The 144,179-nt window shown below is 41.7% G+C and overlaps 4 protein-coding genes across 10 annotated transcripts; 3 read left to right on the top strand and 1 right to left on the bottom strand.

The window, feature by feature from the left end:
- Positions 1 to 36,276: 36,276 nt before the first annotated feature.
- On the bottom strand, positions 36,277 to 85,551 carry LOC107390240 (polyprenol dehydrogenase). 3 transcript variants are annotated; one of them, XM_054747033.2, is made up of 7 exons: positions 84,567 to 85,551; positions 66,104 to 66,211; positions 55,045 to 55,113; positions 46,006 to 46,107; positions 42,705 to 42,912; positions 42,397 to 42,604; positions 36,277 to 41,064 (listed from the first exon to the last, which is right to left on the bottom strand). In XM_054747033.2, the coding sequence occupies exons 2-7, from the start codon at positions 66,207 to 66,209 to the stop codon at positions 40,885 to 40,887; spliced, it is 873 nt and encodes a 290-aa protein (XP_054603008.1). In that variant the 5' UTR covers positions 66,210 to 66,211; positions 84,567 to 85,551; the 3' UTR covers positions 36,277 to 40,884. The 3 variants fall into 3 exon arrangements, with proteins under 3 accessions (XP_054603008.1, XP_015822338.1, XP_070400049.1); XM_015966852.3 differs by lacking the exon at positions 84,567 to 85,551 and adding an exon at positions 67,216 to 67,442; XM_070543948.1 differs by lacking the exons at positions 66,104 to 66,211; positions 84,567 to 85,551 and adding an exon at positions 57,538 to 58,060.
- Positions 85,552 to 86,047: 496 nt separating this feature from the next.
- Positions 86,048 to 104,854, top strand: znf148 (zinc finger protein 148). Of its 2 annotated transcripts, none has more exons than XM_015975336.3 (7): positions 86,048 to 86,177; positions 92,697 to 93,073; positions 95,404 to 95,529; positions 95,637 to 95,760; positions 95,848 to 95,931; positions 96,012 to 96,130; positions 99,202 to 104,854. In XM_015975336.3, the coding sequence occupies exons 2-7, from the start codon at positions 92,720 to 92,722 to the stop codon at positions 100,837 to 100,839; spliced, it is 2,445 nt and encodes an 814-aa protein (XP_015830822.1). In that variant the 5' UTR covers positions 86,048 to 86,177; positions 92,697 to 92,719; the 3' UTR covers positions 100,840 to 104,854. The 2 variants fall into 2 exon arrangements, with proteins under 2 accessions (XP_015830822.1, XP_015830824.1); XM_015975338.3 differs by lacking the exon at positions 86,048 to 86,177 and adding an exon at positions 91,804 to 91,840.
- A 234-nt stretch (positions 104,855 to 105,088) lies between these two features.
- Positions 105,089 to 123,037, top strand: slc12a8 (solute carrier family 12 member 8). 3 transcript variants are annotated; one of them, XM_015975340.3, is made up of 14 exons: positions 105,089 to 105,690; positions 106,049 to 106,186; positions 106,262 to 106,408; positions 108,446 to 108,637; positions 108,708 to 108,939; positions 114,996 to 115,109; positions 115,227 to 115,314; positions 116,267 to 116,354; positions 116,896 to 117,042; positions 118,786 to 119,425; positions 119,507 to 119,598; positions 119,715 to 119,832; positions 122,310 to 122,370; positions 122,485 to 123,037. In XM_015975340.3, exons 2-14 carry the CDS (start codon positions 106,055 to 106,057, stop codon positions 122,645 to 122,647), a joined length of 2,214 nt encoding a protein of 737 aa, XP_015830826.1. In that variant the 5' UTR covers positions 105,089 to 105,690; positions 106,049 to 106,054; the 3' UTR covers positions 122,648 to 123,037. The 3 variants fall into 3 exon arrangements, with proteins under 3 accessions (XP_015830826.1, XP_054603006.1, XP_054603004.1); XM_054747031.2 differs by lacking the exon at positions 108,446 to 108,637; XM_054747029.2 differs by lacking the exon at positions 105,089 to 105,690 and having other exon boundaries at positions 105,741 to 106,186.
- A 1,568-nt stretch (positions 123,038 to 124,605) lies between these two features.
- heg1 (heart development protein with EGF-like domains 1) lies at positions 124,606 to 137,056 on the top strand. 2 transcript variants are annotated; one of them, XM_015975339.3, is made up of 14 exons: positions 124,606 to 125,054; positions 129,086 to 130,055; positions 130,165 to 130,640; positions 133,303 to 133,416; positions 133,497 to 133,619; positions 133,698 to 133,792; positions 133,882 to 133,937; positions 134,033 to 134,193; positions 134,997 to 135,131; positions 135,261 to 135,303; positions 135,899 to 135,936; positions 136,016 to 136,103; positions 136,285 to 136,462; positions 136,681 to 137,056. In XM_015975339.3, exons 1-14 carry the CDS (start codon positions 124,778 to 124,780, stop codon positions 136,822 to 136,824), a joined length of 2,898 nt encoding a protein of 965 aa, XP_015830825.1. In that variant the 5' UTR covers positions 124,606 to 124,777; the 3' UTR covers positions 136,825 to 137,056. The 2 variants fall into 2 exon arrangements, with proteins under 2 accessions (XP_015830825.1, XP_070400523.1); XM_070544422.1 differs by having other exon boundaries at positions 136,285 to 136,388; positions 136,681 to 136,717.
- Positions 137,057 to 144,179: the final 7,123 nt, after the last annotated feature.

Genomic DNA, 144,179 nt, shown 5'->3' with positions numbered 1-144,179 from the left:
CTGGAGAAATCAAAGAACACGACCCTGACAGTGCTGCCTGCTTTGTCCAGATGACTGTGGATTGGTTGAAGCAGCTGGATGATGGCATCTTCAACTCCAACTCCATGGCGATAAGCAAACTGCAGCGGGTCCTGATATGTTCTAGTTTGCTTATTCAGGTGGACCAACAGGAGTCTCTCCAGGACCTTCATGATGTGGGATGTCAGGGCAACCGGTCTGTAGTCGTCATTGACTGATGGGCGAGTTTTCTTTGGAACTGGAACAAGGCAGGATGTCTTCCACAAGACTGGAACCTTCTCCTGGGCCAGGCTGAGGTTGAAGAGGTGCTGCAGAATCCCACAGAGCTGCTCTGCACAGGCCTTCAGTACTCTGGGGCTGACACCATCTGGACCTGCAGCCTTGTTCCTGTTCAGTCTCTCCAACTGCCTCTTCACCTGACTTCTAGAGACAGATAGGTAGGAGGGGGGAGGTAAAAGGGGCAGCAGCATCTCCTGACTTAGAACCAGAAGAGTCCATGACTGCGTTAGAGATCAGATCAGATCAGATTTATTTATAAAGCGCTTTCAAACAAAGTGCTACTCAAAGTGCTTTACAAAATGACCCCAGATTCCCATAACAGGTTAAACACCTTAACAGACAAATGCAAGCACACGCACACACACACACACACACACACACACACACACACACACACACACACACACACACACACACACACACACACACACACACACACACACACACACACATACACACACACAAGTAAAAATTATATTTGGCTGAGTCCAGATGAGCCAAGTAAGGTAAGGCAAGGAAACGCCATCAGAGGAGCCGTCTGTCCCATGCTGCTCCTGAGACGCGGCCGACTTGCGCTGCTGACGGCTCCAGTGGAAAAGGTTCTGTTGACCACAGCGGTTCCTATCAGCAGCTATGACATGCTGCTGCAGTAACGTGCTGCTGACGGCTCCTGTGGAAAGCCGGGGTGAGTCAGAGCGCTCAGTGGAGGGGGAGCATAGACCCCCACCTATAGAGCGCCCAGGAAGCTACAGTCGACCACCGCTCCCGGGGCAGAGGGCCCCTACAGAGGAAACACTGGATTAAAATGAGTAAAAAATATAATAAAAAAGCTAATATAAATGACTAAAGTTAGAAAATAAGCCTCGTCTCGTCTCTCGTCTCGTCTTCCTCCGCTTATCCGGGTCCGGGTCGCGGGGGCAGCATCCCAACTAGGGAGCTCCAGGCCGTCCTCTCCCCGGCCTTGTCCACCAGCTCCTCCGGCAGGACCCCAAGGCGTTCCCGGACCAGATTGGAGATGTAACTTCTCCAACGTGTCCTGGGTCGACCCGGGGGCCTTCTGCCGGCAGGACATGCCCAAAACACCTCCCCAGGGAGGCGTCCAGGAGGCATCCTGACCAGATGCCCAAACCACCTCAACTGGCTCCTTTCGATCCGGAGGAGCAGCGGTTCTACTCCGAGTCCCTCCCGAATGTCCGAGCTCCTCACCCTATCTCTAAGGCTGAGCCCGGCCACCCTACGGAGGAAACTCATTTCGGCCGCTTGTATCCGCGATCTCGTTCTTTCGGTCATTACCCAAAGCTCATGACCATAGGTGAGGATTGGGACGTAGATCGACCGGTAAATCGAGAGCCTGGCTTTCTGGCTCAGCTCCCTCTTCCCCACGACAGATCGGCTCAGCGTCCGCATCACTGCAGATGCCGAACCAATCCGCCTGTCGATCTCCCGATCCCTCCTACCCTCACTCGTGAACAAGACCCCGAGATACTTAAACTCCTCCACTTGAGGTAGGACCTCTCCCCCGACCCGGAGGTGGCAAGCCACCCTTTTCCGGTCGAGAACCATGGTCTCAGATTTGGAGGTGCTGATCCTCATCCCAGCCGCTTCACATTCGGCCGCGAACCTACCCAGCAAGAGCTGAAGGTCAGAGCTGGATGAAGCTAGGAGGACCACATCATCCGCAAAAAGCAGAGACGAGATTCTCCTGCCACCAAACTCGACACACTCCACACCACGGCTGCGTCTAGAAATTCTGTCCATAAAAGTGATGAACAGAACCGGTGACAAAGGGCAGCCCTGGCGGAGTCCAACCCTCACTGGGAACAGGTCCGACTTACTACCGGCTATGCGGACCAAACTCACGCTCCTCTGGTAAAGGGACTGAATGGCCCTTAACAGAAAGCCACCCACCCCATACTCCTGGAGCGTCCCCCACAGGGTGCCCCTGGGGACACGGTCATAAGCCTTCTCCAAATCCACAAAGCACATGTGGATTGGTTGGGCAAACTCCCATGCCCCCTCCATCACCCTTGCAAGGGTATAGAGCTGGTCCACAGTTCCACGGCCAGGACGAAAACCACATTGCTCCTCCTCTATCTGAGATTCAACTATCGATCGGACCCTCCTCTCCAGTACCTTGGAGTAGACCTTTCCAGGGAGGCTGAGGAGTGTGATCCCCCTATAGTTGGAACACACCCTCAGGTCACCCTTCTTAAAGATGGGGACCACCACCCCGGTCTGCCACTCCCTAGGAACTGCCCCCGATGACCACGCAATGTTGTAGAGACGTGTCAACCATGACAGCCCTACAACATCCATAGCCTTGAGATACCCAGGACGAACCTCATCCGCCCCCGGGGCTCCGCCGCTGTGTAGTTGTTTGACTACCTCAGCAACTTCTGCCCCCGAGATCGGACAGTCCATCCCCAGGCCTCCCAGCTCTGGTTCCTCCTCGGAATGCGCATTGGTGGGATTGAGGAGCTCCTCAAAGTATTCCTTCCACCGTCCGACTATAGCCTCAGTTGACGTCAGCAGCTCCCCATCCCCACTGTAAACAGTGTGAGCGAGTTGCTGCCTTCCTCTCCTGAGGCGCCGGACAGTTTGCCAGAACCTCTTTGGAGCCGATCGATAGTCTTTCTCCATGGCCTCACCAAACTCCTCCCACGCCCGAGATTTTGCCTCGGCAACTGCCACTGCTGCACCCCGCTTGGCTATCCGGTACCTGTCTGCTGCCTCCGGAGACCCACAGACCAGCCACGCCCTGTAGGCCTCCTTCTTCAGCCTGACGGCTCCCCGAACCTCTGGTGTCCACCAGCGGGTACGGGGGTTGCCACCACGACTGGCACCGGCCACCTTACGGCCACAGCTAGCAACAGCCGCCTCGACAATCGCAGAGTGGAACAAGGCCCACTCGGACTCAATGTCCCCCACTGCTCTCGGGACGTGGTCAAAGCTCTGCCGGAGGTGGGAGTTGAAGACCGTTTTGACAGGTTCTTCTGCCAGGCGTTCCCAGCAGACCCTCACTATGCGTTTGGGTCTGCCAGGTCTACGCGGCATGTTCCCTTGCCATCTGATCCAACTCACCACCAGGTGGTGATCAGTTGACAGCTCCGCCCCTCTCTTCACTCGGGTGTCCAAAACATACGGTCGCAGGTCAGATGATACGACTACAAAATCTATCATCGACCTGTGACCTAGGCTGCCCTGGTACCAAGTGTACCGGTGGGCATCCTTATGTTCGAACATGGTGTTCGTTATGGCCAAACTGCGGCTTGCACAGAAGTCCAATAACAAAACACCGCTCGAGTTCTGATCAGGTGGGCCGTTCCTCCCAATCACACCCCTCCAGGTCAAGCTGTCATTGCCCACGTGAGCATTGAAGTCCCCCAGCAGGACAATGGAGTCCCCTGATGGAGTACTATCTAGCACTCGTCCCAGGGACTCCAAAAAGGGTGGGTACTCTGAACTGATATTTGGCCCATAAGCACAAACAACAGTCAGGACCCGTTCCCCGACCCGAAGGCGCAAGGAAGCTACCCTCTTGTCCCCCGGGGTAAACCCCAACACACAGGCAGAGAGTCTCGGGGCTAACAAAAAGCCAACCCCAGCCCTCCGCCTCTCACCCGGAGCAACTCCAGCAAAGTAGAGTGTCCAACCCCTCTCCAGGTCCCGGGTTCCAGAGCCAATGCAATGTGTCGAGGTGAGTCCGACTATATCAAGCCGGTACCGCTCAACCTCTGCCACAAGCTCCGGCTCCTTCCCCGCCAGCGAGGTGACGTTCCATGTCCCAAAAACTAGTTTCCTTGTCCGGGGATTGGACCGCCAAGGCTCCCGCCTTGGTCTGCCACCCGATCCACACTGCACCGGACCCTTCATGTTCCTCCTGCGGGTGGTGGGTCCACAGTTGGACGAGCCCATGTATCCGGTTCGGGCTGGGCCCGGCCGGGCCCCATGGGCGAAAGCCCGGCCACCAGGCGCTCGCTCACGGGCCCCAACCCCAGGCCTGGCTCCAGGGTGGGACCCCGGTAACCCTCCGGGCCGGGTACTCCGACTCTTCGTTTTCACCGCCATGAAAGATCCTTCGAACCGTTCTTTGTCTCACCCTTCACCTAAGACCAATTTGTCATGGGAGACCCTACCAGGGGCACTAAGTGCCCCAGACAACATAGCTCCTAGGATCATTAGGGCACTCAAACTCCTCCACCACGATAAGGTGACGGTTCAAGGAGGAAAATAAGCAATAAATAAAATCATATAGACAGTAAAATAATAATATTAAATAATAAAACTGTGCTAAAATAAAATCATATAAAACATGCAAAGCAAGTAATAAAATATAATCATGTAAAACGAGGCATAAAACTGTAGTAAATATTTAGATAAAAGCTATCCTAAGAAGATGGGTCTTGAGCCTCGACTTAAAAACATGAACGTTCTCTGCGGCGCTGAGGTCCTCTGGCAGCTCGTTCCAGAGGCGAGGGCCATAACACTGGAAGGACGCCTCGCCGTGAGTGTGTGTCCTGACTTTAGGGATGACCAGGAGACGCCTGCCAGAGGAGCGCAGAGGCCGTGAGGGTTCATATGGTAAAAACAGTTCTGAGAGATAAGAAGGCCCAAGACCATTAAGACACTTAAAAACCATTAGAAGAACCTTAAAATGGATCCTGAAACATACGGGGAGCCAATACAATGATTCTAAAACTGGTGTCATGTGCTCCCGCCTCCTGGTCTTCATCAGGACACGTGCTGCTGAATTTTGTAGAAGTTGTAAGCCTGAGATGCTCTTTTTGGGAAGACCAGAAAGCAGGGCATTGCAGTAGTCTATCCTACTGGTGATAAAAGCATGCATCAGCATCTCCGTATTGGCCCGAGAGAGAATGGGGCGGACTCTGGCAATGTTCTTTAGATGATAAAAACCTATTTTTGTGATATTTTTAATGTGTGGGATAAAGGCCAGCTCAGAGTCAAAGATCACACCCAGGTTCTTCACTTGTTCAGATGGATTAAAAGACAGAGATTGTAATTTTGGGCTAAGCTTCTCTCTCTGGGCCTCAGGACCAATGACTATAACTTCAGTTTTGTCCTGGTTGAGCTGGAGAAAGTTCTCTGCCATCCAGGATTCAATGTCTAAAATACAGTTAAAAAGTGCATAGAGGACAAAAGAGCTGGCGTGTGACAGGAAAATATTGGATCAGAGGAAGATGGGATGTCTGATTGGCTGGGGACAGGCGAGGAGGATGCTGGGTTGTTCCTGAACTGAACCTATTGAAGAACTTGTTCAGTTCATTGGCTGTGCCCAGGCTGCCATCTGTGCAATTATTCCTCTGCTTGAAGCCTGTGATCTTCTTCATCCCTGACCAGACATCTCTGATATTGTTCCTCTGTAGTTTGTTCTCCAGCTTCTTTCTGTATGCCTCCTTGCTGTTTCTGATCTTGATCTTCAGTTGCTTCTGTATGCTCCTCAATAATTCCCTGTCTCCCTCCCTGAAGGCTCTTTTTTCTCATTTAGCAGATTCTTCAGTTCACTGGTGATCCAGGGTTTGTTATTAGCGAAGCATCTCACTGTTCTGGTGGGTATGATATTGTCCACACAGAAGTTTATATAGTCAGTGACACATCCAATCATGGCATTGATGTCCTCTTCATATCCTTGGCAGAGAGTCATCCAATCTGTGGTCTCAAAACAACTCTGCAGGGCTTCTTCAGCGTCCTGTGACCATTTTCTCACAGTTCTTCTTGTCACAGGTTGCCTCTGAACAAGTGGTTTGCATTCTGAGCAGAAAAAATAAGATTGTGATCTGATTGTCCCAGAGGAGGTCTTGTTTTGGACATGTATGCATTCTTTACATTTGCATAACACAAATCCAATGTCTTGTTTTATCTGGTGGAGCAGCTGACAAACTGTTGAAATGTTGGAAGTGTAGCAGAGAATGAGGCATGATTAAAATCGACAGATATAGCCACCAATGCATTGGGGTGCTGGGTTTGTAGCTTAGTGACAATGGAACTGATGGCATCACATGCATTTTCAGCAATGGCTGAAGGTGGAATATAAACGTTTGCCAAGACAACACTGGTGAACTCTCTTGGCAAATAATATGGGTGACAACTTACTGCCAAGTAGGGATGGGTACCTTTGACATTTGAATCGATTCGGTACTAATTCCCGGTACCTAGGAATCAATACCGGTACTTAACGGTACCAATTTTCGATACTTTTGAGTGTTTATTATTTTAATTCTCTTTTATAATTGAATATATATTTTTCTCAATATATAACAATATTTGATAAATATCACGTTAAATAACATTCAACTGTTTGTATTTTAACATCGTCCTTGTAGTTTCATAAGCTGATAATTAAACTGAAGCAAACATCTTTACTGTGAACTAAATTTACTGTGTATCTTCATTCCTTTTGCCGTCTTTTTTCATTTGATTTTTCCTACTGGGAAGTTAGAATTTCCGAGGAGAAAGCAAACGCACCATTAGCTGATAACAATGGTGGCAATGGAAGCTAACATATCAAGCCAATGTTATCTTAAACTGTTTATTTAACTGCTGGAGCAGATTAAAACGATGATGCCTCACACTTAGATCATTGTCACTGGTTCCATCTTCACCCAATCACCCGTCACATTTAGTAAAGTGAAGCCAAACTTTAGAGCGCGTTCATGTTCTTCTAGTCGGAAATTCGGAGTTCCGAGGAGAAAGCGAACGCACCATTAGCGAAAAGGAAGCTAACATATCAAGCTAACGTTATCTTAAACATTTTATTTACCTACTGGAGCAGATTAAGAGAAGGATGTCTCACTTAGATCGTTGTCGCTGGTTTCATCATCACCCAGTTACCCATCACATTTAGTGAAGTGGACCCAAGCTTTAGCGTTCGTTCTTTCTACCATGCTGCTCTGTTTACAACTGGCTCGCAGCGAGCGACGACATAACGCTCTTGCGCATGCGCAGCTGTCTTGGCAAGTTCTCGTTAGGAAGGACGGGTACCGAAACGAGGCACCGTTTGAAATGACGTGAATCGGTGCTCGGTCGGTACTATGGAATTCAGTCGGTACCTTAAAAAGTACCGAATTCGGTACCCATCCCTACTGCCAAGAGTTCAACATCTTGGCTGCAGAGACGACATTTCACTGAAACATGACCTGGATGGCACATCTGTTGACAAGCACTGGCACTCCACCTCCTCTTCTTTTCCCGCTCCTCTTCAGATCTCTGTCTGCTCGTACAGTCAGGAATCCTTCACGTTTGACATAGATAGCTTCTTTTAGTCCTCTCTCAAACCATCTATCTTCTCTGTCCAGAATGTGCACTTTGAAATTTTCAAAAGTGTGTCCCTTGTTCTTCAGGTTTAAGTGGACTGCCGAGTCTTGACCTGAAGAGGTGGCTCTCCTGTGTTGTGCCATGCATTTGTGTAATTGTTGTTTAGTTTCCCCATTGTAAACATCTGGACAGTCCTCACTGCATTGGACTGAATAAACGACACCACTGAGCTCCTGTTTGGGTGTTTTGGCTTTTGGGTGGACCAATTTCTGTCTGAGGGTGTTGTTGGTAGAGCTGGGCGATTATGGCCTCAAAGCTATATTGCGATATAATCTGAAGCATGTGTGATTGCGATATATACTGAGAAATATTTTTTCCTTTGTTTATATATGTCAAAATGACAAGCTTTAAAAAATCCTCTTATGGAAAATATGTTGCAGCAGAATAAAGACGTCCAAAAAGTGTAGAATGCTCCTCCTCCTCCGCCCACTCCATGCTTGCAGTCACTGCCATTCTGTTGTTCCAATGTCGGCGCTGGTGCACATCTTAGTGACGTCATGTGTTATTGTGGTAGAGCCAAAAACTTATCATTACCCAATTTTATATTGTTTCTACCATATTTCGTTTATATTGCCCACCCCTAGTTACTGGGTTTAAAGTTTACGGGGATGTTGTGTTTAGAGAAGATTCTTGTAAGTTTCTCATAGACTCCTGCCACATATGGGATGACGGTGCCTTTGCACCTGTTGGCCTTTTTGCTGCTTTGGATGCTTTTCCAGACTTCTTTGTTGATTTCACAAAGGTCCATTTAGGGTAGCTGCAATTTTGGAGAGCTTTCTTGATGTGTTTGTATTCCTTTTGGTTTCCTTCGGTCTTTGTGGGAATGTTTTCAGTCCGATCGTGTAAAGTCCTGATGGCTGACATTTTGTGCTCCAGTGGGTGATGTGAGTCGAAATGCAAATCCTGGTCTGTGTGAGTTGGTTTCCAGTTAGAATTGACAAAGCTCCTCAGATGAGAAGCGAAACATCTTCAAGAAACCAAAGAAGTCCAGTTGCCTTCATTTGAACCCTTTGGATTTCCAATAATGTAGTCAACATGTAGTCATTAAACTTGTAAGACACAAACTTGAGCATCTTGTTCATTTATTAATTCACCCTAAAACCGTCAGTGTAGCGCCCTCTTCATGTTAAAGCTTGATTCAACTATTGTCCAACTGCATTTCACTGTCACCGTGAGATGTAAACAAGCCAAACATCAGGTTAGGCCACACCTTCATAGCAAGTTTGAATAGGAATAGCAAGGCACCTCACGAGCCATCATTTTAAAACAATACAGCTCAGAGCTGCACGCCTAACTTGTATGCTCCACAGAAACACAGCTCAACACAAAAAGGGTGGTGTTGCTGGACAGTTTGCTCAGTTTTATGGCTTTTTGCCATACTCTGAACCAGGAAATGGCTGCAGGCAGTAAATCAGAAGGTAAAAAACTCAGAAACAATCAGTGACTGTCTCTTAGCCAATCAGCAGCCATAATCACGATGCAGGCCTGACTGAGCCTTGTCAGAACCTCAACAGAGCAGGGACTATAGGAGATAAAGTAGAGAGTAAATACCGAACCGTGCCCTTGGAAACAGTGGTCAAGCTGAACTGCGCCGGTCCGAGTTACTCTGGGTAGTGCTCCCGGAAAACGACCTTAAGACACTGGTAGGGGATTACTTGTCCTTTAAGAAAGCAATCTGGAGCTGTCCATGCTCACACCATCCCCAGCTCAGGCTGCTTTAAGCCAAGAAGCTCTGATCTTTTAGAGCAAATTTTCCCATTTGTGACATCACAAATGAGGACTTTTTCAAACGGCTTGTTTTAGGCACATAATTAGCCAAACTCTGACAGATATCAGAAGGATGTGTTTTTAGTTTATTTTATGACAACTGGAATGTTAAAGAGACCTACATGGCAGCACAAATGAATGCAAAAGGTTTTATTTTGCAAAAAATACTGTATGTCCTAATTTATGGTGGATTTTTAATCATTATGATGATGAAAATGTGTTGTATACAGAAATGTTTCTCAGTTCTGATCTCAGATCCATTAAAAATAAGATCTTACCTCCTACTAACAAGCTGATCCAGGTGTTTTACCAGGAAAACATCTTCCTGCTCACTTCGCACATTTTCGTCCTCCTCCGCAGCACCTCGACAATGTTTTATCAGAACAAAATCAGAAGGTAATGTAATGGTGCGGAAAATCGGTCACTCACTGCTACAATCAGCACATTTCCTTTGAGGCTTTTTACAGATGATGGAAAAGGAGGAAGTGGCTTTGAACTTGCATTCTTAAACCTGCATAACCATGGTGCAAATTGTCTTTAAAATGTCTCCACTGATGGGTCTTTTTAGACATGTTTCCAATCATTCACTGTGCTTTTGATGTTTGGAACCCCCTCGAGATTTCTGCGACATCAAAAAAGAAAGGGAAGATTAATGAGTTAAAATAGAAAACAGTGCATTTCCTGTGCACAAAACCTTTCTAACACTGAGAGGAAACATGAGGGAGTGCAAGAACTCTTCTAAATAATTATGATTTCAAGGCTGGTGTTCAGTTTTCTCTCTGCAGGGTTTCAGTGAATTTTTAAATGCTGCATATTTTGAATTTAAGGATTACCGGTACATCTTGAGATTTTATGAGCCTCACCAATGTCTGCCTTCCTTTAAGTGCAACATTTGGTTTCACTGATAAGCCCTATTTCTCATCTTGTCTGTTGTATCGTTGCATCCTGTGAGATGAAATTTTCATGTTGACCTGAGGATTTGCATTTGTGATGTCTGCAGCTGTAGTTTTCTGGTTCCTGGGGAGTTGTGGAAAGTAAACAAAATGTCCTTGAAGTTGATTTTCCTGTGCAGTGCCCATGCATCAATGTCGTCTTTCAGGATGTGAAGAAATTCCTCTAAAATGTGATGAGCAGCCGTGTTTACAATAATAGTGGTGTCGTTTGCAGCCCATAAATGGCACCAAAGCATCAGAGGAAAGCTTCCTAAAGCTAGCCACTAATTGTGCAAATTAAATAAAATAGCATCTTTTGGTAATTTATTTTTAAATAAGTCATTTTCAAATAGAAATAATTGAAAGTTACTCTGAAAATGAGACACAGCGCTTGGACCATTTAGATCCGCTAAAATGAGAATGGAGTGCAATCTGAAAATCAGCAATCAATCATTAAATTATTCCTCTGAATCTTTCTCAAAGAGTTCATGCTGAAATAAAAGCTGCTCCCCTCAAGCTCAATCCAGACCATTATGTTAGTGATAATATTAAGTGAATTCAGCTGCTCAGTGACTCCACTCTGCAGTGGAGCTCATATCGTTCCTGCAAATGTGCTCCAGATGACAAAACTGACTAAAGACAAAGTCAATTCATCTTCAAATGAAAAAGCAATGAAAAAAAAATGCATCCCATTTAACTTAAAATAAAAATGGCAGCACTCCGTTTCTCTACTGGAATCCTAACGGAAACGCTTAAATATATGTGAGTTCACACATTTATGTAAATCCCAACCATTTTTGTGACATCACGGTCCGTCTTTTGTTGGGATAGCAGATGTCATAAATGTAGCAGAGGGTTGCATGTAGTTTTGTTTTAAAGATAAAAAAAACCGGAATAGGATGAGTTTCATTTAATCTTTCTCCAAACCTGTGAGACTATTTTGGGACCAGAGAGAAAGGAAAAATGCAAATCTATTTGACTCAATCGCAACAATAAAATTGGTACAGCAGGTGCACAAATGTCACAACTGAATGTACCAAGTCGGTGTATGCAAATGTTTTTATCCTTGTTTTGTGTCTCAAACCCAGCTTCCGTTGCATTTCCCCTGGATATGCTCTTCAAAACGATGTCTACATCTATCATCAAAGTGACCTATACACCAAATACGAACAGGAAAGGTTGTTTTGTGTCATAATTCCTTGAGGTTTTGAGGAAATGGGAGTGTTGATGCAAACAACACAGTTTATGGAGCATGTTCACGTTGGCCTAGACATCTAGACAAACCGTAGCAGCAGCAAAAAGATTTTGCTGTGCTCCTTTGTAGCCTCAGCAGGTTTACCATTGGCTTGTCTAAGTTTAGACGGGGCCAATCACTGCTCTGTATTTACAGAGAGATGTTGGGCGGGCTTAGCACCAGAGCTGCAATGGAGCAAATCAAGATGGCGGCAGCTCAGGAACGGTGCTTGTTTCAAACAGCTTTGGCGGCAGCTTTGGACAATTCTTTTTTTTTTTCGATTGCTAAAACGCGTTTTTCAAAACTGTACGTTTCTTTCAAAACTGCACACACAAAACCCCAAACATAACACACAAATTCCTAAACCGTGGCTTCTCTTTGCAACAAAAGCCTGCCATCACATATCGTAACATGATCCCAAAACGGAACACGTGTTTTCATTTGGTAAACACAGCCACATTTTCACATGACACACACATACCATTCATTGCTTAAACACAAGTAGCCTCTGGGTGAACACTACCAAGCATGGAAAGAACACTGAAGAGCAAAACTGAAAACACAATTGTCTAAACGGAACACAATGAATTACACACTGAATGTATGACAGTGCCCACTTTTCTCTGAGACAAACATTAGACATCACACACATTTTGAGACAAAACATTTTATTTTTACGGATCCCCCCCCCCCAAGCATAATCATAGGGCATCATGACTCCGGTCTCTGTCTGGCCAGAGGGCCTCATCAACATCACAGGCGATGTCCTCCTGGTCCAAATAGCGCTGGAAGTACCGCCCCGCGTGCCTCATGAAGCCCTGACAGACCTCAAAGGCCACATCTCTACAAGCCTCCTCCATGGCTTGAAGCAGTGGGACCTTGCTCTGTGGATTCCTTTCGTACACCTTCTACCTCCAGGCCAAGAAAAACTCCTCAGTGGGATTGAGGAAGGGGGAATAAGGTGGAAGGTATAAAATGGAAAACCGTGGGTGGTCCTGAAACCACTCATGCACCTGGGTAGCCTTGTGGAAACTTACTTTTATGCTGCAGTTCCTGATTGCAAACTGCTCACCAGACATGAAAGTTTAGAGATTTGAATATTTGTGTGTTGTTGATTGAAACTTTGAGAATTTAAGTGAGAAGTGTGTGTAAACCTGAAAATTGTGTGTTGTGTTTTGACAGCGAGGTAATTTGAAATTGACATCAGAGTGTAAAGGAGGAAAATCAGAGTTCTAATATGATAAGGAAATCTTAACAAGTGATAAATTGAGTCAAGTAATTGGGAACAGAAGTAGAGGGTGTGAAAATTGTGCCCCATTTTTGCTTTTTGAGTTTTAGCAATCGAAAAAAACTGTAAGACTTGTGCTTTTCTTTGAGACATGAGCAGATAGAGGTACTTGATTAATTCATTTATTTATGAAAAAATGCTGATTTCCTTTATGATATTTCACATTGTTTGTTGCTCTGATTGGTCCCAGCTCGGTCCAAAGTACAGAGATCGTTTGGAAGACAACCACTGGTTTGGCCAACTGCGCTCCGTCTGAGTCGTGGCCAAACTTTATGTTTACATATATAGGATGGCTTGCCAGGCTATTTTCATGTGAAATAAACAGCTACAGTGTTCACCAGTACAGTAAGACTGATGCAACCTTTAGAGGAAATTTTAAAATAGCTAAGTTTTTGTGATTCATGTGATTTCAGCGCGAAATTTGGAATTTAATCCGAAGAAATCGTTTAGTTTGCAAAATATTTTCCTTTTGTGAAAATGCAAGTTGAGCAAATAAATGGTAAATGACCCGAATTTGACACAGCAACATCTAGGGTTGTACAACCCCCCAAGGCACTTTACAACACAGTCATTCACCTATTAACACACACATTCACACACTGGTGGTGATGAGCTATTGTAGCCACAGCTGCCCTGGGGTGCACCGACAGAAGTGATGCTGCTGATCACTGTCGCCACTAGTCCCTTTAATGACCACCAGCAGGCAAGGTGCGTTAAATGTCTTGCCCAAGGATATGACTGCGACAGACGGGGCTCTAACCTGTAACCTTCCGATTACGGAGAGAGAACTTGACTCATCTGCCACCATCACCCTAGGAAACATCCAGGATGCAGTCTTTTTAATGTCCTAAAAGTCTGAGCTGTTTTACCATTATTGCTAAAATAAAACCAAGTCCTATGAGGTCAACGGGCAAGTGCATTCTACAGCTTCCATGGTCTACATTTAAACTCTGGGGCCCCGGCTCGTTTTCAGTGATGGCCCGTTCACTCTGGAACTAATTCCCTGATGACCTGTGTCTGATGAAATCAAAGCTTAAAACAAATCTATTTCAGCAGGCATTTTAACATGAGGGATTTTCTGGCTATCATTCCCCCTTTTATTCTTCTCTTTTAGCTTTTATGATTTGTGTATTTTAATTTGTTTTTTATTCTAACGCTTTTCTGTTCTATCTTTGATCATAATCTCTATTTTTATGTTGTGTGATGCACTTTGGTCATCTTCCATGATTGTGAAAAGCACAATATAAATAAACTTGTTTGACTGATGTCCAGATAATTGACTTGACTTTTATTCTTTAACTTGACCTGATGCATTGAATGTTAATATTTCTCCTCAATAATTCAGTGATTCTGCCTTTAAAGCGGGATGCACAGAGTTCTGAAACACCGTCGCTGAGTACTGCCAACACATTTGATGAAACACATTATATCAATCCATGAAGATCACAGTGAGCCATTTACCAGAGTGGCTGAAGAGATGAAACACGTAGGAGGTGAGAGCAGAGAGTGACCTTGTGAAAGGCATCAGCATCAAATCTCTCTCGTGTCCAATTTTGCGCTGCAGAATTTGAGACAATATTCTCAAATTTACATCCCAAATGTTCAAAGGAATGTGTGTGCGTGTGAGAGAGAGAGAGAGAGAGAAGGAATGTGTGTGCGTGTGTGAGAGAGAGAGAGAGAAGGAATGTGTGTGAGAGAGAGAGAGAGAGAGAGAGAGAGAGAGAGAGAGAGAGAGAGAGAGAATATTCCTGTCCCATCTGATATCTGTTTCAGTCATTACCATAATAATTGACGGTTCACTGCACAGTGTGAGCCGGGTGGACTTGGATAGAATAATGACTAGTGGAATATCATAAAATATCTTGTGTAGTTGAGATGTCCTCTTTTAATCTAAAACCGGAGGAGGGGTTTGCAAACTGGAACATTGTACCCACTTTTCAATACAGAAAAGTTTGATTTGACCCCAGATTGAACCAAAAAGGGCAGCTGGTGTAAAATAGCAATGTGGAAACACACAGGGCAGCATATTACACTCTTGTTTCAGTAAGCAGCAGTAGTTCTGTTCTTTCAATTGAATTGCTTACTTATAAAGCCCCTTTTGCCCCCAGTCAAGGAGGGCCATATACTCCCTTCTGGTCTAGGAGATCCAGAAGGGAGGACACAGGAAATGGATATATGGTGGAGAGAGAAAAAACAAAGTCCAACCAACAGTTTACAAAAGTTTATTTCTACTAAAAGAGTCCATCCATCAAGTTTTGGACACTTATCCAGGGTCGGGTCACAGAGGCAGTAGCCTAAGCAGGGAGGCCTACGTAGACTTCCCTCCTCTCGACCACTTGGGCTGGTTCCTTTGGAGGAATCCTAAGGTGTTCACTGGCTAGCTGAGAAACATAGTCCCTCCAGCGTGTCCTGGGTCTTCCTTTAGGCCTTCTCTCGGTTGGACATGCTCGGAAAACCTCACCAGGGAGGCATCCTAACTAGATGCCCGAGCCACCTCAACTGGCTCCTCTCGATGTGGAGGGGCAACAGGTCTACTCCCAGGCTCTTCCAGATGACCGAGCTTCACTTCCTATCTTAAAGAGAGCTCATGACCATAGGTGAGGGTTGGAACATAGATCGACTGGTAAATCAAGAGCTTTGCCTTTCGGCTCAGCTCTCTCTTCACCACGACAGTTCGGTACAACGCCCGCATCACTGCAGACGAAGCACCAATCCGCCTATCGATCTCACGCTCCACTTTTCCCTCACTTGTGAACAAGACCCTGAGATACTTAAACTCCTCCACTTGGGGCAGGACCTCATCCCTGACTCAGAGAAGGCATTTTATCCTTTTCAACCAAGTGTCCCTAAAAACAAACAAACAAAAAAATCAAGGTGGTTAACTGCAAAACTGAGGGCATCTCCTCAAATAGCAGGGAGGTAAAACAAGACAGAACTAAACTGATACTCAGACACTCTAAAGGTGAGCTGAAACTGGGTCAAACACTAAACAGAACACTAAATTACAATGCAGCTCAAAAGCTCTACTGTCTTAATGACAAACTAAACAAAGCAGATTCAACACTATAAGCTCTCTCAGGTTAGAAGAAAAAGTTCCTTTTAGCCAAGAAAAAACATTGTAAAGCCAAGGAGAATTAAAGACCAAACCAAATTCTTTTAGCTGAAACAAATGGCTACTGTTCTGGAAAAACGTATGTTTATTAATTCTTGATCATGGACTCAATCAGCTGAATGTAAATGTATTGCTCTATGCCTCTCAGCATGCTCACTCATTCAGACCATTGACATATAAATATTGGACAATTTGTTTCAATTAGCTCCAGTAACACGTTTTTGAGGCTAAATGGGAGGTGTCCACCACCGCCATTTTGACCGTGTCACAGGTTCCGTCAAGCCCAGACAATTCCACAAAAGGGAAGAGAGGTGGAGCTGAGGGTGGGGCTGTAAGGCTGGGATCAACTGACGACACCCGGTTGAACTAGCTACAAGCTAACCTGAAGCTAACCCAAAGCTAACGCGAAGGTGGGAGCTAAGCTAACGGAGGTAGCAACCTAGCTACAACCGGAGTTAACTGTGCACAACACCAGAGCTTCTGAGTCAGAGATACGCCGGGCTGACCGCTGGGTGAAACCGGGTGGAACACAGAGGTCTCCCGAGAGCTCCACAAGCCGGCAGACCGCACAGCAGACAAGCGCCACTGCGATCTGAGATGCGCAGAGCTGCCGCTGGGGAGAACCGGGTGGAAAGGTTTCCATCCCAGAGCTCCACAAGCCGGCAGCCCGCGCGCAGCAGACAGAAGCCGCGATCAGACAGAGATGCATCGAGCTGCGGGGAGTGGAGAACCGGGTGGAAAACAGAGGTCTCCCGAGAGCTCCACAAGCCGATAGTGGGAACCCAGCTCCGCCAACATGTTATATTTCAACCCATTTTCTAAAGTGCAGCATTATGTTAAATGCACTGGGTGTTACCCTATTACATTTAAATTTCATGGTTAAACAGTACATGTTAAAATCTAAGCTCAGCTCGGCAGTGACCTAAAATACATAAATATAATTTTACTTACCGAAAAAAAAAATGAAGTGGAGACTCCTTGGACGCTCTATTAGTGCAATTAATGCCACAGCAAGTCATTTTGTCCAACACTTGCACAAAAAATATCCAAAACATAAAACAAACACAGAGAATCAAAATCCCGGAGCAGTTTCCAGGCCAGACCGAGGCTCTACTGAGACCTTTCCACGGAGCTAGCTCTGTGGTCACGTGGGTCTGATGCTCATTAATTATACAGAATTTTAGGCTTTTAATACACATAAACAGAAGAGTGAGAAAAAAATTCACCGCCCTCAGAGTTGTCATGAGTGTAAACTAGATCATTTAAACCAAAAACATGTTTTGGAACCAGGCTGTAAACATGTTTATTTCTGCTGTGAAATTGGTATTTTCAACATGGGAGTCAATGAGGATTTGCTCGCTTCTGACACCAGCCCCCAGTGGATGAGGGTGGAACTGCAATTTTTAGTACTTCCGGGATTGCTTCAATTTTTGAGCCGCATTGTGGGGGCTTGATTCAGTCTCTCTCTCTCTCTCTCTCTCTCTCTCTCTCTCTCTCTCTCTCTCTCTCTCTCTCTCTCTCTCTCTCTCTCTCTCTCTCTCTCTCTCTCTCTCTCTCTCTCTCTCTCACACACACACACACACACACACATTCTTGACTCCCCCCCCCCCCCCCCCCCCCCCCCCACACACACACACACAATCTCTCCCTCTCTATAAACTCTGTGACCGGATGTTCGGTGCATTTTGCCTCGTGCATCTGCCACAGTTATAACTGTTTGACTTGTTGTTCATTGTCTCCTTTTCTCTCCTACTATAGGAAATGGGTTATTGATAAACATATTGATAAAATCCATGACGTTATTTGGTCCTTCGAAAGCCGGGGTCCCATCACCTCGCGGCGCCAAGAACCGACACCGGCGGACTGTCGACTACCTAATCTCCTCCAGCGCTGAGTTTACTGGGGGGTCGGTGAGGTCTTGACGTCGTTAGGAGGAATGCGGATCCACAAACTCAAGCCCTGAGTGGAGAGATTTGGTGAGACAAGTTGTGTTTTGTCTCTTTGTCTTGTGGTACGACAGAAAATCCTAGGTGACCATGGGTTAACTTGGATTTTGGGCATTTTAGCTGGAAAACATAAATGTAGACAGATTCCTGGAATGCTGTTTTGGTAAAGTAAGAGAGGAAGATAAACAGATTTCGGAAATGCTCTACTGGCTTTCTTTGGGGAAGGAAGGTTAGACCCCATAAGGTAGCCCCAAAACCTTAAAAGTGCACTCGTATCACCTGCATTGCAAAGAATGTGACCCACCGTCTCAGTTTTTCCACGTTCACATTCCCTGTCTGGAAGCGTCTTCACTAAAAACAATCCGCCTCAAAAACCACAATGGCCCACCATCAGCCGGGTCAAGACCACAGAGCCCCTCCTTTCATAAGCGAGGACCAACCTGCAACCACCCACCAACCACTGCAGCCCCTTAAAGACCTTACTCACCACCCCTTATCCAAGGAGGCTTTCTACAACCCCACAGCCACCACACCAATTTCAGAGCAATACTTTGGCGGACCCAGTGCCACGTCTAACTCAGCTAGCATTTCAGCCGGCAGACACACAGAACCATCCTGAATCCAGCACCCATGGCTATAGCCCAGGTGAGGGATTGCCAACCCCACCACTACTCGACCACTCTCAGGGTCTCCTCCTCGTGTCTGGAGAAGCTCTTCCTTAAAAATGCTCAGCGGCTGAGTGCTGATTAGCTGCAGCTGGTGCAGCGCCACAGCGTGGCTCTCTCCATGGTGCTGAAAAGGGTGAACTGGAAAGAAGAGAGCGCAGCTGGTAGTGGCTATCTATGGTGCTGAACAGCCAACTGCCGGGTTCGTAACAGCCCAAGGGGCTGTACAGAATGCAGATACACGTAAATATAACGTACAAACAACATTATGGTAAAATAAAAGCATAAAACAATAAAGCCAAAGAGCAATCAGAAACACACGCACGCACGCACGCACACACACACACACACACACACACACACACACACACACACACACACACACACACAAATAAATAAATAAAATAAAACTAGCAAACTGATCTAAAATGTAGATTTAGTCTGACTTTTAAAATGGGAGATGAGCACTATGGAAGTTGGTTCCAGAGCTGAGGACCTATGACTGAAAAAGCATGATCACCCCTAGATGTGCGTTTTGACCGAGGAACCACTAACGGGTGACTCTGAGCCAAGCGTAGAGATCTTGGAGGGTTGTAGCGGGTCACAAGTGAAGCTAAATGTGGTGGTGTATTTTGGGGTTCTCGGTGAGTATTTATAGAGCACAAAGAGTTTTTCCTGCTGTTTCTCCTCCTACACACACCGGTGCTTTATTAAGATTTTTAATTTGAAAACAACCATTTTCAGAGTTTACGCTGTAAAGATTTTTTTTATTGAAGTTTTTCCACAAAAATTTCCAATCTGAAAAAATAAGCAACACTTAATAAGTTTCCTGATTCTCTCCCTACTGGTTGAAAGCAAAATTACAACAATCGTAAACAATCCTGCTGTTGCTTGCGCCGGCATTACAGATAATAATGTCGTCAGACAAGGTGTCGCATTCTACGTGTTTCATGAGTTTATGATTTACTGGCAGTTCAGAGACAAAGAGGTTTTAGATGTTTGAAACTTAAACCGAGTGCAGGCCTAGCCAGTGTTTTATCTGGTTTTAACTGTTTGCTTCTCCTCTAAAGGCGTTACTCTCTCCCTTTACTTCCAGGCTGCTCCATGATGCCAGCAGAACGACACACATCTTCTTCTTTTTGCACATTTTATTGATGGTCAGTGAACTTAAGCTAACTGCTAACCTTTATACGAGCAACTGGCACAGTAACACCATAAAGCAGGTGCCCTCCCATCAGTTCCTACCCAAACCACCAAAGTTGTTCAGCGTAGATTTTAGCCAGAAGAGGGCTGCGGCTGTCCCGCGTGAAGCCGCTCACGTTTCTGGCTCAAGAACCACTGAAACCAGTTTGAAAGCAACAGCTTAAAGTGTTAAAAAACCTCAGTTGCTTTAAATGACAACAGGCTCACATATTCCTATGGCGTGATGGCCTTTTTGTGACGGGACCGCACGTGTGTCCTACCAGACTACATAAACTGCTCAGGAACAGTTTATCGATCATCTGCCAGGATCTCAGTTTGACCAAGCATGTGGTAACTTTCTGACCTCCATTTGATAGCAGCTGCACCGTATTTATTGTTATCAGGTTCATGTTACCCAATAAAACTTTAATAAGGTTGCTACTCTTCAACCACCCACTCCTGCAGTCAGGGAAGTAGATGCTAGAATGGATGACAGCCTGAATTTTATTATCCTTTGTTGATGCTTGTTTTCCCCTCATCTTTCTTTTTTCTCTCTAGTTTTTAACACTATTTTCCCCTCCTCTCATGATTTTAGGATGATTCTGAAATGCTCATTTATGTCAAACTTGATTTGATTTGTTAAAAGTATTTTAAACTGACATAAATCATACCTCCTGCTTCCATATTGCTTCAATTTATCACGACCTTCCCAAAGCTTCGTCTAGCCAGAATGCCTCATTATCGCGCCATTGGGGGGGAAATAAACCAAACATACCCAAAGACTGAAATATACACTCACACACACACTTCACAGATAAATTATACACACAGTAGCATTTTCTGATGGATGAAAATGTAACACACACACACGCACGCGCATACTCTTGTCAACATGAGCACAAAAACAATACCAGCAGAGCATCAGTGACTGACAGCAAAACTCTAAAGGGGAGGTAAGGGTCTAAAAAGTGAGACGGCGTGAAGAGTTTACAGAATTGTGCAGACACACATTCCAGCAGTACACACGAGATAAAACAGCTGGAGGAAAGATACATAAACAGAAACCGGAGGGAAAAACAGAACTGCTTAGTTTGGGTTTGAGGATCTGGTCAGAAAGTTTGAGCTAATTTTCTTCTTAGTTTGTGTTTATTCAGCAATCTTAAGGCTGCAAAATTATTTGAGCTGCTTTAATAATCATGTTTTACTCGATGCACAAAATGAAAACTTTGCAGACAGTTTCTTTATTGATGAAAAAGATTCACTAGAAGGTTTGTGTCAGCAGGCTTTATAAGCAACGCTGCATGTATCACAGCAACTTTGTTTCAGACAAAAACGAAAGCAAGTTCTGACTCGTTCCGAGTTGAATCGGCAAATTCCCAGAAAGAAAGCAAAGCCATGTTTCATATTTCATCAGTATGCACTCCTGCTCGGGGTGGATTTTCTTGACACTATTTGAGCACCTTTGGAGCTCATCTAAACGTTGCAACAGTGAGATGGAAAAGGGATAAGCTCTACAAAAAAGTTAGTCTATCTGATGCAAATGTTAGAATTCTTGCAAAGTAGACCTCATCAAAGTCAGCTCAGATTGTGACCAAAAGCATTTTTTTTGGCAAAAAGAGTTTACACAGAGGTGAAAAATCTGAGTTTTCCCATATGAACTGGAGGTCGGAACTAAGAAGTCAAGATTACAGCATTCAGGACTGCACCCGATATTTGCAAAGACAATTGTTTGCTTATATAAATGTTGAATAATCTCATGCCCACATTACAATAAAGGGTTTAAATTTTATTCACACATGTGGCAAAAAAAGTTCATGTCCAGGTACCTTTTTAGTCAGCAAGCATGACACAAAAAGCACCAGAACCCTAAAACACACAGCAGACACACACACAGCCAGACATGAAGTATAGCCGTGTCTCCTGGGTGTAAAGGCTTTGATTGGAACGTGTTCCAAATGGTAGTCTTGGAGATGGTTCAGTGTGTGTGTGTGTGTGTGTGTGTGTGTGTGTGTGTGCGTGCATGCATACGTGCGTGCATGCATACGTGCGTGCATGCGTGTGTGTGTGTGTGTGTGTGTGTGTGTGTGTGTTTGCTCTGTCTTCTCGATCCCCAGTGAGTCGTGGAGGATGGCTGCTTATACTGAGCCAGGACTCTCTGGAGGTTTCTTCCCGTTAAAAGGGAGTTTTCCTCTCCACTGTCGCTTTATGCTTGCTTAGTATGAGGATTGCTGTAAAGTCACTGACACTAGTCAGTGACTTGATGCAATTTGCTGGGTTCCTTATATAGGAAACATCATTTCTGATTGGCTTAATGAACTGTGAATTGGAATGTTTATCATGTGAAGTGCCTTGAGACGACTCTTGTCGTGATTTGGAGCTATATAAATAAACTTGACTTGAATAAACTTGACTTACACACTGATAAATTGTCTCTTCACCATTCTGTGTGCTCAGACAGTGCCATTGGTTTGTCTTCAGCTTGCACACACACACACACACACACACACACACACACACACACACACACACACACACACACACACACACACACACACACACACACGCACACACACACACACACTCATCTTACTTATACATTTACGACTGCACTATGCCTAACCCTAACCTCTACATGTACTGATCTTAACCCTGACCTTAACTAAAACTTAATTTGCACCATACCTCTAAAACCAGCTGGTGGAGCTTAGTAACATTATAACAATGTCAGGACCTGGCTTGATCTCCTCACATCGCAACATGTGCACATAAAACGTGTTTTATATGTAAAAAATGCATTAGTGGTCCTCAGTATGTAGTATAGACAAGTACAAACACACATCAATATGTGTTACAATAATCTAAAGCTTTTATTGGCCTGAAGATCTGTGACCATCTAAAGCAAACGCCTGCCTCTCCTTCTTCTCCTCACTTCGTCTTCAGCTGTCTCATTCTCTTGCTTATGATCTCCTCTCACAGCACTCTCCCTGGTCGTTTCTCTTCTTCAACATCTAATTCCCACTCTAATCATGTGTTCATCTCAAAATCAGCAGGGAAGGTAATCTTGCAAGTAATAAGAAATAAAAATACAGGATAAAAGCACATACTCCCACACTTGTCTTCACGCCTTACATGTTGCAGAAAAATGTCCGGTAATTGTTTCTCTCTTCATTTTCTATGTAGACCACGTATAAATAACCTTGTTTACAACTTGAGTTTAGTGTGTGTGTGTGTGTGTGGGGGGGGGGGGGTTTGCACTGGTGAACTCTGTACTGATGAGATTTTGTGTTTTTTTGATCACTTGAAAGAAATCTCTGAAGTCCTCTCACCTCTCTCAGCATCTCCACACTGAGCCACCAGGGGAAAACCAATATCTGCCGTCTTCACCAGCTGTTAATTAGTCTCAGAATGGGGCATAATCACATAAGTCTCCTGTGTATATTCACATGTCTGCACTCTCACTCAGATAATGAAAACTTTTGCAAGGGTGGGAAAATCCTCTAAGGTGATTTGTGTCTAGTGGGTTGATATTTCTGTAGCTTTCAGGCTGAATATAAGATTCACACTTGTTTTATTGTTAATGCATGACACTGCTATTGGGTTTACTCAATGGTAAAGCAACACTAAATAGGTTTGCCCACTTCTCACTCCTACTGGTTGAAAGTGGAATTACAACAGTCGTTGACAACGCTACTGCAGCCTGCTGTAACTAGCGCAAACAACAAGCTCACAGTAACATGAGCCCACTGATACTAAACAAGCCACAAAGTTAAAATATTCACAGAAAAATATACTATTTACAAGTCCAGTAACAACAAAGCCAGGTCACAATCAGTCCATGATTTAATAGCCTCCTATAGCTCCATCAAATGGGTGTACTCCATGCGAGTGTTCACTTTGATTTTAGCTCTTTGCTTCTCCTCCTCTTACTTTTACTTCCAGGCTCCACAACGATGCCAACAACGACACGAAAAACAAGTTCTTCTTTTTATGCATTTTATGGATGGTTGGCAAACTGAAAAAGTTAACAGCTAGCATAGTAAACAGCTAAAAGCCATAAAGCGGGTAGAGAACTCCACCTAGTGAGCCTACACATGCCACAAAACTGTCACTTCTCATCAGCAGGGGGCTAAAGATTGCTTTTAAATGTGAAGTTGGTAAAGTGTGTACTTTAAAAGCACTGAAACCACTACTTAATCATTAGCTTAAAGTGTTAAAAATACCTTTATTGTTGCATGAAGTTAGAGTTGGAAAGGTTGGTGCATAACTAATTTACAATTTCTTGCTAATGTGCTTCTTCTAAAAGGAAAACAAAACTCTGGAGGATATTATTTGAAATGAATAAAGCAGCTTGTTTTGTTAGGCTAATGTAGCCAACTGCTGCGGGGGTGGAGGGCTGAAAGGCACACTGGAATAAGAGGGTGAAAAAGGGAATATAGACAGAACAGAATGGCTTTGAGGTGTTAGAAAAATTAATTCAGAAATATAGAAACCAAAAGGGTGTTATGTGGCAATAAGCAACTAAATCCCCACCGGAAAAAGGCAGAAATATAACTATAAACACTCCCAATGTGAAAAATGTCCATCTTTTTTCTGTCTGTGTTTGGTTTCAGGAATTATGTGCCTAAAACAAACCTATTTCAAAAGCCCTCATTTGTGATGTCCCAAATGTGGAAATTAGCATCGAACCAGGCAAGAGAGAGCTTCTGCTGGAGGAGCAGCAGCAGCTTTACTCTTAGCTCCTCCCAGATGTCGGAGCTTCTTAGCCTATTGTAGCCATTATTGGGATTATAACTTAAGTAAAAACATCATGATGTGTTTCATTTAAAAAATAAAACAGAAAACAAAGTGAATGCATGAAACACGTAAACCCCATTGAGGAAGTTTAAAACAAATGACAAAACAACAAATTGTCACTCTTATAGTAAAAGCTGCTGATAGGAAGAGCTGAACAGAAGCATGGGTAGAAATGAGATTTTGTTTTCTGTGATGTGAACAGGATGTCAATAAAGCACAGAAGCAGATTTGAACAAGAAATAAACAAATAAATGCAAATTATCAATCAAAATGTTTGGCCAAGTTGGAAAAAGAACAATCTTCACAGCACACAGCGTTTGAAGTTGGCCTTTTTATGACAGAAATGACATTTAGACGTCTTTTATAGGTTTTACTGATTATAGCAGGTAGGTATAGTTTATTTATATAGCACCTATCACAGGATAAAGTTCTTCACAAAAAAATTACATCAAAATAAAATTAAAACACGATTAAAAGTAAAAAAAATAAAAATTGATTATTTAAAACAATAAATGTAATCAAAAACAAATTACAACCATAAAATGAGTTAACAAACAAAAGGTTTAAGAAGAGGCAACTTTAATAACAGGCTGCTTTTTAAAGGTTTTGGAAATTTTCTAAGAGTGTTCACCTGACAGTTGATTTAGTCGCTGTACAACATTTTTAAATTGTCATCTCTACATATTTGCAGGTATATTGTCCAGCTGCAGCGCGCAGAGTCCTCGGTGTTAACTTTTAGAAAGGATCAATTTCCATTGTTCATCTTAGGTCCTTTCAAGGGCATTTATTGGTCATTTATTTTTCCTTCCATGCTGTTTTGTTTCAAGACACGAACAGAAGGTGGGGTTAAGCCAGCGACCTGAGAAGGGATTGTCATTCAGCAGGCATCTGATGGCTGTCAGGCAGTTCTCCTCTACTGCAGGTGTGACGCAAAAAGTACACCACTTCCTTGTTTTTCCATCTCTCCTCTGCGTCATCCTTCTCTCTCTTCCTTTCTGGTTTTATATTTGCGTTTTCCTCTCGTTCTCTCTTCTGTTGCCGTTTTCACTCTCTGCATGCTTTTGCACATGAAGCGTATTTTGCTTTTTCCACTTAGTCTTCATACGTCAGCCCTCCCACGTCTCAGTTGTACCCTCTCTTTTATCCTTCTATCCATCCTCTCAGTGGAGATGAGTGGGCGGAGCGATGCTCTGTGCCCCGGAGAGTGCTGTGACATCCGCTTTTCAGATGATGGACCTCTGAGTGCAAACTGTGTGTTTGTGGCTGAGAAAACGAGATGAAACAGGTTTTTGTTTGGATTCAAATAAACAACTGAAGTTGTTGCCTTAGAAATATTTTAATCTTATTTAGAAAATAATAGCAGATTTTTTTTATTTCTCTTCTTTCACATATTTATTGATTTTGTGTACAGGTAATGTATATTTTAATTTTAATTGTATTTTTGTTTTTTTCTCAGTTGTTTTCCTTGAATTCCTGCTAATTTCAGCATACCTCTTCTTGCTTGCTAAGCCTCCGTCTTTGCCCTTCCCCCTCTTCCTCCTCCTGCTTCTCATCTTTGGCCATTTTTAGACAGAAAATCCCATCCGCTCTCTCAGTACTTCTCTGAGGGCCTGAGTCCTGCTTGTGTCTTTTCACAAAACAGTAACAAGGATAGACAGAAGCCATGCTTCCTACCCACACCTGACACAATAACTTCCTAAAAGTGCATTTGTACTGTCACGGCCTTGAAAATTTGCATGTAATGTTTCAAGCTCTGCTTTAGACAGCCATGTTTATACAAACCTGACTGAGCAACTAAAATCCAAACAAGTTCCTTTGGTTAATGCAACCATGACGGTGTTTGAATTTCATCTTCTTCACTCAGTAAATGAGACGTATCCATCTCTTTCTCCAGGAAGAATGTAAACTCCATCACCCACTGTAAAATCCTTGGAAAACTCATTTATGCCCATCTCCATTAAAGCCAAGCCCCCACAATTGAGCTCTAAAATTGAGGCCAACCCAGAAGTGTTTTCAAGAAACTCCTGAAGACCCTGCTCTTCAGAGAGCATCTTCTTAACTAGCACCTTGCCTGCACCCGTCCCCCTCTCTACTGTCCACTCCTTGTTCCCTACTCTCCATGACTGATGTCAATGTTGTTGTTGTTATTGTTGTTGTTAGCCTCAAGGGCAATATGCCGATTATCACTTGTAAGTTGCTTTGGACAAAAGCGTCTGCTAAATACATAAACATTAGTACCAAAAATTGCAGTTCCACCCTCATCCACTAGGGGCTGGTGTCAGAAGCGAGCAAATCCTCATTGACTCCCATGTTAAAAATACCAATTTCACAGCAGAAATAAACATGTTTACAGCCTGGTACCAAAACATGTTTTTTGTTTAAATTATCTAGTTTACACTCATGACAACTCTCAGGGGGGTGAATTTTTTTCTCACTCTTCTGTTTAAGTGCATTAAAAGCCTAAAATTCTGTATAATTAATGAGCATCCGACCCACGTGACCACAGAGCTAGCTCCGTGGAAAGGCCTCAGTCTGGCCTGGAAACTGCTCCGGCATTTTGAGTCTCTGTGTTTGTGTATTCTATTTTGGATATTTTTTGTGCAATTGTTGGACAAAATGACTTGCTGTGGCATTAATTGCACTAATAGAGCATCCAAGGAGTCTCCACTTCATTTTTTTCGGTAAGTAAAATTATATTTATGTATTTTAGGTCACTGCCGAGCTGAGCTTAGATTTTAACATGTACTGTTTAACCATGAAATGTAAATGTAATAGGGTAAAACCCAGTGCATTTAACATAATGCTGCACTTTAGAAAATGGGTTGAAATATAACATGTTAGTGGAGCTGGGCTCTGACTATCGGCTTGTGGAGCTCTCGGGAGAACGATGTTTTCCACCCGTTCTCCCGTCCCCGCAGCTCGGCGCATCTCTGTCTGATCGCGGCTTCTGTCTGCTGCGCGGGCTGCCGGCTTGTGGAGCTCTGGGATGGAAACCTTTCCACCTGGTTTTACCCAGCGGTCAGCCCGGCGTATCTCTGACTCAGAAGCTCTGGTGTTGTGCGCAGTGGTTGTAGCTAGGTTGCTACCTCCGTTAGCTTAGCTCCCACCTCCGTTAGCTTTGGGTTAGCCAGGGTTAGCTTTAGGTTAGCTTGTAGCTAGTTCGACCGGGTGTCGTCAGTTGATCCCAGCCTTACAGCCCCACCCTTAGCTCCTCCTCTCTTCCCTTTTGTGGAATTGTCTGGGCTTGACGGAACCTGTGACACGGTCAAAATGGCGGTGGTGGCCACCTCCCATTTAGCCTCAAAAACGTGTTATTGGAGCCTATGGAAAGGAGATGTCCAGTATATTTATGTTGATGATTAGAGCTTTAAACAGCACCCCCCTTGAGACTATAACACTGAAAGGCATTATAGTGGGTGGTGTGCCTGGAAATTTTTCTTTGGGGGCCATATGGGGCCAGTGAACATTTTGGTGTGGCTCACCAAATTGGTCCATGTGGTAAAGCTGAGACAGTTTAGTCTGTCCCTTCATGTTTTTTCAAACGCATCCAACACATTTACCACACATTTGAGAAAGACGAACATAAAAAAAAGACAAAAGTTCTAACGGTTATAATTATTGTTTCAAATGTTATTGATTAAGAGTTTTACAACTGTGTAATTTGCCCTTTGGTTTTTCAACAAAAACTATTGGCATTCGATCTTTTAAAAAATGGTGGGCATATCTATTGATCTATCGATAGATCGATATGTGGATATATATCTATATCTATATATCTATATATCTATATATATATATATATATATATATATATATATATATATATATATATATATATATATATATATATATATAGATATAGATAAATTGATGGATGGATAAAAAAGCTTTAACTGTGAGAAGATGAATATATGGTCCTGCCCAAGTGGAGGAGTTTAAGTATCACGGGGTCACAAGTGAGGGAAAGATGGAGCACGAGATCGATAGACGGATTGATGCTGCGTCTGATGTGATGCAGGAAATGTACTGATCTGTTGTGGTGAAGAGAGAGCTTTGGGTAGTGACTGAAGGAATGAGACTGCAGCTACAAGCGGCCAAAATGAGTTTTCTCTGCAGGGTGTCTGGGCTCTTGATCATCTGGGAGGGGTTTGGAGTAAACCCGCTGCTCCTCCACGTTGAGAGGAACCAGTTGAGGTGGCTCTGACATCTAGTTAAGATGCCTCTTGGATGCCTCCCTGGAGAGGTTTTCCAGGCACGTCCAACTGGGAAGACCTAAAGGAACACGCAGGACACGCTAGAGGGACTATGTCTCTCAGCTGGCCTGGGAACGCCTTAGGATTCTCCCGGAGGAGCTGGCCCAAGTGCTCCTGCGCCTCGACCCTGGATAAACTGCTAAAAATGGATGAATGGAATATACGGTTTGTGTGAACGTCAATGTGATGGTGGTGGAGGGTGATAATCTTTCCTGGTGGGGCCCCAGTGAGGTGGTCCACCTTGACCACCGTTGGCCATGCCTTGGGGCCGCCACTGTCTGTAGTTAATGTAGAGCGTTTGTGAATAAAAAAATCTAATGTTACAAACAATTTCATTGAACTACACAAAAAAATCAGGACTGCAAAGAACACAAAACTGCACTACCTGAACTTTCACTGCAGATTTGGTCACATTTGCAACCTTTGTAGATTGATTGAATTTAGAGGTTTTAAAAAGAAGTGAATTTGTGGTGTCATAAAAAGTAATCTGAGCGTTTTAAGGAATTTTTGAGCAGCCAGATAATTTCCTTCTCTTTACATTGTATTGGTCGAGTGTGTGTCCTTTTGTCCACCCATCTGTCCTCCAATCAGACAAGGTCCATGTATCACTTAGCCCTGAGCTGTCAGGCCTGCAGTTACAGCTGCAGCCTGGGAGATTAATGCCTGTCTTAATCTTAGCCTTTCAGACTACTAATAGGTGATTCTGCAGACAGACATGGCACACACTTTCACACTTTTTCTTATTTCTGCATCAAACCAACAAAAAGTCCTGTTTTTGAATTCTTCTTTTATTTCATCTCCCCTTTTCAAAAGGTTTATATAGTTCTCTAAATGAAAGATGACCACATTCTGTCAAAAAGCACAACTACTGCCTCGTGTTGCCTCTGGATTGTAATTAGCTCCTCAGAGAAAGGTCATTTCCCCTTTGACATCAGAAAAAGCTAATCAGCGCATCTGTGAGACATCTGTTGGACACATCTGTTCAGAGCACTGACCTCAGATCTGGAAAAATAAAGACCTTCAGTGAATAATGAACAAGACTGATGACCAGGAGTGAGGTGGATGCTTTATTTCATCCTTAAAAACAGGCTCATCACTACAGTAAAAGAGGTGAAACTTGCAAAAGTTCATGTATTTCAATAATTCAACTTAAAGGATGAAACTAACATAATACATGCAAAAATAGATATCTGAATCCTTTATTTGTCATCATTGGGATGATTATGGCTTACAGCTTGTGAAAACCACAATTTCTAAACCTCTTACAGATTCAATATTCTAGGCTCAGTGTCACACTCTAATCAACTAATTAATGCAAAACACCTGCAAAGGGTTCCTGAGCCTTCAGACGGTGTGTCTGGCTCAGTTTTAGGGCCTGTCCACACGTAGCCGGGGATCTGCCAAAACGTAGATATTTTTCTACGTTTTGGCCTGTCATCCACATGAAAACGGAGCTTTTTCACACGAAAACGGATCTTTTTTAAAACTCCGGCCAAAGTGAAGATCTGCGTTTTCTCCGTTTTGGGTGTCTGCGTGTGGACATACAAAACCGGAGTTTTAAGGTCCGCAACGTCACTTTCCGCGACAAAAAATGCTGACATCACGTGTGCGACCTGTGTTTACACTAGCCGACAGCATGGAAGCCCTCAGAGCTGCGCTCGCTTTATCAATTGTCCAAGCGCTTTTTGCTTGTTTGTTGTTGCAAGCGGAATTACTGCTCCTTGCGGAAGACCACAGACGAAGGACGAGGTTAAGAACGGGGGAAGTACTGCCGCCTACAGGTCTGGCATGTCCTTAACAACGTATTTATCCAGGTACGTGTGGACAGAGTTCTTTTTTAAAACGAGGTGGTGTGGATGCAAGTTTTTGGAGGGGCGGATATTCGTTTTTAAAAAAACCCGGCTACGTGTGGACTAGGCCTTACTGAAATGAATGAACTTTTGCATTAGATTCAAAATTTTCAAGTTTCACCTGTAAATTTTGGAAAGGTGATTAGCGGTAGAAATGGAGATTGATCAGTTTTTAAGGTCAAAATCTGTTCATGTTCTTTCTTAAATACCATCTTTTGCAGCAAAATGAGCATATTTCATCAAAACAATGTTATTAATGTGTGAGAAATGCTTAATTTATTTTTTGTAAATTGTAAATTTTTGTCTTTGAAAAAATGGTCTAAATTTATTTTCACATTGATTTTTAGTTTATTTAAATGTAGTAAATGAACTCTGCCTTTTTTTTTTTTTTTTTTGCAAAAGTAATATAAACATAGAATAGCTGATGGGCAGGGTTTCAACTTTATGCCCCCCCAGCTGTAGAATGCACTGCCTATTATTGTAAGGCAGGCTCCCTCTTTGGCGGTTTCGAAGGCCTAGTCCACACGTAGCCGGGTTTTTTTTTTAAAACGAATATCCGCCCCTCCAAAAACTTGCATCCACACCACCTCGTTTTAAAATAAAACTCTGTCCACACGTACCAAGATAAATACGTTGTTAAGGACATGCCAGACCTGTAGGCGGCAGTACTTCCCCCGTTCTTAACCTCGTCCTTCGTCTGTGGTCTTCCGCAAGGAGCAGTAATTCCGCTTGCAAAAACAAACAAGCAAAAAGCGCTTGGACAATTGATAAAGCGAGCGCAGCTCTGAGGGCATCCATGCTGTCGGCTAGTGTAAACACAGGTCGCACACGTGATGTCAGCATTTTTTTGTCGCGGAAAGTGACGTTGCAGACCTTAAAACTCCGGTTTTGTTCCTCCTCACGCAGACACCCAAAACGGAGAAAACGCAGATCTTCACTTTGGCCGGAGTTTTTAAAAAGATCAGTTTTCGTGTGAAGAAACTCCGTTTTTGTGTGGATGACAGGCCAAAACGTAGGAAAATATCTACGTTTTGGCAGATCCCCGGCTACATGTGGACATGGCCTTAACCTCGTTTAAACCCCACTTTTATGGGTTGGCTTTTATCTTGGGACTTGTTGGATACTTTATCTGTTGTCTAATCTGTGCATTTAGTGTTTTCAATTTCTGTTTTTTATTTCTGTGTATCTGTCTCAATTTAGCTGTTTTACCTATGCTTTTAGTGTTTTTTATATTTGTTTAATGGCAATTAGTTTGTTGTATCTGCCTATGCAGCACTTTGGACAGCTCTCATGCTGTATTTGAAACATGCGATACAAATTAAATGGTATGTTATGGTATGAGCTTCTATTTTAATAAACTTCTACTTTGGCTCTAAAAAAACCCCATCTAGACAGACTGGATGCAGGTGAGTCTAGCCACGTTCCATATGAACATCATCTTTAGACTATTTAGACTTGGGCTTTGCTTTGAGTCAAGAGCAGATGGAGGTACTTAAGTCCTTTCTTTAGAACAAGAATGTACTTGCGTCTTCTTTGACGATGTACGGCGAACTGCCTCATTGACTGACATTTGTAGTGGTGAGTATTCATTGTCCAGAAGCATGCAGAGACGGTTTAAATTCAACAGTAGATTCTGCCCCACGACTGAGCTCTGTCTATGGGTCGTGGCCAGACTATATATTCACATTGGATAACTTGCCAGGCTCCACTTTCTCTACTTTAAGGAGAAATGGTTCCACTATTAAATATTAAAACCAGAAAATAAACAAAAATCATGTCTGGTTTGTTAATAATCTAGTCAGTGAGGGAAAACGTTGTTCCCTCTGTTGTCAAATCTCTGCCTTCATTAATAAATCCGACTCTGGAGTTGTTCTCAAGGAATTGTCAGATTTATTTGCATTTAATCAGTTTGGGATGACTCGTGGAATGATTCCATGCTTTATCCGTTAAAATGAAGTGAACTGAACTTTAAAACAGCTCTGAGCGATGGTGTATTCTCATCCATTTGGCAGTAATCACATGAATGAATGCTTATCATCAACTTCCTAGTTCACAAGAATTGCATCCAATGAGCTCATTAAACATCCATAAGGAACTCGTGCAGATGGCAGCTCAACCTAATGCTGGACTAAGAACCTATTAAGTGTGTTAATGTCACTGAGGATCACACTTTAAAAAAAAGCTACAATCAGTTAAAAATACATAAGTAATAATTAAAAAAGGCATAAATGAGGATACCTGTGTTGTCGTTCTGCCTTCTTTCTGATGGTTAAGTGTAGTCAAGCTGCAGGTCCTCGTATCAGACATGACAAGACAGCAACCCGTCTCCCCTATTACGTCAAAGAGACATTCTAACAAGCAGACACATACATGATGCAACTCTTATCACCTGCCACTTAAATGCACCTAGCTGAGATGCCCTACTTTTCTCCAGGGTTGTGATTCGTCCCTGGATTCTTTTTAAGATGACAGATGTCTCCTTCATGCCACCTGAAAGTCAACATCATCTACGCAGAGCGACAGATGCCATGCTCTTTTTGGAGGGGGGTAGTGTTTATGAGCACAGTGGGGAGCAGCGCAGGGAGGGAGTCTTTGTGTTTGCGCTTTCCAACATGCAACCTTTCTGAGGTGTCTTTGCATTTAGATAAAGACGAATGCTGTCAGAGTGAAACCTACGATGAGGCTTGGAGGAAGTTGATTTTATAATTGATTCATTTATAGAACTCAGGGAGAAGGATGCACCATCTAACCCTGAAATATAAGAAAGGGTGTGCCCCAGCGATCAGTACTTGGGCAATGCCGGTTTATACTTATATTAATTATAATGCACAAAAAATTGCCAGGGCAAAATTATTATCATTCAAATACCTAGGTACATTAATTGACCATTAACTGACTGAAAGGCATTGCTTAAAGGATCGGACCTACAGCCAGGGTTTTGTGTCTACTTTTCTTTATCATCCTGATGGGATGGAGGCTAGTCGTAGCCACCTAAATGTCCATGTGGATTATAGTGATATTTAGATTTACAACAAGAAGCTTACAAACGCCACTATAAGAGTGGGTTATTAGCCTCTGCAAAGACTCAAACATGGCCCGTCTTCTTTTCTAGGACTCTTACCTTCATTTCTCCAGACTTGCATCAAAAACAAGGTTCCTGGAGATGACGTCTATTATTTTATGTTCTTTATGCATTTCTAGAATGTGTAGACACTGGTTTTGCTGCTTGTCATGGCCTGGAACCCCTGAAAAAGATTGTTTTATCTCAGCTAAGGTTATGTTACGATAAATAATGGTTGGATTGATTGATTCTCATTAAAAATTTTGTTTTGGTCCAAAAATTATTTTTGCATCTGGCTTAAAGAGCAAGTCACCCCCAAATCAACTTTTGTTTTCTGATAAACTATATAAATCCGTGTCTAATCATGCTGCGGACGCGTGTAGTCAATAGTTTTGCACTTTAGTGGATTTTGGTTAAAATTTTAATTTTCTGCCTAAAACTTTCAGTGTTGTGCCGTTGTCAGGTAAAAACTCTGCACTGCATTTGAATTTAGATCTGCCATCGCTATTGGCTAAGAGGTACCCTAGAACATTAGCTGGTACCATATGATGTCACAATGTTGTTGTGAGCCTGTGTGTGTGTGTGTGTGTGTGTGTGTGTGTGTGTGTGTGTGTGTATTTGTTAGCGGCTCCGCCCTCTTGATCTGCTAGGCAACAGCATTTGTTGTACTTTTCAAACAGGAAGTGGGAGCTGAGTAAGAATCTGGTAGGGATGACCTACTCTTTAACTAGAATGTTTGTATTAAAGGAATGCTATGCATCTTTTTCATATTTTTAAATCATTTTCTTAACACAGTATGTGCCAAAATGGCCCTTTACAGGGTTAATGAAATGTCACTCAGACCCCTACTGCCTTTTGTGGCCAGAGTACTGCATTTACAACTTCAGAATGCCAGTCCAGCACCTGTTATATGTGGCAAATCAGTGTGCTTTCAGCACATTAGCTGCTTGTTTTAGATCATGACCACAGCTGATTTGTTTCATTTAGTGATTAATCGCTCTTGTAGACGCTAATGAAGGCTGGGGAGACGTTTCAGCTGTTAGATAAAAGTGTTAAGAAGACAACTCCACAGAGAGGAGATAGGTTTCAATTTTGCTTTGACCGCAGAATTACTAAGGAGGATGCTACACCAGGGGATGCTAAAAGCAAGCAAAACTGCTAAGTGTGCCTTTAAGATGTGAAGGTATTTGAAAGCAAAACAAATGTGTGAAAACTAAATTTTTGTCACAGTGGAGTTAAATATTTGCTCTGTGGTGTTTCTTGATAAAAATAAATTGCAATCCTTGCTGAGGCAAACAAGAGGCCAGTCAGTCTGTCCACGCCGACCCTCGTCCACCACTGACAGCATTTAGAGAAGCCACGAATGCAGCAGAGCCACAAATGGAAGACATGGGTCTTCTTTTGGGGGGAAATATTGTTTCCTTTTAAATCACACGGACAGCTGGGTGTGTGTGTGTGAGTCATTAATCTGAAGAGCAAATGACAGCAGGAGGATTTTTATGGAAAGAAAGCAAGCTGGTGGGGTGTGCGTTGCTCTGGGCAATGTTCTGCTGGGAAACCTTGGGTCGTAGCATTTGTGTGGATGCACTTTGACATACCACCAGCTCTTTGTGGCAAAGATATTCTGGTCTGCAAATAAAAAAAGCATCTTGTGCGAAAAACGTTAAAAGCACCCGTGAGGTATTGTCATTTCTAAGATTAAAGAGAAGCATGTTGGTCATGCTAAATGTCTAATGAAGTTTGTTTGGTTAAAAGTCATTTGTGCAAAATAAAAAAAAGAGAAACATCATAAATGTCTAGTGCATCTACATGTTTTTCTAATAGTTGAGGATACATGAATTCCTAACGAAGAACATCAGATGTTTCCAAGTCATCTTTAAAATGATGGAAAGATATTGTGGATTTATGTGCGCAACATACCATGTCTGTTTGTGGCCACTAGATGGCCTCAGCATGCTACCTGCACAGCTGTAATTCTAATCAAGGTGCTCCCTGTTTAAAAAAAAAACACCTGGCAAGGGGGGGTGTTCTCCTCTCTCTCCCTCCTTTGGGTAGACTTTAGCTTAGCTTGTGGTTACCTGAGTGATTTTGATCTGTTCTAGTGAAACACCTTCGTTTGTTTGTCTAGTTAGTATCGTCCTCGTTAAAGAGAGACTCGGCTCACCCTTTTGGTGAAGCTTTTTGCATTAGTTGTAGTTTTCACCCAACCTTATGCGCTTGTGCTTTGTGTTTATTAGAGCTCGTTTTGTTTATTCCCCAGTTCTGGATGACCATTTGTGTTTTTGTATTAATTATATTTATTCCTTCCAGCCCAGAGAGATGTTTTCTTAAATAAACTCCCTTTAAGAGATTTAATTTGGTTTTTTCTTTTCACAATTCATTTTCTTTACTCCCTCCTTAACCATCATACACCTAGTCGAGCTGAGGGACGTAAAAATGTGTGTTTCACTGAAGGATCTGAGGATGTCTCCAAAGTTCAGACATAGCCAGAGGCGTGATGTCTCATACTGAGATTAATCAGGTTGACATATTCTCGCTGAGCCGGCGCAAGAAGACGCAGGGCAAGTGGCACAATGATATGTTTATTGAGAGGCTTTGGATAGTAAAAAAAAAAGGTGGTAGCCGTTGCTGGAATGTTACAGAAAACATAGACATCAAACTCATTACCTAAAACACGCGCACACACACTCGGAATCGAACCATTCTTATGAGAAAACACAACATTACACAAGACCCGACGGCACCACAGTTCCTACGTGTTGATTTTTACATGAAGAAAGTTCACAGTCACATAGATGAGGGAGATTTTCTTCTTAGGCACAGCAAAAGCAGTCAGATGTGCATTTGTACCAACAGGAAAATATGAAAACATTTTACTCAGAGGCTCTGATGGACTGAGTATTTACAGTGGATCTGTGGAAAGGTTATTTTTATCACCCGTAGACTCGACAGCGTGCGCTTCGAATGCATCAAAATATACCTTTTTATTCCTTTGAACTGGAATCGTACCATAAGGACTCAGGTCATCAGGTCGCCTCTGTACATAGTTTCTCATCAGCTCTTCATGTATATACACACATTTGCGGTTTTGCAGAACACGGGACTGGCACATTTAATATAAATGTAATCCCAAGTCAGTCAAGAGGAATGGCTACTAAAGCAAATTCAGTGTACATACATCTCCACTGGTCTCCGTTGATGCTTCAAAACGAACAGGTTAATCACATTAAGACAACATCACTGACAGCTGATCGAGCCGTTTAGCTCTTTTACTGGATTTTGCAGTTCGAGTTCAGAAAGTTCAACGCGTAATCCCGTCTGAGTAGAACACGTCTGCATGCTAATGCAACAAGAACGCCCTGTCTTTGGATAACCTTGTGCACAAATGCGAGTTCTCTTGGTCTCCTTTTGTTCAAACACTCCCACTTCAGCAGCTGGACTGAGAAAAAACAAGCAGCTCTTGACAGGATGTAGCACACACTTCGCCTTGCTGAACAGTAAACTGGTGTTTTCATTTAGTGTCACAGGAAACGAGCACATTTGTTTGACTGGGAATATAATTGGTAGCTTGTTATTTACTTAGTAACTTACAGTAGCTTAAGGGAGACAGGCTCAAACAGAGAAGCAAACACACACACACACACACTATTTGAATATGGTGGAAACAATGAAAAAAGCAGAAAACAAAACTCAGTCATTAAAACTGAAAAATATTGCTGGCATTTAAGAGTCAGCTCACACAAATCTAAGAAAACATCCAACTAATGGATTGTTTGCTTTAAATGAAAAGTCTAAATGTCCCAGTTTGTTCAGAAACTAAAGCTGATGGTGATATCAGAAGTCTTCTGAGCTTCATTTGTTTCCCAGTTAACAGAAACAATCCCGTGCCCTTAATTGGAAAAATACCATTCACATTAACAAAAAAACTAACCAGCTAACTAATTTCACTCAAATTATCAAGTAAAAAAATAATTTATCTGAACTGCTTGCATTTCTGTTTTGTAACTAAGCAGGTTTGTCTATTTCTATATACGGTATGTATCACCATGTTCATCTTAGCCAAAGTTTCTCATTCAGAATTTAAATTCCTACAGAATTCATTGGAGGAATCCCTACAAAAAGGTAATAAATCCCAAATCTCTGACCTCAGCTGTCCTTACAAGTTAGAGCAGCAATCCAGTTTCCCCTTTCAGGAATTATGATGTTTTTTTTTTTTTAGAAATCCTTAAAAGCGATGGACTTAGCCTGTACTGTGATATAATGCAGGCAATATGTGATTTTTTTTTCTAAGCCCGCCCCCGCCCCGTAGAGCCCCATGCATTTTGAATTGACCTCGACTCAGCTTTAGCCAATAGAGCTAAGCCCAGGGAACAGAAGACCGATGCACCGGTGTTAGGAAGCCAAATGGTTACACAGGACTCGCTCTGCCGCTGAGCGGTTCTTGGAAAATCGCTCTATAGTCACAACATCACGTGGGACTTGAGAACAGGAAGTGACTTTTTTGTTTTTATGTGATCAGACCTCCCGTCGTGTTTTGTGAGGCTTCAAAATGGATAAGTATGCTGTTTAGTACAATATTTTAAGATCAATAGTACTTTAAACTTATCAATACTATAGTCAAGTAGCATTCATAAGCTCCTCGTCCGTGTTTTGGCGGGTAGGTTTGTGCTGTAGTGCCGTTTCACGTCGTAGTACATGTTGTAAAGTAGCCCACAATGTCATTAACAGCTGCACCACAGAAACAGAACGAGTGCCTATCTTCGGCGGAGTGACACGGACCGGTGTTCTGGGACGTGGCGCTGCGCTCCACATGTAGCCGCTCTCAGTAACTAGAATGGCTTCTTTTTAAAATGACTGCATGGGCGTGGCGTGACCCAGGCTTTGGATACCCGCTTATGTGCGAATGCCAATCGCAGAGCGTGCACGAGCATTTGCGGAAGTACCTTAACGGATGCAGAGTTGGCGACGTTTCTTATGGACAATCAATACATTTGCAGTGTTCTCTGGTGTATATCAATGCCTTATTAGTCATTTTAAAAAAAAGCCATGCTCTTGCTCTGAGATGCAGATTTTTCTAGGTGCAGAGGTGGACTGAAAACAGCAGGACCATCTGTTTTCTATCAGTAGCTAACGCAGGAGATGGGTGTCGAAGAGCGTTTCCATGTTCAGCCTGCATGAAAGTCTCAGAGTGACCGATTAGAACTAGAAAGAATCATTTTAAAATGTTTACTCAGTCAACCACACCTTTAAAATATATTTATGAATAAACAACGTAACGTGAGAATAATAATTGTAAAATGATGTGTTTTAGCTCTGTTGGCAGGCTAGAGGTGCGCATTCCGGACATAATCGTGGAAGTAGGGGGAGGGGCTTAAGATGCAATACATTTTCCACCTCTAGATGGTGTCCTCTGAGAAAAACTCCAGATTTTTGCTCTGACAAGGAAGGCCAGCATGTGTCGCCTCTGAATTCAGAGTAATCCTCATTTACAAAAGAATAGATGGTTCAGATGAGCCTTGAGAGTTTTTGTGAGTTGCATCCCAATGATGAACCGAACCCCGCTGATGAACAGGCTTAACAACTTTGAATCAAACAATCTAAAATTATTCAAATGAACATTAATAAACAAAGAGAGACAAACAAATTTTTGACTCCTGGGTAACTTGAGGCTGGTATATCATTTCACACTCTTCTGACAGCTAAATTAGTGAACACAGTGATACTATTGCTTCATATACAGCAAATAATGACAAAGGCTGGATGCTCATTGGCCAAAACATAGCTTCAACATGTCAAATTCCAAAAAACATTTGATCTTCAGCGCTAAAATGCATCAGTCACAGTGGAAAAGGCGTTATGGCGCATTTTGAACTTGTGTGTGTGTGTGTGTGTGTGTGTGTGTGTGCGTGCCCCTCCACGAGAGACAGACATGTTTGTTTGCTGTTTGGATAAGCCTTTTCCTGGATGTACTGCTTCCAGCATTTTGTGTGTGGTGTGTCAGCTTAGCAGATAGCGTCTGAATCTCACCACTGGGATATCTCAATCCCACAATGCACTGGGAGAGGTGCCAAATGAGGAAGCAGCATTAGCTGCAGCGATGAGTAACCAGTCACAGTTTGCAGGCTATAAAGAAAGTGCTTTCCCGTTTAATCTGGGGCTCGTGTGAGTTAATTCTTGACTCGTGTGCATCAACGCCCAGACAGTAACAGAAGTTTTCACAGAAGAGAAGAGAAATGGCCACAGAAAAAAGAGAATAGTTCCTCTGGCTTTCCTTTCTGTTTATTAGCAGATGGAAGCCTCCAGATGCACCTGCATATTCCAGGGTTTTTACAAATTCCCAGAAATAAGCCCAAATGTTTCATTGCCCTTGAGATGATGACATAATCTCATAGCTAAGCCCACTTATATAGGGGCGTGTCTTCATAGATCCTCCTATAGGTCCTAAATGTCTTCACAATAAATGTGCAATAAAAGTAGAAGAAAGACTAAATAAAGTGCTTAAAGTAAAACAGGCTGGATGGAATGAAGGAAATGACTGAATGATGTGTCACCATGTGTGTTGCAAACAGCAACAGCAGTATAGACTGGAGCTTATTTTATCTTGCTATTTGAATGTTTGGGTTAAAATCAACACATTTATTTTGAATTTCACGTGATTTGGTTGATCTGTAAAGCCCAAATTTGGATATCTGATTAAGTTATTGCTTCGTAAAAAACATTTTGAAGTATTTTTCCTAAAGCCCGCCTAATGACATTCAAGTGATTGAAGCAAGAATGCGACTACGGATTTCAGTGTGGACCACATTTACTGACTAAACTTGGGATTCAGCCGCAAGTCACAAACTTCTTTCTGATTTGTGACTAAAGGACAGCAGCTGCCTCCTTCTCTGTGACTGACATATCGTTTTTATTTTATTATTTATTTTGTATGTATTGTTTGCTTGCTCAAAGAAAATTGAACTGCCTTCCACCCCCCTGTAGCCCTTCAATGCAATGGCTGGAGCAAACGGTAGCTTGTCCGACCCTCTACAACCAATGGGTCCGGTGCAACACTTTGTTGCGAGCTTTAAGAAGGTCAAAAATCTTGAAGATGAAAGTGGACCCAAGTTTGAAGTCTTTACATGATGTTTTCAAACGGTTTTAGTCCTATTGGTCATCTCAAAGTCACCTGCTACTGTAAGCCCAGCAACTGGATGCTGACTTCCCATAAGCCTCGTTGAAGCTGGGGGTTGAACGATGGCGGTGTGGTCATCTCTCTGCGCCCATTTGCCCAGTAGCCTCCTCCGCAGTCCCCATTCAGGGCTGGTGACAGAGCAGCTGACAGAACTGTGGCAGCACCCTCTGCAGGAGTCTAGGAGGAATAGATACACAATTTTCTTAATTTTTCTTAATTAAGTGACAGATCCCGACCTGTGTGAAGCTGCGTTTGCATGTAGAACTCCAGACTATTTACGAAGGCGGATATCAGTCGCTCCTATGAATCACCAAGGGGACCACATCTATCAGAATGACAAATGGCAGGTTTCTATTTGTTTGGCCACATATGGAAGATTTTTAGTGATGGAAAAAAAAAGACCACCAATAGCGGCTTTCTGAGGGGAAAAAAATAGTACTTTGTGGCACATTTGGTTCCTTGTTGCAGCTCACCAGTTGCTGCTTTGCTCACAGGAACGCTGCAGCTGTTGCATTCATCACTTCCTCCGAGTGTTGACCGATCACTGTCAGAAACCGTGTTTTTGTAAACAGTCTGGCTTGTGTTATTGATTCGGTTCTCTCTTTTTTGTTTTTAGCAATTTACTTTATTTATGTCTCAGCTGACATTTACTACCGACTTACCTCCTTAAATGCTTCCAAACTGTTATTTTTAGTGCAATGGAGCACCCTTGTAGTTCTTTTTCAGTTATATGGATGGACTGTTTGTAAATAGCCTGTACTTGTATAGCACCTTCTTAGGGTTCTACAGCCCCTCAAGGCGCTTCACAATACCCGTTCACCCATTCACATGCTGGTGGGGATGAACTACGATGTAGCCACAGCTGCTCTGGGGCTCAGGCAAGGCCTGCCATACACTGGTGCCACCGTTCGCTCTGACCGCCACCATCAGGCAAGGCGGGTTAAGTGTCTTGCCCAAGAACACAACAGCAGCATTCTGTGGTGGGAGCTGGGATCGAACCTGCAACCTTCCAATTACTGGACAACCCGCCCGCAGGAAACAACTAATTATGAGGTTGACACAAAAGGAGCAGGGCCAATAAGGCAGCAGAGAAAATAAAATGTATTCAATAAGGAAACTTAAAAAAAAATGTTAGGACTGGGAACATTTTTAAAATATCGATATAATTTCAAATATGTAACAAGATGACTCTGTAATGTTTATTTCCACATAAATACAACCTGTGAAATTCTAGAGATAGCAAGCGTTGCTAGCGCTAGCAGCTGCTGCTCCGTTTCTAAGCATTTATCCTTACACAGCAGACACTAGTCCTGTCACAATAAAATCAATGAATGCAATAACATTTTTTATTCTATACTCATTTATTCTACCATACTCTTAAACATTACTTAAACGCTAATTTGTAAGTAAAAAATGATAACATTTACATAACAACTTTGCTGCGTTGACAGAAACGTACATCGTTATTTGTGCTGTTAAATACAAAGAGCAGGCTCTTCAGTGATTTACCCTAAAAAGAAGGCGGGCGATTAGACTTTGTGCCATACGGAGAGGTGTCCAGAGATGGTGATACAGAGCCGTGTCCACCATGCCAGGATCCACAGCGCATGAAATCACTGGAAAGCCTCCAAGCTGCAGCTCCTGATGGAGGTGGGAGCTGAATAACAGCTGGGCCAGCTTACTATTACAATATGCAGCATGAGCTGAATAATGTTGGCTGAAGACAGAAAGCAATACAGCATATTACACCTCAAAAGAATGCTCTAGAACTACGACAAGTTTGTAAATTGTTCTGAAGAACTGGAGCCACCACCTACCGGCAGTTCAGATCATTTAGTCTGATCTCCCCGATGCCATGGGCTGACGACGAAACGCTGACCACGGAAGAGTTGTCACCACACTTCCCAGAATCCTTCAGGGTGTCCAGCAGCAGCCAGGTCAGCAGAAAATGGCCAAGATAGTTCACACCAAAGTGCAGCTCAAATCCGTCGTCCGTACGCCCCTCAGGCAGGAGCATCACACCCGCTTGAACACACAAACCATTAGGTAGGAAACTAAAACATATTCATATGTATATTAAATTTTATTTATTAGACAAAACATCACAGCACAGAAAGGTTAAAAAGTGTTTTCAACAAGACATTAACTGCTGTCAACACCCCAACAGTCCATTGCTGCTTTAGGAGCTTTGGCAATAGAGACAAAGACAGAGTGATGCTCCATCCTATCAGTTGCTGTGTTATCAGACAGAGTTCAGCAAGACAGGAGTAAACACATGCTTGATATATTACGAGGTCCTTGCTTCATCAGTCACCAAAACTCCCCCCGCCCCGTTTCAGATCCACGTGACTTACACGAGTCAGCCAATACCAACCTCCATTCACGTTGGCACGAATAACCCACTAGCTGCAATCAATAGTTGTTTATAAAAATAAAACAGCCTTGGTAGATTTAAAAGGACACACTGAATCTTTCAGCATCACATAATTACACATCTATGTGGACGGGATTTATTTTTTTGACCCAACGTAGAAGTTTGACCTGAGGCTGATCTCAGGAAGCTCGTTAAAAATTAAATGCCTGAACTAAATTGGTCGTTATGAACACAATTTAGATTTTATGCATTTACTCTGCACCAAATAACTTAAAAAAATTACATAAAGGTTACATTTTGCACTGATATTTTAGAGCGTAAAAGTGATGCACTCAACCAGAACAGCGACAGATGTTATTAAACGAGTGTGAAGGTAACTTATAGCTCTAATATCTAAGCGGGTGTCTAGTGCTTTTAACACCGCTACACACACGTGCAAATTTTACACTGTTGCTGCTTTAGAATCACACTCCTCTGCAGAAGATTCAAACTTCTATTGAATACTAGGGATGGTTTCGATGAAGGCCTTTTTACCAATATTCGATACATCGACACATACGGTACATGTTGCTTCTGCAACATGGTATGGACAGATGCAGAAGTTTATGATAAAATATTATTGTTGGCATTACTGAGATGTCATTTATCTTGAATAAGAGTTATTTTTGTCAGCCTGAATTTATACAAGGGCTGGACGATAAAGAAAAATGTCCTATCGATTAAAAAAAATACATTTTATCAATCGATATCAATAATTATTGAAAATTATATGAAAACTGTAGAAAATGCATTTTAAGTGCGGCCCTAGCCATTCTGTCATTACTTTATGATAAAAACAAGTTGGTTGCGTTACCAGACTTAGTTTTTATTGATTCTCAGCAAACCATTGTTTCTTGTCAGACTTGTAAGAATGAAAATATTGCCACACTGGTGAACTAATGTAACCTTTTTGGGACAGCTTCTTGCACCTCTCCTTGCTGCAACATCTTGTTTAAGTCACATTGCTGTCTGATGAGGTTTGAAAGGGGAGGGCTTGGAGACGGAGCGTGCTTGGGTGTAAGTAATGACTCTCGTATGAAGCTACTCGATAGGCAATGATGAAGAAAGGAAACTTTTAATACAAGTTTTTAATGATCCATTTTTTCTATTGAACCACATGTCTATCGAATGATATATATCAATATTGAATTACTGTCCAGCCCTACGTAAAATGCTTCGTTTCAGTGAAAGTCTGCTCATGCCCGCTCTGACAAAACGTGTTTACAACAGCTTCTTAGGCAAGCTGGTATATAATATTCCAGAGGTTAAGGTGTCTGACTGCCATCTCAGCCATGTGCTGACATGGGTTAGACTCCCGGTGGTGCCGGCAGTAATTTATTTAGCCAGCTGAAGCAAGTTTCATGTTTTTATATTTTAGTTTTATTGATTATTTTCTAAAAAATATTTTGTGTCTCCAAACATCTTTCAATTTGGTCATTTCTAAGCATCAGTTTGGTTCATTTACTCTGCTCACCTCACATGGACTCACACTGGCTAAATAAAGAAAGAAAGCAAAAAAAAAACCCCCCACAAAAACACAAAAACAAACATATTAGTCCTTATATTTTAAATAGTTTAACAATAAAGTACTGAAAACATCATACTGACAAGTGCATATCCTGATCGGGATGTGAACCTGCACAAAACTGCATGTCAGCCCAGCACACACCACCAGACTACCAAGTCTGCTGCAAGGCACTAGTCGCCTAAGCCACATATCCTGGTGGCCAGAGGAAACAGGTTTCAAACCAGAGACTAGAATTCCAGGGAGGGACAAGCAGGGGCAACTCCAGAAAATTTTGACAGGGGTGGCCAGAAGGGGCCAAAGAAATTTTTGGGGTGGCACACCAAATTGGTCCATCTGGTAACTCTGGGAGAGTTTAGCCTGTGACGATGTATTGCGTTGCTCCTTCATTCATTTTTATTAAAAAAAAACACTACGTATCCAAAACATTTAACTTAAATTTTATAAACACAAACATTTCAAAAAAATTTATTTCCGTTATTTAAAATGTTATTTCTAATTTAATTTTAAAATGTATTTTTTTAGTTTAATTCACCGGTTGCTGTGTTCACAAAAAAATGGAGATAAAAACTTTTTTTTTAAATGGTGAGCAGCAGAAACATGTATTTTTTTTATTCTGATTATTTCTTTTCTCGTTAATTGTATTATTTTTATTTTGTTTTGAAATTATTTCTTGAATAAATAAGATCAATTTATGGTTTGACTGAACATTAATATGATTTATTAACACTGGCTTTTGCTGGGGGGGGGGGGCAGCAATTTTCTAGGGGTGGCTATGGCCAACCCTTGAGGGCGCGTCCATGGTGGCGTCATTGGGAGCAGGGCCTGATGTTGGGAGCAGAAAGATGGAGAGACGTATAATCCCAAACATTAAGCCATTTTAGGAATTTCAAAATAAAATTCAGAATTTGCAATGGAAACAGGAAAATACATGAATACAGCCAAAAATGGGTTTCTGGGTATTTCTCATGCTAAAAGGCTCCAAATAGTGGATTTTCCCTTTTTAGAATAAAAACCAACAAAGACCATTCACAATATTTCATTTTAATGCCAATAGTGTTCAATAATATTTAGGACAAAAAATGTCGACACCTTTACCAAATATGTATCAAACACTTAACACATTCAAGTGGAGCTCCATCTTTACATTAGAAGAACGATTCATATTATTCACACTCACCATTATTAATCAAAATATTTAGTGGCAGGTCCCTCTCCTTGAAGCTCTTGGTAAACTGACGAACAGACTGCAAAGAGGCGAGGTCCAATTTCCTGAACTCCACTGGAATCGACAGAAACACGCACACACGCACGCACGCACACACACACACACACACACACACACACACACACACACACACACACAAGTCAGAGCTATTGAAAGTGGATTATTCCTGCTAGCAGTTTTGCTGGTAAGACATCAAAGAGTGTATTAATCATCTCATCCGGAGTCTCCGTGGGTTCCTCTCACCACAGTACTAACACCAATATGCTTCCACTTCCTCAGCACATTATCGCTGATCTAAAGAACGTTTTTTTTTTCTGAGCCCATCAAAGCTAATAACCGTTAATGTATGATACAACAAAAGTGGGAAGAGGCCAGCCAAAACCTTGGAGATTGTCTATTAATGTAAAAGAGGCTTTTGTGTCCCTGCTGGGAAATCACAACAATGATGCAAAACACAGAGTAAAGTAGAAGGCAGATCCCGATGTCTTCTGATGATGCAATACTGTAATGTAGAAGGAATCGATGACACCTAAAACGTGTGACTTAATCCTGCTGCATGGCTCCAAACGCAAAGCCATTTCGTGTTCAGCTGCTTTAGTTTCTTCCTCATTTAGTGTTTCAGTAAATAAAAAACAAAAACTGACTGTTTTTTATTATTATTTCTGGTTTCCATAGGTTCCCAATTTTTCTAAAATGGATCTTGCACTGCAGACAAGATTGAATTTCAGTTTCAATCATCAGCTGCAAATTGAAAACTCATCTCATCAGCAAACACTTCAAATTGTTTCACAACTCCTGCAGATATCAGTGTTGGCATTCAAACGCTTGTAGAGAACAAATGTTTGTTTTATTAAGTAAAACTATTGTCTGTCTCATACAATTAAAAGCAGGATAAAAGTGGACAGAAACACACCTGATCCTACAAAACAGCATTTTTAACACTTTATTTGTAAATTTCCAATCGTCAAACAGAACAAATATTCTTTTTTCTTCAAAAATAACCACAGAAAAACAATCTTGATCTGAGGCAGAGGAAAGCATTCACTGTAGTACTTTTTAATTTTTACTGTTAGGATGTATCGTTCTCTATTTTAATGCCTGTTGTTTTATATTGCTGTGTTCAGCACTTTGGGCTGCCTTGACTGGCAGCAGGAAGGTGCTTCGTAAATGAATGAATGAATGAATGAATGAAGTTTCCAGTATTTTGTGTAAAACATATTTACTGATTGGTGCGTTCTTAATATCTACATAGTTGACGCAATCATGCAGATTTTCTTTTAACATTTAACCAAATAAACATAATTTTTCCCTCTTTCCTCCTAAATGCTTTGTATTAAATATTGTGTTGTGACAGGCTAATTTAGCTTATAATGAATATTAAGTTTATAATCACATTAAGGCTATTAGGTCAAGAATGTGTCAACAGCTTAAAGCGCCATATTTATTTATTAGCACTGTCCTGTTTTATGCCTTTATCCAAAGCAAAGCAAAAATCCAAAACAAACCCATAAAATACATTTTGGGCCATTTTTGAATTTGGTTAATTTAATTTATGTTAACATTTGTCAAGGTACAAAGCAAGCAAATGAACATTTTACCAGAAAACCTTGACTTTCAAAGCAAAAGAAAAATGTTTTGAACCTTTCCATAACCCCGGTGTGTCTGAAGAGGCTCAGATATAATGGACTGAGACAGGAAGATGACCGAGAGGGAGCGGAGGAGAGGCGAGTCGATGGGAATGATAAAAAATGGCTGCCAAGATGGATGAAAGTGCAGCTGTCCCTGATGAAGATCTGATAGCAAACGTATCTCCAAGGCATGCCACTCACCTCTTGTGTGTGTGTGTGTGTGTGTGTGTGTGTGTGTGTGTGTGTGTGTGTGTGTGTGTGTGTGTGTGTGTGTGTGTGTGTGTGTGTGTGTGTGAGTGAAAGACAAAAAGGGTACAGAGAAAGGAAAACAAAGAATACAGAACACATGTTTGCATCTAAATAGTGGTAAGAACATTTATCAGAATCAGAAAAGCTTTATTGTCAGTGCTCCAGCGTCCCGAAGCATAGAAATTTGACTCTGCAGCACAGCCTGACCAAGGTTACACACACACACACACACACATGTAGACAAAACAGATACAGGCAGACCACGAGAGCAGCCATGAACGGCGCTCATTTCATTTAGATGAAAAGGGGATTACATGAGGATAAATTGGGGGAGGGAAAAAAAGGCATTCCAGAGTTACTCCTGGCAGGGTGTAGCTTTGCTATGCAAAAAAACACCTCAAACATATAAGCACGAACATCAACAATTCACAACATGAGACTCCAATAAGAAGGCGGGGGGATCCTGTTTTCCCCAGCGAGAGCAGCCATCTAAGGCGCTCATCTACTGTACGGTCACAGGTGGGGGGGAGATCTTGGGAGAAGAGAAGAGCACATTGACTCTTCCAGCTGACAACCTTGCAAGGCTGAAGTCCACCAATCCGAAGGCAGGTTGGGGTAGGTGGGGGTTTTCACAGCATCTGTCTGCATTCCTTCATGGGGGTTTTAATTGTTTGCAGCTCAAGGCTACCAGGGCTTCAGATTCAGATAACAAGAATTTGTTTGGGTCAGGCTGAGATAATTTTCCTCTCTGCCTTCAGTTTTTAAACTGATTATTTCCAGTCCTTCAGTGAAGCCAATTTTGGGTTTTAAACCTGTCCATACCGTCCGGTGACTCTCTCCGAGATGACATCCATTTTGTGCACTAATGCCGGTATCACAGCTAGAACATTGTCCAGCTTACGATTCACCTCGAGTAACGTCCCAGTCTGAGAAGTCTCCATATGGACGGTGCTTTCCGTGGGTGCGGGTCGCCCTCCAATTGCTCCCGTCTTCCCAAATTTTCAGAAAACCAGATATCTTCCCACTTCAATCAGGAGAAATCCAGTGATCATCAGACTGAATATCCACACGTCTTTGATGTACTCAATGGACAGCTGGAAGAGGCATATGATCTTCTACTCCTTCCAGGAATCCAAAATATATCTTACCGGGTGCGTCCCCTGTGGACATGTGGGAGCCCCCTGCTCCGTTCTCATTGTTGGAAAAATCTTATCGATCACATTGAATGACCAGTTTATCAAATCCATGGTTAGTAAAAAATAGAGTTTTTCAGAAGAAATGCAGAGAAGCGCTCTATGGGCAGACAGGACAAAGAGCCTTGGGAAAAAATATAAGGGAGCAAAAGAAGAAAGCATCTGTACTCGAGTGCCAGAGAAGATATGTTTGTTTGGTTTTATTTGAACATCATCATCATTGTTATAATAATAATAACAATAATAATAATAATAATAATAATAATTTTTTTTCATTAATTTCTCTGTAAAACCTACAAAAATGATACAACTGTTGCTCAATTTACTTTTTCATTTGTTTTCTCCAATATCAAATTTTAGAAATAAAGAAATTCAGCAGGAACTGGTAACTGATGCTCCATATGTTTCCTTTTGTGATGTCATACACCGAATGTCCATATATATGTTGTCCATATAGAACTGGATGTTTTAGATTCAAGATAATTTATTGTCATTGCACAAGTGTACAACAAAATTGACTTTAAAATTGACTGTGAAAGTAGTAGCCCTGCTGTTAGTTCTTGTACCTTTGAAGGTGTGGAACACTGAAAAAACATTTTATAAACTATGATTTCTGATTATAATCAGTCATTCTGTGTTGGCCATGCAGGCTGAAGATGAAAATACTCCTGCACCTATCTCTTGCATTAACTTCTGATAGAAAATCAACAGCAAAACTCTAGGATTTGTAAAGCCTGACAGATGTACGTCACACTGCAATCCTGCTAATGTTGAGCTAACGATGCTAACGGTGAATTGGAAACAAATAGTCGGCTCTAAAATATTCTAAGCTATGTTTTTTATTCACCAACAACTCTACTAATCAACTTACTAACTCGGGTACAAGAGGGGGAGCACATCTCATGGAGGCCTCCATTGTTTTGAAATGTGGACCGCAGTACTCAAATTTGACCACAGGGTGTCATTCTAACGTCCTCCTCCTTTAATCAGAAGAAAAACATTTTAACAGTTGTTTTAGTCTCAGATCTTGGTTTAACTGGGCATTAAAAGCTACAAGAAATTCTTCCTTAAAACTGCTAAAAACCCTCAAATTAACAAAACTTTTTTTCTCTCTTTTGATCACTATTGAGTTTCTTTGCAACACAAATTTGAAAGAGCAAGGAGGAAAAAATGTTTCCATCATAATAACAAATCCCCATTTCCACCTGGCTTTAACATGCTTGTGTCCCGACTGACTACAACAGACATGATTAAGCTGGATTATAACTAAATCTGATATTGAAATGCATTGGTGTTAAACACATTCAATTTGACCTCTCGCTTCCAGGAGAGCAGAGATCTTGCACAACCTACATGCTAAAGAAGATGGTAAATAACATGATGATGATTTTAGATGAATGGAGCCAAGCATTCACCTCATCCAATCATTGAGAATGTCCCGTTAGGAATTATGGCAGAAAAGTTGTGACTGCTCATACTGAGGCAGGTCCTATTGGTGGTTTAATCCTGCTAAAGGGGAGTTTTCCTCTTTTCTGTCGCTACATGCTTGCTTAAGCCTAATTTACACTTCTTGGTCTGCATTGGGATGGGGACACGCAATGCCATTAAGTGTCGGCACAAGAGCTCTCTGACTAGTTTGCAGAGGGTGATGGAAACAAGTGCCAATTTTTAACTATCCGTCAAAAGAGACAGAGACTGGTCAGTACGCCACTTCCTGTAAATTTGTCAACAGCACTGCCTTTGTTGCTTCAGAAAATAAAAAGATATTTAGCAGCAGACACAGAACAGATTGAAGAATGCATCGTGGGAAAAGTATGAAAATATGAACGTTTATTTACCCGTGAACGAAGGAGTACAATTATATGCAGCAAGTGTTTTATTTGTGGACGGAAATAATGAGAAACGTGAGTTTATTGGTGCTGATCGCATGAAGCGGTGGAGAGGAATGAGGGACAAATTTGTCCGTGTTAAAAAGTCTCTGAAATTCATTAAAACAACGTAAACACAACAGTAAATACATTTTTGAGGACCAAAGAGGACCAAATACGTAAGAATTGTGCTACGCCCTCTGTTGTCCTGGTGGGAAATTGTTTTGCAACAATCCCCAGCTGACAGAGGAGTCTGAGAGCAAAACATCTCTGACAGTGTGTGTGTGTGTGTGTGTGTGTGTGTGTGTGTGTGTGTGTGTGTGTGTGTGTGTGTGTGTGTGTGTGTGTGTGTGTGTGTGTGTGTGTCTCCCTCGCGGAGATGACGGAGAAGTGTAAATTAGGCTTTCATATGGGGATTGCTGTAAAGTTTCTGACAGAACAAGTCAGGGACTCGATGCACTCTACTGGGTGTCTTACATTGGAAACTTTTAACTAATTGACATAATGAACTGAACTCAATGCACTAATGAGTAGATTCAATTGGAACGTTTACTTTGTGAAGTGCCTTGAGTGTACTCTTGTTGGGATTTGGTGCTATATAAATAAACTGAATTGATTTGAATAGGTGTTACACCAAGCTAGAAAACGGGAGACTGACATTAGAATTGTTATTTTTCAAAATGCAGATGGCTTGAATGGCTTTTTCCAGCATCTACTCTACTTTGCTAGGATGGCATTACCATATACAGCCGGTGTTAAAAAATACCAATGTGTCAAATTCCAATATTGTCAGAAAAAAAAAAAAACAATGCAAGTAGGAGACAAGGATTAAAAAAATATAAATAAATAAATAAAGTCATTTCATGTACAAAATGGATGTGTGGTTGAATTTTCAGTTTTACTTAAATAGTTTTTAATGTTTTGTCCAACTTTTAGAGAAATTCCATAAAGTTTATGAACGTAATGTCACCACGTGAGCGCAGAGACGCACCGAGAGGAAAATGGCAGCTTGCGCACAAACTGACTTGGTGTCTAAAAAAAAACACAACTTCTGCAGTTTTGGAGTAAGGGTTCAAAGCAAACCTAAAAGGAGAGCCGGTAAACGCTGATGATGAAATTATTGCAATCAAAAGATGACCCCGTCAACGCAGGAACTAGCCAGAGCTGAAATAGCAGCCTTCTGTTTGGAGCCTCTTATTAGAAGAGACAACAATGCACTTTTCTGTTGGAAAATATGTTGCCTTCCTTCCCCCAGCTGTCACGACTAGCCCAAAAGTACCTGTAAGTCTGTGCTACAAGCTCATCGAAGCGGGTTTTCAGCAGTCGGTCCACAATGTCCTATGTTGAAGCCGGAAAGGGTAAACATGCTGGGTTTTCAGGCGAAAAATCTTTACATAAGCTGCATTCTTTTAGAGTTGTTAATATTATGTTGCTATTGTTTTAGTAATAGTGTTTGTTATTCAGTTCCTGAACGGTGAAGGTCCAAACCACCAGTTCGGTAGTTCCGCTCGAGGCTTGCGTCATCATTTTTTAAATTTGTCTACGTAATACCGTACACAGTGGTAAAATGTAGAGGAAATTGGACGGTACAAAAATTTGAATACCGCCCAAGACTATACTCTACTTTAAAAAAACTAAAGTAAGAATATTTACTCTTAGCTGCCTGATAAAAACCACAGTGAAATCCAAGAATCTGGGCAGCATGCCAGCCAGACGTGTGGAAAAGCAGGCTGGGGCTTCACTCAACCGCCGACTGTACTAATGCAACGATACCCACCGCTGTCAAGACAGCTGCACATTCGTACAGCGAGGCTGACTCAGTAACACATGTTGATAACCAGTAGATCGGTTTTCTTCTTTTCGCAAATGGCATTGAGGCTTTGTTACACCTACATCTTTGTTCCTAAAAGTGTGCATTTGGGTTCAGGCTAAGGGAAAATGTAATGTGTGTCAACCACAGAAGCACCCACACAGCTTGCCTTGCTTCACACTGTTAATCTGGGCCTATGGTTTGAGGCACACTGTGCTGCTTTCAAGTGCACCGTGACTAAAGTTAGCGGACAGTCAGCACCGCCTGTGGTTATACTACACAAATACCCAGTGTGTGTGTGTGTGTTTGTGTTTGTGCAGGAGTAACTTTATAACAACATGCCCTAACTTCGTTGACCACCACCAAGTCTAAAGTCATCTGTGTATTTCCATTGGACTGTTTTCTGCCTTCACACACACACACACACGCCGTGACACAAACATGTGGTGAGTCCATCAGATTTTCATATTAACATCCTGATGCTGGCTCACACTTTGCAATCTAATGCCAATTTGACAGCAGCTCCAAATTGAGAGTCTGCAACAAAGGAAATGTGACTCAACTTTCAAAAGCGACTCAGATGGCTACTGGTGACACCTTGAACTCATCAGACGAAACTGCCTCTGAAGTCTACACGACGATTATAAACCGTTGCCTACTTCTCTACGATAAACAAACACACATCAACTGGGAAGGATGCCAAAGGGCTTCTTGGACAGAGATGTTTTAAGCTGCTGCCTCACATACTAATGAGAATCCATTACTGTCTCGGTCTGCAAACTCAAAACACACACATCAACAAATTCTCATTCAGCGCACAAGCACTTGGCTGTAGACACCCCCGTGTCCCTTACGCCTCAGTGCCTGCCAATTACAAAAGAAGTAATCAAATCCACCAGAGCCACGTCCAGGGAAATCGACTTGAATGACACCGGCTACATGACTGCCGTCTCTGCTCCTGACAGCCACTTAAACACAAGCTGGGACCTCGACGGCCAGCCCACTGCTGCTTTTCTCCACAAGGCAGAACAATAATCAACAAAAGCTACAGTCTGAATGCAGAAAACAAAACTGCACGAAACAATGGTATCTCACATTAACATTAATATTATAAACACTCGACTGGCTTTAAAAAGAAATAAGGGAAATTGAAAGATAAAAAAAAAATCACGTTTTGATTATTTCTTTGTTTTAATGCACTTTCATCTAAATGTGGGATTTTTTTAGATTTACCAATTAATACATTCTCTTTCTATTTAAAAAATCTGCTTATTTTAGAAAAAGTGAGAGAAATGAAAACAGAACAAATCTAGGATAACAACCAGTGCAAGGTAAAACATGGAATAACATTTATAATTACCTAAATGTGGCACTAATTAACTTTATAAAATTATTTATTTTGTATTAAAATAAGTATTAAAACAAAGGCTACCATTAATATTAACAGAAAGAGAATACCATAGTCAGAGTTCATTCTTACAGTTCTGTTCCTAATAAAAAATCTATCATTTATTTTTCTGCCACTAATTTTAATGATCCTGTGAGGTAAATAGGAACTGACACACATGGTAGGAAAAGATCAAGGTCGTTCGGCACAGGAAGGAATAACTTATGAGGCTTCTGTCACCACATCATGGCTGAATTTATGGTACTGTGAAGGTCAGATGATTCGATTTCTCAACACTGGAGTTACAGACAATTTTAGTCGATTAAATGATAAATTTCAACTATCATTTGTCTCTTCTTATCTCCATCATCTCCATTCTCATCCCACTTTTTTTTCTGTCCATGTATCTTTTACTGTGACGGCTTCTCCCCGTCACCTCTGCAACATTACACTTTTTCTCTATACCTAAAAATCATTTAATTTATTCTTCAATGTGGTAGAACACATCGGCGTGATTAGCCGAGGTCGCAGATGGAAGGTTCAGGATCTGACGCCGTGGGTCACTCAGGGACGTTGTGTGTAGGCAGCAGCTAAATGATAAAGGGTGTCTGGCTGAAGATGTGGGATTTTCATTACCATCCCTCTGTTTCCCTTCCACAGCTTTAGCCCTTGTGCTACTCATCCTGCATCAAGGACACTCTCAGAATAAGTGTGCATGCCTGAAAATGTGTCTGTTGACAGCTAAAACAGACCAATCCAGCTTTACCTTTAAAAAAAAAAAGATGCTAAAACAAGCCCACTTCTGCACAAAGCATCTATGTGTTTGTGTAGGTGGTTAATCTGTTTGCATTAGTACCTTTGGCCTCCTTGTGCTCTTCACAAATCCTTCTGACAGCAGCAAGACCCTCCTGCTCATCCCTCCCACCTGAAAGACAAGAACCACAGATGAATATAAATCCTGCCAAGCACTTTGAGGCTTTGATAAAGTCATGCAGATTTTCTGCCTTGTCAGTTTCCACTCTTTATCAACACATTTGCGAGAACAGATCACTAAATTGAGAGTTCCTCCTGCAGCCAGTTTAGATCCTGAGCAACAGCTTTGTGCGCTGACATGAAATGGCTCAGCTAATTTCTTAAAAACGTATTAAAAAGTTCAAACCAGGTTTCAAAGATAATGCAAAGTATGAAGGCTGCCTATTGTGTGAAGGCTGATTTTATAATCTTATACAATTTTAATGCTACCGCAGTAAAAGTTTTATTAAGTCCTTTGAAGCAGTAATAAATTTAGAATAAGCCGATCTTGTGCAGTAAGATTCAGGTTAGATTGAAGTGGTAAATCATTTTAATATCTAAATTCTATAAAAATACCCAATTTAAGCTTCATTCTCACAACTCTCCAGCCTTACCAGTGTTTCCTTTACATAGGCTACTGCTGCTCATGTAGCAAACATTAAATTCTAAAACTGCATCGCTATGTTTCAAACAGTGTTACCACAGTTACCTTAAAATAGTAATTTGATTACTGACTACTAGGAATGTAACAATACGCTAAAACTGTTTTTGGTTCGGTTCAGTATTTAGAAGAGCTTGGTTCAATTAATTTTCAGTATATTATTATTATAGTCCATCCATCCATCCATTTTCATCCGCTTATTCGGAGTCGGGTCGCGGGGGCAGTAGCCTAAGGCAAGAGGCCCAGACTTCCCTCTCCCCAGCCACTTGGGCCAGCTCCTCCGGGGGAATCCCAAGGCGTTCCCTGGCCAGGTGAGAGACATAGTCCCTCCACCGTGTCCTGGGTCTACCTTTAGGTCTCCTCCCGGTTGGACGTGCCCAGAAAACCCCACCAGGGAGCCGTCCAGGAGGCATCCTAACCAGATGCCCGAGCTACCTCAACTGGCTCCTCTCGATGTGGAGGAGCAGCAGGTCTACTCCGAGCCCCTCCCAAATGACCGAGCTTCTCACCCTATCTCTAAGAGAGAGCCCAGCCACTCTTTCGGAGAAAACTCATTTCGGCCGCTTGTATTCGCGATCTCGTTTTTTCAGTCACTACCCAAAGCTCCTGACCATAGGTGAGGGTAGGAACGTAGATCGACCGGTAAATCCAGAGCTTCACCTTCTGACTCAGCTCTCTTTTCACCACGACAGACCGGTACAATGACCGCATCACTGCAGATGCAGCACCAATCTGCCTATCGATCTCATGCTCCAGTTTTCCCTCACTCGTGAACAAGACCCCGAGATACTTAAACTCCTCCACTTGGGGCAGGACCTCATCCCTGACCCGGAGAAGGCATTCTACCCTTTTCCGAATCAAGACCATGGTCTCGGATTTAGAGGAGCTGATTCTCATCCCAGCTGTTTCACACTTGGCTGTGAACTGCTCCAGCGACAGCTGAAGATCACGTTCTGATGAAGCCAACAGGACCACATCATCTGCAAAAAGCAGAGACCTGATCCTCAGGCCACCAAAACGGATGCCCTCCACACCTTGGCTGCACCTATCCTGTCCATAAAGGTTATGAACAGAATCTGTGACAAAGGGCAGCTTTGGCGGAGTCCAACTCTCACTGGGAACGAGCCCGACTTACTGCCGGCAATGCGGACCAAGCTCTGACACCGGTCATACAGGGGGGACCTAACAGCCCGTATCAGAGGGCCTGGTACCCCATACTCCTGGAGTACCCCCCACACGGCCCCCCGAGGGACGTGGTCAAACGCCTTCTCCAAATCCACAAAACACATTTAGACTGGTTGGGCAAATTCCCACTCAGCCTCCTAAGCCTCCCCCTAAGGGTATAGAGCTGGTCCAGTGTTCCGCGGCCAGGATGAAAACCACATTGCTCCTCCTGAATCTGAGGTTCAACAATCCGACGGACCCTCCTCTCCAGAACCCCTGAACAGACATTACCAGGAAGGCTCAGGAGTGTGATCCCCCTGTAATTGGAACACACCCTGCGACCCCCCTTTTTAAATAAGAGGACCACCACCCCGGTCTGCCAGTCCAGTGGGACTGCCCCCGATGTCCATGCGATATTGCAGAGCCACGTTATTATATTTATTTATTTAATTAAAGCTGCTCCTATAATGAGCAGAACCAGGTGTCATCACAAGCTGCTGATCTAGCATGATGTCTTTCATTATTTCACAGGTTAATTGCACAGCTATGAGTGTCACGCTCATACAGACAAGTGTTGTGTTTGACTGTTGATGCATTTCTGCAACGAGCCGTAAAAACTCACCTCGTACTCTAAAACTTCTAACTAGCTTCATCTGCGCCGTATTTCTCATTTTAGGATGAAAACTTTTCATCAATTGTCACAGGAAAAGTTCAGCAGACGTGCTTGTTTACATTTTTGCCACTGCGTGCCGGCAGTGTGAGAGAAGGGAGGGGCGAAGCAACGCTCCATTCAGCGTCTCTACAGGCTCCATAGTAGCAGCGACAGCCAGCTGGTTTGATCCACTCTGAAAGGCATTGATCAGAATTTGCAGATCACATTTTTTTAAACGGAGATCGGGCGTGTGCAAAAATCGCACCATCAGAACATAGAGAGCCTCAGTCTTCTCCATTTCCGGTCGGCTCATGGGTTCCCGGAAGAGCAAAAAATAGTAAATACAAGTCAAAGGGGCTAAAAGAGTTATTTTCTAATACACTTTGCCTTACGTCCTTGATTGCAAATATGTTGTACTTCTATTTAAAGTAATGTCATTTTTACATAGTCTCCATATACATAGTATATATAGCGTACAAATAGTCCTAGTTGGTGTTTTTTTTTCTTTATTCTTTTCCATCAGACGCCATCTGTGAAGGTCTATGGTCTAATGCTCTGTGTGTGTTTTTGATGATTTGCTGAGTTCCACCAGATGTCCTCATTGCCTGAGAAGATATCGCTGCCTTCTCCTACCATCTTCTGGCATCTGCTTCCCTCCTGGTCTGGATTTCTAGATTATTCTGGAGTTCTGGACTGTTCTCTGGGGGTTCCTGCCTTCCGACTTTGCTGTGGTTAGCTATGGTCAAAAAGTTTGTAATTAGCATGACTACAAATCAGACATCAGTACATCGAATAAATTACATCACCACAGAATTTCCTCTGCCCTAGCATAGCTGCTACTTACCAAATGGCCAGATTTATGGTGGTTCTTTCCTCCTGAACAAATGATTTTAGGTTTGCTAAACTTACAGCCTTTTTTCCCTCTATTTTTCTCCGTGTCTGGTTTGATGACGTTTGGTGAAGCACATTTGTAGTCCTGGACTACGCACAAAACCTAAAATAGCATTTCCCCCGTTCGAAAATAAGCGCTTTCTTGGTATCAAAATGCATCTTTAGAATTCATGGACATCGTTTGTGAAATCCATGGCACATAACATGCGGAATAAAAAAAAAAAAAGCATTTAGCATGACTTGCATTTTTTCATTCTTCTGGGTACCTGTGGTCCGGAAGTAGATGGGCGTGACTTAGGCTCCCTATTGAACATGACTCAAACAACAGTCAAAAGAAGCCTAGCAATGAAACACCCAAAAACACATCAAAATAGGACAAAACAACTAAAAGCCGGCTACCCACAATGCACCTCGCCTGTTGCTTGTTCCACAGTGGGCGGGATCAGTACAATATTTTAATGACTGCGGAACAAGCAGGGGAGCGAGGTGCATTGTGGGTGGCCCGATTTCCAGATGTTTGCTCTATTTTGGTGTGTTTAGTTGGGGTTTTTTTTTCCAGTGTTGTGTTGGATGTTGTTAATGTTTTGTTCACTGTTCCAAATGTGCTAATTCTGTTGGTATTAATTGTGCACCATGCATAAGAGTTCCATTCCAAGGAATGAGACCGCAATGTCGTTCGGTCATTTAGTAGAATCGTATGCTGCTTGTTCTGGATACAGTATGTGCTTTTGTTTGCTACAGGTGTGTTGCTATTCCCAGCACTGGTTTTGGCTTGATATCTTTCTCAAATCACAAAAACAGTAATGCATAGTGTCTTGGACAAGTAACTTTAATTAAATTACTGATATGGAAATAGTAACTTGTAAGTCGTTACTGGAAAAAGTGGTCATATTAGAGTGACACTGTCATTTTACAGTAAAGCACTACTAATTAACGCAAGCAAACAGTCAAGAAAAGATTTGACACAAAATGTTATGTTGTAAAATTTTACAAATAAATTCCTTCTGATTTTTTAAAGGGAAAACTACTCTGATTTATTTGACGTAATAAATGCTCTGACTGATCAAATAAATCCATATCCTAACCGTTGGGCACCGACTCAGCAAGGTTCCCCACGTGATTGGTGGATAAACTGCAGCCCCTTAATCTGACATTCATTCCAATTGGAGTTTTAGATTCATGTCACAACAACTAACAGCTTTTGCATATGTTTTAAGCCTGATTGAGTCTTAAATCAAACTCTGCAAGATTAATGTGACTGTTTTGGCAGAGCATGCTGAAACATGCATGCAAAATCACGACAAAAAGAGGGAGAAACATGACTGGTGCGACTACCTAGATTATAAGAAAGCCATATTTTTAAAAAGGAGTCACAGACTCATTTTTCAATAGATTTGCTGTCATCTCTAAAATGAATGAATGCTTTATGTGTTGTTTTCAGTGATCAAAAGCTCTCGCACTCCTTTTTCAGGGGGTTGAAGTTTGTTAGAAGAACAGGGGGTGTAAAATAACAGGATTTGGAGTCTTACTTACAGTATTAATGTTCATGACATGCAAACATCTGACCTCTAAATGGCTAAAAGCAATTTGACTTTATCTTTATTCGTTTATCTTTCTTGGATAAAAATGCAATGTTGATGTGTTACCTGCACAAATAACAAAAGCCTGAACCTGTTTTACCATACTGAGGATTAGCTAATGCTAATGGTTAGCTTCTATTAGCAGAGACGTGCTCTGCTCTCTCCTGAATGCTAAATTAACACAGCCTTTCACGGTCACAAGCCAAGGTGGGTGAGTCCATGAATGCAAATTTTACCTTTGACGTAGATCTGACACATTTTCTGGCTCAACTGTTTCCCTGTCTATTTTGTTTTTACGAGTCATGCAGGCAAAATGGGTTGAGGACAATGTTCATGTTCAGCATGGAAATGCAATGTAGAGTAACCGATCATATTTCAAAAAGAACAAGGATTCCACTGTCTCTGTGTACCACCCTTTTAAAGTTCTCATTAACTTTTTTTAAACTAAAATTTGCTGTTTTCAGGGATAAAAAAAAGGTCTTGCGCTCCTGTTTCTGGGGGCTAAAATTATTCGTCGGAGAGGGGGGTGGAAATGCCAGGATATGGAGTTCAGTGTTGGGAGTAATGCGGTACAAAAGTAATTAATTACTGTTTGCATTGCTTTTTGCTGTAATGTGGTAATGTAAGGCATTACAGGGAAAGAAAATGGTAATATTTACTCGGTACAATTGTCAGTAACGCGGTAATTACAATGCATTTTTAAACCCAGAATCAAGATGTGTTCCTTAAAAATTCAAATAGCGGGAAACCCGAAGAAAGATCCAGTATCTGCATATATTACGTCATTTATGGACTCAGCTTTGCGGGCAGAGAGGACGCCGCGGTAACGGCTCAACTACTCCAGCTGCGTCCTCCACGCGGCCGCTGTAACATTCACAAAATCGCTCCACTAAAACAAAATAATTCACTTGCAATTGTTCATATCAGCGCATATTCTCTGGTATTTTGTGCTTTTCTGACGTGCTTTGCCTCAGCTGAGTTCATAATCTGTGCCCCGGTGATTTCAACTCATTACTGCTGGAGCGCCGCGCGTGTGAAGATCCCTTTGGCTGATCGTTAGAAAGTAGGAAGTCTAGGAAACAGTTTTTTTCTGGAAGATGGAGAAAACATGCAGCATGCAGGAAGGTTAGAGAGAGAAAGGGCAGGAAATTATTCAAATAAAATCAAGAAAACAAAACAAAGTGCTTGAAAAGAAAAAAAGTAGGTAGATTTATCCCCAATACACATTTTTACCAGTGAAAAACAATAATATACAAGCATTTAATATTTATATATGTGATAGAGTCAGATCACCCCAGAAGTCAGTCCCACATCCAGGGCCGTATCAAGGCATTTGGGGACCAAGGCAAATATAGGCTTGGAGCCCCCACCACCTCACTCCCTGATCAGTTAATATAAGATGGCAGCGTGCTGAGAGTAGAGATTGTTGTTGCTTTTATTTAATAAACAATCATTTTAAAGCACTGTTATTATATCTGACTGTTTTTAACAGCAATCCTAGCTCAGATACCACATCACCTTCCACATATATGTCATGAACTCACTGAGCATCACATTACCAGATTCATATTGAAGTTGTATTGGTGAAAGTAACTTAGAGTAATGCAAAAGTAGTGTAATGCCTTACATTTTAAAATCAGTAATTTTGTAATGTAATGAATTAAAAATGAGGGTAACAAGTAATAAATAATGCATTACAGTTTTGAAGTAACTTGCCCAACACTGATGGAGTTTTACTCCTTTTATATTTGTGATATGCAAACATCTGACCTCTGATTGGCTAACAGCAATGTGACTCTTCTGCTGTCTTCTTACGTAGAAACGCAACACTGATGTTTTATCTCTTCAAAGAACACAATCCCAAATGTGTTCCGCCATGTTGTAAAGTTGCAAACGCTAATGTTTAGCTTCTATTAGACAAGACGCGCTCTAACCTCTCTTGGCTGCAAAATCAACACAGCTTCCCATGTTCTTAAGCCAAGGTGGGTGAGTCCATGGTAAAATGGTCTGTATTTGTAAAGCGCCTTCTTTGGGTTCGACAACCCCACAAGGAATTTTACAACCCATGTCATTCACCCATTCACAAACACATTCACACACTGGTGGGGATGAGCTACAATATAGCCACAGCGGCTCTGGGGCGCACTGACAGAGGCGAGGCCTGCCGTACACTGGCGGGTTAAGTGTCTTGCCCAAGGACACAACAGCAGCATTCTCTAGTGGGAGCCAGGATCAAACCTGCAACCTTCCGAATACTGGACAACCCGCTCTACTGCCTGAGCTTCTGCTGTCCAATGAATACTAATTTTTCCTGTGACATAGAAGACAATGCTGTTTCTTACCCAATCGTTTTCCCATCTATTTTATTTCTGAGACTAATGCCGGCAATAGGGGTTGAAGAAAAATGTTAACGCTCAGCCTGCATATTCAGCTCAGAGTAACAGACCGTTTTTCATAAAGAACAAATATTAGACCGTTTCTCAGTAAGCAGGCCCTTTAAAGCTGTAAAAGCATAATTTCCAATTGTGAAAATGTTTCATCATGATTACTAATTATACATTTTGTTGTAGTGATAAGATTTGAAACAGAAGTTTAAGACATACAAATGACAAATATTAACTTACACTCTCATTGGCCACAAACTGGAGAAAATAATTACTCACTAAAATGATTAGTCATAAAAATAATACAATTTGAACATTCATCAGCTGTCCGGATTTGCTGCATACTGACCATACAAGTGGCATAAAAAGAGATGCACGCGCACACACAATACCGCTTTCCAGCACACACATTCTCATTTCCTCTCTGGACACACACGGACATGCTAATCTTGGATTATCACACAGGGCTTTTCAAGGGCACTGTTTTATTTGCCCTGATGTGCAGCGGTTCACTCAAGGCTGAAGGATGCAGCTCCTTCAACTAAAATGTCACAAGGGTCACACAAACACACAGGTAGCAAACAGGAGAAGGCTGATTTCTTTCCAACAGGTAGTTGCCCTTCACCAGGCAGGCACATTTACAGGCGCATGCTGTAAACACTGCAGAACATAAAATGCACGTCTGCAGTCTGCACAACCACTGGATAAAGCTCCTCAACAACATAGCCACGGAATAGTCTTGAGCCCTGAGGCTTAAATATTTCAGGATTGGAGTTAAAATGTACAGAAATATTCTTGTTGTTGAAGTTAGTGAGAAAGACACATCTGAAAGAAAATTTGAATGTTTTCAGCAAAATTTTATGTTGGAATGTGGTCGTAAGAATCGGAGTGACTATTTTATTGGACGCTTGTGGATTTTAAAAAAAAGTGTTTTTGGTCTAGATGGCTCTTGTTTGGCAGTGATATGCAGCTTTGAATAGTGAGTTAAGACAACATTTTGAATTTCTGAGTGTTTGGACAAAAGTGTTTTCTATTAAGCCTAATTGGTGCTTCTGCGTCAGCTCCGCGAGGCACCGACAGATATGTTTTGCTTTCGGACTTCTCTGTTTCCTGGGGAGTGATGCAAAGCAATTCCCCACCAGGACAAAGGACATATCGCTTTTCTGGGGTATCTTGCCATGTATCCTGTCCACGATACTGTTGTGTTTATATTGTGCTTTTAGTATTTCAGAGACTTGTTAAACGGGACAAATTTGTTCCTCATTCTCCTCCACCTCTTCATGCACTCACCACCTTTAAACTCATGTTTCCTGTCATTTCCGTCCATGAATAAAATGCTTGCTGCGTATCTTTATACTCCTACACGGGTGAATAAACGTTCATATTTTCAGAGTTTTCCCACAAGATATTATTCAAACTGCTCCATGTTTGCCGCTAGATATCTTCTGGTCTCCTTTTATTTCTTTGATGGGGCAATGGCGGTGCTGTTGGTGAATTTCAAGGAAGCGTTATCCTGGCCAGTCACAAGTTTGTGGTCTCCGTCTTGTTTGACGGATGTTTAGAAAATTGGGCCCTTGCAGGCCTGTTGGAGAGCCCTCACAACCACGAATAACAGCGTTGCGTGTCTCCGTCCTGACGCGGATGGAGGAGCATAAATTAGGCTTTTAGGTAGCAGAGTCATTAGAATAACAGGAATCCTAGTTTTTCAATAATTTGTATAGTACATAGAAACTGATAAACACTGATTTGACCAGGAAATATGTAAGTTGCTATGTAATGTCTCATTTGTGAGATAGATTCATAAGCTTATAAACACCATCACTCTAAACATAACCAATCAGTGAAAAGCTCAGCCTATGGTGATACATTCATCCAACTGCTCAACCTTAGTTCAGATAAAGGCATCGAGTGTGTATGTCTGTTTCTCTGTAGACAAACTGCCTCCCTGCACTGTGGTACTCTACGGATGCATATGCACTGATGATTTCAACAGTTTAAATTCTAGTTAGCAGGATCATGCAGTTAAAAATAATAAAAAATATTATTGATTTTGTTTTCTCAAATTACTGTAAAATGTCTTTTCTAATTCTGTGTATTTATTTTTGCATGTTTCCCTATAAATCCTGCTAAACTTTCAGGTTTGCTTCTTTCATTCACAGCATCTCATTCTACTCTTCTGCACGACGCTAAATATCACCAAGAAGCAAATTCTGAATTCCATCGATTAGGTTTGGCGGTTATATCTAAGAAATATTTCAGATTCCCCCGCTGGAATCCATCATTTAGTACTTGATAGTGCAATGGCTCACAACAAACTCTCCCCACGCAACCGCTAGGCTAACACTCCACCTGAAATATGCATCCACTCCATTTTGCCAGAGAAGGATCCACTTTGCCATAAATATTCTCACTTCATGAATTCACCCGGTGCATTAGAAATTGAGATGCATGCGTAATCATCAGCAGTGGGATTAGTTTGAAAACACAAAGGATTGTGTGAGACTACAATAGACACTTGACTGAGTTCTTGAATGATTGATTTATTCAACCGTATCACACTCTCACGCGTAGCAAATCTCATTCATGTGCTGCTCAAAATGCAGCGATGAATACTCCGACATTCACTTGGGATGGCAGAATCAGAATAAGACTATGCATGAAATTGATACTGTAGGCTTTGAAGATCTTGACAAAAATTTTCTAAATTATTTGACACCTTTAGAAATGTATTAATGCAGATAAAAGTCTCATCAATTAACCAGTTTTTAAAAATGTATTTAGACAGACAGCAGGTGACTATATTAACAGAGATAGAGGGGGAAACAAGTGCTTAAAATGATGGATATAAAATAAACAAAAAACATGTAAACACAAATTAACCCACCCCAGAACCCCCTAACTGAAAGAATAATTATACATTCATTTTAAGACTTTCAGTGATCAAAATGGGAATTGTGTTGGGTCTATTTTGCAATCTTGTTCCAAAATGTGTCCAAAAGTGGATTAACTAGATATGCTAGCAATATTTCCTTCACCATAGAGATTTTAAAAAATAATGAAAGTTTTCAGAATTAATTAAGGCTGCTCTATTGTGAGTGATGTTTTCACTTCTGCAAATCCTTTAGTTTGCAAATAAATACTTTGGTAGACCGATTTATCGGTCAGCAGATATTTCGGGCCTATGTTTTGGCCGATATTAGTCAAAAAAACAATTTAAAGTCAGGCACATCCACGGGCAGCCCAGTGCTGTAGCAGAATTTAAGTTTAATGTATTTTTATGTTCATGAATAACATCTGCATAATAAATACTCTAAATTAACTTTATTTAGGTGTCTGACTTTAAAACTACACAAAGTTAAGATTTTCAACAGTAAGTTCAAAAACTAATTCAGCTTCAGAATTTTGTGCATCCGCGGATGTTATTAGTGACATTTTAGCATGAAAATAAAGGGGAAAATGTTTTTATCGGCCCAGAAAATCGGCTCATATAAGTCGGCCAGCAGTCGACCATATCCTATATATCGGCATCAGTATCTGCAATAGAAAAACAATATTGGTCGACCTCTAATTCTGTTTGATTTGTGCACAATATTAGATAGTATATTTTCATGAGATGTAAAATTGAATGCATATATTTCAACACACAGGTGGGAGTCTTTCTTCAGGAAATGTTGCATTTTCAGGTAATTTTGTCAGCGTCTCATAACAAAATGCACATAAAACGTTGTGGTAATGTTACGTGTTTCTTGAGTCCTGTTTGCTTGTCAGTGGTGAGGTGTTTGGTACTCTACCTATGATAACATGAGTCCCCAGTCTGGCCAAGTGGCGGACTACCTCATAGCCAATTCCCCTGCCTCCTCCTGTCACTATGGCGACCTTGCCATCTTGTCTGGGCATCACTGGTGAGTCAGAAAAGAACACAAATCAGATAAATGTACCTACAATTAAGATTTGTTTGTGTTTAAATGGTCTGAACTAACTAATGAATGTTATAAAACAGTATTGGTAACACTTTACAATAAAGGTAATTTTATTAACATTACCTAGTGCATTATTAAGCATTGAGAAACAAAGGATCCAGTTATTGTTAGCTATTAGGTATCCTCAAGGTTAGTACAAAGGGCCATGGGAGGGGGGTGTCTGCTTAGTAATGCATTACGTAATATGGTTAAGCAGTTAGTACTTTATTAAAACGTTAATACTTAATAATGCACTATCATTAATAAAGGTAGACTTATTGTGAAGTGCTACCACAGAAGCTATTAACAATTCGACATTTATATACACTATATAAATAAAAGTGACCACCATCTAGTTAGATTGGTTTTGGCAACAGTTTTAATATTTATCCTATCAAATGAACTTACATATGTCTTGGCTGGCAATGAACAAAAAAATCCCCAAATATGCTATTTTATACGAAATATTATTATATCCCAATAGATAATGAATAAAAGTACAAAATACGGAACACCTAAAGGTAAACAATGGATTAAATAAGGTGCACCTGAACAAAGTGGATGATGCTGAGCCCAGCATAACAAAAGCTGCATTGTAAAAAATTAGACATTTAAACTTGCGTCGCTGTTTGGCCGAATTAAATTCGCCCAAGACTAAATGCTTGGTGTGTTACGGCATAACGGTTATTCCGGTTAATTCGGCATGAAAAAAACATCAGCAAGACCTTTTAAAAGGAAAAATTTTCCCGTTTTTTCTTAACTAGCTAACATGCTATTAGCTTAGATCCGCAGCAACTGGAGCTCATCACGAAGGTTCCGATCTTTCGACTCGTGAACAAAACTCCATCATTACCATGACTTATACAGTCAGACTAAATCAACGACCGACATCATGCAGCTGGCAAAGTTTCGTCTTACAGTAAACAACGAAGAAATAAACTAACCTGGTAGCCTCAACGGCTTGTTTGACAGCTGAGCTAAAAGAACTCTGAAACCGAGCAGGTAAAGTTTAACAGCGGATAGAAGACAGAAGAAAAAATTAGACAACATTGTTGTCAGAATGTCTAATGGTGCCCAGAGAGAGCAGCCCATCGACCAGCAGCCAGAGAAATCAGAGAACTTAAAAAGGCACACGCCCCACTTTGGGCCGCATTCCAATATGAAGTTTTACATCCTTATCAGTCCCAGATTGGATGTCTAATTTTAATGCGAAATTATTAATCATCATCCCTTTTGACCAAGAAATATATGATACCTTTAAAGACACACACAACACACTTCCTTGCGCCTTCGGGTCGGGGAACGGGTCCTGACTGTTGTTTGTGCTTATGGGCCAAATATCAGTTCAGAGTACCCACCCTTTTTGGAGTCCCTGGGACGAGTGCTAGATAGTGCTCCATCAGGGGACTCCATTGTCCTGCTGGGGGACTTCAATGCTCACGTGGGCAATGACAGCTTGACCTGGAGGGGTGTGATTGGGAGGAACGGCCCACCTGATCAGAACTCGAGCGGTGTTTTGTTATTGGACTTCTGTGCAAGCCGCAGTTTGGCCATAACGAACACCATGTTCGAACATAAGGATGCCCACCGGTACACTTGGTACCAGGGCAGCCTAGGTCACAGGTCGATGATAGATTTTGTAGTCGTATCATCTGACCTGCGACCGTATGTTTTGGACACCCGAGTGAAGAGAGGGGCGGAGCTGTCAACTGATCACCACCTGGTGGTGAGTTGGATCAGATGGCAAGGGAACATGCCGCGTAGACCTGGCAGACCCAAACGCATAGTGAGGGTCTGCTGGGAACGCCTGGCAGAAGAACCTGTCAAGACGGTCTTCAACTCCCACCTCCGGCAGAGCTTTGACCACGTCCCGAGAGCAGTGGGGGACATTGAGTCCGAGTGGGCCTTGTTCCACTCTGCGATTGTCGAGGCGGCTGTTGCTAGCTGTGGTCGTAAGGTGGCCGGTGCCAGTCGTGGTGGCAACCCCCGTACCCGCTGGTGGACACCAGAGGTTCGGGGAGCCGTCAGGCTGAAGAAGGAGGCCTACAGGGCGTGGCTGGTCTGTGGGTCTCCGGAGGCAGCAGACAGGTACCGGATAGCCAAGCGGGGTGCAGCAGTGGCAGTTGCCGAGGCAAAATCTCGGGCGTGGGAGGAGTTTGGTGAGGCCATGGAGAAAGACTATCGATCGGCTCCAAAGAGGTTCTGGCAAACTGTCCGGCGCCTCAGGAGAGGAAGGCAGCAACTCGCTCACACTGTTTACAGTGGGGATGGGGAGCTGCTGACGTCAACTGAGGCTATAGTCGGACGGTGGAAGGAATACTTTGAGGAGCTCCTCAATCCCACCAATGCGCATTCCGAGGAGGAACCAGAGCTGGGAGGCCTGGGGATGGACTGTCCGATCTCGGGGGCAGAAGTTGCTGAGGTAGTCAAACAACTACACAGCGGCGGAGCCCCGGGGGCGGATGAGGTTCGTCCTGGGTATCTTAAGGCTATGGATGTTGTAGGGCTGTCATGGTTGACACGTCTCTACAACATTGCGTGGTCATCGGGGGCAGTTCCTAGGGAGTGGCAGACCGGGGTGGTGGTCCCCATCTTTAAGAAGGGTGACCTGAGGGTGTGTTCCAACTATAGGGGGATCACACTCCTCAGCCTCCCTGGAAAGGTCTACTCCAAGGTACTGGAGAGGAGGGTCCGATCGATAGTTGAATCTCAGATAGAGGAGGAGCAATGTGGTTTTCGTCCTGGCCGTGGAACTGTGGACCAGCTCTATACCCTTGCAAGGGTGATGGAGGGGGCATGGGAGTTTGCCCAACCAATCCACATGTGCTTTGTGGATTTGGAGAAGGCTTATGACCGTGTCCCCAGGGGCACCCTGTGGGGGACGCTCCAGGAGTATGGGGTGGGTGGCTTTCTGTTAAGGGCCATTCAGTCCCTTTACCAGAGGAGCGTGAGTTTGGTCCGCATAGCCGGTAGTAAGTCGGACCTGTTCCCAGTGAGGGTTGGACTCCGCCAGGGCTGCCCTTTGTCACCGGTTCTGTTCATCACTTTTATGGACAGAATTTCTAGACGCAGCCGTGGTGTGGAGTGTGTCGAGTTTGGTGGCAGGAGAATCTCGTCTCTGCTTTTTGCGGATGATGTGGTCCTCCTAGCTTCATCCAGCTCTGACCTTCAGCTCTTGCTGGGTAGGTTCGCGGCCGAATGTGAAGCGGCTGGGATGAGGATCAGCACCTCCAAATCTGAGACCATGGTTCTCGACCGGAAAAGGGTGGCTTGCCACCTCCGGGTCGGGGGAGAGGTCCTACCTCAGGTGGAGGAGTTTAAGTATCTCGGGGTCTTGTTCACGAGTGAGGGTAGGAGGGATCGGGAGATCGACAGGCGGATTGGTTCGGCGTCTGCAGTGATGCGGACGCTGAGCCGATCTGTCGTGGGGAAGAGGGAGCTGAGCCAGAAAGCCAGGCTCTCGATTTACCGGTCGATCTACGTCCCAATCCTCACCTATGGTCATGAGCTTTGGGTAATGACCGAAAGAACGAGATCGCGGATACAAGCGGCCGAAATGAGTTTCCTCCGTAGGGTGGCCGGGCTCAGCCTTAGAGATAGGGTGAGGAGCTCGGACATTCGGGAGGGACTCGGAGTAGAACCGCTGCTCCTCCGGATCGAAAGGAGCCAGTTGAGGTGGTTTGGGCATCTGGTCAGGATGCCTCCTGGACGCCTCCCTGGGGAGGTGTTTCGGGCATGTCCTGCCGGCAGAAGGCCCCCGGGTCGACCCAGGACACGTTGGAGAAGTTACATCTCCAATCTGGTCCGGGAACGCCTTGGGGTCCTGCCGGAGGAGCTGGTGGACAAGGCCGGGGAGAGGACGGCCTGGAGCTCCCTAGTTGGGATGCTGCCCCCGCGACCCGGACCCGGATAAGCGGAGGAAGACGAGACGAGACGAGACCTTTAAAGACATCCATCATTTGGCTGTAAAGCTTAAAAAAGAATGAATAATTATGCTTCTGCATGACGTGCTGTATGATCCTGCTCTGCAGATCCAGCTTATTTCCTCCTTCAGCTCACTGACTACTTCACTAACTGCTGCCAGATAGATCACATACTTCAGAATCAACAGGCATTTGACACTCCAGCCTGATCCATAATTTCCCAAGGCGGGCTTCTGAGAGCGTGTGTCTGGAGCAATGCAGCTTCTGCAGGCAGCATTGTGTTACACTGACTTTTGACTGACTGACTGCTAGACAGGCTATTAGTTTTTCTTCTCTTGGGATCATTTGAATCTGTCACAGTAGTCTGCTCTTAATGCAGACAGTAAAAAAAATAGTTACTAGTTAAAAAAGACCTCTGCAGACTGCACAGAGTTCCCTTGACAAATATGCACACTGAGTCACTGTTTGACCACTACATTTGATCTGTCACACAAGAGAATTGCTGGTGATCTGGGAACACGCTAGTGTCCAGACTGGAGAAGTTCTGATGTATGATTAATCTATAACACAATTTAGTGATGTGCTATTATTTATTTATTTATTTATTTGTGTATTTATTTATTTATTGCCAAACATCTCTTAAAGCAGCAATCCAGAGATTTCCCCTTGTCAAGAATTATGTATGATTCTTTTATATAAATTTGTAAAAGTGATAGTCTTACCCTGTGATATAATGTGGGCAATATATATTTTTTTTCTTTTTTGTCAAGCCCACCACCACCCCATGCAATTTTACTTAGTCAAGCTAGGTTTTGAACGCAAAACGTGTCACGTAACACCAGAAACCCGTGATGCCAGAGGACACGAGATAGTGCTAAACACCATTTTCTAGGTCTTTTGTTGTCTGTGACTTCAAACTGTGTTTTTCTTTTTGGGACTCTGATAGTTTGTCTAAGAGCTAGCAGCCAGCCGTTTCTCCTTCTCTGATTCTATGGAGCGGAGAACTTTCACACCAGTGGTGTTCTGTTGTTAAATACGTGAGCGTTGTCAGTGGAGGACCCAGAAAAGTGTTAAAGTGCTGCGGTTCGGCCAGACCAACAACTGGATGGTCCAATAATTGCTTTTGGTCTGAAAGCAACTATTGGCGGAGCCTTTTAGGCAAATGTCTAGCAAACAGAAAACAAACAGTACGTCGCAGAGAAGAAGCAGGTTAAGGAGAAAGAAGGTGTTAACAACATGTTAAAATCCCCAAAAAGATGAGGAATGCACGGGGAAATGTTATAATAAGTTGTTGGGAACCGGTATATGAACAAAATCAGCATGATAAATGGTTTAGATCCATGTGAAAGACCCAAGACTGGAGCACCGACGACAACTTGTTGCCGCCGCAGTTCTGCATAACGGACATTTTTGGCCAACTTGTTTGTGGTGTGAGCGGATGTAAACGTCCGAATGAGAGGCAAACGTTTCATTTGCTGTGTTTCTTTAGTAAAACAATCAAAATTGCAATCCCATAGAAGAAGTGTAGCAGAAGTAATAGCGTTGCGTATCAGTGCGCCCGCATTAGCTTACCAGTATGTGTGTGTGTGTGTAGCCTATGTGTGTGTTGTTTGTGCATGTCGCGGTTGAAGGAAAGAAACGATGTATGAAAAAACGTACACCAGAATTAAAATACTCTGGAGGGTTAACTCTGGTCGCCTTACAGCAGCGATCCAAGTGGGCCGACACGACTTTGTTATGTTAGATACTTGGTCTCCGTGGTTTCGTCTCCAAGCAGGAAAACGGTCAAAAGTTGGCTCGTTTTCCACCTTTGCTTCCCTGGCGATCACGTGTTGCATCCCACAACACAGCAACGATTTGCCATAGTTGTGTAATTTCACCAATCAAATAAATAATAGATTTAATTAAGCTGCAAGAATGAGATTGAGGACGCTGTTTACAGTAGTAACAAGCAACTAGTAAGGGCTCGTAGGCCGCCAATAGGGCGGCCTCGTCTGCGATGATGTAACGATCACGAGCCTCATTCTCGCTAATGGAAAGCGCGTCAAATTGCCTTTGTGTATGAAATGTGCAATACAAATAAAGCTGCCTTGCCTTGCATCCACAACCCAGAGTTAGTCTTTAATGATGGCGACAACACTCTGTTATAAAAAATGAGTCTATTATAGTGATGGGCTGCATTGGTTAACAAGGAGCTGGCTAAATGATCAGTGGCCTTCAAAGTAGGTCAACCAACCAAACTCTCCCCCGTTTCAATATAATTACAATCATTTCTGCTAAAGACATGCTTGGGGCATTTACAGTGAAGCTGCTTTTCTCCTGACGGGGAAATAATCAGTATTAAGTTGTTTCTTGTTCACAATCCAACAGTTAAATTTAGGGTAGAATGGCAGCACTGACAAGCAGTTAGCCTCCATTATTAAGTCTCCTCTAGAAGGCACTTAAATGGGCAACGACATAAAGAGACTGTGTCATCCCCTCTACCCTGAAGGAGGCTTTGTGTGTATATTTAATAGCACTGGTGTTGCTTTCAGTGCAGGCTGTATGTGCACACCAGTTTTTTTTTTTTATTCTGCAGCCTGAGAGGTTTAGGAGGGGGTCAGCAAGGCGAACTTGCCTGCTATTGTTTAAAGGAAATCGCATCTCACGCATGACCGTAGGATGATTATTTGGGTTGATGGATATCAGGGAGGCACACACGAACACACAACTGCACAGGCACGCAGACGGCAACCACGATGCAAGCAAGACAAGCTGGGAAGCGTACATGATGTGAGGGTGTGTGATGTAAATGCCATGAGAAAAGCATCAAAATAGCTCCAACCAACAGTCACCTAGTGTTTTATGACAACTGCTGGCAGATTGCATATCACAGCTCGTCTCATGTGGAAATCCAGACTGACAACAGCTCTGTGGGACGCGTTTGCGTTTACTGGCAATAAAGATTCAGTCTCGATTTATGTGTCATTAATAACCATTTTCTGAACCCGCTTGTCCACGCAGGGTCATGGGGGGTGGGGGGTGGGGGGGCTGGTGCCTATCTCCAGCAGTCAGCGGGCAATCAGGCGGGGTACACCCTGGACAGAGAGCCAGTCCATCGCAGGGCAACACAGAGACACACAGGACAAACAATCATGCACACACACACACACACACACCTAGGGACAAATTAGACGGACCAATCAACCTAACAGTCATGTTTTTGGACTGTGGGAGGAAGCCGGAGTACCCGGAGAGAACCCACGCATGCACAGGGAGAACATGCAAACTCCATGCAGAAAGATCCCAGGCCCGAAGCCAACCCAGGACCTTCTTGCTGCAAGGCAACAGCTCTGACCACTGCGCCACTGCGCAGCCCTAATACTGGGAATTCTTCGCAGAAATTATCTCAGTTTTCCAACATCTCCTGCTTATTTCTTGCAATAGCGATCACCCGACCTCCTAAGAGAGAAGCCAGGTGAAGTGTCCCTCCAGGATAAAGGATAAAGGGGAACTTGTCTGGGTGTGTCGTGGCCAATTTGATCTCTGTAGAGCAGGGGTGTCAAATATGTGGCCCGCGGGCCGGATCAGGCCCGTGAGATGATTGTGTAAACCTTATTTTCAGACTTTACAATGTAAAGTCTGAAAATAAGGTTTCATTTTTCAGTTAAACTACTGGTGAAAGCTAAAAGATGTCAGGTATCAGGAGTCAAAGACATGCATGAAACTGATACAGCCATGTGATCTGTGAATCAGTTATTTGAATTACTGAGGAATAGTCTGGGTTTTTTGTTTTGTGTTTCACATTTTCAAATACACTTCAGGTGTTTTATTATTAATAGTGATGTTGTGCTTAAACTATTTTGGATACTTTGTCCTCAGGTTCCAGCTTTGTTTTATGTTGATCGTATTAAAACAAAGAACACAATCTGAAGAAGTTTTTAATTTATACATACTTTAATTTTGCTGGTCTGGCCCAATTGGGACTAGATTTTCCTCAATGTGGCCTCTGAGCAAAACTGAGTTTGACACCCCTGCTGTAGAGCAACAGCTTGCGTGAATCAATGTTGTCTTTTCTAGCAACTTGAGCTGCATCTTGCACAGATTTTCTTCAGAAGCCTTCTCCATCTGGGAGGCAGAGATTCAAGGTTAGACTCAAAGCTCAGACTCTGACAGACAAAGCTGCAGGCTACATGGTGTTTAGCCAGTAATGATACAGCTCGGTTGTATATGCATGAAAGACATTCTCCTGGGATTCTCTTGTTTTGGAACCTGAAAAACAAACTCTTTGTGTACTTACTCCTGACTATGTCTAGGTTGTGTATAAACAAGCAAATGAAAACAAGAAAGGGGTGGGGGTCCGTAATAAGAGCTGTTCATAAAAATATTTGATGTTAAATAATAAATAATTTTATGCACCATATGATTACTCCTAGTTTATTTGTTAATATTTAATTATCCAATAGGAGTAAATCATTTAAATTGGCTTACATTTAATTAATGAGAAAATTGTATTTATCAATGTCCACGTTGTATTGCGATTGTAAAGCCATTCTTAGAAGACTGTATGGATGGAAATGTCCTTCTCAAATCAAAAATAATGACTGATTTTGGCTAAATTCATACATGAATAAAAACATATATTAAAAAAAACTTTACATCATCACTAAGATAGATCTCAGCTTAGTAACGATTTCAAATTCTACCTCCCTTTTCCGGGTCATTACAAAAAGCATCACTGAACAAAGAGCCTACAACTTTAATAATTTAAAGGTGCATGACGTAAGAAGGACATCATGTGGTCATATTTGGGTACTGCAGTCTATACATCAAAACAAAAGAGTCCGCTCACAATCATTCCCCCCTTCTCCTTCAAGAATTTTTTGCCACTTGCCAGCGGATCAGCATTAGAAGATTCTAGATGACAAGCGAGGATGAGTCAAAAATAATTAGTTGATAAGTAGATACATACATACAATCTGGTTTTAGCTCTCTTGGGTGTTTTACAGTAGGGCACACTTACTACATTTATTACGGTAGTTTTCCTCCAGCATTAGAATAGCTTGCCATCTTACTCGCAGCTTGCTGTTATATTCCTGAATGAATCATTAAAGTAAATAAAACGCCACAATTGACTCAATATTGACTTAACACATACATTATTGTAAAATTAAGTTGTTGTTAGATACTTAGAGATGACTATTTTTTGTAATCACTGCTAGCTTTGTTAGCTCATCACTAGTCTTTAGCCTCATTTACTTGAGAGTCAAACAAAATGATGCCTTGGCTTCTTTAGGGTACAAGAAATGACTTCTAGGTCGCTCCTGTTTACTGGTTAGCATTCAGTCCATGATACTGTTGCTCTTTGCTGGCTGGTGTTGAAGTAGCAATGCTAAATCAGTGTTTGCGTTGAAGTTTAGACAACTTTGAGGGCTCGCATATTATTGGCTCTGGAACCAGGAAGCATGGAGGCAGTACAGATTGTGACCTTGGGGCCTTTTTAAAAAGACAAAGCCTGGAAACCACTAAGCCGGCTGACTTTTTGTTCACAATGAGAATGGATGTGGTGCAGTTGCAGTAAAGCTGCTGGATGGACTGCCGTTCACACTGACTGCAATTTGTGTGCAGAATGTCTCTGCCTCAACCCCCACAAGAAAGTTGACATAATACATTTTAAAATATAAGTGAACAATCATATACTGTGAGTTTTCATAAATTTTAAAACTCACTGAGAAGTTTTCATGTCTGAGAATTAAACGTGCAACTCTTGATCAAAGTTGAGAAATGACCTTAGCCTACCATTGCTATAATATACAAATCATGCAGTAATTTAGACAAAAGCTTCAACCCAGTTTTTAGAATATTTTATTTGCGTGTTTAATTTAGCAAACTGGCCACTCTAGAAATACTATTGCAATATTCAGTGTTGCACTTATTGTAATGTTGCAGTTTCTAAAAACCGTACAAAAGGGGATCGAAAGCATGACTCTTGAATGCAATCTTACTGCCCTAGTAACACAAAAGGAATTTTAATCACGATGTGAAGACTGCTCATTGAAAAAGAATTCCAATTTAACACCAATTTTCTGGTGACATATAAAATGATGCATAATAAAAATTTCACCATACACACTTAGTTTATTTTACTATGTTAGAAAAAATGTACTATACATTTAATTAGATGTGTAAAGAATGGGTAGTTTACATCTTACTTATGAACCATAAAATGTGAGATTCCATAGAAATATGAATTATAAATCTGATGGATCTTTGACTATTTTAACCAGAAGATCAGAACTTTTGATTGCAGGGATTAAGCGACACTTCGTATTAACTCCAAGGAAAGAGAGAGAGTCAGGTTTAAAATAGTTAAGAAATTTGTTTCTACACAATTAAACAAGACTAACTTGAACACCCTGTGTACTGATGGACTAAGGTGGAGTGAGACGTGAAATGAACAATGGTATGTGTGTGTGGAGTGTTATTCAGAACCAGCGGATCCGGAGAAGCAGTTAGTTCTGAGTGGGAGTGAATGTTTCGCTCTTAAACTTTAGTAGGAGATTTATAACACACATGAAACGCCATCTGTCGGTCTACGTACCCCAGGGGAAGCCTCCGTTAGATCCAGAATACCGAGGTCCTCTTGGACCCTCCTTGGTACCGAAGCCGGCAGAAAAGCAGCAGTGCCGACCAAACTAGTCTTGGAATGCTTCCAGGTCACGACAGGTTATCACTGGCGTCTCCGAGACCCTGAAGGGGTCGTGAGGTTCAGCTTTTATTCTGAAGGAACCTTTGCGGTCAGATGTAACTTGCAACAGATTTTATCCAGCTTGTCGAGGCTCTTTTCGGCTGAAGAGGAAGTCCGGATGGCCTGTTTGAGACTTCTCTAGAACACTTTGAACTAAAGAAAAGGTGGCGTGGGATAGTTTTTATAATTGTCATATTTTGGTTTACTGGCGAATCAGAATTTGACTTGCAAAAGAGGGTTTATACAAACACCACAGAAAACCACGCCTTGCGCCAGAAACGAAGGTTCTGATTGGATCAGACAAAAGGAAATGTGTGACTTTAGCATTACATGTCCTCAGTGTCTAGTGCAAATATCCAGGATTATAATATCAAGTAATAACTTTGTCATTTCACAGATTGATTGAACATTGGGCTCGCATTATTATTGGTAATAACAAAGTTGTTGATTATGTATTTATCAAAATAGGTCGTCTTCGTCTTTGTAACAAACGTGAAGCAGTTCAGATGAGCAGAGTGCATGAAAGACCTTGGCCACTATCTCATGTAGATTAGCCTGTCAAAGACTTTATGTCTCTGCTTGAGCAGATGCAGCAGATCATGACCTTTAGGTCATAAACAAGACATTCATGACGCTACAGATGTATGTTCAGTAATTTGCTGCATTTCTTTAACATTATTACGTCTTAAATTTCAGGGTTTTTTTTCTGTTGTGCCAATTTTCAGGGCAAAAAGGCCTCTAGGCCTCTAGCTCACAGCAGCATGTGTTTTTATTTTAGCCCCAACTTTGTGAAGAAAAGAGAAACTCACAAGAAAAAAAACTGTTAATAAAAAATAAATAAACAAAAACAAACTCTAAAACTCAGACGTAAGTGGAAGAAAAATGGACCAGGAATCCCAGGAGAGGCATTCCAGAGCAAGATCGCTCCTTTACAGATGGCAGGATGTGCTCTTGAACACGTGGGTGGGAAAAGAAAGACAAATACTCGGTGAATAGATCAGATCAGTCTTTTTTTGTTGTCATTTCCTTTTTGGGGTTTTTTTGTGAGAAAAGAAGACAAACGTCAGTTTGCAAACACAGAAAGTGAAAACTGAGATTTTCGCATGTTTCCAAACTAAATAGTCTTAACTGCTTTTGTTTTTTTAAGGTTGATATTAACACAGCTGTTTTTCTTTTAATACGCATGTATAGAATTTCACAAGCCTTCAAAAGCTGTTCTACATGCAATGTCAACAGCTTCCTGGAGCAAAGCAATCGTCCAAAATCAAAGTTTAGGTTCTTGTTATTTTTTGATAAGTTTGAATATGCACACAAAATAAAATAAGTGTCAGAGTCATTTTTAATCATATCGTGCTCACATGCAGTTTTTGCAAGCATCAATTTCTGTGTGATGAAAATCTGTGCATGCACCTTCATATTCACCTTCATACCAACAGCACTTATTCTAAATGTCATCAGTGAGCGGATTTCTTTCTATTAGAAATAGAATAAGGCACAGTGGGAGGTACGTTCGCTTGCACCAATTAAGTTGGTCATTAACTCTCAACATCAACACACACACACACACACACGCACGCACATTCACATGCAGGAAGACAAAGGTATAGACACAATATTTAACGTGTTTAATTTAACACTCAGAGTTGGTCTGTGTGTGTGTGTGTGTGTGTGTGTGTGTGTGTGTGTGTGTGTGTGTGTGTGTGTGTGTGTGTGTGTGTGTGTGTGTGTGTGTGTGTGCACGCGCGATGCACGTGCATGTTTCTTGTTTCTGCCTGAAACCTGTTGTCCCTGAGACGAGATAGTGAGAAGACTTTCATCTCTTGCTCTCCTCCCTTCTGTCTCTCACTCCAGGATTAGGTTAACACTGAAAATTCATGAGGGTGTGTGTGTGTGTGTGTGTGTGTGTGAGAGAGAGAGAGAGAGAGAGAGAGAGAGAGAGAGAGCACGCGTGTGCACTTTTCTTGCTTTGCTTTAAGGCCTTGATCTATCTATGTTTCACCTCCCTAGTTATGCAGCTGCACACATTCTGAGTGTATGATCAGGACAAAGAAAAGCCCTTCAGATTCCAAACTGCTTGGTAAATTTAGATTTTATTTAAACAACAACATTCCCTATTTTGGGCTGTCATCGAAGGGATGAACATCCCATAACGAACAGGGGACGTATCTGTGTGACTTACACGATGAAGAAGCTGCAGCTTAAAAACCAAGTTTTCACAGATGCCAAACCGATAATCAAGAAGCTGTCATCACCTCTGATCATTAATTAATTAAATGTGATGTTAAACAACAACAAGCCTCAGTTAAGTCAGGTGATCTCGTTACTAATTGGGCTGCCCACCTGGCCAAAGGGAAGGCGGATGTGATTCGTGTCTAACTTGGTGTTTCCGTCCCAGTCTTTACTAATGAAAATAATGTGCTCTGTTTGAGCTGGAGGGAGTCCGTTACGCTGACTGTATCACATCTTTGTCCATCGAGGGACTAGAGGGGGTGGGGGGTTGTCACACTGGGGAGACAAGACTCAGAAAAGAAGGAAGTGCAAGACAAAAATGTGCTTGCGGGCATCTTCCTGGGAAAAATAAAAAGTGTGTGTATTGTTTCTTGAGTGTGTATCGAAACTCGGACACAGCAGACGTGTCACCTCAGCTCTCGCGCCGTCAAGCTAAACTGACATAAACAGCCTCGGGTGGCCCCATCAGAGATGGACTTTACATAACGGCTGAGTCACTCACAATCTATTTTTATGGCTTTGAGGTGTGTGCGTGCGTGCGTGCGTGCGTGTGTGTGTGTGTGTGTGTGTGTGTGTGTGTGTGTGTGTGTGTGTGTGTGTGTGTGTGTGTGTGTTCCAGAGCTCCTGTGAGAGCATATTTAAGACCCTCAGAACGAGGACAAAACGTCTGTGTGATGTTGGGTCATCCTGACTCGGCCCCACTGCTTTCAGGGGTGATGTGAGATTTAATAGTAGTGGGCATTTTTTAAACAAGCCTGCAGTGAGAAAACTGTTTTGGTCACGTGATCAAGCCAAAAATGTAGGGGGGAAAAATTCAGAGGTGCAACAGGATGTCCTGTAATAGTCAACAGGTCACCAGAAACACCTGATTCAGTCTTGCCTCTGGTTCCTGAAACAAACAAACAAAAATCAGTAAAAGCCGATTTTTAGAATAAGAGTCTGTCGTAAGTTAGTTTTTTCCTGTTTAATGTTTCATTAAATAAAGCTGTTGCTGAATTTATTATTAAACATTTGTGCCTGGCTGTTTATTCCTATATGGCCATGTGATGGACTGGAGACCTATCCAAAGTGTCCCATCCTCCACCTTTTACCCAGGGACTGCTGTAGTTAAGAACCAGATCCTCTACTCGGAAAAGCATTTAACAAAACAAATGTGAGTGTTTTAATTGCATGAAGTTATAAATTAGTGCCAGATGGAAACTCACAGACAAAACTTCTTTTCTGTACGTAGATTATGCCCAGAGTAAAGCTGGACCAGGCTAACAAATCACTTCCACCGCTTAAAGCCTCAATAATTTACTTTTTATACTACATTTTTTATGAACTCACTCTCAATTGAGTGTAGAGCCATCAAGGTGCATTAACATTAAATTGTTCTAAAACAGCCTACCCCCTACCCTTCTGCCCCTTAAAAAATTATTCAACATACATGTTAGAAATATTTTTTAAAGTATTTTGTTTTATGATCTGCAAATAAATTTGATTGTATTTTGTTTTTAAGAAAGTGCAAACAAGGAAGACCACATACTGTGATTTTAATCTAATGATAACTCACTTCAGTTTAGGACAGTATGCATGATACTGCCACCACCGTACTTTACTGTGGGGGGTCAGTGATGGAATATGACTTAGTACAAGTACTTTGTTACTCAATTTAAAGGTGCAGTATGTAGAAATGAAGTAAAAATGGCATCTTGTGGTCAAATGTTGTTACACCAAGCTATTTTTCTAAGCTAAATGTTAGTTTCTCACTGCTGTTCAGAGAGTTTCATGGTTGGTAAAAAGATTCTAGATGACAAGCAAAGATGAGACATATTAAGCTGATGAGCACTTAAAGCTGCTTTCCGGAGTGTTCCCCTTTCAGAAATGATGTATGATTTTTCAGAAATCCGTAAAAGTGAATATCTTATCATGTACTGTGATATACTGTAAGCGATACATCTTTTTTTTTCTACGCAGAGCTCCGTGCAATAGGAAACTGAGCGCAGACCAGAGCTAACCAATAGCGTTAGACTACCGCTTGCCTGCTTCAAATTTAAGTAAAACCTCGGCTGATGCAGAGTTGATAAACTTTTCATGGACCAGTAAGTCTCTAAAATATAAATATCTGAGAACACAACATGACATGAGAATAATACTTGTAAAATAACGTGTTTTAGCTCTGTTTGTCAGCTACAAAAGCGCATTAATAAACAGAAACGTGAAGTTGCAATCTTAAACAAAAAGAGCACCAGATTTTTTGTGTTATATGCTTGTCAGCCACTAGATGGTGCCATCGGACAAGAGAATTACTCCGGAAAGAAGCTTTAACTCCTTCACTTCACAAATACATGTCACTGTAATATCAACTTGTTGGCGATTGACAAAGCCTAAGATATTTTTAGAGCCGACTCTTCACCGTTAGCATTGTTAGCTCAACATTAGCTCAACGTTAGCCTCTAGCCTTCCTCACCTCATATTAGAGTAAAACCAAAGGATGCCGTGGCTTCTTCGGGGTACAAGAAGTAACTTCTGGGTCACTCCTGTTTAGTGTCTTCTGTTCTTTAAACAACTCTGGACCTTGTTGTCTATCTGTGTCGAATTACAAATGAGGCACTGCAGCATTAGCTTGGCTCAGACTCAGCAACCTCACAAGCTCACAGACTGTAAACAGTAATGTCCCTATTTAGTTTTCTTAAAAGGAGAATAACTGCCAACCCCCAAACATGGCTTACACTAAAATCTGTTTCAATGTAACCTTCCGTCCAACATGACTAAGAAATGAGACTATTTTTGTGTCTTTACTAATTTCCCATGTTTTACTTTTACTCCACTACATTTTCTAAAAAACTTTTAAAAGTAAAAGTACTTTAGTTCAGATGGAGACTGACAACCCATTTTGTTCTCCACGCCAGAAGGCCCTCTCCCCCTCCCCCCAGCCTGACCGTATTTATAAGTACATTTGAAAATATGTATTTCAATACTTTTACTTAAGTCAAACATTTCTATACTTCTACATTTACGGTACTTATGTAACGTTTTACCCTTTTGACTGTACTTAAACTGATGTAAAAACTTCTTCCACCGCTAGTGGGGATTTTGAATCTTTTAGGCACTATTTTATGTTTTCTTTCAGTGCCTTTTGCCTTTTTGATTACTTTGCTTCTTGGTTGTCTGCATGTTCTTGACTAGACTAAACTGTCATTTGCTGTAAATACTTTTATTGATGTCAATCAAGAATTTCACGAGGTTCTGTTTGTTTTGGGGCAGACTCAAAAATCTGAGGTCAGATAATCAAATTTTCTTTATGAGCAACAACAACTAGAACTATTCTACACATTTAAATCAACACTTCACAACAACTAAATATCTTCTGGAAATCCAGTTTGCTTTAATTCTTCTTCACTGCTTTGGACAAGTTTGTGCATGTATAGACAAAGTTTAGTTTGAGTTACAGCATAAAAATGTCACAGGAGGCAAATGTGTTTTTTTTTTCAAAGGACTTTCCTGCTTCTCACACCTCATTAGCATCTCGGACACGATCATAAAGAAATGATCAAATGATCAAAGAAATGAGAAAAGGAATGAGTGAAATCTGCTCCACAGACATCCGTCACAGGCAATTAACCGCCCTTCTGCAGGTGTCGTTGACTGTTTACATCTATTTAGTGAGGAAAAACATTTTCATTAAACTTGAGTGAATTTTGTGCACACACACACACACACACACACACACACACACACACACACACACAGCTGACTGACTCCCATGCTGAGTCCCGCTGAGCCTTTCCTGCTCCAGTTTTATCAGTAATTCTGGAGCATGTCAGCGTTTAACCCCCTCCCACGCTGTCTCTCACTCACACACACACACACACACACACACACACACACACACACACACACACACACACACACACACACACACACACACACATGCCTAACCTTTTTTAACAAACAGACACACACACAGTAAATGAGACAGAGCTTGTCGTTTCAATCTTCATAATCCAGGACACCGGACCTCAGCTGGAGCAGTTTCTGTACACCTTTCTGCTCCTGCAATGGTCATTTCCAGCCTATGTGTGTGAGCTGGTTGCATCTCACATGGAGGAGAGTCCTCGGCATCTTAGGAGGTTGGAGGATTCCTGTATCATGCAGAGAGTGAAACGGCTCAAAATAAGAAAGTTTAATATCTTCAGTCTCTGTTTTGGCCAAAATGTCAAACTTCTTTCATGTTCTTGTTTGTTTTATTGATTCATTTTCCTGTTGTGCTCTATAATAAACTAAAGTAGGTTAAGTACAGTGTGGGCGGCAGACAAGTCATCATCACTCAGCAAGCACAAGTCAGAGATGTTCCATCATGGAATTGTTTTTCTTTTTCTTTTGTCGCATCAAGATTTTTCTTATCCATGCCACAGAGAAAATGAAAAATGCAACCAAAAAAAAGATATTTGCAATTTTCCTCACTTGCAGGCAAGCTTAAATAAAAAACAGCATGTCCTTGATGTGCCCTTTGCAATCTCTGCTTTAGAAGGAGAGGAATTTATTAATTATCTGCAGATGAAAAGGGTTTAGATGCAGATAAACAATTCATGCTGCTCATTTTAAAAATCGTTATGCATTATGTGACAGGTTGGGGGCGGGGGGGGGGGGGGCAGCATGCCTGCAATATGGACAAGTCACTCACTCGCTCATTAGGCACGGCAAAGTGCAGAGTGTTTAAAAAAATCTCATTTCCACATGTGACTGGATGAAACAAGCTTCGTGTCATGGGGAACGAATGTGCGCTATGCGTAAAAAGTATTAGCGCTGAATTGGCGATAATGACGCAAAGAAGAAAAGAAAAAAACATGGCACAAAACAGATTTGGAATAAGAAGCGCAGGAAGCGAGATAATCCCGTTACTAATGCTGCAGATATGGTGTGTGTGTGTGTGTGTGTGTGTGTGTGTGTGTGTGTGTGTGTGTGTGTGTGTGTGTGTGTGTGTGTGTTGCAACACAAGGTAAATATTGTCATTCTCGACCTTAAGGGACATCCACGTTGTTTACCGCAATGTCACCGCCAGTTTCCGCTCTCCTCTCTCTGACCGAGAGCCCACGCGCGCGTGCCGCTTGACACCGGTTTGCTTAGTCCCCTGATGACATTGTTTCACCTTAGAGATTTTTTCCCTCCCGGAGACATAACAGCAGGTGCCTGCTTTACGCAGCGTTTGCGATGGATGACTGCTGTCAACAGAGAGGATTTTTTGTGGGGCTCTCCTCAGATTTGTTGTGAGGGTTCCGGTGGAGACAAGCGGTCATCACCTTTCCTTTCCTTTAAACCATTACGCGCGGCAAGAACCCGTGTGTGCGCACACAAACGCAGACGCACACGTTCACAGACAAGCACGTAGAAGTGAAAGAGACAGGACAAACACGGAGATAACAGGACTTACAGGGTGAGACATGACTCTGAGGGCTCCTCTGTTGTAATCCAGTTACTCTCGTTTTAACGGAATCCTCAGATGCCGTGGTCGCAGTCCACGTCTCTGCAAATGTACCAGAGGATCACATAGAGGATCAAGAGGATGGCAAAGATGAAGAGCGCTACTAGGATGGCCTTGGTCACCGGAGAGATGAGCGACTGCATGTCAGGAGCAGAGCCGGGCGGAGCGGCATGGGGCTCCGCGTCCGTCCGTTCTCAGTCTGCAGCCTCTCTCCTCCACCTCCTCTCTCCGCGGTGGCAACTGTTGGAGACGAAGCCTGGAGCTTTTTGTCGTGCACGAACACACACAAACCCACACTTAAAGTCCCCCGCGCATGCACGTGCGCACCGCGTACTCTACAGTGTACCCCAGAGATCCAGGCGAGCAACGCGTGGGGGCTTCCCTTTCTAGAGGCGGTGGTGTAGAGGGTTTTCTCCTCGTTGACCCAGACTCTCCAGCAGCCTGTCGCACGTCAAGATCCAGAGATGATGGAGACAGAAGTGGTTACTGCGGCGCTTGGCTCAAAGACGAAAGCGCCATAAACGCACAGAATGGTAAAAAGGAAGGGAAAAAAAACGTGAATGGAAAGTTGCGCACCGAGCTGCAGCGCTTGACGGCAAACGGGTTGATTAGTATTCCTCACAGCGCCGTCTGCGCGCGCCAATGTGTGTGATGGCTGGCGTGACAGGCTATCATCTTATTATCACCCTTCACGTCCCTTTTTAGATCTGTCAGTCCAAGGATATTAGTCAAATCTAGATGGGTAACTGAACATGTTTAGATTTTTTTGCGTATACGCCCCAAGCCATGCAACAAGAAAGATTTAACAAGAAGCCATGAAACGCTCAAGTCCTTTTGCAGCGCTGCAGAAAATAAATATTTTTCTCAAATTTGGTCTGAACCAATTACAATCAGAAATCGCGGCTATTTAAGAGGACATTTTTCGTTTTTATCTTCCCTTATAGCAAATTTTAGATCAACCTGTTGATGAAAAGTGTTGATAAAGCTTGAAAAAGACGATTCGCTACCAAAATAGTAAAGAAATAAATTCTAATAGACTAGAAAGAAATTCATAAAAGGGTCAATCAAATCAAAAACAGGGAGAACATAGGTTTGCAGCATTGATGTACGTTATTTGTTTTACAAATTCATATATTTGAATATTCATCTGCTAGCTGTATAAAATACATTAACTAAATGCGTTAATTGAATTAATATTTAATGTATGAAATTCGCTTGTTTAATGTTTCTTATTTGTTTTTAGTTTACTTTTGTGTTCTAAATGTCACCTTAACTTAATAAAATATATAAAAGAAAAGACTAGGCACAGCTGAACTCATCCAGGTTGTTAAACCATCACGGTAGATTTATTTTAGAAGTGGGTCGCCACCTGAATCAGTGGCATCAGCAGGGGGTTCACCGTTTACCTAACTTCCTCATTCTGGCCACTAGATGGCGGCAACCCGCAAGCTTTCCGTGCCGTCATTAAACTGGATGGTGTGTTTGATTATTCTGGTCACCATCATTGCTCTGTAGTCTCGCATAATAGCTATGGCAGCTAAACGGCTTTAATCCACGCAGGTAAGCAGAAGCTATTAGTTTTTAGTGTTTGATGTATGTCCTCTAAGCTCTGCGACTGTGTTGCTGCTGGCTGAGATAGCATATCAGTGGCCTGTGGAGCGGAATAGCTTGGGAAGCTAATAGCTCTGTTAAGTTTGGTGAAACGAGCAAACGAAAGTTGTGATTTACGTCGTTTGTTAGGAGCTAAGGCTTATTTTAAAACCGTCCACATACTCAAGCCCATTGCTGTTATTAAAGTAATGTATCAATTCAAAATTTACACTTCAGAGACACTAATGAATACATTTGTAAACTGCTCGCTGACGGCTATATAATTAGCTTCAAACAGGCCATAAATGTATCAAGTGTCTCAAGGTGAAACGTAACTTCCTGTATGACCTTTCAGAGTAAGACTCATGCGCTGGTGTGGCTCAAGACAAATTTGACGAATTTTTCAACATTTCAAAATATAAAATTGACCAATCATTTGGATGAAAAGAAGTAAAAGCAGTAAAAATGTTCAAACTGTCAAATCACCTACGATTCATTTATTTGTTTTTTATTTAATTTTTATGTCTCAGATGGCTTCTCAATTTTCTTTAATTTGTTATTTTCATCTTTATTTTGTGTTTTATCTGGGCTGGGTTACTGTCATTTACATTTAAGTGTATTATCAGTAACAATAATTTTGGTTGTTACTCTTTGTTGCATCACATTTGATGCACTGGAGAAAAAAAAAACTGTCAAGTTTAAGGTAAAATACCAGCAGCTGTGGTTGCCAGGAATATAATGTGAAAAACATGTGAAATCTATTAACGAAAATACGGTATACTGGTTTTCTAATCCTACATTTTAGAGTAGACAATGTTTATTTTTTTTTACCAAAATCATGGTAGGAAAAAAACGAATATATTTGTCATTTATACAGTAATTTCATGTAAAAAAAACCCCACAACTTTACATAGCTTTTTACGGATTTTTACAGTTAAAAATTATAATATTTACTAGGGATGCACGGATGGATCGGCATTTGATCCCAATCGGCCAATAGCGCCCCTATCGGTTTTGATCGGAGTTTTCAAAATAGATCAAAGCAGACCGATCAGGTAGGGTTGTCACGGTAACCGGTGTAGCGGTAAACCCCGGTAAAAAAAAGTTGTCAATAATAATAACTGTCTTGTTTTAAAAAAAACTATATTATCTCGGTGGATTACCGTGGCTGCGGTGTAGGCGCTGTGACCCTTACCAGCCACCGTATCATCTGCTGAAGTTGCCGGCGGCACATGCGCGCTTTGTTGTTTACAACCAAAACTTTCTTGAAGCTAAAGCTGAAATAATGGCCAAACGAGGAGACGGCAGTGCTCAGGACATTTTTTATCCCTCAAAGAAGACAAAGTGGGAAGTGCAGGCATGTTTTGGATATTTGAAGAATGCCGAGGGACAGTTGATAGAAGACGGCTATCCTGTTTGCAGCATGTGCAGAAAAAGTATCTGTGAAAGGCAGCAATGCTTCAAATCTCATGACACATCTGCGTGACCATCACCCACAACTCTACAGTCAACGCAAGGCAAGCTAACGTTAGCGTTTTAGCTAAAATGTGTGATCCGAGGATTTGGGTTGAGGGAGAATGCAACGAGTCGCTATATAAAGCAGCCGCAGCGCCGCTACCTGCATATAAACCGTGTCGCAGACACCGCCATGTTGAAATGACGCTATGCATTACGGGGCTCCCAGGGGCAGATAAGAGTTGGTCTCTCTCCGAGAATAATTATGAATTTAACAATGATTACTGCCTGATGACATTTCCCCACATCTGCAAAGCTCACTGGAAGGACACAAACCGAGGACAATATTTTCATGATATAGGGTTTATTACTCAAGTAAGGGTAAAAAAAAGTATCTGATTAGAAGGCTACTTGAGTACTGAGTATCATCTGATCTAATGTTTTTAAAATGATGACATCAAACAGACAAAAAATAAGAAGTTATGGGCAAATATTGGTATTTTAAAGACTAAAGGGAAAAAAATGTAAACAAATAAACAACATAATTACAAAATAACACATTTTAGGCAAAATTTAGACACAAACTGAGGACAATGTTTCCTGACATACAGGGTTTATTTAATTGTGTGAAAATGTAGCACGTTTAAAAAAATACCGCGATAATACCGAAAACCGTGGTAATTTTGGTCACAATAACCGTGAGGTTAAATTTTCACACCGTGGCAACCCTAACAGCCACAGAGCTGCTACGTAGTGCGTAGTACTTGTCTTACATATATATTATCGTTCTTGTTAGCCATTGGCTAAAACCAACTCAAAATAAACGTGTTCTATACTTTTGAGCTAGAGATGGTGCTAGACTGACGTTTTTAGACAGAATTTAGTTTTCAAATAAAATGCATCAGAATGCAAAAATAATAGCTACACATGTCTACAACACTATTAGACACTCATTTATACTAGTTATCAGCTAAAAAAAGGTTGATTTTGATGTGACTTGCTCTTTAAGGTGGACCCAGGTGGTCTGATAATATGGCGTGAAACATAACATAAAGTTGATTTAAAATAACAATTGAAAAAGATTATTGAAATCAATTTTATTTACAACCATGGACTTTATTTTAAACATATTTTGCTGTTGATGTTTTTTTATCAGAAGGTTGACAATGATATACTGCAGGCCTAACTTTTTAGGCCTATAAGCCTACTAATGTACAGATTTTTCAAATTAAAGATAGCTTACTATCAATTGTAATGTCTTTTACTGATGATAATTGCTTTTTTATGGTATTTATTGGTTGTATTATTACGGTGGACCCTATTTTTAACATCTTGCTTCTGTAAAAATAAATGTTTTTGTTTGCTTAAAAATCTACAGATTTATACTGTGAATTCCAATGTCCACAACCCCAAAAGATGTAGTTTTACTTGAATGATACCGTAAAATTTAAGGTTTTCAGACATTTTCAATGTTACAATTTTTAATTGTAAAATGTATGTATATTTATTTATTTTCACTGAAAATAATTATAATTTCAACATTTTATTACAGTAAAAAACACATTTTTATCCAGTCTCACAATTAACGGTTATTGAATCTATGTAATACGGTAAAATGAAGTTTTTGGTTGTACGCTCCATTACCGTTGGAGTTTGACAGTGTTTTATTGTATATTTTACTGACCTTTTTTACAGTAGTAATTTTCTCATTTTGTTAACTGCTTAGAATTGCTGGAAGTTCTCTCACAACTTCTGATATATTACAACAAAGAAGTGTTAGTGTTTTCTGACGGAAGAAGAAAATCTAATACCATGTCTAAGAAGTCTTATCAATTGTTGATCTTAGCTGGGATGGTACAGTGTGGGTTACATGGTGGTACTGTTTGTTCTTGCATTGCAGCAAGACGGTTGCAAGTTTGTAGAAGAAGAAGAAAATATCATTTCTATAGCGCCTCTCAAGATAAAAATCACGAGGTGCTTCACAAAAACAAAAAATGTAAGAATATAAAAAATCATTTAGAAAATGTTTAAAAATGTATTTAAAATGAGCAAAAATAGGCAATTGCGATTAAAAAATGTTAAGAAAGAGAGAGAGAGTGAACAGGAAAGAGGGAAATCAGTGGGTCCTGAGGAAGGTGGAATAGGTGGGGAGAGCAGAATAAAGAGAGTGGTGAAGAAGGTCGTACAAAAGCCAGCTTGAACAAGTGAGTCTTCAGCTGCTTTTTGAAGGAGTCCACTGATCTCAGGCTCAGGGGGAGAGAGTTCCAGAGTCTGGGGGCCACAGCAGCAAATGATCTGTCACCTTTGGTCTTTAGCCTGGTGCGCTGCACAACCAGTAGGCTTTGATCACTGGACCTCAGGGACCTGCTGGGGGTGTAGGGACTAAGAAGATCACCAATGTAAGATGGTGCTTGTCCATGTAAGCCCCTATAGACCAGAACCAGGATGTTGAAATGAACCCTGAAGTTGACTGCTAGCCAGTGAAGCTGGGGGAGAAGAGGAGTGATGTGGGTGTGTTTGGAGGACTTGGTCAGAAGCCGAGCACAGGAATTCTGAACCACCTGTAGACGGTTCAGGGAGGTGCTGCTCAGACACGTGAAAAGAGAGTTACAGTAGTCTAAGTGTGAGGAGATGAAGGTGTGGATAACTGTCTCAAGTTCAGAGAGGGACAGAATGGGACTCAGCAATGTTCCTGAGATGGAAGAAGGAAGAGCGAACAAGAGAACTGACATGAGAATCCAGGGTGAGAGCTGGGTCAAATGTCACGCCAAGATTCCTGACAGAAGGTTTGGTGTGAGTAGCAAGCTGACCAAGAGAGTCTCTGACTTTGGGAACCAGCTTGTCTGGGGCACAGATGAGGATCTCAGTCTTATCTTCATTCAGCTGAAGAAAGCTCCCAGCCATCCAGGTTTTGATAGAGTCTAAGCAGGTGTGTAACAGCTGCAGCTTAGACATCTCACGGGACTTAAAGGAGATATACAGTTGGATGTCATCTGCATAAAGATGGTAGGAGATTCCTTTGAAGGAGCTCAGGATGTGCTGAAGAGGAAGCAGATAGAGGAGGAAGAGCAGAGGCCCCAGTAGCTGCAGGTTTTCTGCGTGGAGGTAGCATGTTCTCCCCATACTTATGTGGGTTTTCTCTGGGTACTCATGATTCTCCCCACATACCAAAGACATGCATGCTAGATTGATCAATTGATTGATTAATACATATTTAGGAAAATTAAAAAGTAGTTGTATAAAACTACAGCACCCAGTACAATAAATTAGCTGGAGAAAAACGTGACTTATGTGAGATGAAATGATGCTATTGTTTTGTTTTGTTTTTGTTTTTTGCTTTCATTACGCTTTGTTGCTTGTATTAATTTTTTAGCACTTTCTGAATTTCTTGATAAGAAAAAACATCAACCATTAATAGCTTTTTAGAAAACAATTTAACTTTCTGTTTCTTTAATGACAGTTTTAAATTGAGACATTTATAAAATATTTTACCTTGGTGTTATTTTTTTGGCATTAATCTTGTTGTAATGTCACCCAATGCCCACAAGAGGGAGACTATTGGCCGACACCCAGTAAAAGCCAAAGATCAAAAGGTCACAAGATAATTCACTGCTTTTTACTTTGTTGTTTGGCCATGTTTTTGAACACAGTGGATGAGACCTCTCAGGTTTTTATTTTAGTTTAAGATTACGTTTCACTCAAAACTAGTATTTTATACTGTCCTACGTTAAAATGGTTCCTATGATGCAACTTTCACAAACTTGTTATTTTTGTGATTTTTATAGTAACATCCAGTGTCTAAACATGGCATGGGTTGATTTTTAGTTTGCTAGTGTTTTTTTTAAATTACTTATTAGAAATGTGGAAAAAATGTAAACCCTTTGTAGAAACGTTTTCTCATATGCTTTTACTCTTTTAAGTCTTGTTGAGCACTTTGGGCTACATACGTTTATAAATCAACTTAAATTTAATAATTTGAATTTTATACAAAAATCTAATAGCCTCTTTTTTATTATAGAACAATGTGCACAATTATTCACATCCGAGTTCAATTGGTCTCTTATTTTGAAGACACAGTCGAGCCCACTTCCTGCTGCAGATCTTTGAATGGCGATGTTTGACAAGCGCGGTTTGCTAGCTGGCTAACTTGTCTTAAGCCTCATACACCGTGTAACACAGTGAGTGTTTACATCCGCTGTCGTTGTCTTATAATTGTTCATGACGCATGTTGAAAATGGGCCCATTTAATCCGGTTCAGTCTGTATTTTATAGTTTTAAACCCGTTACTGAAATGTACACAAATGCTACATTAGCTAGCTTTACTGTGTTGAGCTCAACCGATTGCTACCGCTGCTTACCTGGGACTCGAGGTCTGATTATATATGACTTGTTTATACTGGCCATACCTTGTTTTTTATTGAAATATGTATAAATCTTCCAAGACATTAAGTAAAAATAAATAACCAAACATATTAGGCTTTTTTTTTTTGGGTCATTGCACTTTATTTTGGTTCATTCAGATATTTTTTTCTGTGCCTTCCGGTACTTTAGGTGCAGCTCATTTTATAAGATAAGATTAGGGGAACAAACACTGACAACGTTACATAAACACTGGTATTTGTTGACATTAGGCAACGAACTTGTTGGGAACACATCTCATGGAAGTTTGTGCACATAATAAATATATATGTATATTTTAACATTTATTTATCTAATTTTTAAGCCACCTTTATTCATCCCCATACATTAAAAATAAAGGTCACTTCTAGGTCTCTTTTAAACCTAACATGAATCAGTTCATACTTCCCACTGTTCAGTTAGACAGCTGTTGTCTTTCCTTGGGCTTGGATCAGGAGTCTAGATTCATTATTATTCTGGGTCCAGTTTAATCAGAAAGCAGGGTTGTTTATTAACTATTAACTCAATTATCTTCTTTGCTGATCTGGCTCTGCTCCTTTTTATTACATCGAACTAAATTCTTCCAGAACCATGTCATGTTTACTTGATGACATTGTCCTCTTTTGATTTCTACAGAATCAAGAAGTACTCGATGTAAGATGAATGCTGAGGACAAGCTGGAGGGTATGCTGCTCAAGTGCAGCAGCGGGGCGATGGACGGAGGAGGGAGAATAAGTCTGGGCGCTGGAGGTGGACTCGTGGTGATGACCCTCGGGGAAAGATCCCTGGCAAACCACCCTCTGTTGGCCGAGGAGGATGACGATGATGAGGATGATGATGATTTGACCGGAAGCTCATTGGTCACTCATGACCTGGTCCCTCCAGAGCAGCTGATGATGCAGGAGGAGGTGACAAAGAATGGTGGAGGTGGAGAAGAGGAAGGGGGATGTGAGATGGGGGTGCATTTCCCCCTTAAACTCACCAACAAGTTGCCATGCTTGCTTCATATGCCAGTGAGTTTGTTCTTGGGGTGTAGTGATTTGCTTCTTTTTGGAACATGCTGTGTTTTGAGTGTTTGTAAATGTGTTTTGAGAGATGTTAAATCCATCTGCTGCTTTGAAATGAGTTCTCCGATACTCTATAAGCTGATGTTGCCATCCAGAGACTCTTAATCCACGTAGAGACACCCTCGCATTTTTGTTTGAGCATCGTCTTCTTCAGGGCTCAACGATTTTAGGAAAAGACTCGACTGTAATTTCAATTAGATTTACGTGTTTTTTTTTTGTTCCAATCAAGCTTCAGCACATTATTCGGTACAGAAACATGTGTAAACTTGACAGGAAATGACATCAAAACATTAAAACCTGTCACCCGCAATCATGCAAGGATGAAGATTAGGTAAGAATTGCTGTCTACTGGGTTTAACTACATACATGCATGTGGCCTGGATGTTTTCCTCACAAAAACACCAACTCCAAATGCAGAAACATTTTACATGCTTAATTTCAACAAACTTAACTTTGCAACGAATGTGTCATCAAACAGTTTTTAAAAGAAGATAAGTTGCACTTTCAAGTCCACAAAGTGATATTATGGTAAATCCCTTTCTGCAGTTGCAGGAAGCCCGTGGATTAGCCTCTCTGTCCCTCACTCATGAACGGTTTCTGAGTGAGGGACAGAAAATGAGCCACAGCAACAGATGACTGCAATTGTCAATATCTGCCATAGAAGCCTGATGAAAAGAACCCCCCCCCCCCCCCAAATCCCGGAAAAATGAATGAATTTGCTGCTCTTTCCACTCAAGCGTTGGGTGCCCGTAATCCTCCAGCACTCGCCGTAACACTTTTAAACACAGGAATCCCTGAATGTGTAAAATAGTTGACACAACAGACCTTGGGTCAGTCAGCAGCGCTGCAAAACAATCACAGCTTTGATTTCATGACGGTGTTGTTTGAAAGTGCAATTTCGATCTGACAACGATAGTTCAGCCCTAGTCTTGTTTATTTCCACCTGCTGGATTTGTAAACTTCCAGTGTGCCGAATATAGTAAGTCATATTAAGGAGCAATATGTAGAAATAATCACAAAACAGACTTAATGTCCCAGTCATGTTGGATGGCCTCTGCTCAGCTGTGGGGTTATCAGTTTTTCTCCTTGCTAAAAAACAACCAAAAGAGGCACGTAGTTACTGTTTACACCAGTGAGCCCACAAAATTTCAGAGTCTGCGCTGAGCTAACGCTGCAGCGCCGTCATTTGAAATTCGACACCGGCAGGCAAAAAGTGTCATAGAGTTGTTTGAAGAACCAAAGCAACCTATGAGTTATTTCTTGTAAACCTGAGAAGCCACGGCATCTTTTTGTGTTACTTTAATCTCGAGTAGAGGCTAACGTTGAGCTAACAATGCTAATGCTGATTTTAAAGCAATTACCAACAACTCGATATTACAGTCAAATGTATGTGTGAAGTGAATAATGAGTCAATAGTGGCACTTTACTTCCTTTAATTAGTCAAACTATATTAACAGGCAAGTCAGCAAGCCCCTCTAATGCCGGAGGCATACTTCCGTTTACAAGTGTAGTAAGTGCTCCCTACGGTAAAACATCCAAGAATGCTAACCCCGGCTATGACCATGTAGTTTTCTACTTATCAACTTACAATGTGTGACTTGTCTATACTTGTTATCTAGAATCTCCTGGTGCTGATCTGTAACTGGCAACAGCCATGAACCTCAGGGACCAGCAGTGAGATACAGCTGAATATAATATTCAAACAATTGATGCATCGAAATTGTCCATGTAGGGTTGTGGGGGAGGCTAGTGCCTGTATCCAGCGGTCAATGGGCAATCAGGTGGGGTACACCCTGGACAGAGAGCCAGTCCATCGCAGATAAGCTAAATTAAAGACATGTCCTGTAGAGTTTCAGATTTTGTTAGCATCTGCTGAACATGTTTTCCCCACAGCCTGAGATGTGACTGTTGAACAAGAAAACAGATATATATATATTTTTTTACTTTGTTAAATCTTTTAAAATGTTTTGCACTTTAGGAGGATGGCAGGTTGTCAGTCATGTTTTAGATAATAATAAAAAACTGCAAATTTCTGACATCTTCTATTTATCAATGAAATTAAATTATGAAATAATCATGATGCATTGATATATAGAATCATTGACCCAATAGTCGTAGTCAAACTGTGAGACTAGTAACGATTCACACCTCTAAGTGAGATAGTACCTTTTTTGTAGAAAAATGGACTGCTGTAACCAAATTTGACCACCGGGTGTCAACCTAGCTACATATTGCACCTTTAAATGCATTGACTCTCTACGGTTGTGCTTTTGCAGTTGAGCATCAAACAGGAGCTGAAGCTTTCTGACCCAGCTGTCCACATAAAGAAGGACAAAAAAGCAATTAAGGACCCGACGATGAGTCCCAAGAAGAAAAAACGGAAGCAGCGATCACCTGTAAAGGTACGTACCAACTTAATCGCAACAATAACTGTTTTTTTTTTTCCATCTTTCTCAATAGCTTACTTGCAAAAGTTATCATACGTCTTATCTGCTGTTTGCGGTTGTAGATTCTTGGCATGAGTGATGATGGGTCCGTGAGCATCCCGAACCCCAAATGTCACGTCTGTGTTCACTGTAACGCTGCGTTTAGAACAAACTACCACCTACAGAGGCACGTCTTCATTCACACCGGTACGAAACACCGTTTGTTTTTAAATATTCATTTGAAATGTTGTTTATTTAAAGATGATGGATGATTTTGTTTGTCACAAACTACAGGTGAAAAGCCTTTTCAGTGCAGCCAGTGTGACATGCGTTTCATCCAGAAATACCTTCTGCAGAGACACGAGAAGATCCATACAGGTGGGTGACTAAGTGTACAGGAGGTTTCCATGAGGAGTTTGTCATTTTGCTCTCATTTTTTTTTTTGCCGTATCGATTAGGCGAGAAGCCCTTTCGCTGTGACGAATGCGGGATGAGGTTTATCCAGAAGTACCACATGGAGAGACACAAGCGGACTCACAGTGGAGAAAAGCCCTATCAGTGCGACTACTGTCACCAGGTATCAGACTGTTGTTTACATCTAATTAGTCTCACCCCGGGTTTACACAGGAGCCGTCAGCAGCACGTTACTGCAGCAGCACGTCTTGCTCGCGTAAGCTGCTGCTTGGCCCTTCCCACGAGACGCAAAGCAGCAGGGGAGCAGCTGCCACCGACCGAGCACGAAGTCACACGAGTGACTTCGTCACTAAACACAACAACAAGCAGGAGAAAACTACAACATGGTTTGTGTTTTATGTTCTGTCCGTTTTATAATCGCCAATACGGACCTGAAAAACAAAGGAGACCGCTAGCTAGGTGATAACTTCTCACGGGGACGCACAGTTAGTAACTTTTTGAAAAGTAAAGCAACCGGAAGGCAGTACGTTCTTTATTCTGAAAATCTTGAGAGCTTCTCTCCATTTCCGCGTCCGATTTCCTGTCTTTCCTTCCCCAAAAATGTCGAAATTGATCCGTTTCACAGGCGTCGCGCGTAGAAAATAGAACCGGCGCGTAAAGGCCGCGACATGCTGCTCCTGAGACGCGGCCGACTCGCGCTGCTGACGGCTCCAGTGGAAAAGGTTCTGTTGACCACAGCAGTTCCTATCAGCGGCTATGACGTGCTGCTGCAGTAACGTGCTGCTGACGGTTCCTGTGGAAAGCCGGGTTTACCCTCTGGGGTCTATGGACGCAAATCCGCGTCTTTTCAACAGGTCTGATTTGGGATGCCGTAGCTGCAAGACTCCGCCTCCTCAGTTCCAATCCAGGCTTAAAAAGGAGATTATAAACTACACCCCAGTTTTTAAATGTTGTTAATAGTCCTGGTAAAAGCGGAGTTATACTAAAGAAACACCCTTTTTTAGACAGTCAGAGGAGTTGTGAAAACTGCAATTATGAGCTGTCACGAGCACAGTGAGCTGTGAGACACATCAATGGAAAACTTTAGATATTGGAGCGATCTGTGACAAAAAGATGATTCATGTGTAGTTGAGTGTGTTTTTTTAGGTATAAATGAGGATGAGAAAGATGAATGCCCAGCAGCTCAGTTGTGTTTTTGCTGGAAGACAGGAGAGTGAGACTCGCAGCTGGAGTCTGACGCCACATTGAGGGCTTTGATGATAATGTGGCATATCATCCTTCCTCTTAGACACTGAAAATGGGAAGCTGGGTCATAACAAGGAAGATGAGGTCATGGCAGTTAGAGAAGAAGCTGCTCAAAGAGAGGAATGAGCAGTGCCGGTGTCGGCACAAGATCTGCTCGGGTGCAAAATCGGCTCGGGGTCCGTTGACTGCCGATGACGTCAGTGTAGTTGATTGGCTGAACATGAACCATATGGAAGTTACGAAATCACGTTACGTTGTTATCACGGTACGTTGGTCCAGGCAAATTTTTCATTTGGAAAGATGGACAACTTTTACAAAGAAATCCATCTTTACCTCTTTGAAAATACACTTTTAGCATAGAGCTGCATGTATATTAGGGCTGAACGATTAACTGCATGTGCAATTAAATTGCGATGTGACAAAAGGAGATTTTCTAGTCGCAAAGGCTGCAATTTGGCAGCGAGTGGTTAGCGCAATGCTAATATACATGGAAAAACCCATAGGAATGCTAATGCTAATATCACCGATTACATTATTACAAATTATGAATTAGAAACGTGCCAAATGATTACATTTGGAGTCTAATAGAAAGTAAAACTACCATCAATCAAATAAGTACAGACAGATATTTTAGTAAAGCCAGAAAACTTTTAACTCCAGAGTTTTGGCTAGCAGCTATGAGCGTAACTGAACTACGCATGGACAAGACGTCAAAAACTCTAAACAAAAAATACTTCAATAAACGGGACACACTTCTTTCCTGCAAATACAATTTCACAGGTGTTGCTAATACCTATGATCCTTCAAGGGATGTACTCAAAGGGGAGTTCAACATTATGAATAAAATATAGTGTTTTATTTTACAAATACCAATTATAAACACAAACTTACGTCTTAAGAAACATTATTTTAATAACAAAACTGCTAAATTCTTTCCAACATTATAGATGTGTAGTGTATTTTGTCCGAGTGGGTTTGCCGTACTTTGACGTCATTGGCAGTCGAAGGACCCCGAGCCGATCTTGCACCGACACCGTACCGCACCTGTGTTGTTTCTCCGTCTCCAGGCAAAGCCCCGCTCCCTCCGTGATGTTTGTAAGACAGGAGAGGGACTAAAAGGTTTGTCAAGAGCAAGCAGGTTCTAGCCATGGAGACAAACAGTTCAGCTATTCCTCCTTTAGTTCAAATGATCTTTTCTATAGTTTTTTTCGTACATGGTGAAGCCAGGCCTGATGTGCTCCTCTGCTTAGTGGACAGGAACACCTTCTTGGAGTGGCACAAATAAACTTTGAGTTATCTTGGAAAACAAAAACATTCTATTCTTATGTAAATAGTAAAGATTTGCTCAAATATTGATAAGGAATTAGCATAATTGTAACTTATCTTTGCACAATTGTATATTTTTGGGCATCTTTTTGACTTGTGTAAATAATTGTACAAAGACAAATGAAAAAATTCTTTCATTTTCCTGCTAATAACAGTCTAAAAATGTGTTATTTGCTATATTTATTCATATATATTTTTGTATAACTTTACAGTCTAGATTTCCATTCTAATTTATAAAACACATTCATCATACATGTTTGTGGGTTTCACAATAATAAAAAAAACTACTTTTTTTCCAACTCGGATTTTATGTTTTTGAGCGACTTAAGGTCCAATATACAATTCCTTTATGTCCAAAGATAAAAGATGTATAAATTCATCCAGTTCAGGTTGTGCTGAAAAGATTGATACCACATAAGGCAGTAGTTGTGTGTGTGTTTTTTTTGTTTTGGTTTTTTTTTTTTCTTACAAAGGAAAATTCAAAATGAGTCAAACCCCAGCGAGTTAAAGGTGCGGTAATAAGTATGATGTTTAAGGTTATGTTCCAGATTTTTCATCTGAAATCAATAAAACAATAACAAACAAGCCATTTTACTTACTGGTATTTCATTTATTACCTACTTCGTGTTGTCACAATGTTCATTTTGTGTCTTTTGTCCGCAGTACTTCTCCAGAACAGACCGGGTTTTAAAACACAGGCGAATGTGTCACGAAAACAGAGAGAGGAAGACGAGCAAGGCTGCTGGTAAAGCTGGACCTTTACGTGAAGCAGATTCTTCAGGGTCTCCATTTCTTCCCAAAGAGTGCTCTCTAACTAAGAAGAAGCGCCAGAAAAGTGCCGAAAAAAGCTCAGGCACTTCTGCTTCGTCCCAAGCAGAAAGTCTCGCGTTTGCTGTAGAAGCCCAGGAGAAGGAGGAGCAGGGTTCAGAGAAAATGGAAATTGCACCTCTGTACGCGGTGTCCTCCAAGGTTAAACATGAGTATATCGCAGACTACTCTATGGACCTTCCTGAAGAAACGACAAGCCAAGATGAAGATGGAGAGATGACACCAGAAGAAACAACTCCACCTAAAATAGTCCTGAAAAAAGTCACCAAGAGAAGTCTGAAGCAGTCCAGTGAGCACCCCTCTCCGTGCTTGCCTCCATCTTTGTCCTCCTTTGAGGAAAACGACAAAGTGGGGCCGTACACGTTTGAAATCGTGGATAAGCCAGGCCTTTTAGACGTCGAAGGCAGCTCTGAACTTGAGTCAGTCGAAACTCTTCAAGGAGGGCCGGTGAAACCAGCAGCCAGCAGCACAAACTACGACGACGCCATGCAGTTTCTGAAGAAGAAGCGCTACCTTCTGGCTGCTGTGGCTAACAATAACCGTGACTATAGCTTGAACACGAGCAGCATCTCCTCTCAGCCATCTGTTACACAAACCGTGGTGTCAACAGTCATTGATGAAACTGTACCTGCCACCATCCTGGAGCCCCAGCCAATAAGCACCGAGATTAAGGCGGCTCATGAGAAAAGTGTTTTGCCCGATGAGGTTCTTCAAACACTCTTGGACCACTACTCCAACAAAGCTAACGGCCAATCAGACATTTCCTTTAGCGTTGCTGATACAGAAGTGACCTCAAGCATATCCATTAACTCTTCGGACGTTTCAGAAAGCAGCCCAGCGGAGAGTCTCGGCACTCCTAGTGCTCAGGCTCAACCCCCCACTGAGAAAGTCAGTCTACTGCAAGAATATTCCAAATTCCTCCAACAAGCTCTGGAGAGGACCAGTCAGAACGACAGCTACCTGACCAGCCAGAGCCTCAGCTTGGTCTCGGAAAATCCCACTTTAGCCGGACAACCCCTGTTCTCCACGGAGAAACAGTTTTCCTCCCCAAGCAGGTTCAAATCAGGAATGAGCTCTCCATTAAGGTCCACTCTAGAAAAGCCCCACTTCGGATTACTGGTTGGAGACTCCCAGCACTCGTTTTCATTTTCAGGTGACGAGACCACCCCCCCGTCAGCTGTGTCCCCCGCTGATGACGAGGATTTTCTGGAGCAGGTCTCGCCTTCTAAAAAGACGGACTCCTCACAAGGCATCCTGCAAACTTACCAGATCAGCTCCTTTGATCAGAACTTCAAATCGCATTTCCAAACGTCGAGATCTACATCTTCCTCCCAGTTTTCTGTTGCCAACGGACAAGTGGGCGTTCGAGGACACAGTGCGGACTTTTCAGAATTCCCTTTAGGTCGGATCACAGAGACCAGGTCTCAGCTGAACTCCTCCCCTGATGTTTCGACTAGTGAATCGTTTGGTTGAAGAAAAGTGGGGGAGATTTAGTCTCGGTTGATCATTTTAGCAGCACTTTATTTCATCAGTCTTGTTTTGCCAAAAGGAATTCCATCAGAGTGGTTAGATAAACCTCAAACGTCTTTCTTTCTTCTTTTAAACGTGAAACTTTTTATGTAGTACACAAACCTCATCTAAACAGAATAAGAGTCATTTCTTCTTTGAAAAGAAAGCATTTCTTGTTCTGGAATGTACACTAGGAGGTTATGTGAGGAAAGTATAATGCAAAACATTCATGAATATTCTCACACCTTTGCCGCCATAGAGTTTATTTTTAACGTCTATTTGCCTTGCTCGATAAACGATCGTGTCACCTCTGCTGCTTAATGCAATTTCACCACTTTAAAATTTCAGTCAGCCCCAAATTCTTGAACTTGCCTTATCTAGAACAGAACCCACTCCACTATATCTGCCAAAAGAGTTTGGACCATTCACGATTTGGTCAAAAACGACTCAAACGCTTATTTTTTTTTAATGTTCTTTTGGGTCTTCCTTGGTGCCACCAATTTCCTGCTTGGTTTTTGTTTAGAGCAGCTACGGGATGTGCACCAGTGGTCATAATGTTATTGGTGTATGCACGCCCCTCTGGTCTTTCTTTTGCTACCTCCCCGTGCGGTTTATCTTTGGAAGAACTTATTTTGTGTTCAATAGACCTGATTATTGCAGCTCTTAAAGATGCCAGGCTCAAATGGGCAGTCATTCTTCACTTTACATTTTAGTCACTTTATTCCCACCTCCGCTGCACGTGTGTAAGGGTACAAGTCTGATGTGGGCTGTTTCATTTATTATTCAAACACAAGGGTCTAAAAAGACTTTCAAAAAGCGTCACACTTTGTGTCTGATCCTCGTTTGACAACTCCAAAATATAATTTTGGCTTCAAACTGCTGCAAATAAATAATATTTGCAGGATAACTTTTTCCTTTTATTTTATTTTTTATTTTTTTGCACATTGGTCTCATTAGGGAACGTATCATAGACAGTCATGGACCAACCTACCAAGACTTAATGGAAACGTTTGGGAAAATTAGGTTAAATTTCAGCTTGAAATTAAGCTTTGCTTAAATAAAAGCGTCTATTCTGTAGTTAGTAGAGTTTTGTGAATGTTTATGGAACAATCTTAACAATCATCTACCCATCTTCACTTTATGAAATCATACAAAAGCACATTGTGAAATAAGATGAGTTTGATTTATTTAATTTTGTGCCTCTCCTTCCAGAACTTCTTTTTTTTACACATTGTTGCAGTTTTTTATTTTTTTATTTTTTTTATTGGGATATTCCACCCAAAGTGAAGGTTTGTGTATTGACAAATGTCCCAGAGTAAGATGAGTGGGGCAAAACAATTTGTAAGCAGCCCAGTCATTCTCCTGACCCGGCAGTACTCCTTTACAATAGAAGAGACTAGATTAGACTTGATTGATCCCAATTCACTTGTTACAGCAGCACAAACGCTTATGAGAGTAATTTGGAGAAAAATCATAACAAAAGTACATGTACATAGGCAGTACGCTAGTATTGTAACCTTCGACCACTAAAAACTACAAATAAAAAATGAATAACTTGGGTTCCAGAACTATGCAGTAAGGGACATACATTCTATGCATATCCAGTATTGCACAAGTATTTAGTTTTAGCTTAGCATAAAACAGTTAGTGAATGGGACCAACTGGTGTTGTGAGAAAAAAAAGTCCTTAAAGTCGCTCAGTAATGATACCAATTTTGCTTGGTGGCCTAATTAATCATATCGACTGCATGTGAAAAAAAAAGGTAACACGAACAAATTACAGGCGACATTTCATGACAGCACAGCTTCGAAAGTGACAGAGACTAAAAGCTTGTGTATGGTCAGGACAACACTTCCTGTAAATTTGTCAACAGCACCACCACTGTCCCGTCAAAAAGTAAAAAGATATTTAGTGGCAGGTCTGGAACAGATTGAAGAATGTGTCACATAAGTCTGAAAAAAGGAACATTTATTCCCCTGTGACTGAAGGAGAACAAAAATATGGAGCAAACATTTTATTCGTGGACAGAAATGATGGCAAACGTGGGTTTAGAGGTGGCGACCACATGAAGTCGTGGGGGAGAATGAAGGACAAATTAGTTTGGTTATAAAGTCTCTGAAGTATAAACACGTTCGTAAATGCGTTATCATGGACTAAATATGTGAATGTAATTGTAGCATGACACAGAAAAGCGCTACGCCCTCTGTTATCCTGGCGGGGAATTGCTTTGCAACACTCCCCAGGTGGCGGAAAAAGTCAGAGAGCAAAACGTCCGTCATTGCATGCGCGTCTCTCCTTTGCAGAGTTGACGAAGAAGCAATCAGGCTTCAGCGGTTGGCAAGCAACGTTCAGATGGTTACAGACGTTTATGTCCTTGTGCCTTTTGGCAAAAGCTTACAGCTGTGCTTTGTCATAAAGTAGTCCCAAGTCTAAAATGTCTAATTCCTTCAAGTTACTTTTGATTTTGACATGCAGTCAATATGATTATTTAGATCACCAAGCAGAATTCGTATTAATATTGAGTGATTTTAAGGTCTTTTTTTTTCTCAATGCTAGTTGTTCCCATTAACTCACTGTGTTTTATGCTAAGCTAAAGCTAAAGAAGGACTGCCAGGTCAGGGGAATGTTTCTTCCCCACTTGTCCATCTTTGGGAAATATGTCAACGCACAAAATTTCACTTTTGGGTGGAATATCCCTTTAAGAGTATTAATTCCTCTTGCACAAAAACCACAATCACATAGTTGGTTCTGTAATAAGTGGGAGCTTTATTTAATTTTGTCTATCATGTTTTAGTTGTTTTTGAAACTGGGGCGGGGGATTTGATTCTCAAAAGGAAAAGGCGTTTAATCAGTGTGTCTTTTCATTTCTAACGCTTTCTTGCTTTTCAGGTTCATTTAAAACACGATAATACAGAAGTGATGCAGAATTTTTCATGTCTGTTGGTTGTAAATTCATTCTGACATCTCTGACAATCAGGAACACACAGCTCTACATAGATCACCCTTTTCTCGTCAATCATTCCCGCTAGAATGTATAGAAAGTATCCTGCTGTAAATATGTTGTATATTTTCACTTTCTGCAAAGTACTGTTTATCAGCGAGGAGAAAAGCTGCGTGCAAGAGACACTTTTTGTCAGCGGAAGACAGTTGAGTTTCTGAGCATTTTATAGATTTAAATGAAGAGACAGAATCAGCGTCTGGATAGCCGTGTCCCGAGAAGAGAAAGAACGGCACTTTAAAGTCTCTTCGCAGACTTTTTAAATGGGATTTAAATCCCGAGCAGCTCAAATTCACATCAAGTTTGGCTGGATTAGGAAATTTACTTGTTTAATTTTAAAATATATTTGGAAGCACAACACAGAAGTTACTCTCCTTTTGTAAATTATGTAATTTTTTTTTGTTAAATTTGAGAATGTTACAGTGCATGAGTGTCCATCCATAAACTACGTGAGCAGTTCTTTTGTCGTTTTTACCTTTTAATCAACTATTGTCAAGTCTTCTGACCACAAGTGTCCTTGTAAAAGCTGAAATCGACCCTTGTTTTGTGTAAAAAGATCTGTATTCTAATTTTTTTTATGAAAATATTTTTGAAACCTGTCATTTAAGGCACTGATGTGTATAGTAAATCAAACCAAGTCACTCTTGCTACCCTGGTTTATCGCTTCACAAGTCGTTTCTGTCCAGATCTTTGGGTCATAGATGAGAGTGTGAGCTTTGGAAAATAAATTTTGTACTTAAAAAAAAACACTTTGACAAGAAAGCCCTCTGATTGGCTCTATGGTTTTTGTCAGAGGTTAGTTTCATTTGCATGGTCTCAGACTGGAGTGAATGTGCAGCTTTAATTGTAGCTGATTAATCAGTTAATTAACCCCATAATGAGTAGACTATTGCAATATGTTATGATTTGTAAGCTGATTAAATTGTTTTAATTGTTGTGTGTTAATGTGTCATTATGAATAAAGTTATTTACAATATGTGAGCTTGAGTTGTGTGTGGCTACCATAGACTGTACATACGGTGGCTACGTTGGATCCAAATTAGAGGTCGACCGATAATGGCTTTTCCATTGCTGATACGGATGCAATTTGCAGGAGACAGGGCAGCCAGTGGCTGATGTATAGATGTTTTCCACCTTATTTTCATGTCACAAATAGTTGCACAAAATTTCAGAAGCTGAACCAGTTTTTAAGTGTTAAATCAACTCTGTGCTGCACAGTGTTAGACACCTGAATTAGGTTGATTTAGAGTATTTTGTTATTGGCAAACGTAAAAATGCATTTAAATTAATAAACGCAACAGCACCGAGTTGCCCGAGGATGTGCCTGACTTTAAATTAGCTTTACTAAATATCAGCCTGCCGATATATAAATAACGATAAATATCATCCCGATATATCGGCCGACCCCTAATCCAAACCAAACATCTGCACACACTGAAATAAAATCCAAATGACTCATTACGTTAGTAGTTTAATTAAAATAACACACTGGTAGTTTAACTTGATGTGAATTTTTTTAGATAATTTATTTTTAGAAATTTGACAAAACCTGTTTTTTGTTTTTTCTTTCTAGTGAAATTTTGCTCCAAAGCCAGCCATTTTCTTCCCAGCTTTAATCATTTGTCATCTTTATTTACTCCTGGGCCTTCTGCCTAAACCAACACAGGCTCCTTGTGTAAATGCTGCAGCACACCCTGGGAAGGAAACTCGTGGAAGCGGTCAGCTACTGACTGGTTTCATCCCAACACGTCGCTGTTTTTTCCGGCTGATTTTCTCTGATTTCCCCTTTTGCGCAGAATGAAACGGGACTGTGACAGGTAGGTTTGGGTGAAGACTCAAATGTTTGGCAAAACTTAAAGGTTAAACCCGAGTTTTACGTGACCGAGACGCACCCAAAAATGTTAAAACGTTTGGTACATTTCTAAATTTAAGCAATTTAGAGTAAAAATTACATATTTGTTACCGATTTGACTGAAAGTGCGTAAACGTGACGCGGCGCTAGCACGGTGTTCGCTGTCATTCAAGTGAACTCAAAAACACACCTTGCTGCATCCGGGTCACCTCCTGGAGCACCTGTCGCTGCTTCCCAACACAAACCACCTCAGATCGTCTCTTATAAAAGTAGAAATTATTCTGGTTTCATGTATTTTTTAGTCAGTTAAGTACTTTTAACAGGTGACGATGGAAACCCGGCCAACCGGTTGGACCGTGCGCACCTGGAACCAGGAGGGAGATGGGACCAAGCTGCTTAAGGGAAAACCAGCTGACAAGGCAAATATGCACGTGCACGATCTGTTCCACGAGGATGCACAGGTAACTCACATTTCCTGTAAATTTACTGTGTAAACATACAAAGCACCAGTCTATAGTGTGTGTGCGCTTGTGCAGGGTTTTCACCAGGCGTGCCAACCATGGTGGAAGATCAAGCTGTTTGTGTGGGAGCCGGTGCTTTTTGGAACCTGGGATGGAGTTTTCACCACCTGTATGATCAACATCTTTGGTGTGGTGCTGTTTCTGCGCACTGGCTACCTGGTGGTCAGTGGACATGACTATACAATCCTGTACCTCAACCTGATTATAATGACAAACTGGAAGCAATTTATAGTTTCCAAAAATAGCCATTCTTTGCGCAAGTTGACCTTCTGACTAAACTGGTTCAGGTGCTTTTTAGTGCGGCTTGATGGTCCCTGCAGCCGAGTTTCCCATTCAGAGTGAAATGCGTCTCATTAGAAATGTCATGCTTGTTTTTGTGTGAGGAGAACTGGTGTTAGTAGGGTTGATGCCTCGGGTTCCTGGATTGTTTTTACATATTAGAGGTGTAGAGGTGCAGGTAAAGAGGAAGGATGAGCATCACAGGTTGTTAACCCTCAGAATGGGATACCAAAGTTTTATCAGTGTTGGTTAAAATTAAAATGCTAATCCTAAAGCAGATTTTAGATAAAGTTCAACATTTTACTTCAGCATCTAAATTATGTCAACTGGTTTCTTTAAATGTAAAGAGTGATAGACTACATTTACTTTTAACATTATATATATATATATATATATATATATATATATATATATATATATGTATACAATTACTCTTTACATTTAAATGTGCAGTAAGTAAGAATTTTATTACAAAATGATCATAAAACAGTAAAATGTATTAATCACACAGAAACAGATGTCCTTCTCAGCATGTTAGGGGATTAGCCATGTTTCCAAAGAGGGATGTAGTCTTTGTTTACCATCTGTCCTGCCTCCATACTTCCTGGTTCAAGGGACAATCATATAGGGAACCTAAGTCTCCTCCCTTTCTGGTTGGCTCATGGGTCCCCGGAAGAATGAAACAATGAATGCAAGTCAACGGGGCTAAAAACGTCATTTTCTAAGCCGCTTTGCCCTACGCCCTGGATCACACATATGTTGCACTGCAATTTAAATGAAAAGTAATGATGGGTGTTTCGACCACACCTGTCACGTACTTTGAAATTCATCAGGTTGTAAAAGTTCGTAATTAGCATGACTACACAACAGAAATCGGCGCGTCGCATATAACGTAGCTGCTACTTACCAAATGACCAGATTTATGGTGGTTCTTTCCTCCTGTGGGAAGTTTGCTGATCTTACAGCCCTTTTCCCTCAGTTTTCTCCGTGTCTGGTTCGATGACTTCACTTTCTTGAAGCACATTTGTAGCCCTGGACTTATTTTCACACAAAACGTAAAATAACGTGTCCCCCTGTTTGAGAATAAGCGAGTTGTGTTGTCAAAATGCGTGTTTAAAATTCACAGACATCATATGTGAAATCCATGGCAAATAACAAGCGAAATAAGAAAATAGCTTTTTAGCCCGATTGACTTGCATTCACTTTTTCGTTCTTAAGTGGACCCATGGTCCGGACGTAGATGGGCGTGGCTTAGGTTCCCTATGTGAGCCAGCAAAGTTGCCAAGTCTTTAACTCAAACTATGTGCCTGCATTTATAATTCAACACAGGCCGGCAAAGAGCAGCAGTGTTTAGTGAAGAAACTAAGCCACTAACAGAAGTGACGGCATCTTTTTTGTTTTATATTGAGTAAAGAAGGCTAGAGGTTAAGGTTGAGCTAACAATGCTAACGGCGCACTTGACAAAAGTAGTCAGCTCTAAAAAATATCTCAAGCTACTTTTTCAATCACCAACCCCTCCATATTAGCGTGAAATATATTTACCTACTTATCAACTTATTGTGTTTGACTCATCCTAGCTTTGTGTCCGTGACTGCAACAGCCATGAAACTCATGAAGGGGAGCGGATTGGCTGAGAGCAGACCTGTTTGTTTTGAAACATGGACTGCAGTACCCAAATGTGACCATAAGAGGTCGTTCTTACTTCATGCAGCTTTAAGCAACCAGGTTTAGTGGAACCAGTTGACATAACTTGGTTAAACAAATTCAACGTTTAATTTCTTAGTGCAATGTGTGATGTACATCTTCACAATACGGTACACTCTGTACTCTGATCAGACATACTTAGAGTTGAGCTTCAGATGATTCAGAAGGACCTGAAGGACTTTTATTTGATGACTTGTGTCCGTCTCTTACCATTAGGGGAACACGGGCGTGCTGCTAGGGCTGCTCCTCGTCTCCATGGTCGTGTTGGTTGCCTTGGTGACAGTCATGTCAGGGATTGGAGTTTGTGAGCACTGTGGTGTTGGGGGTGGAGGGATCTACTCTATGATCTCCACCGTCCTGGGGGGCAGGGTGGGGGGCACTGTTGGCCTCCTCTATGTGTTTGGACAGGTAGGTGCATGAACATATTTTTTTTATAAACGTCTAGAAGGTGACTCAAAACTTTCCACCCATCCTGCAGTGTGTCGCTGGAGCCATGTACATCACAGGGTTCTCAGAGTCCGTAGCTGAGCTGCTGGGTCTGCAGAACCAGTGGGCAGTGCGCTGCATGTCTGCAGCTGTGCTCCTGGCTCTGCTTGGAATCAACCTGGCAGGTGTGAAGTGGATCGTCAGACTCCAGCTGCTGCTATTGGCCGTGCTGGCCGTCTCCACTCTAGACTTTGTCATTGGCGCCTTCACGCACCTCGATCCAGGTAGGTCTTTAACGTGTATTATAAACTAAATAAACCTTCAGAGAGGTTTTTCTTTACCTGCAGGGCTGGTTAAAGATATAAACACGCAAATTAGTGTTTTAGTTTGAAATTAAAGATGGGCTGATTGAAAGTGTTGCCAAATAATCGAAAAGGCAATAAAACAAAAACAAGTAACTGCATCAAATAACAGTTTTAAAAATATATCATCTAAATAAATAACAGTTCTGCACTAGTAGTTACACTCTGTCCTCTTTTTATACTTTGGTTCACTTTTTGTTATTTTTTGTATAATTTTTGCATAATAAAAATCTGCTGGTGCTCCACGAGTAAAATCTGCTCATAATTCTGAAACATGTTATCGCCTGTTGTGACGTCACGCCACACCAGCAGTTTCACAGCAGGAACTGCTGATTTGGCTTTTTTAAAGTCCAAATAAAACTTGAAATAAGACTCCAAGAAAAGTCTACATCATCGCATAATGTGATGATGTAGACCTGGCTGAAACGATGACATTTGCTTTGACAGGCAGACAAAAGACGTCTTCCCTGTTTTGTAAATAATTCAATTCACGTTTTAAGTGACAGAATTAAGGCGGATTGTGTTCTTGGGGGAAAAAAACTCGTAAAACCTGACCTGCTCACCCCAAACTTTAGTCTGTGACCTATTATGGCCAATAGGTGGCGCTCTAGCATCACTTATGTGCAGAAATCGTAAATTGACATCAGTATTTGTCATTTGACTTTTTTTTCACTCTTTTCCCCATTTTTATCAGATTTTTTTACTTTTTGATGTGTTTTATCAGGATTTTTCTTTGTTTTTGTTAAGATTTGGTCCTTTACTTGACCTGCAGGAAGTCCTTCCCCACATTTCCTGTTCTGAGTGGTTATCAACTTCCTGTCCAATGGGAAGAAAAAAATGTTCCAACCTGTCTGTGGATAACACATTTCAGACACAAGCATGCTGTTTTCACTTCCTTTGGAAGTGCAAATTCATTAAAATGAGCAGAGAAGAAGAAAACTTTGCCCAAACTGTGTTAATTGTGCCGGATTCAGCTGAAACCAGATTCATCCTGATCCTGATGTGCCCTGGCTGACCTCTCCCATCATTTAGTCCTCCATAGTACACTCGTTAGACTCCACTTCTGCAGCTCCAAAGAGCCGTGTGAGAATCAGCTGTAATCACAATTCCAGACTTTTCCAATTAAAAGCTGCTGCATGTTGTGATGACCTCATGTTTGGCGGAGGACCAAAAGGTCCCCGTAAAAAGACCTAAACGGCCCAGATTAGCTTGAACTTGCTGAACGCTGAGGCGTATATCCTGCAGAAGCTACCTCTGACCCACTGCTGTGGCAGGTTTCACCGAGCATTTAACACCACCAACACCATCACCAAGCGTCAAACCAGCCAAGTATTGTTCTCTCAACTAAAATGACAGGCCAAGAATCTACTAAATGAATTCCAACCGCCTCGCCCTGTCCCTGTAGTGCGAGTCTGTCCCCCTACAGAGCAGGAAGCCATCGTAATGGTCTTCTTCGGTTTTGGGTGTTAACCAGACTCACCCACATTTTTGGAAGATGAGAAAGAAGAGCGGAACAATCTGAAGCTCTTTTTCTCCTGAGACCTTCTCACATCATCTTTCTCTGTGATCTTGGCTGGAAACGTATAGTTTTCAGTCATCCCAGTGCGACGGGCCCCACCTCGCTAAAATCACAGCCTGCCCTGGTACTCCATGCACGGTCGTTCATAGTGGTCAGGGTGGGAGGATAAGAGGTCAGTCGGACATGGAGAGAGGCCTCAGATGCTCGTGTAATCTGACTACACATTCCAGCCTGCATCAGAGGAATGCTGCACTCGAGAGGAGCTCCACTTTGGCGACACGCACTGAAATGAGACCAATCTTTTCAGGTTGGATGTAAAAGTCATGAATTGCAACTACGACGCCAATCGTGTGATCTTTTATCTGACATTTCATTTTGCCGACCACCTGTTATGTCTGTATTTTAGATTTCATCTGATGAATGATGGAGTTAGCTATTTTTGGTCCTATCTCAAAGATCCCAGCCTGCAGCTACATATCAAATTTGATCTTGTGTATAAAACTGGTTTGACTATTTGTTGTTCAGTTGTAGATGTTCGTCCGGTGGTTACTCTCTGACAGTCTCTTTAAATTTTTGCAAACAAACTCTAACACAAACAAAAAATGCACAAACAGGCAGTGGAAAAATATACAGGTGCTGGCCAGTAAATTAGAATATCATCAAAAGGTTGAAAATATTTCAGTAATTCCATTCAAAACGTGAAACTTGTACATTATATTCATGCAATGCACACAGACCAATGTATTTCCGATGTTTATTACGTTTAATTTTGATATTTATAGGTGACAACCAATGAAAACATCAAATCTGGTATCTCAGAAAATTAGAATATTCTAAAGGCCAATGAAAAAATGTTTGTTTCTCTAATGTTGGCCAACTGAAAAGAATGAACATGAAAAGAATGTGCATGTATAGCACTCAATACTTAGTCGGGGCTCCTTTTGCCTCAATAACTGCAGTAATGCGGCGTGGCATGGACTCGATCAGTCTGTGGCACTGCTCAGGTGTTATGAGAGCCCAGGTTGCTCTGATAGTCGTCTTCAGCTCCTCTGCATTGTTGGGTCTAGCGTATTGCATCCTCCGCTTCACAATACCCCATAGATTTTCTATGGGGTTAAGGTCAGGCGAGTTTGCTGGCCAATCAAGGACAGGGATACCATGGTCCTTGAACCAGGTGCTGGTGGTTTTGGCACTGTGTGCAGGTGCCAAGTCCTGTTGAAAGGTGAAGTCTGCATCCCCATAAAGTTGGTCAGCAGCAGGAAGCATGAAGTGCTCTAAAACTTCCTGGTAGACGGCTGCATTGACCCTGGACCTCAGGAAACAGAGTGGGCCAACACCGGCAGATGACATGGCACCCCACACCATCACTGACGGTGGAAACTTTACACTGGACCTCATGCAACGTGGATTCTGTGCTTCTCCGCTCTTCCTCCAGACTCTGGGTCCTTGATTTCCAAAGGAAATGCAGAACTTGCTTTCATCAGAAAACATAACTTTGGACCACTCAGCATCAGTCCAGTCCTTTTTGTCCTTGGCCCAGGCGAGACGCTTCTTGCGCTGTTTCATGTTCAAGAGTGGCTTGACACACGGAATGCGACACCTGAATCCCATGTCTTTCATGAGTCTCCTCGTGGTGGTTCTTGAAGCGCTGACTCCAGCTGCAGTCCACTCTTTGTGGATCTCCCCCACATTTTTGAATGGGTTTGTCGTCACAATTCTCTGCAGGGTGCGGTTATCCCTAGAGCTTGTACACTTTTTTCTACCACATTTTTTCCGTCCCTTCGCCTGTCTGTTAATGTGCTTGGACACAGAGCTCTGCGAACAGCCAGCTTCTTTAGCAATCACCTTTTGTGTCTTGCCCTCCTTGTGCAAGGTGTCAATGATTGTCTTTTGGACAGCTGTTAAGTCAGAAGTCTTCCCCATGATTGTGGTGCCTTCAAAACAAGACTGAGGGACCTTTTAAAGGCCTTTGCAGGTGTTTTGAGTAAATCAGCTGATTAGAGTGGCAGCAGGTGTCTTCTATATTCAGCCTTTTCAGAATATTCTAATTTTTTGAGATACCAAATTTGGAGTTTTCATTAGTTGTCACTTATGAATATCAAATTTAAATGTAATGAACATTGGAAATACATTGGTCTGTGTGCATTGCATGAATATAATGTACAAGTTTCACGTTTTGAATGGAATTACTGAAATATTTTCAACCTTTTGATGATATTCTAATTTACTGGCCAGCACCTGTATACCGAATGTGTTTATGTCCAAGCAGATGAAAACACATCACCACAGAAACGTATAAAGATTTTGTCTCTAAATGTGCTGCAAAACACAAAAAAGCTCCCATCTGTTTCATATTGTGTCCACAGAAGAGCCCTAACAGGAAGTCTTCAGAACACACACAAGCCATAAAGATAAATAAAAATGTTCTCGCACCAACTCCTCCTGACACTCTAGGATCTAAGCTCCTTATACAATAGTCTGGAGATGCAAACATCCTCTCAGAGAAAAGCTCAGGAGTCGGAGATGGCGGCGTCCAGCTCTCTTGGATGTTGGAAAATGATGTTGTAATAAAGGTGGGGAGCTCTTGTGGACGCTGGATGCCCTGGATCGTACAGGTTCTGATGATTTTCTGTAGCAGATGATCTCACGGGGTCAAAGAGTAGGCAGGAGCTTCATCCCTTCTCTCTCTGTCTCTGTCTCTCTCTCTCTCTCTCTCTCTCTCTCTGTCTCTCTCTGTCTCTCTCTCTCTCTCTCTCTCTCTCTCTCTCTCTCTCTCTGTCTCTCTCTCTCTCTCTCTCTCTCTGTCTCTCTCTCTCTCTCTCTCTGTCTCTCTCTCTGATTCCTTCCATAACTTGGAAGCTTCAGAGCTTCTGAAAAGGGTGGTGACTTCCTTTTGGATAAACATGTCATTAATCTGAGAGAACACATTCTTTCCCATTTCAAGATAACCGGGGGAGTGATCTCCGGTGCTGTAACATGGGCAGGTCAGTCGGGCTACCCGCCTCCTGAACGGAACAACCTTCCCTGACACAGTCTGGCCCGGAATGAACACGCCTGACCTTACTGGAGTCTCACTACTTGTTGGTATTACCGTTTATTAGGACCTTTGGTGTTTGGTTGCTCTTCATGGATTATGTTTCAGCTGCGTTTTGCGTTGCGAGCATAGACCAATGTGATTAAATCCTGTAATTTATTGTTCTTCACTCAACGGATCAGATGTATAAACAGTGGTCTGACACATCCCACATAGAAGCTGGAATTTGTCAAGAATGTAACGTGAGAATGCATGTACCGATCATTTTTTACACCGTTGTTTGCAGATTTCTTTAAAGAGAAAATGTGTAGTTTTTACCATTAATTTCTGGAAAGATCCATTAAAATGTTGTAGAAAATGAATGAAATGGTGCCTGAAAAATATTGGCGACTTCATAACATATAACCATAAAAAATCAGGTCTAAAATGGATCGGAGTGGGTCTAAGTCTCTGGGCAACACCATATTAGATGCCATGTTTTCTTTTACGGGAACCCGTGAGGACCAAATGCATTTACTAATTTGGAACAAACAGTTACAAAACTTTCGTCATTCCTAAATGTTGTTTTACACATTTACCTCTTCACCTGTTATCAGTGATAAAATAGTCTGTGTGCTTGTTATTTAGCTAAAGTTTGCACTCCCCAGGGTTTTTTGACCCTAATGAGCATCCGTTGGTAAGGTCTTACTCCAACACAAAAATACTGCTTGCTTGCAACTATTTCGGCAGCCCCCTATTGCTAGGAAAAACACATACGGTCACTTTAAGAAAGTCAAAACTGATGTTTTGTGCGTAACAGTATGGTGTATAGAAATGTAAAGAATTATGAAAAGTGGGACTTTTTATTTGGTAGTTCAACAAATAAGATTATAAAGCATAAAAGCATAACTGGAGTGTGCCAAGCAGTTAATAAAATATGCAGAGGCGCCGTGAGCCGGCAGGCAGAGCAGGTAGTTGCTTGAGACCTTCAGACCACAAAGGGGCCCCAGTGAGCCCACAAAATTTGAAGTCTGTCCTTTCACAGCACTGATAGCCACCTTACGCTTTCTAATTTCACACTTCTCCTCCTTCCCGCTGGAAATGTGTTTTTTATTTTATTTTTTCCGTGTCCTGTCTGGCAGTGAAGCAATCAGAATTAATGTCTGAATGCTGGTGACAAGCCTTACAGATTTACTCTCAGAAATAAACAATGATGAACAGGAGTCTGCTTTTAGACCTGCGGAAAGAGAAAAACAACACACAACAATACAACAAGAGCAAGCTATCACTGCGTCAACCTGATGAGGAAATATCAAATTAACATTGTTTTACTGAACAATCACACGACAGTATGAAATGTGCATTTATAAAATAAGCATATTATTTCCGTAAAGAAAGTTTACGTCCAGAATTGTGTTCGCTACAGTGCCATTATATATTTTTCAGAGCACGGATTCATTGGGTATTCAGCCGAGCTTCTGAGCAGTAACACAAAACCAGATTATACTTCAGGAGAAACCTTCTTCACAGTATTTGGGGTCTTCTTCCCCGCTGCCACAGGTGAGTAAAGCTTTGTCCAGGTGCCATCCTTCCTGTATTGCCTATAACATGTCTAAAAATTTTTGTGTAAAACTGCACTTAGTGTTGATTATTTTTGCGGTTTGTGTGCACGTGTAGGGGTAATGGCAGGTTTCAACATGAGCTCCGACCTGCAGCGACCAGAACACAACATTCCCGTGGGAACACTGGCAGCAGTTTTCACCTCGTATGGCAGCATCCAGATCCACACACGGCACAATGGACTCAAGAATTATTGTTCATTTAAGGATATTTGGCTACTGCAACATTAAAACGGCTTAAATGTTGTTTCACTAGTGGGAACTTCCTTTAGAGAGAGAAACAAATCAATAATTAATGTAATTTAGCATGCCATGAGTGAAAAATAAACTTTCATTTCATTTTATAAGACATCAACTTTTCACTGAGCAATTCATACATTTATAAATGTTAAAGTTCTCAACTAAGCAAAATGTTGTTTAGCAAATTAAAAATTTAGGAAAATATTTAATCTGAAGTTAAATATTAAGCTCAGATGTAAATAAGTATATTCAAACTAAATATTTAGTTGGCAAAATAAATAAAGTCCAACCTAAATATTTAAGTACAAGCAAATATTTAGTTTGTAAACGAAATACTTAATTTGTAGCTGAATGTTTTGCTTCCGAACTAAATATTTAAATGGATTAGAGCTAAACATTTAGTTCGTAAATTAAGTATTTAGTTAGGGGAAAAAAAGTTTTGTACTAAACTAAATATGTGTTATCCAAACAAAATTTTTAGTTTTTACTTTAAATATTTAGCTTCCAAACTAAATATTTAGATCTGAGGCAAACATTTAGTTAGTAATTTAAGTATTTAACTTGGAAAATACATATTTAGGTCTGAACTATTTATTTTCTTGCTTTCAAAAGAAATGATTTAATTTAGAACTGTGACATTAATAAATGCATGAATGACGTGATGGAATTATGATTTTAAATTAATCTAAATTTTACTTTCTCTAGTGACCTAAAAATATTGATGTTGAATTAAACCTTTTGACTGTACTAATGGCACCCAATACATTTTGAGCCATTTTATTCCACTTATGCACTAGTTTGTCATACTGTTCTGGTTTATTTCAGTTATTTTGGTGGTGAACTGTTGATGACTTACAGGTGGTTCCTGTATCTGGTCTTTGTCTTCCTCCTGGGGGCCATCTGCACCAGAGAAGCTCTGCGTTATGACTTCTTGATAGCAGAAAAGGTAAACCTCTCTCTGTTTCCATCCTACCCTGAGATAGGGGGGGGGCTTCCAGCAGAGAAGGTGGGATGTGGAAATTCCCCACCTGCCTCACTGAGTTGTTGCGGTTAGTTCAGATTCTGACGGTATATGTTTTTGAAATGCTTGAAGGACTTAACCTTTTGTTTTAAATCTACTGATGGGAAATCACAACCGAGACTTATTTCTGTTAAAGGTTGCACTCTTTACAAAGTCAGTCACATTTTTGTCAGTTTAACTCATTTATAATCATTTGCACCGACATCTAAAGCTAAAAAACAAGTATAAACAGGAGCTAAATCCGTAATTGCAGCATAAACCGTGTCAAAAACACAAATGTTCAAATAAATTCATTTTAAGATGCAAGTTTTAGATGTAATTCTAACCAACCTCAGAATTCCTTTTCTTTGTCTGTGTTGTTTTTGTAAGAGGCCGACTGCAGCGGAACTACCTTGGGTGTAGCTTTTGTGACTTGCAACCCCACCTCATCCTTTTCACCCTGTGTTTGTTTTCCGTCTTCCTTCAGGTCTCCTTGGTAGGTTTCCTCTTTCTGCTGGGCCTCTACATCTCCTCCCTGGCTTCCTGCATGGGCGGCCTGTACGGAGCACCCAGGATCCTCCAGTGCATTGCCCAGGAGAGGGTCATCCCGTCACTGGCCTTCTTAGGAAGAGGGGTGAGTGGACGGAAGATTGGAGTGGTGAAGGAAGGAGAGTCTGGACAATGACAACCTCTTTAAACTCTTCATACTTTATCTTGATTTCCCATGAGCTTACGCATGTCCGTTTAAGTGCTTCTTTGTGTTTTCGTGAGACAAATTAGTTTGCAATTAGTAAAATTTTGTTCAATATCCAAGGGGAAAAAAAACATATTCTTCTCCATGAGATGGCTCAATGTTCTCCCCAGACAATTCATTTTAAAAGTCACAAATATTCAAAAAAGTCACAAATATTCAATAATTATATATTTACGAGAATAATTTCAATTAAAAGAGAATTGAGATCCATGTGGCAGGGGTGAGGTGGTGCTCACTCCTCACCCCTGCCACGTGGACCCCAGGGATAAACCATCAACCCTGCTCAATGGTCAACTTTCCTCATGGGGTCACACCCATTAGGACAGTGGGAGGGTTAAAGGGGGCATATTATGCAAAACTCACCTTTTGCATCCTTTTTGGCTGCCAAGGGTCTTTACCGCCTTTATAAACACTCAAAACTTGAAAAAAATACATCCATCTGTTTTGGTTTTATGTGCCTTAAACAAGCCGTTTCAAAAAATGCCCATTTGTGATGCCATAAAGTGAGAAAGTAAAATATAACTACCTCTCATGTGAAATACAGAGCTGCTGGAGGAGCAGTAGCTCTATTCTGAGCCCCTTTTGGATATCAGCGCTTCTCGGCTAATAGTAGCCTGAGTTTGAGGGGGGGGGGGGCAGCTCCAGCCTGTTTTTTTAAGTGACAGAGCCCTGAAACAGCTCATTCTGGAAGGTACTGGAAATGTGAAGAATAAAATAGCTAAGATCACTTCATGTGAGCGAACACATATTTTATATCAATCATAGTAAATCATAAACACAAAGTCAACACGGTTTCTTTAAGGCATTTTAAAATAATGCCTATTATTTAGAGAGCTCTATTGCCAAGTAAACTCAACTGAAAGCCATACACTGAGAATTTTTGTGAAAAAAAACCCCAACATATTTTCAACAGTATATGAAGATAAAAATGTAGCCCCAAAACAAGATAGTATAGCTGCAGATTTTCACAAACTCAGAGTTACAGAATGATGCATTTTGTACACGCTTTTTAACTTTCATAGTTATTTAAACTCAATCACTATTACCTGCAGTAATTGGCATGTTGTAACCTAATAGTGGCCTGGATGTTAAGGGGGTGTGGTGCATGGACTCAGCAGGAAACTGTTTCTGGGCTGCCTAATTATAGTGTGGGCTCCACAAAGTAGAAGAGAGAGGACTGACCCCAGCAGCAAAAAAAAAAAAAAAAAAAAAGTTCCAACACACTGCTGCTGCACACACACTTGGTGGACGTTCGTGTTATGTGGTGACCCCGTCCGCCCCAGCCTTCCCAGGATGGCAACAGCGCTTGACCTCTCTCAGCAGGCTGGAATGAGGCCTGAGACATCTTGGCCCAAATCAAAGCCCGAGAACAAACGCAGGAAGGGCGACGGTCTGGGCCCTGCTCCGCTGTGTGCTCTGGAGGCCTGCCAGGCACATGGCAGTGCTCCTTAAACTGTGTAACAAGATGGGGGGAGTTGAAGCAAAACATTGTTCTGGCTGTCTGTTCTTATCGAACTTAATTTAGCTGTGTAAGTGTAAATGTTTTATTGACGTCAAATTCAACTAGAAGTTTTTTGAATGAATCTTCACCAACCATATCTTTTTATTGTGTCTCTTTGATAGAAAGGCCCAAACAAGACCCCAGTGGCGGCCATTTGTCTGACCAGCCTGCTGACTATGGCCTTCATTTTTATTGGTCAGGTCAACATTCTGGCACCGATCGTTACCATCAACTTCATGCTCACCTACAGCTTTATTGACTACTCCTACTTCAGCGTTGCCATGACCTTCCTGCTTCAGACCAAACAGAAGAGGAAGGCCCTGATCTCAGGTAGCCGAAGTCGCCACAGGTCCACCAAGCAGAGCTCCAAACCTCTGATCGACTCTAGCCTCCCGAGTTACGGTAGTGGAGGTGAGAGTCCGCGAGGTAAAGGGACTCTGCTGGAGTTCACTAAAGACATGGACCAGATCTTTCCACCTGCTTCAAAGCCCGATTCGGTGTTTGAGACGACTCCCTCAAGGCAAGAGCTGAGCAGCAGATCTGCTGCTAAGCAGAAACTGATGGACAGCTTTGGTCTGGACCAGAACAGCAACGTGTCCACAGAGGAGAGAAGTTCAACTCCACCTGAAGAAGGAGATGAAACGCAGAGCAGAGAGGATGAGGGAGTCAAGAATGGAGATCAGCCTCAGGTCGAATGTCAAACAGGAATATATTTTGTGGGATGTGATTCATCAGCAGCTGAATGTCCCAATCACAGCTCAGGTGATCCAGTTAAAGCTGGTTTTAGGTACTTAAGAGAAGATACTTGAACTTATTGGTTGTAACTTTTCTGAATTCTTTTAGGCGATGGAGAAAAATCCGAGCATTTTGAAATCCGACCCATGAAGGATTCCGTCTACACAAAGTTCTGTAACCACTGGATTGCTCTTTTTGGGGTAGCTCTCTGATCTTCTTTTTGTTTGTTTCTATTTAGTTATTCTAATAACTTTTATTCAGAAGAGTTTTACAGTAATGAAGAATTAAAAAGTGCATATTTGCTTTTATTTTCCAGGCGCTGAGTTCCGTATTGATCATGTTTGTTATCCAGTGGGTTTACGCTTTAGCAAACATCCTAGTTGCGCTGCTGCTCTTCTTCTACATTGGAAAAACAAGTCCTGGATTACCTATAGGTGGCCTATTTACTTATTTATTTTATAGAAGCTCTGTTCAGACTTCAGTCAGAAAACTACTTTACTTGTGCTTTTTTATGCTCATCAGCCTGGCAGCTTGCCTAAAGATCAAGTCACCCCCTACCCGAGTCTTACTCCACTCCCACTACCTGTTTGAAATATGTAACAAATGTTGCCTGGCAGAGGGAGAGGGCGGACCAGTTAATAAACACACAGGCTCACAATGGCACTGTGACATCATATGGTACCAGCTAATGTTATAGGGTTCCTCTTAAGCATAGTGCACACCAGAGACCGGCACGCCGTACCATAATTTTAAGTGGAAGCCATTATAGTTACTGAGAGTGGCTACATGAGGAGCGCAGCGCCACGTCCCAAAAGCGCCGAGGCTCTGAAGATAGGCGCCAGTTCCATTCTCAAGCGCTGCGGCTGTTTACGACATTACGACGAGGAACAGCTTTACGGCACAAACCCAACCGCAGTATTGATAACTTTAAAGTACTATTGATCTTAAAATATTCTAATAAATAAAGTACTTTCCCATTTTTAATGAATTAGAGTCTCTCAAAACGACGGGAAATTTGATCGCGTAAAAACAAAAAGTCGCTTTCCGCTTCCTGTTCTGAAGTCCCGCGTGATGTGACCATTGCGTGACATCCCAAGAAGTGCTCAGTGGTGCAGCACTTCTTGTGTGACCATTTGACATCCCAAAACCATGGCAGTTTTGTGATGTAGCGCATCTGTCTCCGGTGTGCCCCAGGCTTTAGCCAATAGTTTTGGAAGATTTAAATTCACATGCAGTGCAGAGTTTGTACCTGAAGAGGGCGCAGCACTGACAGTTTTAGGCAGAATATTTAAATCTTAACTAAGATTTAAATATTAATACTTAATTAATATATAATACTAATTAATTAATATATATATATATATATATATATAATACTGCATTCTTCTTCCGGCTCTTGGAGGGTGCAGACGCTTTTTCCCTCTCCTCCATTTCTTATCCTCAAGGCCCTTTGTCTCTCTGTGTGCTGGGTGCACGGCTGCTTCTGCATTTTTCTGGAAACTGAAATTCACTAAAATGGATCTCGTCAGCTGGTCTCTCAACGCGATTGATAAAATTCTTTCAACGATGAGAACGAGAGAAGGGGCTCCCGGATGTCCTGCCGGTACAGACCCAGTTGGACACATCATGGACTCCTGGAAACAGTGGAACTTGATTTGTTTATCTCAGCTGTCTGTGGAGGACTCTGAAGACGTGTGGATATTCGTGGTGTTGGTGTCGGGTTTCCTGCTCATTGGGCTTGGAGGCTACCTGGCTTACCAGAAAATTAACGAGCTGTCGAGGAATATTGGCCTGATCCTGGAGCTCAGAGATGATTTGCACCGCGCTGTGAATTTACAGACTCATATAATTGTCAAGGTGAATCGTAAGCTTGGAACTTTGGCTGAGATTCATTATTGGCACAAAAGATGGATGCCATCAAGGAGAGAGTGGACGAATCAGCACGGATTGGGATAGATTAACGTCCATTATTGGGATTTTGAGAGGTTGAGGACCAACAAAATGTAAGACGGAGAGGAAATTATCTCTGTCTGGCCCCAAAACAATTTCTAATCGGAATCTGGCATCCTTGAGCCTGCAAGGCTCCAACGAAAACTACCCTCTCAGAAGATATGTGGAATGTGCCGTCGCTATGGCAACTCAACTCTGTCTCCTTTCCCAGCCTGGGCGGGACGGCGGGAAGGCCACTGAAACGTTCCAGGGTCACTGCAACCCTCCAACCCTCAATGCTCCTCCCACTATCCACACTGAGGTGACATGCGCTGCTTATCGTGGCTGCAGGAACTGAAGTGGGGATCTTCCCAACCCACCTCCCCACCTAGTGGACACTTATGTTGTGTTGTCTGAAGACTGTTGCATATATGTCTGAGGTGTTTTTTGCTGAGCAAAGCTGCCCTCCCGGTGGAGGGTAACTCTGAAATGCCTTTTTTCCTCCACCTGAACCAATCCTCATGTAACCCTCTTATCTCTATTAAGGTAGCGCGACTCAGGGTTGTGAATGACCACAGTCACCAATTCTTGTCATGTGTCTTGCCCATGCATGTCTGATCTCTGAATTGTGTGTACTGAAACTAATTTCCCTCTGGGATTAATAAAATATCTTTGATTTGATTTGAAGATGCACTAAAGTGCCAAATTATTGACTGCATGTGTGTACAGCACGATTAGACACTCATTTATATAGTTTATCAGCCACAAAACGTTGATTTGGGGGTGACTTGCTCTGTACAATTTTTAGAATACCTGGTGTCGCACATTTGTCCTACAGGTGGACAATAAAATGTTGATAATCTTAAAGTGGTCACTACTCTTTTAAAAAGTAAACACCCTAAGTTTAGCTTAGATTTCATAAATTTTTATTTAAATGCCACTCGTCTCGAGGTATTACATATTTATCTTGATTTGTTTGCAGGTATTGCAGCTCAGTTCAGCTTTTTTACATGGCTGAAGTCAATACTTGGTAGCATGTGCAGGTACTGTGTTGTATTCTCATTATACGCTGACTCTGAAGACAGAACAAAAAAGTGTAAGCTTAATTCCTGGTGTTTTTTTAAGCAATGTTAATTTAAATCTTGGTTTTTGTTTAGGAAGAGAGGATCTCCTCGTGATGAGATCGTAGTGACACCTTCTCTGTCTGGCATCGGACTCCAAACCAAGCAGCTAACTGAAGAAAACGCTGATTTCGCTTCTCGCCACCGCTATCACCAGTCCTCCTTTATCATTGCAGATGATATAGTACAATCACCATGATGGACTCAAACACTGCTGTAACATGTTACATGTCTGTAGCTGACTGGCTGAAACCACGTTTTCTCTCACTGAGCCTCGTATTGTTTTGTGGTTCACTTGTTTCTGTGGCTTTCAGTTGCTCAGGTATGTTCCTCATAGGGTTTCAGGGAAACTTGAGCTTTACTTTGAGTTGCACAAAAGATGTTTGTGTATGAGATAAATAACAACCCTTTGGGTTCTGGGACTATTTTTATATAAATTAAAGCTGAATTTTCTTATTTACTCTGAGTAGAATATCAAAATATCTTCAGTCTTGCATATTTCTTTTTTCTGAAATCTTTCTAGTGTTTTTGTGGCGATATGATCTACTTGTATACTGGTACACAAACATTTGATTAAAATACTTATGCACATTATTTTGTCCATAGTTTTATTTTCACCGATTTATACAATTACATAAGTAAGTAAAGTTTATTTATATAGCACCTTTATAACCTGTCAGAAAAATTACAGTGTTTCATGTAAAAGGGGGTGGACCCAAAACGGAGCCTTGGGGTACCCCACACAACAGATTTGTGGAATCCGACACAAATTGGTTTATAGACATATGGTACAATCTGGACCTGTCTAGAACAGTTTCAGAGATCCCCACCAAGTCACAGAGTCAGTTAAGGTACAGAAAGATCCAACAGTATTAAGAATGTAACTTCCCAGTTGTTTACAGCCATCATGATGCCTCTGGACACTAAGCAAAGCCATTTCTGTTTAATGTTTTTTACAGAAACCAGGTTGGAACTGAACAAAACTGTTGTGTAGTTCCAGAAAAGTAATCAGCTGATTGAACACAACTTTTTCTAAAATTTTAGAGATAAAGGGCAATTTAGAAATGGTCCTGTAATTTTTGTGCTCAGGTGGGTTTTTTTTAATGATGGCTTTCAAAACTGCATAAATTTAAATTCTGTATAATATAAACTTATTCTGATTACAAATGGCCTTATGTAGAATGTGAGTTGTAATATTTAGTCAACTTTCAGCGTGTGAAAACCACTTCCTCTCAAATGCAGCAGGCTGAAGCACCGCTATCTAAAGAATATAAAAAAAGACCCAACTTCCAGCACAACGCAGAGGTCAAGATAACTTTCAGTGGAAGCAATTTTACTCATAAGATACTCACACTGACGTGAATGGTGCAACTTGAAGCCAAACACAGGATGTTTTGCATGTTGCTCTGTAAGGAAAGTGAGGTTAAGAAACTGATGCAATTCTTTTTTTTATCCTCAGATTTGTAAGATGTTGTCCCCAACACACGCTTATGGTAAATAATGCTGAAAATACATTTGAAGTCCAAGATTTCTCAACAGACTTTGAGGAACTGAGAAAGTCCTTGCATGAAGCAGGGTTCGGCCTAATTTTATTAAATGTGATTAGCCTTGTTTCAATTGCTTTTTTTTTAAACCGATGCTGGAAGTGCATCACTTATTTAAACATGCAGTTCAAACTGAGCCATGTTCTGTTGGATGTTTCTTCCTGTTAAAGACGTTTTCTTCCACTGTCGACATGCTTTCTTATGAAGTGACTCGTGCAATGCTGGGTTTCATTAATGAACTGAACTCAATAAGTAGGTTCAATTGGAATGTTTGCTTTGTAAAATACCTTGAGATGACTCTAGTTGTGATTTGGTGCTTAAATAAACTGAATATAATTTTGTCTAATAAAAATGTGGGACTTATTTTACATGTAAATAAGTGAAATTGTTATTACTGGTGGTGCAGTTGAGCTCAGAAGAAACGACCAGATGATGCTGTGATTTTTATTTTTATTTTTTATTTTTGCAGCATCTTTTATAGGATCCTGTTTCTGACTTCAGCAACAGTGCGTTTGCGTGCGCGCGCGCGTGCATGCATGGAGGAGGAGGAGCCCGAGTTTCATTGTGATAACAAGCTGCAGTCTCGGCTCTTGGTATCTTCCGTTCCCCGTCGTTTGAGCCACGGATCTCCTCCGAACCGCCACCAGAAGTCCCGCACTTTCCACTAAAACTTTCCCCCAAAGCAGGAGCGCTCCTCCCATGGTGTCCCCGGGAGACGCCCCGGCATCCACTGGACTTAAGGGAAACTATTGGCCGCCGTTCAGCTCGAACTCCTGGAGCTCATCATGATGGAAACGTGGTTGCTGAGCCCCGTCCTCAGTTGGTCTCTGTGGGCTCTGCTGCTGACCCTGCCGGGGTCCCCCGGGGCAGGGACCCCCAGCGCCAGCAGCACCGATCCGGTAACGGACTTGTTTTACTCTTCAGGAGCCACAAAGGAAGTCAGTCACTCGGAAAGCGGAGCAACTTCTACTTCATCCTCCAGCGAGAGTTTATCCCCATCACAGAGAAACATCCTGCTCACGCACGCCGCGGAGACGCGCACTGCTTCTGCCGCAAACTTCGGTAAGCTCGCAGATTCAGAGGCCTGGAAGCTTAAAAAAACGGACAGAAACTCTTCAACTTGATTACAAATGGGTTATCGAGCATGTGGTGATTGGTTTGTTGCAACTCAAATGGCAGGAATTATGTATTTTGGTATATAAACGGTTTGTTGCACGTTGTTTTGTCAGAACTTCTCTAATGATGAATGAAAATAGCATTATTTTCTAGGCTGATCCACGCTGAACCAACAATAAACCAAAAAAGCCAGAAATGCAAAACCCAAAAGTTTGATTTTTTTACTTTTCAGACATTAAGATGGGAACAGAGCTTCACACTTGTAACATTAATGCGAAGGCTTTAAAATAACCAACACATAGTAATTAAAGTTTAACGTTATGCATATTTTATGATACTGGCCGTTTTATTATGATTACATCATCTTTAGATGAAGTTGTTGCTGCGTCCTCTGTTGACTCGGACCTAATGCAATACTTCCTGGTTTCCCGCACTGTTGTCACCTCAGAAAATCTCAGAATGAAATAAACTTTAATACTTCTGATCTGGCCTGAGTGAGCCCTTGGGATTCCTGTAAAGCACAAAGAAAATCCACATCTGTGCAAAGTTTAGATGCAATAATGGAATTTCAGGAGAAATTTCCTGCACAGAATACTCAGGAAGTTTTACTTTAGAATAGTTTGTAAAAATATCCATGCACCCCAGTGACGATGGCTGAAAGCTGTTAAAGATAAAATATTTGCTTTGGAGGCTATTTTATCTGTCAACTGTTCTACGGGCAGGCAGCAAATAACTCCCCTGACCAGCTGAGTCTGCATGCACTTCTGCCTGAAAGGAGTTTGAATTCATAATTTGACGGAGCAAAACTAAGTTTGCAAATTTGTATACACACAAAAACAGTTGCTGCTACTCTGATCTAATGGAATCTTGCAGATTATGTGAAGATGATAGTAATGATAAAATTAATAGCAAAATTTGAACTACTTTACCTGTACCCACCTGTTCTCAGAGCACATTTTAGTGTAAACCTTAATAAAGCAGTCATTGAAGTTATTATAATTGCTAAACCTACACCCTACTTACCTTACATTATTGTAACACCCTAATATTGTGGTTTTCACATTTTATGACCTTATGCGTTTTATACAAACTTTCATGGCTCCAAATGAAAAAAATAAAAAATAATTACAAAAAATATTTTCTTTTTTTCTGTTGGGGAAGTTAAAAGTCAGTCAATTAGTTTTTTTTAAACCAAAAATAAAATATGTTAGTATAACAAAATATGTCTTTAGGGCAGTCTGGTTAGATTATGTTATGCAGTTTTATTTGCCCATTGTGGGTTTGGCTGGATATTTTGGTCATTTCCACCAACACCCATTTTCACACAGTCCAACTCGGAGCTGTCCCAAACAGTTTCATTACACCAACACCCTCATGCTGAGGTTTGCTCAAAGGCACGGATGCTAGGGAAGAATAAGCCTGAAATAATCCCCAAACTGTTGCTTTATAGCTACAATTGCACCCATTAACCTCTTAAATCAGCTTGTTTGTTACTTTAATTTCAAGTGAGGGGAATGTCAAATGCCTTAGTTTGTGTTCACGCAAGAGGAACAGTTCCTGAAGTACATTAGATGTGGAAAAAAAAGTGAAATAACACTGACAACTGTGTTAACAGCTGAGAGATAAACAGCAGAGGATCTGGGAGTGTCCATCACTTGCTGCCAGCACAACGTTCCAGTCGAAGTTTTGTTGCCCGGAATGAATCCAAAGAGGAAAACAGAAAAATGATATAATGAAGGAAGAGCACGCAGAGGAAGTGAATGAGAAAAATAGCCTGGTGGCCCAGTTTTCCCTCACAGACTCCCAACAGAGAGGCTGTTCAGCAAATGAACTCTCATTTTTCTACACTGTAATCCTGGATTGGTTGAGTTTGCTTAATATCTTCATGGAAACCTGTTCCCTTTGAACCACTTTTTACAAATGCTGAAATAAAACAGATTTGGCTCAGCTGACATGGATGACCGTTACGTTTTACTTAAAAATGACTAGTTTACTTAACTAATTTAGTTTGAATCCTCAAATTGTCTAAAATAACCAGAAACAAGAAGTTTCACACTTCTCCCTCCTGCTGGTTGAAAGTGGAATTACAACTGTCCTAAACAACTCTGTCACAACCTATTGTAACTAGCGCCAACAACGAGCTAACGCTAACGCGAGCCACCTGATACAAAACAAGCCATAAAGTTAAAAGATCCACAGTATTGAAAAAAAATTATGACTTTTAAGTCCAGCAGCAACAAAGCCAGGTCACCATCAGTTCAAGATTGCGTATCTTCCTTTAACGAGTGTAGGCCACACCGATGTTCACATTTGCTTTAGCTCTTGCTTCGCCTCCGATGACATTACTCTCTTACTTTTACTTCCAGGCTTGTGCTTTTTATTGGCTAACTGCTAGCCATATGAGCTTCTGGCACAACAAACAGCTATTGCCGTAAAGCAGGTAGAGACTTTTCACTAGTGTACCTATCCGAACCACAAAACACAGTTTCTGGTCAACAGAGGGCGACAGAGTGCTGTCCAATGTGAAGCTGCTCAAGTTTCTGGCTCTAGAACCACTGAAACCAGTTTGATAGCTTAAAGTGTTAAAAACGCTGGTGTGGCTTTAAGTTGAACTTACAAATTGTATTTATCACTACTTATTTGTACAAATTGTTAACTCAAATAATGTGGTTTCTTCAAATGTAATTAATATCATTTTGTTTTTGTAATAAATATTTTAAACACAATTAAGTGCCAGGCAAGAAATAAGACATTTTAATGTTCAAAAACATTTATTTGCCTTTTTTTTTTAAATAATCAAAAAATAACATCCTGCAGTACACGTTTTGGATGGAAACTGTTTGTGGCATTTATACGCACCCACTGAGTTGTTGTTCCAGTCCGAGAGCTGATCAGAGGAAAACCTGACGCAACTCATTTAAAATTTTTATTTTTATAAACCTTATGTTTTCTATTCCATGTGCATGTAACAATTTGATCCAACACCCTAGAAGTGATTAAATTCTGTTAAATAGCAGCAGATGAAAAATAAAAACGGAGCTAAAACTAGATTAAAAATGGATTATAGTCTATTATTATGGTTCCAAACCAAATATATAACAATGAACTTGCATATCAGCATTTGATCAGTAGATGAAATGCTGTTCACTTGATTTTTGGTTGTCAAGTAAGCATGAGTGCAGCCACAACAGATGACTTGTTTTACGTGATGCTTTCCCTTTAATTGCAGCGCTGAAACAGCGTCTCTAGGTGGAGGCCATGCTTGCATGCCATTCCACTCTGTCCTCATCAGTGAAACACCACAAAAATGTCTTTAAATCAGCAGTATTGTCTCTGCAGTTGCATTCTTTTCAATTTTGGTTGTATCTATGCAGTTTATGACCTTTTTCTATTTTCAAATAGCTTGAAAGATCATTGTAGATTAAAACACGCCTGGATCTGTGGCTCGCCCAGCTTTAGGAAGGAAATGACTGATTCCCAGGAGAGATGGTCACTTCCATATTTAGGATCCAAAGCCATTGTTGGAGTAGACAAGCTGGCTGCTGGTGGTTCTCCACCCAAAAATCACAGCTCATACAAGTTTTCAGCATCTTCTCACTTTCTGAAGTTCTTACAGGTTCAGTGCTGCTGGATGAGCGCCCTCTGCTGGCTGCGTATACAAAAGCAGTGGCGTTCTTTGCCTGATTAGAGAAGGGACCTTTAATGGTTGCTCATTAGCATCTTTGCCTAATTATAATAATATGATTTTTTTGGGATTAAATTGACTAATTAACAGTTTGGAGATTGGAAATAATCAAAAATGTCCTTTTAGATCTTCCAGATTGATTAGATCCAGGCTTTTCTACATCACGCTGCTTCACAAATGATTAAATTAGCCAAATTAGTGCTGATTATTTTTCCAAGTGCTTTTCATTTCAGCTCTGCAAAGAAGCTTTTCTAAGTCAAAGTTAACAATTTGTGTTTGTTTACCCCCCCAGCCTCTGTGCAGACAAACGTCTTCACAGAAACAAGCAGCATGTCTCCCGAGGCCACGAATCTTTCAACCGAGCCGCTTACCTCTTCCTTTGTAACCGCCACAGAGGCCAGCAGGAGCAGCAGCAGTGACTTTAAGGACTCTACTAACAAAAACCAGATGCTCGCCATCTCCCACGCGTTGTCCCAAGAGGACAAGTTCTGGTTGTTTACAGAGGATGAAAACTTGCCCCGGAACAGCCCTGACACCACCCTCCGACTGAGGGCTGCCACAGCTTCGGAGACCGGTGTTCACACTGACAGCACCTACACCACCACCATTAGCCGCATTGGGGAGAGGACTCTGCTTTCCGTTACCTCCTCCTCTAACGACAGCGCCTCATCGTCCTATACAGAAGACTCCAAATCCCATCAGCCTCCATCTACTTGGGGGATCCCTCCAAGGCCCGCAGAGACTGAGGATTATACTCACGTGCCATCGCAGAGGACTAACACGGGAGAAACAACAGCGAAGCACACCACTGTGAGCTTTTCAGATACCAGGAGCCCAGTGGGGGTCAGAGGAACCCTGAGTTTGACTGGGAAACCCAATGCCTCACCGGATCAACACATTTCCACGTCGCCAGAGTCCTCAGACTCAATACCACCTCTTAGGGTGACAGAGTCCAGCACCAATCAGTCTGAAACACCCGTTTCCTCCACTCCTCCATTCACGTTACAAACTGGAGGTCTTACAGACACCCCTGGGACAGATCAGGGGTCCAGCTCAGGTGTTGGAACCTCCACAGAGACAACCACTCAGAACCAGGAGGGCACAGAGACTCTTTCATCCCAAACTAGCGAGGACAGCGTGACTTTGGGTCTGACTGCAGCTCCCTCAACATTCAGTAGCAGCACCTCTGAAGCGTACGAGTCGTCAACACACACACTTCTTACCGGGGTCCTCCTCACCACCAAACCAGTCGTCACCGAAAGGTAAAACACGTTCTTCTTTTGTGGTCAAAAATGATGCATTTTCTCAGTCTAGGGGTGAATTAGCCAGCAATAAATGGCAATGGTTGATTTTTATCCCTTAATTTCACAGATTACAGCCAACCGAGGAAAACACTTTCCCATCATCCACCTTTACGACCAACACCACAGCCTCCACAGCACCTCCTCTCCCTACAACACCACCAGCTGTGGTCTTCAGTAGTTTTACATCAGACGTCCCTACAGAGGCCACCCTCCTACACACTCTACCCTCCTCAACAGCCTCCACCTTGGCCCCGCTGACTTCTACAGCCCACTCAACTCTCCGTGTGTCACCCAGCCAGACGCAGGGGCCTTCTACTGGATGGGATACCCCAACTAAATCTGCCACCATGCAGATTGAAACAAGTGCAGAAACCAAGAGAATTACCACAACTCCCAGTCAGTACATCAAACCCAGGTCCACTCCCAGTGCTCCTGCCAGTACAGAGGCTCCTCACACCACCAGGAAACAGCCAGACGGGGGAGCCACAGAGCAGCTGGTGACAACCACACCTCCAGATGTCAGAACCACACAGGTGCCACCAAGTGAGTCTTCAAAAACTAAAATTATTAAGATGCATAAAAAGAGATTACAGTGATCCCTCGTTTATCGTGGTAGATGCGTTCCAGACCTGGTCGCGATGGGTGAAAATCCGCGAAGTAGGGACACCATATTTACAGTACAGTACTATATTGAATTATCGTATGATCACATTCTCTTTTTGTTGGTAAAACGCAAGAAAAAATTTTTACTTGTTTTTTTTATAGTTTTATTACAAAAAGTGCATTTTATGATGAAATTGATGAAAAAAAAACAGGAATTTCTTGATATTTCGCATAAGAAAATACCGCAAATCGGTGAAAAATACCGCGAATCTGCGAATTTCCCTTGAAAAAGGCTCCAAAGAAAAAATCTGCGAAGTCGTGAATCCGCGATAAACGAACCGCGAAGTAGCGAGGGATCACTGTATAACCAAAAATGTAGTAAAAGCAATAAAAATACAATTTATTAGATATAGATTAGAGCTAATGTGCAATTGTAGAAAACAATGTCTCGATTCTTTACTTCATTGTTTAAATGTTTTGTTCAGCTTTCATCGATGCAGACTTGGTTCTTTGTGTCTTCTGCTGTAATTTAGTTGGCTTTACAGGTGAGGCTCGAAAAATTAAAACATGGTGCAAAAGTTAATTTATTTCAGTAATTCAACTTAAAAGGTGAAACTAATACTTGACATCAACTTATTGCACGCAAAGGCAGATATTTTAAGCATTTATTTGAAATATCTGGCTAACAGTTTATGAAAACCCCCAAATCTCAGACAGTTGGACTATTGTAATATAAGTTTCAGTGGGAGCAGGGGCAGAATATCTTACCCTCCAGTCAGAACCTAAAAACAGCACCAGTAGTCAGCAATTTATCAAAAATATCCTTTATCAACACAACCAACAATAAAGCACTACAGCCAAGTTCCTTCACGATAAAACCAGCTGATCAGCATAAGTAAAATCAAGCAAGCGGGTACTTAGCTGGCCCAGTCGATGCGACCCCCTCCCAGGGGTCTGCGCTTCCGACACCATCCGATGCCCTGGGGTTCAGCTTGCAAGGAGTCCACGGCTCAGGTCCGGCTGCCAGAGTTTGCGGCGGCAGATGTCGGCGTGGTCTCGGCACCCAACTACTCCCAGCCCTCACTACCTAAAGAAGGCATCAAGCCTCCCCTCCTAGCGCTGGAACACTGCCCACCTACTCAGCTGTCTTCATCGCCGGCAGTCCTAACCAACTGCAAACAATCCCACCCCGCAGAACCGGGTGCCACAATGACAGATCGACCACACACACACCTTGGTAGATCTGCCACCCTTTTCTCCTCTCCGGCCTCATTACGCCTGACAAGCACCAGCCGGCGTCCAGTCGCCACACCCCCAGAATCTGGCGACTTCTGTCTTCCACAATATTGTGTGAAGGTTCAATATTCTAGACTAAGGAATTCAAATCACCTGCACCATCTGAGCCTTTAGATGGTCTCTCAGTCAAAACTGGTTCATTGAAATAAATGGAGTTTTGCATCATATTCTAATTTTTCCAGTTCCACCTGTAGTTTCTGAACTCCAAGTGGTTGCTTAGATGTTACAGGTGTGGGGTATAAGGACATCTAGTGGTGAAATTAGATGTTGCAACTTGCGAAAAAGGATCTGTGGTGTGTTCTTGCTGTGTTGAATTTCTAATTCCATCTTTTAGTTCTTTTTAAAACACAGACAGGTTTTATTTACCTGCAACATTTCGTTTGCGGCTGCAAAGGATGGAATTGCTGAAAAGGATCTCCTCTCTTATCAAAGAGAATCTAAATTGAAATGCAACAGATGTAAAAACAACTAACAAAGGAAGAAAGTTTTCACAAAGGTTGTTGTCCTAACTATTCAAATTTGCACCATTCGGGCTTCATTTTTCTACAAAACATCATGAAATCTGAATCGGGGAGCTTTTGTTTAATCTTACCAAGTGAATACCGGCACTGTAAAACCACCCAAAATCTGTCAATGAACAAATAGGGAGCATAAGTCTTCTGGTTGGCCCATGAGTCTCCTGAATGAAAACAGAATGTAAGACAATGGAGTTATTTTCTGGTCTGCTTGGCCTTTCGCCCGGAATCACACATTTGCGGTTCTTCAGTTTTAAATGAAAGATAATGATGTGTGTTTGGACTCATTTGAGATTCATTTGCTTGTAAAATTTTGCAATTAAATTAACTCCAAATCAGACGTTGCAGCAGAAGCTCTTCTCCCCCAGAGTAGCTCCTGCCACACGGCCAGATTTATGGTGGTTTTCTCCTTGTTTAATGCTCCTTCTTTCGTCCTGGAGGAAGGATGTGAAGCTTGCTAAGTCACAGCCAATTTTCTTCATCTTGTCTGGTTTGACAAAGTAAATTTGGTGAGTAACCTTTGCCATCTGTTGAAAAAAAAAGCGCTTTCTTGGTGTCAAACAGTGTTTTTAAAATACACGCATGTGTTAAATCCTCATATCAAACGGGATCAGTAAATGACTAATTGCTCCATAGACTCCCATTCTTTTTTTAAAAATCTGGGCTGTACCCATGGACCAGAAGTGGATGGGCGTGGCTTAGGTTCCCTATACAGCAATATGTTGCTAAATTGTTAAAAAAAACTGCCAACAAAGACTGATTCTGTCTCTGTTTAATGATCTGAACACCAGGAAACCCTTGTGTGTCAAACCCTTGCATGAATGGAGGCGTGTGTGTGAGCTACAAAGGGCCTGAATACACCTGCCAATGCCAGCAGGCCTGGACGGGACCAAACTGCAACCAGGGTGAGCTGACGTAACGGTCTCCCACCATCAAAGCAGACCCGATTCCACGATTCTAACAGATGCATGTCCAACGTGTTCAGATATGGATGAGTGCGAGCAGGACCCGTGTCCTGTTGGCTCCAGCTGCGTTAACACCAGAGGCTCCTTCAGCTGTGAATGTCCACTCGGATTTGATCTCGAGGATGGACGCACGTGCACCAGAGGTATGGCTGCAACACCAACTGGGGCTTTTATAATTATTTTCATCCAGGTCATCTCACTTATTTGTTTCCTTTTCCTAGCAAAGACATTTCTGGGTACTTTCAGCTTTAACAAAGATAACCCCTCTGTAAAGAGTGCTGCCATGCATGAGATCCAGAGAGAAATCCTACAACTGGTGAACATCAGTCTGCATATTTAAAGCTTTTCTTCTAATTTCTTTATTAGTTTAATGTTCAATGGATAAAAACCTTTTCGTCACTGCAGCTCAACGTGTCATTGTCGGTACTTCGAGGGTACAGTCGCTCAACGCTGACCAAGAAGTAAGTCTATCAGCTTTTCAAAATATCCTCGTCCTGCCTTTGTCGTCCCATTATTACTTTTTCTAAGAGTTAAGGAGTATGTGATGTCCTCGCAGAGAGCAGCCTGCACTTCGTATCTTGGCTGTCAACATGTTCTCGCTCTCCACCGATGTGACGACTGCTGAAGTGTTCAAAAGCATCCAGATGTCTCTCAGCAACTGCAGCTCCTCACTGACCCACTGCCGAATGGTCCTGCAGCACCAGCTCTCGTACCGCAGTATGTGTCAAAGTTGTAGACCAGGTTACAGTGATCCCTCGTTTATCGCGGTAGATGCGTTCCAGACCTGGCCGCGATAGGAGAAAATCCGCGAAGTAGGGACACCATACTTACAGTATTTATTTAACTTTTAAAACCCTTCCTTTACATAGAAAAAAAATTTTACTTGGTTTTTTTATAGTTTTATTACAAAAAGTGCATTTTATGATGAAACTGATGAAACAAAACAGGAATTTCTTGATATTTTGCATAGAAAAGTACCGCGAATCGGTGAAAAATACTGCAAATCGGCGAATTTCTCTTGAATAAGGCTCCAAAGAAAAAATCTACGAAGTCGTGAATCTGCGATAAACGAACCGCGAAGTAGCGAGGGATCACTGTAACACGTTTTTCTCACAAGTTTCATGAGAATATGGTCCTGTCACCAGTGGAGGAGTGTTAGTTTGATCATCTGGGAGGGGCTCAGAGTAGACCTGCTTCTCCTCCACATCAAGAGGAGCCAGTTGAGGTGGCTTGGGCATCTGGTTAGGATGCCTCCTGGACCCCTCCCTAGTGAGGTTTTCCAGGCATGTCCAACTGTTAGGAAATCTCAAGAAAGACCCAGGACACGCTGGGGGGACGACGTTTCTCGGCTGGTCAGGGAACGCTTTAGGATTCCAAGGAGGAGCTGGCCCAAGTGACTGGGGAGAGGGCAGTCTGGGCCTCTCTGCTGAGGCTGCCGCCCCCGCGACCCGACCCCAGATAAGCAGAGGAAGATGAATGGATGGACAATCCCTTTAAAACTTGTGCATTTTGTGTTTCAGTGGAAAGTTTGTGTGAAGCTCAGAGAACTCAGTGCGATGCCGATCGCTCCACCTGCACAGACGGCAACGGTACGGCAAACTGCCAGTGTCTGCAAGGGTATTACAAACTCAACCCAGATGACTTGTCCTGCTTGGGTGAGCTCTGCTTCACTTTTCACTTAAAAACAGGCGTAATAGGCATTTGATTACTGAGAAAAGATAATTTGCAAAAACTGGGAATGATTTTTAAAAAAATGTGAAAACAACAAAACCTTTTTGTTTCAGAATGCAGGGATGGATACAAGCTGGAAAATGGCACGTGTGTCCCGTAAGGTTCACATCTTTTATAATTTGCCAGGGGTCTGCAACCTGCAGCTCTGGAGCCACAAGTGGCTTTTTGGATCTTCTGCAATGGATCTTATTAGCTTTGGCTAACAAATGATAAAAACTAACTTGTGTTAATTAATATAAATGTAATAAATCAGGTTTAAGCAGTTTTAATGGTGGAATAATTGCATAAAATTCCCACAACAGCATGAATCTAAATTACCAGTAATAATTTCTGTCTTTCACATCATTTTCCACAAATATCAGTATCTCATAGAGAAATATGTCCATTAAATATTTGCAAATATAATTATGTATATATATATAAAGTATAACAGATTACTGTCTTTAATAGTAGAAATTGAAGGGTTTCGGACTTTAATTTCAGAAAAATACTCAAAATTCAGATTTCTTTTCTCAGAATTCCTACAAAAATAGTTCCCCTAATCCTCCTTCTTAGATATTTCTCAATAGTGATAAACTGCCTCATTTCCCGCAACAGATGCAGCTCTGAATAAGTTTTATTCCAAGGGGAAAACTGACTCTTTATGTAAAAAGGTTGCAGAAACCTCTAATAACCTTGATCTGTTTTTCAGGTGCATGTTTGGATTTGGAGGATTTAATTGTGGAAATTGTAAGTAGCTCTAACAAAATATTTAATATTCAGTTTGAACAAATCTTTTAAATATATGTTTTTTGTTTGTTTTTGTCAGTTTACAAGCTGATTGCAGTTGTGGTGTCACCTGCAGGGGGAGCTATGCTCCTCATCCTTACCATCGCTCTCATTGTGACCTGCTGCAAGTAAGATCATTTTCATTATCAGCTGAAAGGCTTCATTTGCTTGCTATTTAAGCAAATTTATTATATAAACCTTGCTATGCATGAATAAAAATGATAAACAGATCCTGCACAGTATGGCAAGTTTTCGCCTTTTAGAGAATTTTGTGAATTCTGACCTTTCTTAAAATATTTATTATTTCAGGAAAGACAAAAATGACATCAATAAGATCATTTTCAAGAGTGGAGACATGCAGATGTCCCCGTATGCAGACTTTCCGAAGAATAACCGAATTTCTATGGAGTGGGGTAGGGAAACCATAGAGATGCAGGAAAATGGCAGCACCAAAAATCTCCTGCAAATGACCGATATTTACTACTCTGTAAGTAGAAAGCACTGTTTAAAAAAGATTTAAAAAAATTATCTGTGGAGCGACAGTTTTTCTACTTTGAGTTTAATAAATTGTCATAAAGCATTTCCAGACTCGCAATCATTCAAAGAGGGGTTGCTGCGACTAAATTAGATCTTGGGGTCACTTTAGTGTGCTTTATTAAACTAGTCATCTTTTGTTTTTGTTGTTTTGTTTTGTTTTTTTCCCAGCCTGCTTTGCGTAACTCGGACCTGGAGAGAAACGGCCTGTATCCATTCACAGGACTGCCGGGATCTCGTCACTCCTGTATCTACCCCGCTCAGTGGAACCCCTCTTTTACAAGCGACGATTCACGGAGGAGAGACTACTTCTAACTTTTACCGTCACAGTGGATGTGTTTGTTTATAAACTCATCTGAAATCAGGGCTGCACACTAATTTATGTAAACGTGTGTGTGTGTGTGTGTGTGTGTTTTAAATAAGGCATTTTTGCAAGTGAAATCTGTTGCCTTACGAGCATTTCAGTGTTTTTGCATATTTTGACTCATTTACTTCAACTCTTGCATAACTCACGTTGCTGCTTCAGTGTTTATTTAGATTTTTTTTCTGCTTTGAATGCAAAGACAAGTACTCCCAATACCGTTTAGGTAAAGCCTCCCTCTCATGTGAAAACAGAAACGTGTGGCATGCATCAAAATGGATCAGAACAGGCAAAAACACTGATCTTTCAGAGTGCTGAGAGGTGAAAATGTGTGCACCACTGCTGTAACTAAGTCCATCACAGAACGTGATAAAACCAAACCACTGATTTTTTACTGACAGTGACTAAAGATTGACTTTGTAACCTTGATGCTAGCTGTTATTTATTCTTTATGTCCAAGTTTCACTTATGTAGCATAAGGGACGGACTGAGTCTAAACTTGTGGCTTTGAGTGTTTACTCTGTGTGTGTGTGTGTGTGTGTGTGTGTGTGTGTGTGTGTGTGTGTGTGTGTGTGTTATAATTAGTTAAATCTGGCGTTTTAGTCAGATGCGTTTATTTAAATAAAATAATTGAACAGTGTTTGTTTCATTTGCTTAAATCCTATTTTTGTTCATTTGAATGTAAACTAATAACTTTAAAACATCCTTTTTGAGCTTGACTGTATAATATTTGTGTTGATGTAGCATTAAAGTGGTGTTTATTTTTTCAAAGTGAAATAATTGTAAATTTTTAATATGAAAAATATAAAAAAAACCATCTTGATTTACTCTTATTTAACCATGACCAGCTTATTCTTTACTACCTTTTAAAACAACAGATGAGGCGAGCTTCTTATTCCACATTTGGAGCTTCAGTAGTTAGGGTCTGTAATTTACAAATAATGCAACAACTTCTTTTTTGTGAGTCATCAGCAGTGGTGCCCCCAGAAAATATTCATGAGGGGGCCGGATGGTGCCAGTGAAAATTTTGGGGTGGCACTAAAGTGTGATAACTGGGAGAGTTTTGCCTGCATTGGATTGATTCTTCATTCCTCTTCATTACAAAAACAACAGGCTTGTGCACCCAACACATTTTATAAACACGAGTATTTCAGAAGACATCATTTCTAGGGATGCTCCGATCAGGTTTTAATCTGCCGATACCGATCAGCCAAGAGGCCGATCATGGCCGATCAGCCGATTACCGATACAAATTACATAGATTGGCTGTAAATTGCTCATTTAGCTATGGTGAGTTCTAATGCATGTGTTACAAATTAATTCAGAAAAAACATGGTTTTACTTCACTTCAAATTATGTAATATCAGTAACAATTTATAAGAAATTGAAAACATTAAGGCTCTCTTCAGAATACAAATAGTGCAAAAAAAGTCAATATCTCACATCACTGCCTAAATCAAATTAAGTAACCAAGGATACATTCAGATACATCCAGTGAGCTGTTAAGCTCAGCGTTGACACAGGACTGACATCTGAGCTCCAAATGTCACTTGTGAAACTCACAGAGGATGAGACGCTTTCTTTAAGGAGTCCCTCGATGAAAGAATACACTGTCGGGTGGAGCTCTGGAAGGGCTACGTCGGCGAAATATTTACGTCCCTGTAGCATGTAGCGAGGTTCCAAGTGGGTTAGTAGTCGGCGGAATCCGGCGTCTTCCACAACTGAAAAAGGCTGGTCGTCTAGTCCAATAAACTCGATGATTTTACGGGTAATTTGCTTAGCCTTTTGACTGTCACGCTCATATGGGTGAGTGTTTCCAAGCGTCGGCTGCATTAGCTGCCGTCTGACTGTGGCTGCATTAGCAGGCTTCTTTTCATTGTCTGCGGTGAGCCTCAAAAACTCACCATGCTCCGCCAAGTGTTTAGTCTTTAAATGTCGGATCAAATTCGTTGTGTTGACTTTTTTTGAAGTGCTTCCTCCGCGGGGTATGTTTTCGTTGCAAGTGTTGCAAGACGCAAACTTAATATCACTCTCGCAACCCGTAAAGAAGTTCCACACGGCAGACATGTTTGTCTTTGCGGGTTTGCCGCCACGCGCATGCGCACTAACCCCGGCTTTCCACAGGAGCCGTCAGCAGCACGTTACTGCAGCAGCACGTCATAGCTGCTGATAGGAACCGCTGTGGTCAACAGAACCTTTTCCATCGGAGCCGTCAGCAGCGCGAGTCGGCCGCGTCTCAGGAGCAGCATGTTGCGGCCTTTACGCGCGGGTTCTATCCCCGGGTTTCCACGGGAGCCGTCAGCAGCACGTTACTGCAGCAGCACGTCTTGCTCGCGTAAGCTGCTGCTTGGCCCTTCCCACGAGACGCGACGCAGCAGGGGAGCAGCTGCCACCGACAGAGAACGAAGTCACACGAGTGACTTCGTCACTAAACACAATAACAAGCAGGAGAAAACTACAACATGGTTTGTGTTTTATGTTCTGTCCGTTTTATAATCGCCAATACGGACCTGAAAAACAAAGGAGACCGCTAGCTAGGTGATAACTTCTCACGGGGACGCACAGTTAGTAACCTTTTTTAAAAGTAAAGCGACCGGAAAGCAGTACGTTCTTTATTCTGAAAATCTCGGTAGCGTCTCTCCATTTCCGCGTCAGATTTCCTGTCTTTCCTTCCCCAAAAATGTCGAACTTGACCCGTTTCAGAGGCGTCACGCGTAGAAAATAGAACCGGCGCGTAAAGGCCGCGACATGCTGCTCCTGAGACGCGGCCGACTCGCGCTGCTGACGGCTCCAGTGGAAAAGGTTCTGTTGACCACAGCGGTTCCTATCATCAGCTATGACGTGCTGCTGCAGTAACGTGCTGCTGACGGCTCCCGTGGAAAGCCGGGGTATTTTCTACGTTGTGCGATGCCTCTGAAACGGGTCAAGTTCGACATTTTTGGGGAAGGAAAGACAGGAAATCGGACGCGGAAATGGAGCAAAGCTCCCGAGATTTTCAGAATAAAGAAACGTACTGCCTTCCGGTTGCTTTACTTTTAAAAAGTTACTGTGCGCCCCGTGAGAAGTTATCACCTAGCTAGCGGTCTACTTTGTTTTTCAGGTCCGTATTGGCGATTATAAAACGGACAGAACATAAAACACAAACCTTTTGGAGCCATGTTGTAGTTTTCTCCTGCTTGTTGTTGTGTTTACTGACGAAGTCACTCATGTGACTTCATGCTGTCGGTGACAGCTGCCCCCCTGCTGCTTCGCGTGTAGCTGTGGCTACATTGTAGCTCGTCACTATCAACGTGTGAATGGATGAAAGATACACTGTAGTGTAAAGTGCTTTGGAGTCCCCTGACTCTGAATGGGTCGCTTGTCATTTTATAACGTTCACTGGTACCACTGCAACTTTTAAAACCAAAATAGACCCTGGATGTGTACTCACCAAGCAAAGACTTTTGACAGATTGTCACATCTAATGATTTTCCTCTCAGCCGTGGACATTTTCTCGTTTTAGACATAAACTGTTCGACTGTTACCGGCATACACCGCTCCCTTGTTCAAACAGTGGCCAGCTCCAGACTCTGATTGGTTCTTTTCTCATCTAGTGCCACATGTCCCAATTACTGATTGGTTCTTTTTTCCGATCGCCTACCTTTTACATTTTTGATAGGATAGCCACCTCAACTGGCTCCTCTCGATGTGGAGGAGCAGCGGGTCTACTCCGATCCCCTCCCGGATGACCGAGCTTCTCACCCTATCTCTAAGGGAGAGCCCAGCCACTCTTCGGAGAAAACTCATATATATAATAAATATATAATGATTTATTACATAACTTATAAGAATATATGTATTTATTAGCTTTAACATTTATGTCTTGATTAAAGAGGATGAATGTATGGTTTATGTAAACATAGATGTAATTTATATAAGGGGTGGAGGGGTTGTCTTCCCAGAGGGGTAGTGGGGTAGCCAGGGTAGGCCATGGCCTTTTGAGGGCACCACTGTTCATCAGCACAATAACGCAAGCTCTAAAAAAGTGTGTATTGTTAACTTTTTTCTGTGTCATTTATATTTTAAGAATAACACAACCCTTTTTGGGCTGTAGCCAGAAAATAGTAAAGAATGTTGTCAGCACCTCTGGTAGTGATATCCAGCTGGCGGGGTCTGAGTTCGGTTGAACTTCTCCGGTAATCCAATATCCGTTCTCGTCGCCGTATCCCAGAGAAAAAACTAATCTGACCGACTAGCAGAGGCTTCAGAAGCTACATCTGATTGATGACACAATGTTCTCTGCTATAACGCTAACGCAGAAACACCGGAATCAGGCGTTGTTTACTACAGCTGTTTCAGCAGAGCTCCTTGTGAAACGTCACCAGCTGCCCAGGGCTTAGACCGGAAGTTAGTTTCTGTTTTTCCCTCGCCGGTCACAAACATCAGATTTTCTTACAATACCAGCTGTCAAAATCCCAAAAATCTTTTTTATCTGAGGTTTTAATACACATTTACACATGCTGTTCAAACGAATTTAGTCTCTGTCCGACATCTTTAAATGAGTGAGTGAACCCACTACCAACTACTCTGCTAACTTTAAAAATCAGCTGCTCTAAATGAGCATGAAGGTCAGAGAGGAGCTCTAGGATGGACATGGATAAAGGAACTGTTGTAGAGGTACGTAGGGCTGGGCCAACGTTAGCAGCTGTCATACGGTCCATCTGAAATGTTTGACTTTCATTTAGCTTGTTATGTGACAGGTTAGAGCACAGTCTCATGTTAGAGTTTTGTCATGAGAACATGGAGATACCTCACATGCTGATGGGAGCTAAAAATGAACTTTTTTGTTTCAAAATAAAGAATAATTTTAATCACAGTTTAAACGTACAATCCTAGAAAAACCTCGTCCAATCAATGTGCACGTCCTGTTCTCACTGATTGGATAGAAATCCTTCCATCAAACCGTGTGTGTGTCCGTGTGTGTGCGTGCACACACGAGCGTGTTGTGAACTGGTGCTGTGGTTTTGCACTGATGTAACCATCTTTACGCTGACAAAAATGTAACTAAGTAACTTTTACTTTGAGTACATTTTATTTACGATACTTTTTACTTTTACTTGAGTAAAAATTTAGGCAAGTTTTTTTACTTGTACTTGAGTAAAAAAATTATCAAAGTACTGGTACTTGTACTTAAGTAGGAAATTTTAGTACTCTTTCCACCTCTGCTGGTACACAATAACACCAATGCAATATTCAGTATGTGTTCAATATTTGTGCAATACCGGATTTACATGGTATGTCTGTGTCCCTTACAGCATGCTGCATAGTTCTGGAACCCAAGTTTTACATTTTTATTTGTAGTTTTTAGTGGTCGAAGGTTACAACAATAGCTTACTGCCTATTTGTTATTATTTCTCTTCAAATTATTCTGGTGAGTGCTGATGCTGCTTTAACAAGTGAATTTCCCCACTGTGGGATCAATAAATCTCTTCTATTCTATTCTATTCTATTCTATTCTATTCATTCTATTCTATTCTAGTCGGAGGGACTGGTGGCGCCAGTGCTCGGCAGCCTCACCTCTGTCAGTGCGCCCCAGGGCAGCTGTGGCTACATTGTAGCTCATCCCCACCAGTGTGTGAATGTGTGTGTGAATGGATGAATGACTGATTGTGTTGTAAAGCGCCTTGGGGGGGTTCTAGGACTCTAGAAGACGCTATATCAAATACAGGCCATTTACCATTACCATATTCTAACAATCGCTTTCTGCTATGATTAATAATGTATCTTCCTTCAGTGCATGTAACAACTCTGGGGTGGTTTTTCATTTAAAAAAATTCATAAACAAGTTGACTCATGAGTCAAGTAGTTTTCATACCTCCAAATTTTAGCTAAAGTTAAGCTCAGCTTTCAGCAGATGAGTCCAACAGGTTCCAGCTGAGAGCTGTTTTTATGTTTTGGTAACAATGACCAGCACAAATCATCACTTTGGAAACGTCACACCAGGTAATCTAGAAATCTGATGGAGGACATGCAAGTGAAACTGGAAAAATGTAAATATTGTGTAAAAGTCCATCTATTTCAGTAATTCAACTTAGACTGAGAGACCAAGAGCGAGCCACCCCAATTATTTTGCCATGACATGTCAAGATGTGCAGTAAAACATGAAGTTACGCGTCACGCTGACGTCACTCAGAAGATTAAAAAGTAAGTAAATAAATAAATAAAATGAATAAATAATAAATTCAATCAAAATAGCCCCCACCCACTATCTCTCTCCCATGCTTATTTCTCAGTGTGGTCTCAGGGAGCTGCTACAGAACTCCATCAGTCCATCACAGGGACACTGGGACAGTCTAAGATCTTCTAGTCGTGGGCTGGTGTTGAAGCTCCCACACCCGTTTTTCACACAACAGGAGATGTTTAAGAGCACTGGTCCCAGGTGGATGAATAGAATAGAACATTAATGTCAGTGGGGAAATTCATTTGCTAGAGCAGCACAAACACTTACAGAAAAGAAAAAGGAAAATTAATGAGATTAGAGGTAAACACACAAAGGCAGTAAGCTATTATAGTAACCTTCAACGACTAAAAACAACGAATAAAAAAACTGGGTTTCCAGAACTATGTAGCAGGGACACAAACATACTACATCCAGTAATAAAATCATCTCTATATTTTTTAACAGCAGCTGATTTATGTATAATGGTTTTAACTAGATTTTGGCTGTATGACTTTATGTTTTATCTATTTTATTTTTGCTTTTATGTCCTTAATTTAATCTATGGTGCCTTAAGATTTATTGTGAAGCACTGTCAGTTTTTTAAATCCTGTACAGATAAATTGTAACACACGTGTCTCACTCCATGCTGCACGTGCTTGCGTCTGACTGGGCGCCATTAATGAGCAGTGAAAATGCAGACAGCGCCTCACTGACCAGTGCGAGCCAGGGAGAGGAAATGTCAGAGATGGTTTTTACAACAGCGTGATGGAGATGTTAGGTGCATGGGTGTATTTTCTGGTTTTATTACAGTTGTTTCATTTTCTTTCAGAACCATTAGAATAATGTCAATATTTTAGGTGTAGTACCACCACACAGGCACAAGAGGGCGACATTGACCCAACAGACGGTTTACATTTACCTGTAACACCGTGGTTAAGACAACTGACTTCATCTGCCTGATTTCATGTTCCTGATATTTTCTAATTAAAGTTTATCTGGTCAGTCTTGTTTTCTCTACTTCCTGGATTCAGCGCCAGAGACGATCCGCTCCTTTTACGTAACGTAGAAGCAAGCTCTTGTTGCCATGGTGACCTGCCGCATGCTACGCTA

This window comes from Nothobranchius furzeri, chromosome 14, assembly GCF_043380555.1.
Source record: "Nothobranchius furzeri strain GRZ-AD chromosome 14, NfurGRZ-RIMD1, whole genome shotgun sequence".
Lineage (NCBI taxonomy): Eukaryota > Metazoa > Chordata > Actinopteri > Cyprinodontiformes > Nothobranchiidae > Nothobranchius > Nothobranchius furzeri.
This window is presented reverse-complemented; position numbering and strand designations above follow the sequence as displayed.

Coding starts and splice junctions, on each gene's coding strand:
- LOC107390240 (XM_015966852.3), bottom strand. CDS start 67,363: ATGGGCTGCTCTCTCTGGGCACCATTAGACATTCTGACAACAATGTTG. Junction 46,108..55,044: donor AGAGCACAAGGAGGCCAAAG/GTACTAATGCAA, acceptor TGTCGATTCCAG/TGGAGTTCAGGAAATTGGAC. Junction 42,605..42,704: donor CTAAATGATCTGAACTGCCG/GTAGGTGGTGGC, acceptor TTCTGTCTTCAG/CCAACATTATTCAGCTCATG.
- znf148 (XM_015975336.3), top strand. CDS start 92,720: ATGAATGCTGAGGACAAGCTGGAGGGTATGCTGCTCAAGTGCAGCAGC. Junction 93,074..95,403: donor CATGCTTGCTTCATATGCCA/GTGAGTTTGTTC, acceptor GTGCTTTTGCAG/TTGAGCATCAAACAGGAGCT. Junction 95,530..95,636: donor AGCAGCGATCACCTGTAAAG/GTACGTACCAAC, acceptor TTGCGGTTGTAG/ATTCTTGGCATGAGTGATGA.
- slc12a8 (XM_015975340.3), top strand. CDS start 106,055: ATGGAAACCCGGCCAACCGGTTGGACCGTGCGCACCTGGAACCAGGAG. Junction 108,638..108,707: donor TCCTCTATGTGTTTGGACAG/GTAGGTGCATGA, acceptor CCCATCCTGCAG/TGTGTCGCTGGAGCCATGTA. Junction 122,371..122,484: donor ATACTTGGTAGCATGTGCAG/GTACTGTGTTGT, acceptor GTTTTTGTTTAG/GAAGAGAGGATCTCCTCGTG.
- heg1 (XM_015975339.3), top strand. CDS start 124,778: ATGATGGAAACGTGGTTGCTGAGCCCCGTCCTCAGTTGGTCTCTGTGG. Junction 130,641..133,302: donor AACCACACAGGTGCCACCAA/GTGAGTCTTCAA, acceptor TCTGAACACCAG/GAAACCCTTGTGTGTCAAAC. Junction 133,620..133,697: donor TGGACGCACGTGCACCAGAG/GTATGGCTGCAA, acceptor TCCTTTTCCTAG/CAAAGACATTTCTGGGTACT.